We start from the raw sequence: 111,391 nt of genomic DNA, 5'->3' as shown, positions 1-111,391 counted from the left end.
TTAATGGAAGACGGATGTGATCAACAGCTCAGTGGAATCTCCAGTGGTAGGGGCAGTGTATACTTCTGAATACCAGGTGCTTGCATCATGGCATTAGCAGAGAAGTGTTTTACTGTACTTTATGCTCTCCTTAAGCCTGAACTCATTAGGGGCTTGGATGGGAGGACCACCAAGGAAGTCCAGGGTTGCTATGCAAGAAACAGCAAACCACCTCTGATCATCTGATACCTGGAATGTCCTGTGTGGAAGGGGTCACTTGAGACTGGACAGCATTGTTGTTTTGTTCTTCCCTAAACTTTCCAGCTGGCCTCTACTGGAAAGCAGGTTGCTATGCAAGATCTAGCGCAGAGATGGCCAAACTTGCTTAACGCAAGAGCCGCACAGAAGAAACGTCAGATGTCTGAGAGCCGTATGACATGAACATCAGATCTTTGAGAGCCACAAGAATATCCTTCAGAAGGATATGAAGATAATCTGCAGGCGTTCCAAGGAGAAATGAAAACAAAGCCATGAAAGTGAGACAAAAATTAAAAGAAGCACCACTTACCTACTGAAGCAACGATAAAGAAGACGGTCCCAAGAAGAAGAGTCTCTGCACTCGAAACAATATTGGACTGGTCTTGGATATTGTCGGACTTCCGCTATCGCACCGATGGCAACCTGTTCAACCTGAGGCGACTAAAGGCCCACTCCAAGACAATGGAAAAACTCATCCGAGAGCTACTGTTTGCTGATGATGCTGCACTCGTCTCCCACTCGGTATCAGCTCTGCAGCATATGACGTCCTGCTTTGCAGAGGCTGCCAAGCTATTTGGCCTAGAAGTTAGTCTGAAGAAGACAGAAGTTCTCCACCAGCCTGCACCCCAAGAAGATTATCACCCTCCCTGCATCACTGTGGGTGAATCAGTTCTGAAGACAGTCCAGCAGTTCAGCTACCTGGGGTGCATCATCTCCTCAGATGCCAAGATCGACAAGGAGATTGACAACAGGCTGGCAAAGGCAAACCGTGCATTTGGCCGACTGCACAAAAGAGTGTGGAGCAACAAGCATCTGAAAAAAGGCACAAAGATCAATGTTTACAAAGCGGTTGTGATGACAACCCTCATCTACGGCTCCGAATCGTGGGTTTTATACCGCCATCACCTGCGACTCCTCGAGCGCTTTCATCAGCGCTGCCTTCGCACCATCCTCAACATCCACTGGAGTGACTTTGTGACCAACACTGAAGTCCTCAAGCGGGCAGAGGTTACCAGCATCGAGGCACTGCTGCTGAAGACGCAGCTGCGCTGGGCAGGGCATATTTCTAGGATGGAAAACCACCGCCTTCCCTGTATGGCGAACTCTCCACCGGCCATCGAAATAGAGGGGCACCAAAGAAGAGGTACAAGGACTCCTTGAAGAAATCCCTTGGCACCTGTCGCATCAACCATCACCAGTGGTCTGACCTAGCCTCAGATCGCAAAGCATGGAGGCACACCATCCACCAGGCTGTCTCTTCCTTTGAGAACGCACGCATAGCTGGTCTTGAGGACAAAAGGAGATTGAGGAAGAATCGCACTGCTACAGCACCAACCCTAAATCAGACTTTTCCCTGCAGCCTCTGTGGCCGGACCTGCCTGTCCCGCATTGGTCTTGTCAGCCACCAGCGAGCCTGCAGCGGACGTGGACTATTGCACCCTTCTTAAATCTTCGTTCGCAAAGCCAAGCCGAGAGAGAGAGAGATTACAGCTCTATATTTTTCCTATAGGACATTCATTCATCATACAGTAGGAGCAGCATGTGCTTTTGGTTCCAGAGGGATTTTGTGTTGTATAAATATGTTTATATTATGTTTGGCTATCACTGTGGGCACTGTGTTTGTTACTAGTAAATTCTGGATAAGCAGGAATAATGAGTATTATTTTTGTTGCACGGAGAGGCTTTGAGGTGTTTCCTTTTACAGTAACCTCCGTGGTCCCAGCTTTGATGGCCTCTACTGGAAAGCAGGTTGCTATGCAAGATCTAGCACAGGGATGGCCAAACTTGCTTAACATAAGAGCCACACAGATGAAATGACAGATGTTTGAGAGCCATATGACATGAACATCAGATGTTTGAGAGCCACAAGATGGATGGATGGAAGGAAGATGGCAGGAGATAGGGGAAAGAAAGCAACTTTATAACTCTCAATGCATTCTCCAAGCTGCCAGCTGGCTTGGCTTGGAGAAGTGATTTAAAGAGAGAAATGCCTTCTCCAGGCATGAGGAAGGGGGAGTGGGGGCTCCAAGAGCCACACAATGCATGTGAAAGAGCCACATGTGGCTCTTGAGCCACAATTTGGCCACCCCTGATCTAGCACCACAGCTCCAGGCACACATCAAAGCTGTTGAATCCCATATTCCTTCCAAACATGCAAAGGATCAAACTGCAATGGTCCAAGACTCTGAATTATTTGCCAAATGTTCCCACCCTTTTAAGGTAATGCCTTAGGTAATCCTCTTCTATATAGCCCCTCAGTCTTCAAGCATCAGGGGCCTAGTTTTCTGCCCTCAATTTTCTTCCTTTCCTGCAAATATCTAGATACAGACTTCATCCTTATTACAATTAGAAAACACTTCTTGTAGCAGTAGCAGAAGCCATCTATCCAGACTAAAGCAGAAGGAACCCTGAGGCAAGCTGTTTTATATAATTGAGGCTTCAAAGTCAGGGCTTTTTTATAGCAGGAACTCCCCTGATGTAGCCAGTCCTCCTGGAGCTTACAGGGCCTACACTAAGCTCCGGGAGGATTGGCTACATCAGGAGTGTGTGGCCTAATATGCAAAGGAGTTCCTGCTACAAAAAAGCCCTGATTCACAGCGATGCCATCAGATACCACTCCAACTTTGGTTTTAATTGGAATCCTTTTAAAATGTTGCCTTGATGGCAACAGCAAGTTATTATTAAGACCAGAGATTCCCAGCCTTTTTGAACCTGCAGGCATCTTTGAATTTCTGAAACAGGGTGGTGGGTAAAGCTCTAAAACAGCTGCCACAGGAGGCGGGGCCAGACACAGAAGAAGCCCTAATGCAGGAATGAAGAGGTAAATTTTTAAAATACATCAGGAAAAAGGAATGAGAGAATAAAACAAACACTGGTGGTGGCTGCCACCGAAACATTGTTTTAATCTGCATAGCCAATTAGATCTTCAGTGGCCAATCAGAAGCCCTGCTGGGTAAGATCCTTACCTGGCCCCGCCCACATTCAAAAACATTTGGTGGTACCACTAAAAGTGTCAGCAAACACCATGGAACCCACAGATATCACATTGGAGATCCCTGATTTAGACACACATCACATATAGTCTAAAGCAGGGGTGTCAAACTTATTTGTTATGAGGGACAAATCTGACATAAATGAGAGCCACATGTGGCTCTTGTCAGGCCGGGCCATGTCAGGCTGGGCTGGACCTTTTGTGTACCTATTTATGATTAGGTAGCAGAGATATAAACTTCATAACGGACACAGACAAACAAATATTTTTTAAAAAAACTTTAAACACCCTGAAAATATTAGCACTCGGTCTTAAGGATGTTTTATTTGTATTTCTCCCATGGGGCCCAGAGAACTGGGCAAAGGAAGCTCTGGCTCTTTCCTTCCTTCCCCAGGGGACTAAGAGAGGGAGGAGCCTCAGCCAATAGAAGGAAGAGAGGCTTGGCTCAGAAGCTCTGTTGTCCTGGCAAAGCAAGCTCTCCCTCCCCCCCTTCCTCCCCAAGGCAGGAGCCTCAGCCAATGGAGAAAATAGAGGATTTTCTCTGTAGCTCCTGTGCTATTGAGCAAGCCTGGCTGGCAAAGCAAGCTGAGATGTAGCAGGAAGCAAGAGAGAGGGAGAAAGAAGATGACAGCCAGTTGCTTGGGGGCCTGATAAAAGCTCTCTGGGGGGCTGATTCGGCCCCTGTGGCACATGTTTGACACCCCTGGTCTAAAGAATTTTATTGTGGTCTGAGTGGGGGTACACAGCAATTTACTTGTTGCACCAAGGAGGGGCCTTGGTCCCAAATTATCAATGAATTTTCTTGAGATAGGATCCTTTGTCCCAAATTATCAATGAATTTCACTGATGCAAACAAGTTAGGTACTCCCAAGTCAACAAGCCTAGAATCTTTGTCAAGAAGGATAAAAAACATAAATTAGGCCTCAATCTAGTCATGTGCAGAGACAGCAGATAAGAGCATTGTACTTTGTTCAAGTGCCCAAGTAGGTCAAAATCCCAACTTGGTCACAAAGCTCGCTGGAGAGATCATGGGATCTCTCTCAATCCATCTCACTGGGGATGAGGGAAAAAAAACCAAGACGAGCACATGCACGACCTTGAGTCCAAGTCCCCAAAAGTTCAGCCATATTCTAGAGCCACCATGGCACACAAGTCCAAAAGCCTTTAGTAGAAAGTATGACTTCAGTTATTTTGCAATACTGTGATAAAACACACCTGCCTTCCTGTGTTTGTGGGTTTGTGATCATGCTGGAGGAAGTTGGTAAACAGGAAGACAACTTCCTCCAGCATGATCAAAACGCCACAGATACTAGGTTGGGCTAAATAGGCTTAAGAAGAAAAGAAGAGCCCTGGTGGATCAGGCCAGTTGTTCATCCAGTCCAGCACCCTGTCTCACGGAGTGGCCAACCAGTTCCTCTGGACAACCGCCCCGAGCCATTTGCGGGAAGGACGGGGTATAAATTAACAGAAATAAATAACAGGCCACAGAGGCCGAGGCCTTCCCCTCATGTTGCCTCCTGGCTCTGGGATTCAGAGGTTTAGTGCCTCTGAAAGTGGAGGTTCCCCTGAGTCACCATGGCTAGTAGCCATTGATAAATTTATCCTCCATGAATCTATCTAATCTGCTTTTAAAAATGTTTATTCCTCTGGCTATCAGTACATCCCATCCTCTTGGCAGCAAATTCCACATTTTCCTTTTGACAGTTTAGAATCTACTGCTTCATTTGATGCCCCCAAATTCTAGTGTTTTGAGAGAGGAAGGAAAGTTTCATTTCCAGTCAGCATGATTTCCATAATGCCTCATCTACAACATGGTCTTTTAACTCCCTAGCAACTCACTACCATCAACACCAGGGGCGTCAAACTCATTTGTTATGAAGGTCGGATCTGACCTACAGAGACCTTGTTGGGCTGGGCCATGTTGAATTCGGCTGAGCCATGTCAGGCCAGGCCATGTGTGTACCTATTTAAGATTAGGTAGTAGAGATATAAATTTTATAAAGAACACAAACACAAATATATTTTCAAAAAAACTTAAAACATGCTTAAAATGTTAGCACTTATAGGTCTTAAAGATGCTTTCTTTGTATTTCTGCCAGGGAACTGGGCAAAGGAAGTTCTGGCTCTTTCCTTCCTTCCCCAAGTGACTGGGGGTGGGGAACCTCAGCCAACAGAAGAAAGAGGCTTGGCTCAGTAGCTTTGCTGTGCAACTGAGAGAGCCTGGCAAAGCAAGCTATCCCTCCCCCCCTTCCTCCTCAAGGGAGGAGTCTCAACCAATTGAGAAAATAGAGACTTTGCTCTGTAGCTCCTGTGCGATTGAGGAAGCCTGGCAAAGCAAGCTGTGATATAGAAACAAGCAAGAGAGAGGGAGAAGGAAGCAGATGACAGCCAATTGCTCGGGAACCTGATAGGAGCTCTCCGAGGGCCTGATTCAGCCTCCGGGCCACGTTAGACACTCCTGCTTCCCTAAGTCAGCTGTAACTTGATGGCATTTTCCACCACCACCATTTCCCCTTTACCCATCTAACTGCATATCAGCATTGTGTGTACCTTGGATTATATTCAGTCCTCAGCAGGCGTTTCAGGGTTTCCCGCCTTTTAATTAATTTACAGCATTGTGCTCTACACACCTAAGCAGTTCAACTATAAAAAGACCTTGAACCATCCCTCTGAGCAGTTCAGTTGTACTGCTTTCCTCACTGATAGGTTTTGCTTCACTTATTTGATAAAGTGATAACCTGATGCCTACAGAAACCAGAGTGAGAACCTGATGCCCACAGAAACTTGAGAGAAATCACTGGCAATTTAAATACTGCGATCCAGTATGGCCAGGTTCACGCCACTTACATTTTCATCTTCCGTACTGCTTACCCTGAGAACAGTGAAGATAGAACAGGCTCTTCCTTAAAAGGGGTTTAACTCTTGTGCTGCTGAAGTTTACGGAGACGACAGAAGTAGGGTCCGCTCTGCTGCCTTGCAGAATACCTCTGTCTGCTGTGGAGACTGCAGGAAGATGTGGGCTGCACAAAGCTGACCTTGTATTATTTTCTTCATTTATGGCCCACCTTTCTCCCTGGTGGCTTACATCATTCTGTCCTCCATTTCATCCTCACAACAATCCCATGAGGTGGGTGAGGCTGAGAATGTGTGACTGGCCCAGGGCCCCTCAGCAAGCTTCTGTGGCAAAGTGGAGTTTTGAACCTGGGTCCCCCAGATCTTCATCCAGCCACTAACCACACTGGCTCAACATGAGTTTGGGAAGCGATCTGGGATACCTGGATGAACAAGCACGTGTCGTAGTGGGGGAAATCCAGCCCTATGCACACCTTTTAAGAGTTGTGTGAACAGGCCCTGACCTGGATAGCCCAGACAAGCCCAATCTTGTCAGGTACTGGAAGCTAAGCAGGGTCGACTCTGGAAAGAACTTGGATAGACGACCTCCTCGGAATACCAGCTGTTGGGAGAACACGGACAGGCTTTATTTAGCCATCTCTCTGAATAGCCTCCAGGCCCCCAGCAGGGGTCAGGCACCGGAGATCACGAGGACTTTCACAAGGACTTTCACGTGCGCACACACACACACACACACACAGAAAATAGAAATAAAAAAAGAGTTGTGTGAACAGCACACACTCTTTCATTACCCTTAGCACCATTTGCTTCTGCTGCTGTGAGGGCACTCTTAGTGCCAGTACAAATTTAAAAAAATAAATAAAATAAAAACAAGGACAGAACACATCTACATTTCAAGGATGCCACAGAGAGCCAACGAGCCACAAAGAAGTGAAAGGCATTGCTTTTTAATTAAGCTCCAAGGCCGTGCAGGTAACAGAGGGTCTGCGAGAACAAGAAATAAATTAGAGAGGAAAAATTGTCTTTGCCATCTCTCCAGAACAGGCTGTGCAAGTCCTTAAGAAAAATCAAGATGCCCCCAGGGGGCTTATTTGGCCTAGGATAATCTTATCCTAGATGGATAAGCTTCACATGGTATCCTATTCCCTTTACATACGTCCAAAAAAAACCTCCCAGATTTTGTAACAACGTTATGTCACAGACTTCATAGCATTGACAGGCCCTGCCTGGTCTCTCCCATATTAAGTGCTGAATGTAGATAGGTCCATACGTAAAAAGGGGTTTGGTGCTCTTGCTGACGAGGGTGGTCGTGCAATCAGAAGACACAGTTCAACAGCTCCAAGTGGGTTCACAGTTCGTTTTAGGCACAACTCTCCTCTTAAGAGTGGTTAATCTTCAGCCAGTCGGAGAAGGGTGCCAGAGGTCGTTGGTACACTAGAGGAAGTAAGAAAGAGACGGTCAGGTTAAAATTGATTCAGAATCCACAACTGAGGCACCTTAGGATTCTGGAAACGCAATCATATGCTTTTTCTATATGTAGACCTTGCAAATTTGAGTAGCTGATGCTGAGAAAAAAAATCTACAGGAGGAGGCCACCGCTGGTACCTGCAATACTAAGTTTTAATCCTTGCAGCTGACTCTTAAGGAGAACCATAGTATTATCCTCATGTTGCAGATGGAAGGAATGATGTTGAGAAATAATAGATTATTCAATGCTCTTGGCAACTCGGAATTCTCTAGCTCACAACTCAGGCTCTTAGACACCAACCTACACCCGATCTCTCAGTTCTGGGGCAGAGGCAACCAAAACCCTCGGGAAGGGACTATATGACATGTGGCACAATCTTCAAGCACACTGACTCAGAACTAATGCTCACTGTGTTCAGTGGCATTACTCTAAAGTGGTGTTTCCCAAAGGCAGGGTCACGACCCGGCACCAGGCTGCGAAGCCTTCAACGCCGGGCCACGGAGCCTCCAGTCCCCTGGCCGCCCCTCCTCCCGCCTTCCCCCGCATCGCACCTCTCTCCCCTGGGTTTCATGTCTCCACGCCTCCTTCTCCCACCCTTCCCCACCACAGGCAGATCAGTTTCATCCTGTGCAAAGCCCTTCCCTCCCCCCCAACCGATCACCTGATCAGTGGGAAATCGATGCTGAGCTCATTCCGCGCTGGCCAAGCCAGCCGCAGGTCGAACAGACCGCAGCCCAAAAGGGCGCATAGCTCCTCCCTCCTCGGCACTGCCGGGGAGGGAGGAGCCATGTGCCCTTTTCGGCCACGGTCTGTTCGACCTGTGGCCAGCTTGGGCCAGCATGGAATGAGCTCAGCGTCGATTTCCCACCGATTGGGTGATCTGTTGCCCCCCCACGCACCGCCCCCCGGCAGCGTAGTGTCCCCTCCTCCTCCTCCCTCCTGAGGAAAACGGAGGAGCTGAGATAATTCAGCGCTGAGGCATGCTGCTGGCACTTCGAAGGGACCGCGCCTGGAAAGGACACGTGGCTGATCCCTCCCCCAGCTTCAGTGGGGAAGGAATCAGCCATGCTCCCTTTTCAGGCGCAGTCCCCTCAAAATGCCGGCAGCATACCTCATCGCTGAATTATCTCAGCTCTGTTTTCCTCGCCAAGGAGATGGTGCTGGTGGGGGAGCTTTACAAAGCAGGAAATATACCAGTGGTGGGGAAGGGAGGGGGAAGGAGGCGCTTGTGCAGCAAGAATCAGCATTTCTAAAAGTGAGTTGCTCCTATCCCATTTTTTCCATTTTTCTTTTCTTTTCTTTTCCTTTCTTTTCTTTTTTTCTTCCTTTTGTCCCTTTCTTTCATTCCTTCCTTCCCCTTTCCTTCCTTCATATTTCCTTTCTCTTTCTCTTCCCCTCCCATTCATTCATTCATTCTGTCAGTCTTTTCCCATCCTCTCTCTCTCTCTCTCTTTCTGTCAGTCTTTTCTCCTTTCTTCCTTCCTATTGCTAATCTGAGTAGACCTTGGTGGGGGAAGATGCCCTGCCATTTCATGTTTTCCCAGCACTGCCATTTCAGGTCAGTTCCTTCCTTCCTTTTCTCTGTCTCTCTTTCTGTCAGACTTTTCCCCTGTCTCTCCTTCCTTCCCATTGCTAATCTGAGTAGATCTGGGAGGAGGGGGAGAGAAGCTTGAAATGCCCTGCTATTTCATGTTTTCCCAGGCTGCCATTTCATGTTTTCTCAGGATGAGAGCATTTTATATTTTTTGTTTTCTGCTGTGTGATCCTTGTGCTTCTTCTTGATTTTTTATTTTTGAAATTGCATTGCAAAATTCCACCATCTCCTACTTTTCCTAAAAAATATATTGCAAGAGTTTTAGGCTTGTTTGTACGTTATTTCCTGTCTCCCGGCTCCACCCCCAGTCTCCTGGCTCCACCCTCAAATTTTAGTGGGCCGCAAAGGAGAAGTGTAAAAATAACTGGGCCACTGGGGAGGGGAGGTGGGAGTTTGGGAAACCCTGCTCTAAAGTAAAATCCAAGGACAGGGCTATTAAAACTAAAATGGTTAGGCTTCTTGGGAAGAAGGAAGGTCCATTGTTTGGCGGGGCGGGAGGAATGCGAAGACAGTAAGGGAGTGGGAGACAACATACCAGTCGACCAGCTGAGCGCCAATGATGTCATGTACATGGTAGGGGAGCCCCAATTTGACAGAGGATGGCGCTCGGCGGTTCTGCAAATCTGACAGCAAAACTTCCTTGTATTTGGCCTTCTGGATCATGCCCAGCACAGCTTTCCTTCCTGGGAAGAGAGCATGACAGGTCAGTGGGTGGCTCTGCTGGCAGAGTTCCAGTCTCCAGTGCAACTCTTCTTAAAAAGTAAATTGGCAGGGTCATATGCACATAATGGAAGGAGTGCTTAAGGCATGTAAGTACTCAAAAGACTCTCCGGCCATGTGGAGAAAGATACGATCTTGAGAAACTGACTGGGACAGAGGTGTGTGGCTAAAAAAAAATAATCAGGCTTATGATGGCTGAAAAGAAAGTTGGAGTGTTGCTCAAAGAAACTTGGAATATTGATACTTGGAATGTTGTGAGCAGTTAAGGAGAAAAGAGAGGAGAGAGCCCTAAAAAGCTAACAGAATTGCAAGCAGGGAGACTTTAGTTGGGGTGGGGTGGTACTTTCAAACTGTGCTCTCCTCCCCTCAAACACCTGAACATATATTAAGCCAAACCCAAACTGTACTTTCTCAAGCTCAGTATTCTCTGCTCTGATGTGCAGCAGCTCTCCAAGATCTCGGGCAGAGGTCTTTCACATCAGCCGCTACCTTTGTTCTTTTCACTAGAGATGGTGGGGACTGAACCTGGGGCTCTCAGTGTGCAACGCTGATGCTCTATCAACTGAGCCATGGCCCCTCTTCTGATGTCACCCCCAAACTGTACAGGTTGGTGGAGAAGTTGTCCAGCCTTCCAGCAGGGAGTTTGGTCTAGGGTCCCTGGCGGTGATGGGAGAGACATCTTAGCTGCTTGGTCATGAAGACTTCTTGAATTCTTTTGGAGAAAAAGCCCAGCAGGAACTTATTTGCATATTAGGCCACACCCTTGACACTAAGCCAGCCAGAACAGTGTTCCTTGTGCTTTCCTGCTCAAAAAAAGCCCTGCAAAATGGCCCCACATGGGTTGGTGTTTAAAAAAATAAAGTGAAGCTCTCCAAACCTACTGCCCCATTGAATGTGCAGTCTTTTTCTTGCCCCAGGCCAGACAGTGTTGCAGTTCTTCCCAACTCCAGACACTTATTCCTGGGCCACCAGGAGATGCCAACAAACCTTTGATGAAGTATTTGACAAAGCGGCCTGCTCCAGGCACAGCCAGCCACCAGCTCCCAGCATCACGGACAGTTAGGACTCCTGCATTGACCAGCTGCCTGAATGCAACACAGTGAGGGAGCAGGGGAGAGAACAGTTCCTTCATTAGGACTCGCTTCTGTAGCTAAATGCAGTGATTTCTGGGGAGACAAAGGTGTTTTGGGATTCTGGGATACCGAAAAGGTTGTGATCTCATCAGTGGATGCCAAGATCTCCACACTGAGCAAGGCAGATGACCTACCAAGATAAATACAACCCCCCCGCCATTACATTGGCCCACTAAGGTTCAATAAATCCACCTGGGACGGCATACACAAGGGGCTGTCAAGCATTCAGCAGGCTACAGTACAGTACAATATGTCATTGGTGGGTCCTGAATTGCCCCGCTGACTTTTGTGCTGTGAGTACAGTGTCAACATTTACTCATCAAATAAAAATCCCTTTGACATAATAAGAGAATGGCTTGTATCCAATGAGATCTGATCACAGAATGGGATTCCCTCTTTTCCCTCCTGCTGCAGCCCACTAAGCTTCCTGTCATTTTGCTCTGGGAGGGGGGAGTCAGCACACCCCCAGGAGCAGCATAGGGGCAAAGTGTGTAGGGGGGTGCTTCGCTGGGAGGAGGCAATCAACAGAAGTCGCCCTGTTCTTGCTTTTGATCTTCAAAATTATTCAACCTGGTGCCCCTCAGTCCATAAATTACTGGAATTTAAGAACCTTCAAAGCATGTTCAATGCGAACTTAATCCAATTATAACAGCAACGGGCAACACTTTATAAGAGGCGTTTCCCCCTTCCCTTATTCACACTGGGGGATGCCTCTGTAGACACTGCCTGCAAGTATGCCTCATTAATAACTTTTTTCCTTTAGCATGTATTAATCATGAATTATGTAGATCATCTCAATTAAACCTTAATCGACAACAGTGTACTGCTGAGATCTAAGTAGCCAAAGAGAGCTGATTATACAGGGACCCCAAGACACCCTGGCCTCAAAAGGGACACTGGCAAGGTCGCATTTGCTCACGTGATTTCTGCGTCACTGAAGCCAAATTCCCTCAGCATCCGTTTCTTGTCAAAACTGATATCAGGGCAGGAGGTGAGGACAGAGTCCAAGAACTTCCTCACTGTCTTGGCAAACTCTTTCCCAGACACAAACTCCAGCACCTGCAAGAGGCAGGGAAGAAGAGAATCATGAAACCATAAGAGTTGTAAGAGTCCTTAGAGGCCATCTAGTCCAACCCCCCTGCTCAATGCAGGATCAACCTACATCATCCCTGACAAGTGTTTGTCCAGCCACTGCTTGAAGACCTCCAGTGAGGGGAAGCTCACCATCTCCCTAGGTAGTGGATTCCACTGCTGAACTACTGGAATTCTGGCCCCACTGGTGGATCTCCTGATGGCACCTGGGTTTTGGCCACTGTGTGACACTGAGTGTTGGACTGGATGGACCATTGGCCTGATCCAACATGACATCTCTTATGTTCTTATGTATTCCTAATCTGAATAGTCATCTGGTACCTTTCCACCCGTAATCAAATACTTAAGCCAACCCTCCAGCCGTATGCAGAGACACCAACCTTAGACTTATAGCTGTCTGTGAAGGTGAGAACAAGATTGTCTGCATCAAAGCCATGCTGGAACATTCGTATCCGTCCTTCTTCTTTCAGTTGGTTCTGCAGAGAATAAAGTTTATTTTACCTACCTGTTTCCAAAATTAAGAGTTTGTATGCAAATGAATGAAAATTTTGCCTTTGGGGGTGGGTGGGTAAAAAAGAAATAACATATGCTAGAGACCACTACTCTCGATTTTCTTTTTCTTTTTTAAAATAGATTTTATTTTATTGAATCTAATCGAATACAAAGGGAGCACAGGGAAAATAAATAATAAAAATATAAATCTTACATACAAGAATCCAATTTAGATCATTGGATGCATATAACAAACAATTTACAAAAGCAATACATAATATGCTAGGTATTAAGAACTAAGAAATAGCTTACAATTCCTTCTATTAGGCAAAAAGCAAATATTCCCAACGAATTCCAAAGAGAGACCACTGCTCTGCAGAAAATGATGGGGAGGTAATTGGAACAATCCCCTCCTCCTGAGAGCAGAGAAAAGCAGCACATGAACAGCTGAAGCTGCCTTATACTTACTCAGACCATAGGCCCATCAAGGTCACTATTGCCTACTCAAACTGGCAGCGGCTCTCCAGGGTCTCACATCACATTACCCTCCTGGAGACTAAACCTGATACCTTCCGCGTGCAAAGCACATGTTCTACCCCTGAGCCATGGCCCAGGGAATACTCCCCTAGGGAGGTGAGTTGCATGTGGAACTGTGTTCCAAAAATGTACACCCATATGATCCTGAGAAAAATGTGAGGGAGAGGGATAAGGTACCCTGAAAATCCCAGTTGTTCCCCCTACTTACAACTGTTTAATGGGGATAACAAATGGGATTATGGATGGAAGGAGAATAGGTCCTGTGAGTTGGATCCAGCGTTCCCTCGAAGCTGAGTTGGCGTGAGCTAGCTCACAGATTTTAGCCTCCAGCTTACACATTAGCTCAGGAAGGATGGCCTCAAAACACACTAATTTATGCAGTCGCTCACAACTTTAATGCCAGTAGCTCACAAAGTAGAATTTTTGCTCACAAGTCTCTGCAGCTTAGAGGGAACATTGATCCTATCAGTTTTTCTTTTGGTAAAAGAGGAAGGAATGACCCCTTTGGATTAAAAAACACCCCCTATGCTGGAGTTTGGGGGACCCATTTGAGGAAAAAAAACCCAGAAGGTGCAGGGAGAAGGAAAATAATTCAAGAACAGAAAAGCTGACAGGATCCAACGCTACCCATTTGTACAGGCCCCTCCCAACATATTGTACTGTATAGCATTGCCATTGTAAGTCTTTAAGCAGTTTACATCAGGCTGCCACAGGCTGTCCATACAAATACTGGTCAGGCCTGCACTTCCTGAGCTTCATTGCTGCTTTGGGAATAGCTGTTCCCAAGCTGGATGGGACCACAGAGGCTGGAGAGCAGAGAGGGATATCAGAATGAGAAGCTGGAGTTTCCTACCAGACATCTGTCGACAGTTGTGCGGTCTTTGACAAGACTGTAGATCTGGTGCCTCAGGATCAAGGGTGGCAGGGCATCTTCAAATAATTTGCGAGGGAAGAGGGACGCCAAGTGTTGGAGTGCAGACTCAATGGCTTCAGGGCCCTCTAGGAGAAGGAGCAGAGGGCATCAAAACCCAGGAATCACAACTGCTAGCAGCCCTCCTACTCCAACACCTGAAATGCACTCTCAGGAGTTCTCACTCAGCACTCCAACTCTGGGACATCCTGAGATGTCCTTTGTTCTCACCCTTTTCCACAGCCTCTGCACCCACGGCCAGCCGTTGCTTCTTGGCCTTGAAAGTGTCTGAGATGAGATGATGTTTCCTCTTCATGGGGCTGGAGAACAGGGCTGTAAACTGAAGAACAGGTGAACACTGAACCTCTGCTTTCTTGTAATGCCCACCTCATGTGTTTCTACCTCCCCTTGTCCTATTTCCATGTTTTGCCAATTCTCCTCAGCCATCCCTCCAAAAGACTCCTGGGACTGCCATTCTTCAAAGAGACTTCTGCTGGATTCACCACCCCCTGCTCTGTCCAGAAGCTTGCATTCTAAGACCCCTCTCCCCTTTCTCAAACAACCTTGTGCCTAGTCCTCATTGAGACGGCAAGGCTCGTGCTGAGGCTTTTACACCTTTATTTATTATTTTCTGTTTATAACCCTCAATGGGCACAGGGCAGGGAACAACAATAAATACACTGTGAACTTAGGGGGAGGTATTTGTGAATTTCCTGCATTGTGCAAGGGGTTGGATTAGATGACCCCTGGGGATCCCTTCCAACTCTATAATTCCATCCGGTAGAATTCATACAATAAAACAATATGACAATCTTAAAAACAGGTCAAATTCTGCAGATGGTGATATCCAATTGCATCCACTCCTCCCATACATCCCCCGGATGGTATAAGACAGATGACATAGCCTTAATGTAGTGGGTTGCCTTCATTCAACAGTGATGGAATCTTCCTTTGTACAGAACCACCATGGCCACACATATATGAACATATGAAGCTGCCTTATATTGAATCAGACCCTCGGTCCATCAAAGTCAGTATTGTCTACTCAGACTGGCAGTGGCTCTCCAGGGTCTCAAGCTAAGGGTTTTTTTCTAATGGCAAACTAGAATGTACTTCTCTTTAAGAACAGTGTATCAGAATATTTTGGTTTTTCATACTGACATACTCAAATAGGGATATTGGCTGCTTATCTTATTACATATACTAACCCATCTTCCAATATATTCTAATTTATTCTTTTCTTCTAATGGCAAACTATAATGTTGCTATAACTTCTTGAGATACTTATGCCCTCCATTTAAACCCACAACTAAGAAGCCAGAATGACACTCAGATTTATGGCACTTCAGACCTATGACATGTCTGCTTTTTATCACCCTTCACTGCTGTTACAGCCCAGTTAACTATACTAAACAAATAAACACAGACCCCAATTTGGGATTCTTTTAATCTGCTAAAAACATTCCCATGATTCTACATACCAACTCACTGCCCACTTTCTCTATATTTAAAGGTAGCTTGTCATTCCATTTTGTCTGATGAAGTCTTGCTTAAGAGCAAACGAAAACTTCAAGCAGATGCTCTACCACTTAGCCACCGTTCCTCCCATGCAGAAGACCAGATCATGGGGAAAAGGATTCCAGCTTAGCCATGTGCCTGCCATGCTGGTTTTAATTTAATTAACTTCTATCTTGCCTGTTTCCCACAAGCAGGACTCCAGGCAGCATACAACACATAATATATCAATACATAATAAATATAATATATAATATTATAATATAATAATAAAACAATAAAATACAGTTAAACTTCAGCATTATCAGATGGTGTCACACATCTACCGCACAGGAAGCTACCTGGGTGGCTGCCATAAAATCATGTTCCACCCATGGGAGTTTCTTAACCAGAAAAGAGTGGAAAATAAAAGGGGATGGGAAAGAAACCAAGGAGGGAGCTGATCTCTCTAGCTGTCACTGTCTCAACCATATCCCTGGCAATCCTAGGAAAGTTTTCTGTGTACAGAGAACAGATATTTGTATGGAAGAACATTCCAATTTACAGGGGGGTTCCCCCCCACCTGCAATGCCAAGTGGTCCAGCTGACCACTCAACTCAAAACTTGGTCTCAGACTCTCAGGTCACTTCCCCTCATCAACCCACTCCTCCTGCTTCCTGGGCTCTGTCTATTCCCTGGTGATAAAGAGACCTCTTCCCAAGTCAAAACAATAACTCATCCAGCCCCACGGCTTTTACCCTGACTGGTGGCCTTCCTCTGGCATCTCACCCAGAAATTTCTCCCCAACCGCCATCATCGATAATACTTGAAAATGGGAATGTTAGGGATTTTGCCAGCTGGCTTGGAAGAAAAAAAAAGTTCTCCTGTCCTTCGTGGGTAGACGTGGGCTGGTAAACCTTTTTCATGGCACGGAGATCAACACCATCAGCTGGCAAACTGCACTAAACCACTGTTAAAGGAACAGACTGTTTGTCTGTCAACCTCACTTTAGGAGGACATTCTGCACTGATTGCATGTATGTGTCCTGAACTACACCCTCCTTCCATTATTATTATTTATATCCCATCCTGTTGGCCTCTAGCCGATGATCGTCAATCCTCTTACATTCAGAACACCCTAAGTGGAACCCGTGGGGCTACTCTCAATCACCTCTGTTCTGGATTTCTTTTTTTTACTGGCCCAGACCCTGTACCTTAAACACTAGTTCAAACACATTGGCTTTCTCCAATTATTGTATCTCCATGCCAGGAAAAGTAAGAGCTGTCTACTTTCTGCACGCCAGGACTCGTCAAAAAACAAATGTATACAGGACAAAGGCCAGGAAAAAGAGCTGGAAGCTGGGCACACCCACATTGCTGACATGGTCTTTTAATTTAATAACATTCTTATTCATTTATGCTCTGCTCAGCAATACCTACAGGCACCAGCTCCACTGTTTAAACTTCTTTGGCTGTTGATTCCACACACACTCCCTTTCTTTATACAGGATATGGTGAAATTAAGGCTACAACTGCCGGAAACATAACACCATAAAAAAAAAAATATTAAAGCTTTAAAGGTGACAGTTTGGGCCAATTTCAACATGACAGGGTCATCCCTGTTTTCATCCATATATAAAGCAGTATACATACAACCAGTGTTCCCTCCAAGCTGAGTTAGCTCAGTTTTTTAGTCTCCAGCTCACAAATGTTTGTCTTGGCTCAAGAAAAAGGCTCCAGAGCAAACTAATTTATGCAGTAGTGCAAGATTTTAATGCCAGCAGCTCATGAAGTGGAATTTTTGCTCACAAGACTCCGCAGCTTAAAGGGGATATTGCATACAACATGTACCATGTGTCCAAAGGAACACAGAGAAGAGAAACAATCTCTTCCATTGCCTTACTCTCCATACAAGCACTTTTTTCCGTAGTTTTCCTCACTCATAGTACCATAACCAGTCTAGAAAAGTACCTGAAACAAACACAGCATTGGGAATAGAGAATGGGAAAGGAAGGAAGGTTCAGTTCCTCTCGCCCACATGACCTTTGCATGTCAAAACAGAAAGCGTTATACATTTTACGCCCCCTTCCTCCACGAAACTCATGCAGCACACGTCATTCATCATTCACAACAGCCATATGAAGTAGGTCAGATTGAAAGGGACTATTCCAAAGCCTCCGAGAGCACTTCATGCCAGATGAAGGATTTGAACCCAGCTCCTTTCACTCCCAACACTGTCACACAGACGCTTCGTCAAAAGAGCCCCTCGAGAATACACACACGAACAAACAAATGTGTCAGTCTGTCCCTCTAACACACCGGGTCTTCGGTTAGCTTCGTTCCCTTTTGACTAGCTGGGGGAACCAGACTCCTCCTTATACTCCGCTCTCCCACCGCCCACGTCCCTTCCAAATCAGACCCATATTTCCACCACAAGAACATCCCCCAGCACAAACTCACAGGCTGCCGTTTTCTATTGGGTCCTCTCCTCCTCGTCCTCCCCAATGAATGGCCACCCCTCTTGTCGACGAGTGATCGCATCAGCGATGCGCCGCCCTTCAGTTGTTGCCCGTCTCTGCAAAGCTGGTCTTTGGTTTGTCGCCGAAACGTGACGTCATCCGTCCCGTTCTCCTCCCTGTTCATCTTCTCGGTCGGAGCAGACGGATGGCTAATTCATCCAGTGACTTTCCACTCAGCGAAAGCCGCCTGGAAGACTGGAGACTGGCAATCCTAATGTATGCATCTTTTGTAAGAAAGAGCCAATGTGCGTTCAATTAACAAATGAAACTGGGGACCAATCTCTGGAAAGACACTGTGGGCTGTTTCTACCCAAATGCTTTACACCTCTGAATAAAGATCTAGGTGGGCAGCAGTGTTCCCTCTAAGCTGAGTTGGCGTGAGCTAGCTCACAGATGTTTAGCCTTCAGCTCACGCACTGTTGCCTTCGCTCAAAAAGGAGGACCCCAGAGCACACTAATTTATGCAGTAGCTCACAACTGTAATGCCAGTAGCTCACAAAGTAGAATTCTTATTCACAAGACTGCAGCTTAGAGGGAACATTAGTGGGCAGCCGTGTTGGTCTGAAGCAGTAGAACAAAGTTGGGAGTCCTGTAGCACCTTCAAGACCAATGAAGTTTTATTGAGTTTTATTGAAAATGTAAGCTTTCGTGTGCTAGAAGCACACTTCATCTGTTAATGAAGTGGGGGTACAGTTACCTGTGCTGCATATAGCTTGTGGGTAGGGTTAAGCATGCAAAACAGTACTAAGTTAGAATCCAATGGCAAAATAGTGAAATTAACAAATGGAAAGGATAACAGTTTGGTCTGGGTAGTATAAGTTGTGTGGGAAAACAGCAAAAGGTAATAAACATGTCAAAATTGGAGGATGATGGAGAATGCTTATTACCTTTTGCTGTTTCCCCACACAACTTATACTATCCAGACCAAACTGTTATTCTTTCTACTTGTAATTTCACTATTTTGCCATTGGATTCTAACTTTGTAACGTTTTGCATGCTTAACTCTACCCACAAGCTATATGCAGCACTGCTAACTGTACCCCCATTTCATTATCTAATGAAGTGTGCTTCTAGCACACGAAAGCTTACGCTCTCAATAAAACCTCATTGGTCTTAAAAGTGGTACTGGACTCCAACCTCTGAATGAAGCTGATGTGCAAAGCTCCTATCCAGAGACAATCCTCCATTTAGTTCTTGTTGCTGCTGCAAATGCACAGACGTTCACCTTGGCAATGAAGCATCTATATAAAATTTGTTTATTTGTTTGTTTAATTTCTGTTTTTAAAAACCATAGAAACATCATTTGGTGGCAGGAGAGGAATGGTAGCCGAAAGGGCTGAGATTTAGTTCATTTATAGCCCACTTTTCTCCCAAACAAAGAGCCAAAGCAGCTTGCATTAGAACATAAGAGAAGCTCTGTTGGATCAGGCCAGTGGCCCATCCAGTCCAACACTCTATGTCCCACAGTGGCCAAAAAAAAAAACCCCAAGCGCCATCAGGAGATCAACCAGGGGGGCCAGGACACTAGAAGCCCTCCCACTATTCCTCCCCACCAAGCACCAAGAATACAGAGCATCAGTTGCCCCAGTCAGAGAGTTCCATCTATACCTTGTGGCTAATAGCCAGTGATGGACCTCTGCTCCATATATTGATCCAACCCGCCCTGTGCTTGCAGCCGCTACCACCACCTGTGGCAGTAAATTCCGTGTGTTAATCATCCTCCTTAACACATCCACGTGTTCATCATTCTCCTGTCCTTCATTTTATTTTCACAGTAGGCCCGTGAGGTAGGTTAGGATGGGAGGGTGGGACTGGCCTAAGATTAGCCAGCAGGCTTCCATGGCTGAGCAGAGATTTGAATCTGGGTCTCCCAGATCCTAAGATAAATTAGTTGGTTCTAGATTAAATCAAGCCTGAACACTCCAGTTAAAATGACTCAACTGAGGCTATCGTACTTTAGTCGCATTATGAGAAGACAAGAATCACTGGAAAAGACTGTAATGTTAGACAGTAACCATTGACGGCAGCAGGGAAAGAGGAAGACACAACATGTGATGGATTGACTCAAGGAAGCCTAGCCTTCAGTTTGCAAGATCTGAGCATGGCTGTCAGTTATAGATGTTGGAGGACAATAATTCTTAGGGTCACCATAATTTGGAAATGATCTGACAACACATCACGCACAACGCACACTTCCAGATCCTAGACCAGCCCTCTGCCCACAGTGGCTCTCAGTGTGATAAGGAAATTGCAGGGGAAACTTTCACACAGCTGCCACATTGCTTCTGCAAATGCTTTTGCCACAATGCTTTTGCCACAATGCTTCTGCAAATGCTTTTGCCACATTGCTTCTGCAAATGCTTTTGCATTTGCAGCAGTAATGAGAGCTACACAATCATGTTTGTGCAGGATCAGCTTTATTCAGAAAGTGAATTGACTCGGATAAGAATGATTTCAAAGAGATAACGTAACATGACATACGTGAGCCTGCAGTGACAATGGGTGCTTTCACACTGTTTGCAAGTGGATTTTGCTATTCTTTTGCAGGAAAAATCCAGTTGCAACGTGCATTTTTTAGGGTGTGTGAACTCACCCAGTGATTAGGCCTAGGCTTCCCAGCCTCCCAGCAGGGGTGGGGGTTTCCAGGGCCAGCCTTGCCACTAGGCAAACTAGGTGATTGCCTAGGGTGCTGGCCGTCTGGGGGCACTGAATTGCCACACAATGTCACATGATGCACTGCCACTGGCCCGCTTCTGTCAGTCTGTGGGGGAGTTGCCAAATGTTAGCCTTGCATAGGGTGCCAGATAGTCTAGGGCCAGCCCTGGGTTTCCCCCAATTTCAGGGGCCCCAATCCGCCACCAGAGTTGGCCACCAGGGAGCCCCACCCCCGAAAAGCACTGGCATGTCATGACATTACCCAGAAGTAATGCTATCATGCTGGGCGCATTGCCCCGGGGGATGCTCTATCACTTAAGAAAAAACTAATACAATAATATATTTTTTAAAAAATCATAGAGAAGAGCCCCCTGCCCAGAGCCAGATATGACATGGGAACCCTAATTAGCTTAGAGGACAATGATTTACAAATGCTTTTGTCCTGTGACTCACGTACTTCAAGAGGAGATTGGATAAGCATATGCAGCAGAGGTCCATCAATGGCTATTAGCCACAAGATATAGATGGAACTCGGGCTTTTTTTGTAGCAGGAACTCCTCTGCATATTAGGCCACACTACTCTGATGTAGCCAATCCTCCAAGAGCTTACAGTAGGTCCTGTAAGAAGAGCCCTGTAAGCTCTTGAAGGATTGGCTACATCAGGGGGCATAGCCTAATATGCAAAGGAGTTCCTGCTACAAAAAAAGCCCTGGAGAGAACACTCTGTCTGGGGCAGTGATGCTCTGTATTCTTGGTACTGGGGGGGGGGGGCAGTGGGAGGGCTTCTAGTGTCCTGGCCCCACTGGTGGACCTCCTGATGGCACCTGGTTTGTTTTTTGTTTTTTGGCACTGTGTGACACAAAGTGTTGGACTGGATGGGCCACTGGCCTGCTCCAACATGGCTTCTCTTATGTTCTTATATTCTTACTTGCTGGACCATCTCTCCTGGGATGATCCCTGGACATCACAACCATGGCTGTATGTACACTAACACCAGCTGAAGTCAAGGTGGTTTCAGCTTGTGCTCAGATTCAGGGCCTGCCTGTGGAAGGAGCTGCCTAGCTTTAGTTGTGCTGATTGTTTCAATCTATTGCTGGTTTTAATGTTTGTGGTCTTACCTGTGTACTTAGAAACTGCTTTGAGGATTGGACAGAAAAGTGCTATTTAAATATTTTACTTACAATAAATTGGCATCATACTGAGGTGCTAATCCATGTGGCATGGACCAAATTGTCTTTAAACTTAAAACACATTTCAAAAGTTAAGAGAAGCGTCTCACCCAACAGTCCTTTTGAGAAACACCTCTGTGAGTTCTCTGGTTTCTCAGATAGCATCCTGGTTTCTCAATCAGCAGTGGTCTCACTTCTAGACGGAGGGGAAAGCGACTTTCACAAGAGCGGGAGCAATCTCTCTTCAAAGGACAGCAAGATCTTATCTATCTGATGGAACTCCTGGTTTAAATAAACTTTGATTAGAACAGGCAATAGGCCTTGTTAGTTTGGCAGACTTATCCAGCATCCTATAAGCCTTTCAACAAGTAAAACTATAAACGAAGCTAATCAGAATCCAGATATTTGGCCTTGGGTGAAATGGAAGTTATAGACTTTGAATATCAAATATTGATCCATCTATCTACACATTTTTAATCCAAAGCAGCTCAGGTTCTCCCCTCCATTTTATCCTCACCCGATCCTGGTAGGTAGATAGGCTGAAAGAGAAAGAATAGGTGTGTAATTTATTTTTTACATGATTTAAGTTAACTATCTAGAATCCAAACTGGAAATGAGCATTTGGCCTGAGATTGGCCTGTCTGTGATTAACAGCAACAGGTGCGGTTAAACTGGTCTGAACTAGTTCAGAAATTGGGTAAAACAAGCATCACATGCCTAAGCAACAGCAGAGATCTGTCAGACCACTAAGTTATTAACCAAAAGCTGTATATTGGAAGTTGTAACAAAGTTCCTTTCTAATTTCTAGAATTGTATTGTGTAAACTCAAATCAGGATCCTGGAGCCTGCTTCTCTTGAACCTGTGCACATAAAATAAATTCTGTTGTTCTGTTAAGGAGTCTCTGGTTTCGGGTGTGATTATTTCTAGATTCTACTTTTAGGGTGAACTGACATGTCAAAGAAATTCCAGGACATGCACTCTCTTGCAAATAATTTTTATGAGCCATATATTAGGGTTGCCAGCTCTGGGTTGGGAGATTCCAGGTTGTAGAGACCACAGGCAGATGGAGTTTGGGGGAGGGAGCTCAACGGAATGTAATGCTAGAGAATCCATCCACCAAAGAAGCCATTTTCTCCAGGGGAAGGAATTTCTGTTGCCTTGGGGATCAATTGTAATTTTGGGAGATCTTCAGGCCCCACCTCAGGTTGGCAACTATTCATATACCCAGTAAGCCATCTGTCAGTAAGCTTTATGCAGCAGCATCAGTAGCAGACTTATGCACATAGGAGTAGAACAAAGTTTGAGTCCAATGGCACCTTTAAGACCAACACTGGACTCAAGCTTTGTCCTGCTGCTTCAGACCACCTGAATCTATGCACCCAGGAGCAACATCTTAATGGTTATTTTCTGTTGCTCTCAACTAATATTTTCTAAACCAGGAGTGGCCAAACTTGCTTAACATACGAGCCACACAGAATAAATGTCAGATGTTTGAGAGCCGCAAGAAATTAACACCACATGTTTGAGGGCCACAAGGAAGGAAGTGTGGAAAGAAAGGAAATAGTTGGGGAGGAGGGAGGGAGAGGAGGAAAGAAAACAACTTCAACTTCAAATGCATTGTCCAAGCTGCCAGCTGGTGTGACTTGGAAAAGTTATTTAAAGAGAGAAATGTCTTCTCCATGGTGGCTGATGGGGCAGTGGGGGCTTTGAGAGCCACACAATATGTGTGAAAGAGCCATGTGGCTCCCGAGCCACAGTTTGGTCACTCCTTTATCTAAACCAAACCCGGCAATGGGGCTTGAAGATCGGTCAGCAGCAGCACTGTGAGTTTACTGGTTTTCCAAATAAAATCCCAGTTTCTCAACCAGCACCTCCAGGTACAGCCTGGAGACAGGGTTGCCAAGTCCAGTTCAAGAAATATTTGGGGACTGGGTGGAGCCAGCAGACATTGGGGTGGAGTCAGGAGCAAGGGCGTGACAAGCGTAATTGAACTCCAAAGGGAGTTCTAGCCATCACATTTAAAGGGACCACACACCTTTTAAAAGTCTTCCCTCCATTGGAAATAATGTAGGATAGGAGCACCTTTTGGGGCTCATAGAATGGGAACCCCCGGTCCAATCCTTTTGAAACTTGGAGGGTATTTTGGAGATGTGTACCGGATGCCATGCTGAAAATTTGGTGTCTCTACCTCAAAAAACAGCCCTTCCGAGCCTCGGATACCTGCAGATCAAGTTCCCATTATACCCTATGGGAATGGGTCTCCATAGGGAATAATGGAGTGCCCGGCAGACATTTCCCACCCCTCCCCCACTTCCTAATGACCCTGAAAATTCACAGAAAGGGAAGGGAATCAAATATCGAGTCATCTGGGAGCCCAAAGTTTGGATTCTAACAAATGCTTAAATCGATTAGTTAGATCAACCAAGCCAAAGCTTTTCAGTAGACAGCCTTGACCAATGGGTTGAAATTAAATCAGAAGAGTTTCCAGCTCAACATTAGGAAGAGCTTCCTGATCGTTAGAGCGGTTCCTCAGTGGAACAGGCTTCCTCAGGAGGTGGTGGGCTCTCTGGAGGTTTTTAAACAGAGGCTAGATGGCCATCTGACAGCAATGAGGATCCTTTGAATTTAGGGGGAGGTGTTTGTGCATTTCCTTCAGTGTGCAGGGGGTTGCACTAGATCAGTGGCCCCCAACCTTTTTTGCCACCACTGCTGCCGCCATGGCCTGCCTTAGTCCAATTCAAGAAATATCTGGGGACTTTGGGGGTGGAGCCAGGAGACTTTGGGGGTGGAGCCAGGAGTAAGAGTGTGACAAGCATAATTGAACTCCAAAGGGAGTTCTGGCCATCACATTTATAGGGACCACACACCTTTTAAAATGCCTTCCTTCCATAGGAAATAATGGATAGGGGCACCTTTTGTGGCTCATAGAATTGGACCCCCGGTCCAATCATTTTGAAACTTGGGGGATATTTTGGGGGAAGATACTGGATGCTATGCTGAAAATATGGTGCCTCTACCTCAAAATACAGCCCCTCCAGAACCCCAGATACCCACGGATCAATTCTCAATTATTCCCTAAGGGAATAAGCCTCCCTAGGGAATAATAGAGTTCCCAGCAGACATTTCCACCCCTCCCCCCACTTTCTGATGACCCTGAAGCAGGGGAGGGCCTCCAATCCAGGGGATCCCCTGCTCCCACCTGGGGATTGGCAACCCTAACTGGAGATCTAGAATTACAACTAATCTTCAGACAACAGAGATCAGTTCCCTTGGGGGAAATGGCTGCTTTGGAGGAGGGCCTTTATGGCCTCATACCCCATTGAGGCCCCTCCCCTCCCCAAACCTCACTCTCCCTGGCTTTCACCCCCAAATGTTCAGGAACGTCCTAATCCAGAGTTGGCAATCCAAAATTATGGAAGACAAAGAATAAATTTCTCCCTACAAAACACACACCCTGGCCTGGATGGCCGAGAGGAGTGGAATCTCAGAAGCTAAGCGTGGTCGCTGTGGTTAGTATTTGGATGACAGACCTCCAAGGAATACCAGGGTCATGATGTGGAGGCAGGCAATGGCACACCTTGAAAATCTGTCACCATAAGAAGTGTCAGATTTTCAGCAAAGGCAGACAGAAATCTTCTGTCCTATCAATCAGTTGGTAAACATGACAGACATATATTGTTCAACAAAGTTTTAAGGCAGGGGTGTCAAACGTGGGCAGGGGGCCAAATCAGGGGCTCCTATCAGGCCCCCAGAGAGCTCCTATCAGGCCTCCAAGCAACTGGCTGTCATCTGCTTCCTTCTCCCTCTCTCTTGATTCCTTCTGCATCACAACTTGCTTTGCAAGGCAGGCTCAATTGCACAGGAGCTACAGAGCAAAGCCTCTATTTTCTCCATTGGCCAAGGCTTCTCCCTTGGGGAGGAAGGAGGGAGCAGTAGCTTGCTTCGTCAGGCTCTCTCAATCGCACAAAAGAGCTACTGAACCAAGCCTCTCTTCCTTCTATTGGCTGAGGCTCCTCTCACTCCTGGTCCCCTGGGGAAGGAAGGAAAGAGCCAGAGCTTCATTTGCCCAGTTCCCTGGATCCCATGGGAGAGATACAAAGAAAGCATTATTAAGACCAACTGCTGAGGTATTGATCATGTTTTATTTTAAGTTTTTAAATATCTTTAATTGTGTTTATCTGTGTCCTTTATGAAGTTTCTCTCTCTGCTACCTAGCATTACGTTTTGTGATACACATGGCTCGGCCCAACAAGGTCTCATTTATGTCATATCCGGCCCTCATAACGAATGAGTTCGACACCCCTGTTTTAAAGTGTTAAATTCAGCATTCCTCTAGTCTAGAACTGCGTGGGTAGATGGGCAGGGATGAGGAAAAAGACGGACACCAACCCAGATGCTAAAAAGGGGGCTGCGAGTGCCACCTACTGGCTGTGTTTTGACCTTTAGGGGCTCAAACACGTAATGGGGAAAGGCACTTCGCCGGCGCCTCGCGATGACGTCACGCCAACCCGGCCTAAGGAACGGAATTCGGGCGCGGGCCCACTTCTGTCGCGGCTCGATGAGGACACAAAGGAGACTTGAGCTGAACCCGCCAACCTCGCAGCGTCTTTGAAGAGCTTTGTCCCGCGGAGAGTTGCAAGCGCAAATAGGAGGCGCTCGGCGATGACGTCGGCTCAGGTAAATAACACGGTCGGAATGGGAGTCTGTTCGGGGATTCTCCCACCTCTGATTGGCTCTGGGTGTTTGGAAGGGAGAGGGATGCTGTGGGACCCCCTCCTCTGAGACAGCCCCGGACGCCTGGGAAGAAAAAGGGGTGTCAGTCCCTGGACTGGGCTTGAGTCTCATTTGCAGAGAGTTTAGCAGATCAGCAGCACCGGTGAGCTGAACCCTCTTGGCGCCTCGTTACTGAAAGAGCAGCAAATATATTGCACAGCGTTGCAATCCCTCCTTTTTCCTCATCCCGGAGCTCAACTCAAGACAGTAGACATAGGCAGGGTTCCTATGGGGATCTCGCATCCAGACACGGACCGAATCCGTGCACCTGCTTAGCTAGCAGCAAGGGGGCTCGTCTTGCAACAGTAGACCAGAGCAAATGGGACAGGGCGGCTGCAGGGCTGTAGCCAGGATTTCACATTTGGTGGGGCCCACAGCAGGATTTGTTGTTTGGGGAGGCTAGGGGGACACCCGGTTTGGTGACCCTGGGCTCTAGGCAATATAAGCTGTCTTTTCCACAAGCTAACCCCTCTTAACCTGGGCAGGCACAGCAGCTCCACTTCACCCACCCCTTTCTTATGCACCCCTCTCTCAGAGAGACAGAGACCTCTTGAACTGAAGTTTGGGGCTCAGAAGGCTGGCTGAAGGAACCCCCCCCCCCTTTTGCTTTACATGCTGCGTTAGGGAAGCGGAGAGAAAAAAGTGAAAGGGCCAGCAGCAATGTTGTTTTCCCCTGCAAAAGACATTGTCACGCAAAAGACATTGTTCAGAGCGGTGGTGAGGAAAGGTGACAGATTGGGGGCCCTCCAATGGAGGGGCCATACAGTTTGGCGGGCGGGTTGAAATGATGGGCCTGGGCCCCACTGTAGCTACAAGCCTGGGTGACAGTGTTGATAGCGATAGGATGGACAGAGGTGGCCAGATGTATGAGTTGATCTAGATCAGGGGTGTCAAACTTATTTGTTACGAGGGCTGGATCTGACATAAATAAGACCGTTTGGGCCAGGCCATGTCAGGCCGGGCCGTATGTGTACCTATTTAAGATTAGGTAGCAGAGATATAAATTTTATAAAGAGCACAGACAAACACAAAGATTTTTTAAAAAAAAAGAACCTTAAAATAAAACATGCTTAAAATGTTACCACTCGTTGGTCTTAAAGGTGTTTTCTTTGTATCTCTCCCATGCGACCCAGGGAACTAAGCAAAAGAAACTCTGGCTCTTTCCTTCCTTCCCCAGGGGATCAGGAGGGGAGGAGCCTCAGCCAATAGAAGGAAGAGAGGCTTGGCTCAGTAGCACAGTAGCACATCATCATGCAGCAATGGGGCTCTTTGGGGGTGGGGATCTCCCCGGTGGCCTGCTCCCTGCCAGTGGGTTGGGGCCCTCCAGGCCAGGGGATCCCCTGCCCTGGGAGGAGCTTTGCAGCCCTAGTAACAGGTCACAAAATAGATTGTCTGTTCAGATTGAAAGAACCAAGGAGACTAGGTGCACAGTTGGCCGTGCCCCTTCTACATCATTGTATGTATCTTCTCTGGTAAATTATTGTCCGGTAGCTGATGTAGTTTTGAGGATCCCAGGTTCACAATACCTTTTCCTTGTTGCTCACAGTCACCAATGAAGCCCAGTGACTGCTCCGGGAAGCGGGACCGAGGGGACGACGAGGACACCCTGGAAGACAAAACTGTTAAGAGCCAGAGGAGCAATGCTAAGCCCCCCCTTACTCTGCCTGTCACCCCATCTCGGTACGATGCCCCTTTCCCCTTTTACCGGAGGCCAGCTGAAGTGGGGCGCTTTTCCTTGGACTCCCAGCGCCGTTACCATGGCGACACGCGGCAGATGCGCTACTATGCCCCACCCCCGACGGAAGGCCCCTCCCCCGGGTTCGACCTACGTGACGGCTACCACGACCGCTACGTGCAGCGAGACGAGAGCATCCGCGAGGGCCTGGACCACTTGCTTCAGTGGGTGTCTCAGAACCGGAAGCAGCTCCAGGGCGCAGAGGAGAAAGGGTGAGGAAAGCCAGATGGAGTTGGCCGCTGAGAGAGGGAAAGGAATAAGCTTGTCCCATAAGAACTGAAACTCCCCAAACCTGTGGAAATCCCCCGAGACGGCAGTGAATCGAAGCCTTTAAACGAGATACAGAATTAGTCGCCACGAGCAAGGATTGCAAACGAGAAACTGTAGCGCACAGTTGCAAAAATGCCACTGTGAAAAATCCCAGTTAGTTTGATTTCTGCCAAATAAAAATGGGTCATTGATGGGTTTTGTGGACACCTAGAACCTCTTTGTTCCCTGCTGGCTGTTTCCCTCAGACCCCTGCCCTTTGGTGCTGTGATTCTGGCTGCCTCGGATCTTTTAAGGGTGAGTGTTGGCCGCAGAACCTGTGTGCTGAGGACAGAGTTGGCTGCCGGCATTGCGGCCCCTCCTTTCCCCCTGCTCGTGTTTGACTTTAACTCCCCTGTCTCTCCTCACTCTGCAGACAGCTGCTGAACACGGACTTCGTGACGTGGCGGGGGCATCTCACCAAAGTGCTCACCACCCCCTATGAGAAGCAGGACGGGTGGCTTCTGGCGGTCAGCCTCTTCCGCGGGACTCTCTATATCAGCGAGTTCGAGACTGATTCTGCCCGGAGGCAGCGGGAGCAGCGCTCCGAAATGCTGAAGGAGCTCACGTATATGGGCTACAAGTTTGAGCATTATATGTGTGCGGGTGAGCCTCCCCAGGGAAAAACAACCCCAGGCCCTGAGACATCCAGTCACATCCAGTTCCAGGTTTTGTGAAACATATGAAGCTGCCTTATACTGAATCAGACTGTCGGTCCATCAAAGTCAGTATTGTCTACTCAGACTGGCAGCGGCTCTCCAGAGTCTCAAGCTGAGGTTTTTCATGCCTATTGCCTGGACTCGTTTTAGTTGGAGATGCCGAGGATTGAACCTGGGACCTTCTGCTTACCAAGCAGATGCTCTGCCACTGAGCCACTGTCCCTCCCCTGAGGAACCTTGGGTGGAGAGTGCTCAGTGGCCCCCTTATGCCCACTAGTAGCACTTCCTTCTTGCCAATCCACCTGTGTGCCCCCACTTGCCTTTGTGTCCTCTCTCTGTTCAGATGGCCTGCACGCCTTTTCCCCAGTGGTACTGGATGGTCAGGGCAGCTAGGAGTTGCTGTTGCCATGACCACCAGGAATGTTGATGCTTTCTGCATCACCCCTTGTGAACTTCACCAGCACTGGTGGTGGAAAGTTCCATCAAAACACAGCTGATTCCATAGAATCACAAGAGTTGGAAGGGGCCATCCAAGCCATCTTGTCCAGCCCCCTGCTCAACACAGGATCAGCCTAGAGCAGGGATGGCCAAATTTGCTCAACATAAGAGCCACATAGAATAAACATCAGATGTTTGAGAGCCACAAGATATGAGTGTTAGATGTTTGAAAGCTGAAGGAAGGAAGGGAAGAAAGGAAGATGACAGACCAGGACAGACAGACAGACCAGGACAGACAGACAGACCAGGACAGACAGACAGACCAGGACAGACAGACAGACAGGGGAGGGAGAAGTGGGGGAAAAGATAGATAGAGGAGGGAGAAGTGAGGAAAAAGTAACTTTAAATGCGTTCTCCAAGCCACTGGCTGGCTTGGCTTGGAGGAGTGATTTAAAGAGAAAAATACATTCTCCAAGCTGGCCAACGGGGCAGTGGGAGCTTGGAGGAGCCACACAATATGTGTGAAAGAGCCACATGTGGCTCTTGAGCCGCAGTTTGGCCATCCCTGACAAGTGTTTGGCAACCCTGTAGAATTTTCAAGGCAAGGAAGTTTCAGAGGTGGTTTGCCATTGCCTGCCTCTGCACAGAGACCCTGTTCTTCCTTGGAGGTCTCCTATCCAAACACTAATCAGAGCCAGCCCTGCTCGGCTTCCAAGATCTGACGAGATCAGGCTAGCCTGGGCAGTCCAGGTCAGGGCTCTCTAGTAGGGGTGTGCAAAAAAAAAATTTCGGAATTAATCAGATTCAGAAATATACGGAGCCAAAATATTCGGAACACCGTATATTTCCGAATACCGGTATTCGGAATAGCCATATATACGGGAGATATATGGCTATTTCCAAATATACGGCCCCATTATACCCTATGGGCCATTGAAATCAATGGCAAAATAGGGTATATTGGAAGCTGCCTGGAGGGGAGGGGGTTTGAGGGAGAACCCCCAAATTTGCAGGGGACTCTCCCCTACGAACCCCTTAAGTCCCAACAAGATTAGGCCTGGGTTCCCATTCCAGGGGCACCCAAAGAGGGTGTCCCTACCCCACCATTATACCCTATGGGTAATCAGAGGCTACTGGGGGGCAGGGGGTTTGAGGGAGAGCCCCCAAAACTGCATGGAACCCCCAGACTCCAAAAATAGCTCTATAAAAACATAAAAGTGACCCACCACACACAGCCCACACACCCACCCCCTCACACCAACCAGAGGTAACTAAAAAAAAACAAAACGCGACAGAAAGAAACTTAACCCCCCCCCCCAAAAAAAAATCAGAACCAGGAAAAGGGACAACAGGACAGGATGCAACAGCAACAGATCCAAACAAATCCAACTGAAAAAAGGCCAACTCAACTGTTAAAAAACTGAACTTTTTAACAATAAAAATTAGGCCAAACAGCCCCGCCCCCACAAAGAACCAGAACCAGAAGAGAAAAGGAACAACAGCGGCGCATCACAGCAGTAACAACTCAAACACAGAATCCTTTTAAAACAGTAAACTTGACTTTTAACAATACAGGAACTTAACCAACCCCTCCCCCCCAAAAAAACCTTCACCCTAACCCCAAGAAATCCAAGCCATCCAAATCAGGAAAAGTAAAGGGACACTGCACTTTTAAAAGTGCTCTCACTAAAGTTAGATATAGGCAAATTGGCAACCCCCCCACCCCTAGCAGAACCCCCTAACCCTAACTCCAAATAAGCTACCCTCCCACCTAAATCTGGATAAGTAAAGGGACTCCGAGTCTTAAAATCCTTTTACATTTATTCTAACAAAAATAAAAACAAGAACCCCAAGATTGTCTTACCTTAGATGTCTTCTCCAGGCAGGTCAGGCAAGGTTGAGAGAGAGCAGCAGCAGCTGAGGCCAAGGGCCAGCGCAGCACAATCTCTCTCTCACACCAACACCAACACAGCAGCAATGGAATGGTGTCAGCCAGGCAGACTCTTTAAAAAGGTTCTCTGGCCCTACACAGAGCAGTTTCAAAAAAATACCACTGCTCTGTGATTGGCCAGAGAACAGTGTTTACTTGGATACCCAAGTAAAAGAACAACAATGTTGCTGAAGGATTAGCCCATCCATCAGCTACACAACAGCCCTGCAAAGCATGCATTTGCAATGCATTTTGCAAATACATGCTTTGGATTGGCTGCTGGGGCTCCTCTCCCCCTCCCTCCCTGATCCCAGTGAGGCTATGGGAAAGGCGGGAAAAGGCTTCCAAAGGCCTGAAAGGAGGCAAGCAGCTTCCCTGAGGCTGCAGAAGCTCCTTTCCGGCTTTTTACATTGAGTTTCGTATACTTGCGAATATTGATTCGGAAGTATACGGGGAGCCGTATACGACTCCCATGTAATGTCTTCTAATTGGATTCGAAAGTATATGACACCGTATACTTCCGAATTGGGATATTCAGCGGTCTATTTGGTTCGGCCGAACCGAATGCACACCCCTACTCTTTAGCAGCGCTTAGCAGCATATGCAGTTGGGGCAAAGGTGACAAAGCCCTCCCAAGCAGGCAGCGGAAGGGGGTGAGTGCAGGCAGTCAGAAGAGATGTGCCAGGAGGGAGTCAGCAGCAGTTGGGTCCCACTAGAAGTCCTAGGCCCTGGCAACTGGGTCCCACCTCAAGGTATCCTGATACCAGCCTTGCATCCAGTTCTGGCTCAAGCACCCTCTCCGGAGTTTTGATTCAGAATCTCCTGCTGGTCCCTGTCTTCTGAAACCTCCGGTCAGAGGACCCAGGGGCCTCCCTGGCTTCTCACCCAGAAATGGGAACAGCCACCTACTTGCCTGGTCGCCTCTGGCGAATAAAGGTTGCCTGGAAGTGACCAGGAAGAAAAGCTGGTTTAGGTTGTTGATGTCCCACATGTGACTAGGGAGCAGGTTAGTAAAACAAAACAAAATTCTTGTGGACTACTTTTCAAGGGTATCTTAGGGTCTAAAGTCTTCCGTGGTTCAACCACAAACACCTCCTCATTGCCCTTAGAATTGGAGCCATCATTGATTTACATAAGGATTTACATAATACCACTTATAGTTGACCAATTTGTTTAAGTACTTAATTTAAATCTGGATATGAAGACGACGAGTGCAGATTTATACCCCGCCCTTCTCTCTGAATCAGAGACTCAGAGCGGCTCACAATCTCCTATATCTTCTCCCCCCTCAACAGACACCCTGTGAGGTGGGTGGGGCTGGAGAGGGCTCTCACAGGAGCTGCCCTTTCAAGGACAACTCCTGCAATAGCTAGGGCTAACCCAAGGCCATTCCAGCAGCTGCAAGTAGAGGAGTGGGGAATCAAACCGGGTTCTTCCAGATAAGAGTCCGCGCACTTAACCACTACACCAAACTGGCTGAATAAAAGCAATAGTTTGAAGCAAAATCTCCTCCCCTCACCCAGTATGCACATGTGTGCCATAGAAGGCATCCTTTTGAAAGAGGCATCCCCCAATATGGGAGAGTGGAAGGAACGCCTCTTTGATAACATTGCTTGCCATTTGTAGTTTTTTTCATTGCTTGTTTTTACAATAACTTTGAACACTTCTGCTGCACAATTAGAATCATGGGAGGGACCTCCAGAGTCATCTAGTGCAACCCCCTGCACACTTTAGAAAATGCACAAACACCTCCCCCTAAATTCACAGGATCCTCATTGCTGTCAGATGGCCATCTAGCCTCTGATTAAAAACCTCCAGAGAGCCCACCACTCCCGAGGAAGCCTGTTCTACTGAGGAACCGCTCTAACGGTAAGGAAGCTCTTCCTTATTTTGAGCTGGAAACTCTTCTGATTTAATTTCAACCCATTGGTCAAGGCTATCTACTGAAAAGGTTTGGCTTGGTTGATCTAACTCAGGTGTGGCCAAACTGTGACTCTTTCACTCATATTGTGTGGCTCTTGAAGCTCCTACTACTCCATCAGCCAGCTTGGAGAAGGCATTTGTTTCTTTAAATCACTTCATCAAGCCTGCTGGTGACTTGAACAATGCGTTTAAAGTTGCTTTCTTTCCATCACTCTTTCCTTCCCATCCATTTGCCTGCCTGCCTGTCTTCCTTCCTTCCTTCCAGCTCTCAAACATCTGATGTTCATGTCTTGTGGCTCTCATACATCTGACATTTATTCTATGTGGCTCTTACATTAAGCAAGTTTGGCCACCCCGATCTAACGAATTGATTTAAGCATTTGTTGGAATCCAAACTTCCAGCTCCCAAAATATTAGATATTTGATTCTCTTCCCTTTCTATGAATTTGGAAATCACTTCTTGGAACACATTCAGTTGTATGGTCCTTTGCAGAAGTCTAAGGGATCGTTTGTATCTCCTGTCTCTCCTGCCCTCCTGTGTTTGTTGTCCAGGAGAGCTGCGTTAGCTAAACTCCTCTTTCTGTCCCAGATACCCCAGATGGGATTCCTGACCCGACAGCGGTGGTGAACACAAACGAGGGCTTCTGCACAGTTATCCGAACCCGGCTGGGGACACACTCGCTTGTGTTCTCGGGGGAGGTCGATTGTACGGACCCTCGAAGCCCCTGGCCTGATCCGCCGAGTTGTTACGTGGAACTAAAGACCAGTAAGGTCATGCACAGCCCTGCTCAGAGGAAGAGTTTTTACAGGTGAGGGGAAGAGGGAAGCCCTGAGGGATTGGTCTTCTGGTGGCCACTCACTTATCGCGAGTGATTAGCAGTGGACCTCGGCCATAAGACTCTTACCCCAATGCCTCCTAATCCATTGGCTTGGGTGGGGAACAATGTTCTCTCTAAGCTGCAAAGTCTTGTGAGCAAAAATTCTACTTTGTGAGCTACTGGCATTAAAGTTGTGAGCTGTTGACATTAAAGCTGTGAGCTACTGCATAAATTCGTGTGCTCTGGGGTCATCCTTCCTGACCTAAGACAAAAATGTGGGAGCTGGAGGCGAAAAGCCCTATGGGGAATGGGCGGAATAGAAATATACTAAAATAAATAAAAATCTGTGAGCTAGCTCACGCTAACTCAGCTTAGAGGGAACACTGGTGGGGAAATACAGTTTTTTAGACTGCAGGGGAAAGAAACTGGAATTCTTAGGATCTTTGGCAGTGATAGGAAGTCCAATGAGCTACATTGAAAAAGGTTAAGACCAGGGCTTTTTTTGTAGCAGGAACTCCTTTGCATATTGGGCCACACACCCCTGATGTAGCCAATCCTGGAGGTTACAGTAGGCCCTGTACTAAGAGCCCCGTAAGCTCTTGGAGGATTGGCTACATAAGAGGGGTGTGGCTTAATATGCAAAGGAGTTCCTGCTACAAAAAAAGCCCTGCTTGAGACGAGGGACCAGGACGGCAACTGGGAAGCTCAGTGTGGCAGTGGCAGCAACGGGGAGGAGCTATGACTCAGTGGCAGAACGTCAGCCTTGTTTGCAGAAGGTTGCAGGTTGCATCCCTGGTCCCCATGGAGAGTAAGTGATAGGAATGACCTTTGCCTGAGACCTTGAGGAGCTACTGACAGTCTGAGTAAACAAGTGCTGACCTTGATTCAGTACGAAGTCAGCCTCAGCTGCTTCACATACTGAAGGTCCTAAGTTCAGTCCTTGGCATCACCAATGAACAGATCTCAGTTGAGAAGTGTTGGGAGAACCCTTTCTCTGCTTGAAGCTTTACAGAGCTTGCTGCTTTCTGAGCAGATGAGATTGCATTAAGCTCTACATACAGCAACTTCAGTGCTTTTTTCCAGAAAGCATTGCGAGCCTGTTTCATTTGGGAAGATGTTTAGCAGGACATAAGATTTACACTCATGGGATCTTCAATTGGATGTTCTTAAGAATGGTTTTTACTTGGTTTAGTTAGGGTCAAGGGAGGAGCTGTAAGCTGCTTTTTAGGGGGGGAGGGCTTGTAGGCAAAAGGTGGCATATAAATCAGCTTTGAACACTCAACTTTCTGAGTCAGAGGTTTAACAAACTCAGGGAGGGAGACGTTGTACTGAAGTGATTCCTCTCCCCCTCCCCACTACCATGAATCAACACTTCATTCCCCCCCACACACACTTTCCCTCATCCATTTTGGGGGCAGTGCATGGACTCTTATCTGGGAGAACGGTGTGATTCCCCTCTCCTTCACATGCACCTACTGATGTGACCTTGAATCAGTCACAAGTTTTCACAGAGCTGTTCCTCTCAAGCAGTTTCTGTCAGAACTCTCTCAGCTCCACCTACCTCATAGGTTGACTGTTGTGGGGAAGGGAAAGGAGGTTGTAAGCTGTTCTGAGGCTCCTTTGGGTAGTGAAGGGTGGGGTATAAATCTAGTCTCTTCTTCATCATCTAACCTTGTCTGTCTATAACTGCAGCTGTTTAGTCTTTGGTAGCTGTGGAGACTTTCCAAAGGCGTCTCAGTGAGGAGATAAGTAACGGTGGACAAGATAGCTTGCTCACCACTTCTGGCTGCTTCCTGCAACATGCTAGTGGAGGAGAATGGGGTTCACCCTGGTTTTGGCGGTCATGGGACCTGAGAGGCCTTGGCTAAATTCCTCACAGTGTGCGCATCCTGAAACACTAACCAGAACTCTCTGAACACCAAGGGGCTCCTCCCCAAGCACATTTGATGTGGGAAGGGATATTTTTCCCCTTCATTGTAAAAAAAATTCCAGATACCACATAATGTAACAATGCTAGACTCAATGACAGTTGTTCAGTTGATTTGGTCTGTTGTTCAGTTGGCCACTCTCTCCCTTAACGTGACCCTGGCTATTTTGGGGTCTACTGGTGAAGCATCCATTCCTTATCTTTTTGAACTGGCAGCTCATCTCTTTGTTTTCAGTTTTCCCTCATCCTTCATCTGTTATTTTCCTCACATCTTATGCCTTGCCTTAGTTCGAACAGGGACTGTTTTAATTTCACCTCCCTGAGGTGGCCATTTGACAATAATAATGGTTCACGTAATAATTAGTCCTCTTGAGAGAGACGACAGTGCTTCTGTGTTTTCTACATGTTTAGGAGGCAGAAGGTTTTAGTACACGTAAACAAGCTTGTTCAGTCTGCGCAGTTTAATTTTGAGAGTTCTTCTCCAAAGGATTTCAACTTGTCTGTCCCCCAAGTCCTAGTTCAGAGTTGTAACCCTGGTGGTACTCACTCCATGGAGAGCCACGGCTGCAGTTATAATCAGCCAAAAGACTGATTTACTTGCATCTCTGGTGTAAAGCCTGCGCCTCAGGTAGGCTCACAGCTGGTGAGTTCCTTCAGCAGCTTCTGTTTCAAGGTGACAACCACCTGCCAGCCACAAGTCCCACCAGGCAAAAGCCCTTCCCATTTTCTTGAAACATGGGGCAGGTGCCGCACTGGGGAATGGTGCTCCAAAGAGCCACAGTTGGCTCCCAAGCCTCTGAGAATCACTGAACTGATCCCACCGGCTCTTTAAAACATGCCCACCTCAGAGCTGTGGAGAATGGCAGGGATTTAGTCATGCCAGGCCTCAGAGCACCTCCCCAATTCTGTGTCATCCCAGCCCCTTGTAATCCTCAGCGAGGAAAGTGGTGTCATGAGCGAACATAGATTTTCACGGAGATAGGCAAGATCCCTGAAGAACATACGAAGTTCCTTAAACTGAATCAGACCTTTGGTCTCTCAGGGTTGCTATTGTGACTGGCAGCAGCTCTCTCTGAGGTCTCAGGCAGGGGTGTTTCACTTCGTGAACTCCATGATTTGAATAGCTGGAGATGGTGAGGAGTGAACCTGGGGCCTTTTGCTTGCCACCGAACTGCTTTTTATTGCTGGACTGGTGTGACTGGCTATGGCAGGCAATGGTAGTGGAAGCAGGAAGGAGAATCATGAATTCTCAGGCAGGAAAGGTGTAGAGGAAAATTCAGCCAGATTCTGCAATTGCCTCTTAATTCCCAGGCACAAGATGATCAAGTGGTGGGCTCAGTCCTTTCTACCCGGCGTGTCACGGATTGTGGCTGGCTATCGGGGACCGGATGGCTCCGTGGTGGGACTGGAGACCTTCGAGACCATGAAGATATTTCAGCTTATCAGGGTGAGTGGTAGAATAATAAAACCGGAAAGTTGGAAGGAGCTGTACAGGCCACCTAGTCCAACCCCCTGTTCAGTGCAGAATCAGCCTAGAGCCGGGGGGGCCAAACTGTGGCTTGGGAGCCACATGTGGCTCTTTCACACACATTGTGTGGCTCTCAAAGCCCCCACTACCCTGTCAGCTGGCTAGGAAAAAGCATTTCTCAAATCACTTGGCAAGCCACCTGGCATCTTGGAGAATGCATTTAAAGTTGCTTTCTTTCCACCTCCCTCCCTACACCATTTATTGCCTGCCCTCCGGCTCTCAAACATCCGATGTTCATGTCTTGCGGCTCTCAAACATCTGACGTTTATTCTATGTGGCTCTTACATTAAGCAAGTTTGGCCACCTCTGGCCTAGAGCATCCCTGACAAGAGTTCGTCCAGCTTCTGCTTAAACACTGCCAGTGTCCCTAGGCAGCTGATTCCATTTTTGAAGAACTCTTACTGTAAAAAACCTTCCCACCCTTAATCTTATGAGTCCTCTCCTCTTTTGCCAACTGGAACAGCTCCCTGCCCTCTAAGTGACAGTCCTTAAAGAGAGCAATCCATGTCTCCACTCAACCTCCTCTTCTCTAGACTTGAACATTCCTGTCTGAATCTTATCTTCAGAAAAAGTGTTACATCAAAAATCTTTGCATCTGTAGTAGTAGCACTGGCCTACCTTATAGCCTTGCTGAAAGGAAGGATTGTGTGTTTGTGGAACACTATGAAGTGCTACATGCATGCCAGATAGAAACTAACGCAAATCATAGTCGTAAGGCAGCTCTTAATGGCATTTCCTTCAAACCTCACAGATGCTCCTTTTGCTCTGAAGAACTGGAGAATTCCAGCTTCTCAAGCATCTGATGTTCACGTCTTGCGGCTCTCAAACATCTGACGTTTATTCTATGTGGCTCTTACATTAAGCAAGTTTTAATGGCATTCACCAGTTTTAATGACTCAGCCCTCAGCTGCGCTGGGTTTCTTCTCTCGCCTTCCCTTTTCTCGGGGTTATCCTATTTTCTTATCCTCCAAATTGGCCTTTGAATCTGTTCTCATTTTGGCCTGATTTGCCATTTCTGTTGAAGCATCATGGAGACTGTGGCCACCTTGTTGGATTTTATTTATTTATTTAGTGGCTTTATAATCCACCCTTTCCCATAATGGGCTCAGGGCGGATCACAACATAATAGAACAATTAAAAATCCAACAATAAAACAGTTAAAAATTAAAACCAATAGACTAAAAACAGTGCGGATGGTGTAAGCAAGTAGGTAAGGCAGGCCTCAGTCACACAGGCTGTATAACTATAGCTCTTCAACTGTTTTCTGTACTTATTTAAAATCAGCGAGAGGTGGGTTAGCACTAAATAACGGTTTATCTCCTTTTCTTTTTCTGGCAGGAAGACCCAGGCTGCTGGAAGCCGGCCGTGTGTATGAATTTTTGTGCAGCCTTCCTCAGCTTTGTCAAGAAAGTGGTGACGGAGGACAATCCAAAGTGAGTGTTAGTCAAATGTCACGCAACCACAGTAGGCACCAATCAGCGAACAAGCAGCCTCACCTCATCTAACTCTCTCCCCTACCAACTAACTTACAGTTTAAAGTAAACCTCACAGAAGGAAGCAGAGAAACTAAAAATGGGAGACGGGCGGGTTCAAGCACATTAAGGCCGCAATCTTAAGAACACTTTCCCCTGAGTAAGCCCCATTGAATATAGAATGGGACTTACTTTTGAGTAGGCCTGTTTCAGATTGTTTTAATCACTGATTGGTTTTAATGTGTTCTTAATGTTTTATTATTGTATTGTTCATTTTAAATGTTGTAAGCCGCCCTGAGCCTGCTCTGGCGGGGGAGGGCGGGATATAAATAAAATTTTACATTACATTACATTACATTACATTGCTTCACTAAGAAGGAACTGTGGTTTAGCTGGTACCAATCAGAAGAGCCGAAGTTTAGACGGAAAAGGGTTTTATACCCCACTTTCAGGGCTTTTTTTGTAGCAGGAACTCCTTTGCATATTAGGCCACATCCCCTTGATGTAGCCAATCCTCCTGGAGCTTACAGTAGGCCCTTTGCTAAGAGCCCTGTAAGTTCTTGGAGGATTGGCTACATCAGAGGTGTGTGGCCTAATATGCAAAGGAGTTCCTGCTACAAAAAAAGCCCTGAAAGTGGGGTATAAAACCCTTTTCCGTCTAAACTTCGGCTCTTCTGAATGGTACCAGCTAAAGTCGCAAAGCAGCTTACAGTTGCCTTTCCCTTCCTTTCCAGATGGGCACTTTGTGAAGTGAGTGGGGCTGGGGCTGAGAGAGTTCTGAGAGAACTGTGACTGGCTTGAGGTCATCAAACAGGCTACAAGTGAAGGAGTGGGGAATCAAACCTCAGTTCTCCAAATCAGAGTACCCCACACAACTACTATACCATGCTAGTTTAATCCCTGGCAGTTTAAGTTAAAAAGATCATCGTTAAAGACCAACATGAGACAGGAGATCCAATGCTCTGGTTTAGTGTGAGGCAGCTTTATAATATATATATTTTTAAAGCAGAGTTGGAGGTAGATAAAGCCATAGGGGCTGTAGCGGGAGGGGAATCTGTGAAGGTGCCATAATGGAAAATGAATGTGTATAAGAAAGAACACCCATCAGTGTGTGTGATGCTTGGCAAGATTAGTACTAGCAGAATGAAGGGAATGCAGGAAGGTAAGAGGGCAAAGAGAAGGGAGTGAGAGTTAACACAAGACCATTTACACAGAATCTAAAAAATGAAGGCAAAGCAGAAGAAACACATGTCCTTTTGTTTTACCTAGACTTTCAGCAACAGCAATTAACAGGCAACTTTTATTACCTTGTATTGCAACAGCAATTAACAGGCAACTTTTATTACCTTGTATTGCTATCCAGATCAAATGGTCTTCCAATTGATTACACTATTTCACCATTTGATCCTAACTTGGTATAAGTTTACACTCTAAACCCACCAACTACATGTATTTCAGCCCACTGTGCCCTATCCCCTCATCCGAAGAAGTATGCATGGATCCGAAAGCTTGCATTCTGAATAAAACTTTGTTGGTCTTAAAGGCACCACTTGACTTCTACTTTGCAAAGCGGAAGAAAGATTCAACTAGAAAGAATTCAGAGAACTTCCTCTGGGCTCAGAAGCAGGTGTGACTTTGTGGCCCTTGTCTTCCAGGTCCCCTAATACAGTCTTTGCCTCCACTCCAGGCTGGTCCATCTCTTTGCTTGGGAACCAGGGCACCCTGTTTCCTTCACCGTGCATCGTGACTCTGAGTACACCTTCTTGCCTGACTGGTACGTGGAAGCTCTGAGCATGGAGAAGCCCCCTACACCCCAGATCCCAGACTGATGAGCTCAGCCTCGGGGAGAAGCTGGTTTTTGGATTGAGAGCCGGTGGGTCCAGAAACCCAAGGCAGGGAAGATGAGAGGACAAAGAGAGACTGAAGGTTGGATGATTGGGGTGGGGTGGGGAATTCAACCGCTAATCCCATCTCTCCCCTCCTCCCCCCCCAAGGACATGATGAAACGGAAGCAGGGCAATAAACTGCTTTGTTTCCCACTGATGGTTGTGCTTCTCTCTGTGTCTCGTTGCTAGTGACTTTAGAACAAGGCTTTTTGTGTAGCAGGAACTCCTTTGCATATTAGGGCACACACCCCTGATGTAGCCAATCCTGGAGCTTACAGTAGGCCCTGTACTAAGAGCCTTGTAAACTGTTGGAGGATTGGCTACATCAAGGGTGTGTGGCCTAATATGCAAAGGAGTTCCTGCTACACAAAAAGCCCTGCTTTGGAATAAAGCTTTAAGAACATAAGCCATGTTGGATCAGGCTGATTGCCCATCCAGACCAATGCTCTGTGTCACACAGTGGCCAAAAAATCAGGTGCCATCAGGAGGTCCATCAGTGGGGCCAGGGCACTAGAAGTCCTCACCCTGTTACGCCTCCCAAGCACCAAGAATACAGAGCATCACTTGTCCCAGACAGAGAGCTCCAACAATACGCTGTGGCTAATAGCCATAGACTTTGGCCAAGTTTGTGGAGGTGGGGTGACCGCTTGGTGGGTATTAGCCATCACTGCATCAAATAGCTGACTTCCCTGCCTGTTTGTGGGTGACGGTAGTGCTGGCACGGTAGGGAAATCCTTCTAGTTTGCTTTATTGCATAAATTAGCTGAAAGGACCACCAACCTGATGAGAACTCAATATGCCAGGAGGGGATGGAATGTTGAGAACAGCTGAGAGGGAAGAAGAAGTTGCAGTGGGGGAAGAAAAGAAAGAAGTTGTTCAAATTCCTGGGAGCTTATTGAATCTTATAGAGGAATGTATAAAAGTTGTTCCCTCTCCTGCAATTCTTTGACCTCTGAGGACCAAGTGTTCAGGATACACACATGGGAGTGGCCACTTGCAACACACAGAATGCTGGAGCTGCTTCAACACAACACTTCTTGCACTCTGCAGGGGGATAATCCTAGTAGGGAAGTGGCCAGAGAAATCAAAAAGGCAAAAAAACACCCCTGCTGTACTGCTGCTCAGAAAGCCAGAGTGACTAAGCGCAAGACTAGGATCCAGGAGTCCCAGGTTTGAATGCCCACTCTGCCCTGGAAGCTTGCTGGGTGACCTTGGGCCAGTCGCGTTCTCTTCACCCACATTACTTCTTTATTTAATTTATATCCCGCCCTCCCCACCAAAGGTAGGCTCAGGGCGGCTCACAAGGGTCGACACACATTAGTGTGACTGATACAATAAACAACAATAAAAACATAGAACATAAAGCAATTTAAAACATTTGCATGTGCTACTATCATAATTTCAGGCAGCGATTTAAATTCTGGTGGTTAGCTCTACTCAGAGGTCTCAGCATCACCATAGTATAGTGTAGTAGGCCACTGGTGGTGTTCTTATGGGCCAGTCCCATTGCTGCAGATGTTTCCATTTATGTAAATGCCTGGTGGAAGAGTGCCGTTTTGCAGGCCATGCGGAACTGTAAAAGCTCTCGCAGGGCCCTAACCTCCTCCGGCAACTCATTCCACCAGCTAGGGGCAGCAACGGAAAAGGCCCTGGCTCTCATTTTGAGCTTTGCTTCTCTGATGCTGGGAACTATCAACAGGTTTTGAGACCCGGACCAAAGTGCTTGTTGGGGCATGTGCAGGGAAAGGCGGTCCCTAAGGTATGCAGGACCCTGGCTGTATAGGGCTTTTAAGATAATGACCAGCACCTTGAAGCAAATCCGGTACCCTATCAGTAGCCAGTGCAGCACTTTCAGCACAGGCTGAATGCGTTCCCGTAAAGGAACGCCCATTAACAGCCTGGCTGCAGTGTTCTGCACTAGCTGAAGTTGCTGATTTGGGACAAGGGCAGCCCCATGTCGAGAGCATTACAGTAGTCCAGTCTCGAGGTGACTATTGCATGGATCACTGTTGCCAAGTTGTCACATTCGAGAAAGGAGACCAACTGCTTTGCCATCCACAGATAGTAAAAGGCTGACTTGGCAGTGGCAGCTACTTGGGCCTCCATTGTTAAAGAGGGATCCAAGAGCACCCCTTGGGCGCTAGCGTGAGCTGGGCTCTGTCAAAGGTCGGTAAACGGACCTCTGGTCCCAGACAGCGGTGACTCAGATACAGGACCTCCGTCTTCGTCAGATTTAATTTCAGTCTACTCTGCCTGAGCCACTGCGGACAGATCTTCCGGGGTGGAGTCGGACTGGTCGCCCATCAACAGATAGAGCTGGGTGTCATCTACATACTGGTGACAACCCAGCCCATACCTCTGGGCAACGTGGGTGAGGGGGCGCATGTAGATGTTGAATAACATTGGAGAAAGAACTGCTCTCTGCGGCACACCACATATAAGTGGGTGTCGTCGGGATAGTTCGTCTCCTAGCGCCACCCTCTGTCCCTGACCCTGGAGGAAGGAGGAAAGCCAGTTCAAGGCCAACCTTTGAATCCCAGCGTCGGCGAGGCGACAGGTCAGTAGCTGATGGTTGACCGTGTCGAACGCCGTCGACAGGTCTAGCAACATCTGCACTGCCGAGCCACCTCTGTCAAGTTATCTCAAAAGGAGAGAATAGAGGAAGTTGGTTTGGAGCCCTACTAGAGAGGGAAAGTAGCATATTAAACTGAGCAAACACCATAAGGAGCTTAAATTGAGTAGCTTCAGCCTGTGGGAGCCATGTGGGCCAAGGGATGGCGTGACAGGAAAAATGAAGATACAAATGTGGTAGAAGGTAGATATTGGAACACTGGCATTTACCAACTGGGAATGCATGAATAGGGACTAACAGGGAGGGAGTTGGTTGAAAAGTGTGGGGGTTTTCTTCAGAGGAATAAAAAACAGAATCTCGGGACACTGATTTCTGAACCCCCATTCCAATTCTGTTTTCTGTGTTCTTGGAAGAGGCCTCAAGCCAACACCCCTCCCCTCCCCATCACACACTATCATCCAGGGGTGGCCAAACTTGCTTAATGTAAGAGCCACATAGAATAAACATCCGATGTCTGAGAGCCACAAGACAGGATGGAAGGCAAATAGATGGGGGAGGAACAGGTGGAAAGAAAACAACTTTAAATGCATTCTCCAAGCCACCAGCTGGCTTGGCTTGGCGAAGTGACTTAAAATGGGCAGTGAGTTGGTATGTAGAGTCATGGGAATGTTTTTAGCAGATTAAAAGAATCATAAATTGGGGTCTGCGTTTGTTTAGTATAGTTAACTGGGCTGTAACAACAGTGGAGGGTGATAAAAAGCAGACATGTCATAGGTCTGAAGTGCCATAAATCTGGGTGTCCTTCTGGCTTCTTAGTTGTGGAGGGCATTAGTATCTCAAGAAGTTATAGCAACATCATAGTGTGCCATTAGAAGAAAAAATACATTAGAATATAGTGGAAGATGGGTTAGTATATGTAATAAGATAACCAGCTAATATCCCTATTTGAGTATGTCAGTACAAAAAACCAAAATATTCTGATACACTGTTCTAAAAGAGAAATACATTCTAGTTTGCCATTAGGAAAAAAGGGCACATTATAATATAGTGGGAGATGGGCCAGTACATGTAATGAGATAACCAGCCCATATCCCCTATTTGAGCATATCAATACAAAAAACCAAAATATTCTGATACACTGTTCTAAAAGAGAAATACATTCTAGTTTGCCAATAGAAAACAGTTACCTTAAAATACAGTGGGAGGTGGGTTAGTATATGTAATGAGATAAAAAGCCCATATCCCTTATTTAAACCCACAACTAAGAAGCCAGAATGACACCCAGATTTGTGGTACTTCAGACCTCTGACATGTCTGCTTTTTATTACCCTCCACTTCTATTACAGCCCAGTTAACTATACTAAACAAACACAGACCCGTTTGTGATTCTTTTAATCTTCTAAAAACATTCCCATGACTACATACCAACTCACTGCCCACTTTCTCTACATTTAAAGATGGCTTGTCATTCCATGTTGTCTGATGAAGTCTGCTTAAGAGCATACGAAAGCTTACATTCTGAACAAAACTTGGTTGGTCTTAAAGGTGCCACTTGTCTACAGCCTTGTTCTATTGCTTCAGACCAACATGGCTGCCCACTTGGATCTATGTTAAAGAGAGAAATGCCTTCTCCAAGCCGGCTGATAAGGTGGTGGGGGCTTTGAGAGCCACACAATATGTGTGAAAGACCCACATGTGGCTCCCGAGCCGCAGTTTGGCCACCCCTGCTATAAGCTCTGCCTGGCAAAAGCTCAGAGTTTCAACCCTGTCCTACCTCAAGCCTCTCTTCCCTTTCTAGGCTTCCCCTCCATCTGAAACCGCTTCTCCCTCATTCATTCAGTGTCAGGCCTCAGATTAAACACGCCAGTCTCCAGTGCTCTCAGAGGGAGTCCATAAAAAAGTATTAGCCAGCCATCACTGAATAGGTGCCACTAAGGATTGCTCTTCCCAACAGACACAGGAAACAAAGAAAGGGGCGTTTTTGTCATGGGCTTATTCATTGAAACACATTGCCAAAAGCCAGTTTGGTGTAGTGGTTAAGTGTGTGGACTCTTATCTGGGAGAACCAGGTTTGATTCCCCACTCCTCCACTTACAGCTGCTGGAATGGTCTTGGGTCAGCCATAGCTATTTCAGGAGTCGTCCTTGAAAGGGCAACTGTTGTGAGAGTCCTCTCAGCCCCACCCAGCTCACAGGGTATCTGTTGTGGGGGGAGAAGATATAGGAGATTGTAAGCTGCTCTGAGTTCAGAGAGAAGGGCAGGGTATTAATCTGCAGTCTTCGTCTTCTTCATGCAACAGCCTGTTTCTTGAACTTCAGCTCTCCCTTTTTTACCTTCTCCCTATACTTCCTCCTATTCCCCAGCAGAGATGATTGCAGAGGGGAGCCCTAAACTGACACCAACTTTAGGAAAAAACCTCCGGGTTCCCTTAAATTCCACACCAGGAAACAATCTTATACCAACACAGCAGATCTTTCAAGATGGGTGTGTGCGTGATACCTCCACAAATGGCACAACTCAGAACCTGATGCTAGACCCCATTCCTCTGCTGACAAAACAAGGTGGGTTGAAGAAGAAGAAGATATTGGATTTATATCCCGCCCTCCACTCCGAATCTCAGAGTCTCAGAGCGGCTCACAATCTCCTTTATCTCCCTCCCCCACAACAGACACCCTGTGAGGTGGGTGGGGCTGAGAGGACTCTCACAGCAGCTGCCTTTTCAAGGACAACCTCTGCCAGAGCTATGGCAGACCCAGAGCCATTCCAGCAGGTGCAAGTGGAGGAGTGGGGAATCAAACCCGGTTCTCCCAGATAAGAGTCCGCACACTTAACCACTACACCAAACTGGCTCTATCAGGATTAGGGTCCTCCCCCCGCCCTGGAATATCACATTGCTCCCCCTTGAGGGGTTACTCTAGTCCGGAGGGTCTTTTCTGCCCACCCACCCCTGCCTGTTGTACAAATGAGATTCACTGATCAGTAGAGGTTGCTGCCAATAAATACAGGAACAGACTGGGGCTACTAAACTTGTTCATAAATGACCTGTTCATAAATGACTGAATTCCGTGTGCTCAGATGACATTAAATTACACAGAACGATTTGGAAATGAGAAGAATTCAGAGTTTCTAAGAGGCCTTAAATGAGCAAGCAGAGGGGCGTTCAAAGAAAGCCAAGACTAGCACCCCCTCAGTGACGAGAACACATCTTTATTCAACCTCTCAGAGGTCAGTAATCAAAGAGACACCCTCGCCCCTTCCCACCGAAATGAGACAGAAAGCCAACCTCCCCCCTCCTTTACTGGGTGTAGAGGCTGGCCGCGAAGACAATGTCCCTCTTGATCATGTTGGAGGCAGTCTCCATCTTGGCATGCAGCGTGGGCTCCCCCGTGACGCGGGCCGCGTTGCGCATCTCCCGGCAGGTTTCGTCTAAGCGCTGGATGCAGCGGACGATGATCCCTTCCTGCACGTCCGTCAGGCGGGCGATCTCCGCAAACGGCTAGGGAAGGAGAAGCAGAAAGGAAACCGCAGGAGCCAGTTAGGCAGGAGACAGCTTTTGCCTGCATCAGCCACATTCCCAGCCTAGTCGGAAACATCAGCCATGGCGCCATTCTGGTTAAAATCCCACCCCAGGGCCAGCAGGCAGATGAAACAATGTGGGGCAAACCTCCATGGCCCCCCCTGCTATCTGTTTCTATGTATATAATCTCACTTGTATTCCTCAAAATATTTATAATCCAACTTTGGTTTGCAGTGCAAAGTAACAAGAAATGGTTTAAAAAACATATAGATGCAATAAAACCCAAAGTAATCCCCCATTCCTGCAAACCAACCCACCCACCCCACAAAAAAACTTGGAAAAAGAAGTCGGTAAGGTAAGTTGTTGAAGCAGCGATAATAGCCCAGGGCTAGCCTGATCTCTTCAGAGTTCAGAAACTAAGCAAGTACAAGAAGAGATTGGCTTTATAACCCGCCCTTTTCTTGAGAGTCTCAGAGCAGTTTACAATCTCCTTTCCCTTTCCCTCCCCACAACGGACACCCTGTGAGGTAGATGGAGCGGAGAGAGCTTTCTAATATTTCCCCCCACAAAAATGGGAAAATAACTAAATCATATAAAGCAGAGAGATGGAAATCTTCATCATGCCACTCTGACCACATAGGAAAAAGTCATTTAAAAATTATGATGGGAGTAAAGTTTTATTATGACAATTACGATTCAAGATGCATTTGAAGGTAGATGCTGATCTGATATAATTTTGTCCACCTTCTGGTGATGTCGGGTGTGTGGCATATGCAAATGAGTTATACAAGTAAGTTGTGCTAATGAGCTCTGGCACCTTTTTTTCTATGAAATCTCCCCTGAACTGACTATTGTTGTAATTGGGTTTCTAACCAATGAAGAGTGTAAATTGTTGCTGCACAGAGAGGAGTGGGGAATCAAACCCGCTTCTCCCAGATTAGTCCGCCAGGGCTTTTTTGGTAGAAAAAACCCAGTAGGAACTCATTTTCATATCAGACCACACCCCCGGCGCCATTTCACACAGGTCTTTTTTGTAAAAAAAAAAAGCCCAGCAGGAACACATTTGCATATTAGACCACACCCTTTGACACAATGCCAGCTGGAGCTGCGTTTCTGTGCGCCCCTGCTTGAAAAAAGCCCTGGAGTCTACGCTCTTTTAGCCACGACACCAAACTGGCTCTACACCAAGCTGGTATTTATTTGGAAGGGAGGCCAACCAGGACGATTCTGCAGAGAAAGACCAATGGCAAAACACCTCCACTTAAGAAGTTGAAGACTGCAGATTTATACCCCACCCTTCTCTCAGAGACTCAGAGCGGCTTACAATCTGCTATATCTTCTCTGTCCCCTACAACAGACACCCTGTGAGGTGGGTGGGGCTGAGAGGGCTCTCACAGCAGCTGCCCTTTCAAGGACAACCTCTGCCAGAGCTATGGCTGACCCAAGGCCATTCCAGCAGGTGCAAGTGGAGGAGTGGGGAATCAAACCCCGTTCTCCCAGATAAGAGTCCACACACTTAACCACTACACCACCCTTCACAGGCGAAAGACATAGCAAAGGCGTTGGTGGGGAGCAAGGGAAGGGAGGGACTGAACTGGGAAGGAAGAGACGTGAGATGCCGCTGGAAGCCTCACCATGCCCCGGGCCCATTCGTAGACCACCTCCACCAGCCCGAACTTGTACTGCTCCACAAAATCCTCCACCGACTCCTGCAAGCCGCACTTGCGCTGCAGCAGGGCGATCTCTTCGGCCACTGACCGGATGTGCTCGATGCCCTGAAATGGGGAGTGGGACAGAGAGGCACAGGAGGGTGTGAGCTGGGTGGAAGAAAGTGGGTCCCTGCCTGTTTGGTAGCCCACCAAGCCAACTGAGCAGCCCAGGAACATGTCCTGTCCTTCTACTGCCATAGTACATTGTTCCACATTGCTTAAAAGGTCACATTTGGTGCTCATGCAACTCTGTTCAGACATCAGATCAGTTTCCAATTTCTGCAATTCTAGTTCTGTTACACTGCTTATTAGATGTCTCATTGCATTGATTTACATTTTGTTGCTGCCTACGTGGAGTCAAAGGTGGACTATAACTAATCCTTTAAAGATGGTTCACCACCAAATGTGGCTGCCCCCTATTTTCAGGGGGACTAGGAAGTGGCCCCTGTGCAGGCACCAAACACCCAGCAGGTTGGGCTGATTGAGCCCCTGGGAAGGAGGAGCAATTAAAAGTCCCACCTGCTCTATCAGGAGAAGCCTGTCACTACTAAGAACATCAGGCCAATGGCCCATCTAGTCCAACACTCTGTGTCACACAGTGGCCAAAAAACCCAGGTGCAATCAGGAGCTCCATCAGTGGGGCTAGAAGCCCTGCCACTGTGCCTCCCCACCCAAGCACCAAGATACAGAGCATCACTGCCCCAGACATAGAGCTCCAACAATACACTGTGGCTAATAGTCACTGATGGACGTCTAGGCCATATGCTTATACAATCCCCTCTTGAAGCGGCTATGCTTGTAGCCGCCACCACCTCCTGTGGCAGTGAATTCCACCCTTTGGGTGAAAAGGTACTTCCTTTTTGTACTATGAGGGGGAGAAGTATTGCTGACAGCACCGAAAGGGTGGACACTCAACAGAGTGCTGAGCAGACAGGTTAAAACGGATAAAAGTGCTGAGCAGAAAGGTTAAAACGGATAAAAGGAAGTACTTCTTCACCCAAAGGGTGATTAACATGTGGAATTCACTGCCACAGGAGGTGGTGGCGGCCACAAGCATGGCCACCTTCAAGAGGGGTTTAGATAAAAATATGGAGCAGAGGTCCATCAGTGGCTATTAGCCACAGTGTGTGTGTGTGTGTGTGTGTGTGTATGTATATATATATATATATATATATATATATATATATATATATATATAAAAATTTTGGCCACTGTGTGACACAGAGTGTTGGACTGGATGGGCCATTGGCCTGATCCAACATGGCTTCTCTTATGTTCTTATGTTCTTAGAGCTCATCCATGTGCAGGAAATCCACCACTCAGAACTTGTGACTAAAAGGTGTTCTCTCTTTTCAGTCTCTGCTTCTCTTGGTCTCCCCCACCCCAACAGTTTCCCCGATGTCCCTCCCAGCTTCCACCGCCCATTCACCTTCTTGAGGACGGACGGCAGCTGCGGCTCCACCTGGGTGCGGACCTGGCAGACGGTGCAGCTCAGCAGGGCCACGATCTCTTCTGGCCGCAGGTCTGTCAGGGTGTTGTCCAGGAGCAGCTGCGTCAGAAGCAGCTCGTGGTTGCTGATCTGGCGGGCCACACTCCCTTTCAGCTCCACCGCCCCTCCTTCGTTGATGTAGCCCAAGGAGCGCAAGACCTAGGATGGAAATGGGGAAAGAGGCAATGGTGGTTTGGCGATTGTCAGACAAGGCAGTACAAAACACACACACAACATGAACTGCTTCTGTGGCCCGAGGAAACGAACAGCTACATTTCTGAAGTTTGGGGTACAAAGTACTCGTTTTTCAGTTTTCTCTCTTTGTGGCCTTCTGAACACTGGCTTCTCAGAGTTCTAAGGCCCAGTTCTGAGGTGATATCGATCAGGCAGAGGACTCAGCTGAAGGGCTTTGCGCTTGTTTATAGTGGGCTGCCATCCGTTCAAAACAGCGACGTCACCAGCATCACCTTTTAAAACTGGGTCTAAGAGAAAGAGGGGCAGGAAGTGGTGAATTCTAGGTGTGAAGACGAGGTGGGGTATGTGTACGAAGCTGCCACCAAGAGCAACCAAAGAAGGCCCACATTGAGGCCTTGGGTGTCTGCACCAATATTAGCTTCCCTCATCCCCATTAGAAGGCCTTGCATTTCGGGAGAGGAGAAGATGGCAAGCTCCTCGCCAGGCTTCGCACGCCGGTTGGGGGAAGAAGATGGGGGAGTGGGGGGAGAGATGTCAAAGCCTGAGGGAGGGAAATGAACCAGGTCATCCCTTCTTGGTGTTTCCCTCAATCCCTCAGCTTTTCTACCTGACCAGGGAATGTTTTGCCCTTTCCCAGCCTTACCTCAACCCGCTGGTAATACTCAGGGAGCAGCATCAAGGACTGGTCAGACAGCAGGAACTGCAGTTGCTCGAGCTCCTCTTGCACCTTCCGGCGCTCTTGGAACCGGATATACTGGAGGGGGAATGAAGCGATTACTTGGTCACTTTCCTGATCTGAATTTGGGCCCAGGTCGATCACAAAGGTCCTTCCGCAGTCCAAACCTGCAGAAACCCTGGAGCACAACTGTGGGTTTTGATGCAGAATGGCAGGAAAAGTTTGTGGAGATGACGCAAAATTACCCCCATCAAGCTTTCCCTCATATCTCCTCTCATTTCTGTAACTGCGTCTGATGTCACTGAACTGCCACCCTCTCACCACGCAAAATCTCACTCAGCCATTCCCACCTCCAAAACCTTTTAAGGTTTTGTTAGACTTTTCCCATAAGCTTTGCTTCTAAAACTTCAGAGGAAAACGGATGTGTTTTGCAAGCATTCTAGGATTATTTTCTTGAAAAAAAGAAGAAAGAAGATTGATGATGATATTGGATTTATACCCCACCCTATACGCCGAGTCTCAGAGCGGCTTATAATCTCCTTTACCTCCCCCCACAACAGACACCCTGTGAGGTGGGTGGGGCTGAGAGAGCTCTTACAGCAGCTGCCCTCTCAAGGGCAACTCCTGCAAGAGCTATGGCTCAGCAGCTGCAAGTGGAGGAGTGGGGAATCAAACCTAGTTCTCCCAAATGAGAGTCCGCGCACTTAGCCACTACACCAAGCTGCTTTATATGGAGACAGACCCTTGGTCCATCGAGGTCAGGGCTGTTGACTCAGACTGGCAGCTGTTCTCCAGGGTCCCAGGCAGAAAAAGGTCATCTACTGCCTGGTCCTTTTAACTGCAGTTGCTAAGGACTGAACCTGGGACCTTTTGCATGCCAAGCACTGAGCCATGGTCTCTCCCTTAAGTTCCCCCACCCCATGTGCTGATAGCCATCCTCTGTCTGCTGTATTGATTCTGCAATAGCTTGTCATGGTTTTCAAAGCCAAAAAAGGGAGTTAGTTATTTAGGCATAAAGCCATGCTTGCCACAACACACACACACACACCTCTGTCCTGCACTCTGTTAACCAGCAAAAGGCTCAAAAGGGGCACGATACATGGACATGTACTGGTCATATGCAAGAGTTCTGTGCACATATCCATTAGGGACCCACCACAAAAACAAACCTTGCTCACAGACTTCTAGAAGGGTGAACCCCGAAGAATGACAGCATTTGCGCCTTAGCAATATTTTCAACAAGGCGTTCCCCAAAAGGAAGAAACAGGGACAGTGGCATACTAGGGAGATGGTCCCTCCCATGCACCAAAATAGAAATTGTTGGCGTGTTGGTAGACAAACAAAAAGAGATGACAAGAAGAGGGAGAAAGGCACCGTGTACCAGAGGTCTGGTATTGTTTGCATAGAAGGTATTAAAGGTATGTATGGTGACCACATTTTTGTGTGTTTGTAGGCCAACCTTGAGGACTAGAAGAAGAAAAACATTCAAGTTGCTAAATACAGAGTTTTAATTTGCAAGGCACCAAATCTCAAAATATACCCTATTTGGGTCAGTAAGCATGGAAACGAACAGATCTTGCACTTCTCTTTCCCCCTACTACTTCATGGGCCACTGACTCAGCAAACTGCCTGGAGCTTCCTGTTGCCCAAAGAAGGGAGAAAACATCTCATTCCTCCCACTGGCCACAACAGTGGTGGATCTACCTGGCAGTGCCAGGCCTTGAGCTGGAGTCATCTATATGGTTAGGCTCTCTTTTTAGGTTAAGAGTGTCGGACTAGGGACTGGGGAGACCCAGGTTCAAATCCTCACTCTGCTTTGAAAGCTCACGGGCCCAGCTTACTTCAAAGGGCTGATGTGGTAAAAGGAAGAGAGATGAAAGGATGCCATCCCAAGCTCCCTCAGAGGAAGGGCGGGATAAAAATGTACTCAATAAAACCTTTCTGGTTGGCTTGGCTGGAGAAGGAGTGATGCTTCAGAGCTAAACACAATTTCACAGCTTTTAGCCACTGTGTGCCCTACCAACAGCAGGGCCTGCCTGATCCTTGATCCAAGCATACTCTGCACCAGTCACAGACCTTTCTGTGCTTAGAATCACAGAGTTGGGAGGGACCTCCAGGGTCATCTAGTCCAACCCTCTGCACAATGCAGGAAACTCACTCAGCTTATATGTATGCTGAATTCTGAAACTGGTGTAAACTTACACAAAGGAATTTAGGGATGTGTTTTTGCTTCTTCTGTTTCTCCCCAACCACGGGAAAGGACACCCCCACCCAAAACAAACAAACAAAAAAAACCTTTGTAAAAATGTTCTGTTCCTCTCCTAGTTTTACACTGCTGGTTCTCCAGCTTTTAATCCTGCAGTGCTCATTACTCACATACTTTATCCCTGCAAATATAGCTACTAGAACATGTAATTAAAAGAAAGAATCACAGAATCATAATGTTAGAAAGGACCTCCAGGGTCATCTAGTCCAATCCCTGCACAATGCAGGAAATTCACAAATACCTCCCCCCGCAACACACCCCAATAAGACCTACTCCATGCCCAGAAGATGGCAAAAAATAAAAAGTCACCAAGAATTTAAAGGAGCTGAATTCTGCATCAGATACCATATTCTGAGCTCAACTGCATACTTGACACACACACACACACACACACAAGTGAATCTTCTCTATCATCTGGAGAGAAAGGCATCTCAAGGCAACCTGTTCTCCCTGCCCCCTAGTTCCAGCAACATCTGCCCTGTACTGACCTCTGTAGGGAAGCGGGGGCTGTGCACACACTGGAACCCGGGCAGCCTCTCCTCCAGGCGACGGGCCTTCATCACGCCCTCCACCACCTCTATGTCTTTCAGATGAAGGTCGTTCACCGGGTCCAGGAGAGGGAGCCCTTCATGAGAGCTCTCAGCCAAACGCACCAGCTCCTGAGTGGTGGTGGCCGCCGAGGGCCCAGGGGGGTCGTTTCTGCAGGTAGCCAGATAGAAAGACTTAGAAAGCAGCCTCCAGTCTCTTTCCTCCATTGTAGCTCTAGAACCAACCCAGCCCTTGTGCTTTGTGTCCCCATGCCCTGCAACAATACCTGCTCCTCCCTTAAGACAGCTTTTTGGAAGCAAGATGATGCACACAATCACTTGGTGGTATCAAAGGGTAGTGGTGTTAGTCTGCAATGGCACAGTGAGATCCGAGTCCACCAGCACCTTCGAGACCAGCAAGATTTTCAGGGTATAAACTTTCTAGAGCAAAAGCTCCTTTCTTCCGATAAAGTAGTAATTCTCTTCGGCAGCAGCCAGAGGAGCATCCTGTAGAGTGACGGATCAGTCCCCCCCACCCCCCGCCTCCAATATCTTTCCTGTGGTTGAAGGAGGTCTGGAGCAGTGTTCCCTCTAAGCTGCAGAGTCTTGTGAGCAAAAATTCTACTTTGTGAGCTACTGGCATTAAAATTGTGAGCTACTGCATAAATTAGTGTGCTCTGGGGTCATCTTTCCTGAGCTAAGACAAAAAAATGTAAGAGCTGGAGGCTAAAAATCTGTGAGCTAGCTCACACTAACTCAGCTTAGAGGGAACACTGGCCTGGAGCTGTGGAGCATTTATTTATTTAGATAGTACACCCTCAAGCACAGAGAAGCATTTCGATCAGGCACAACCTTAAAACAGCTTGAAGATTCCTGAAATGACCATAAGTGCTGCCTTCTGCTCATGGCTCTGGCATTGCACGTGAAGTCCCCCATTCCACTGGTCCCACAGACCATCTGTGTCAATCTCACTGTAGTTGCAAGTGATTGTGTGCAGTAACACCTTCCAGACTAACAAGATTGTCAGGGTATAAGCTTTTGAGAATTCACTACGACAGGAGGTGGTGGTGGCTACAAGCACAGCCAGCTTCAAGAGAGGACTGGATAAACATCTGGAGCAGAGGCCCCTCAGTGGCTATTAGCCATAGCATATTGTTGGAACTCTCTGTCTGGGGCAGTGATGTTCTGTGTTCTTGGTGCTTTTTTGGGAGGGGGGACAGTGGGAGGGCTTCTAGTGTCCTGGCCCCACTGGTGGACCTCCTGATGGCACCTGTTTTTTTTGGCCACTGAGTGACACAGAGTGTTGGACTGGATGAGCCATTGGCTTGATCCAGCATGGCCTCTCTTATGAGAGCCAAGACTCCCTTTGTCAGATGCAAGTCACAGAATGGAGATCTCTGAGTCTAGAAATCTCCCTTCTACACGGCACGGAATAGGTGATGAGGGGCAGGACTTCCCTCAACTTTATCTGTGATGAGGGGCATATGTAGGTGAGCCAAGTGAGAAAAGTGTGGCTCACCTGAACCTGGGCAGCTGTCGCTTCTTGAAATCCTCCAGGATGCGCTCCGCGTTGACTCGCAAGGTCTTTGTTGTGATGCCTGAAATATCAGCCGGGCCCAGGTTCTTGATGACATGCCCACAGGGGCCTGAGGACAGAGGGAAGGACAAGAAAGAAGTGCCACAGGAGATCCTGTCAGGAGCGGCCCCTGCCCAGGATGAGGGGACGCAACACAAGTGGAACGGGATCATAGGAACGATGTTCCCTCTAAGCTGCAGAGCAAAAATCCTACTTTGTGAGCTACTGGCATTAAAATTGTGAGCTCCTGCATCAATTAATGTGTTCTGGGGCCATTCTTCCTGAGCTGGAGGCTAAAAATCTGTGTGCTAGCTCATGCTAACTCAGCTTAGAGAGAAACACTACTTAGGAACCTTGTCTCCCAAACTGGCTTTGTCTAAAATTTTTCTTTTAAAAGAAGGGGGGGAAACGTCTTAAAGTTTCTAGCTCTCAAGAGGCAAGTTCTCTGCTGTTGATATCTGCAGAGGGCTGCCTTGGTTCAGAGGATGGCAACCATCATGACAAAAGGCCAAAGAGTCTGGGACTTTTCCATTTAGAAAAGAGACGACTAAGGGAGGGCAAGATAGCGATTTATAAACTTAGGTGTGGGGTGGAGAAGACTGACAAAGAAATTTTTCTTCCTCTTCCAAAATACTTGAGGGCATCCCGTGAAAATGATGGGCAGAAGGCTGAGGACGCACAGCAGGAAATACTTCTACACAGAGAGCCATTAAAATGTGGAATTTGCTGACAGAGGATATATTGGCGGCCATAGGAATAAACAGCTTTAAAAGGGAATTAGATTCATGGGGGAGAGGTCTATCAAGGGCTACTAGCTGTGGTGGCTGAGGGGAACCTCAGCATTCAGAGACACTCAGTCTCTGAATCCCAGGAGGCAAAACCAGAGGAAGGCCTCGCCCTCTATGCCCTGTTGTTGGCCCTCTAGAGGAAGTGGTTGGCTACTGAGTGAGACAGGATGCTGGATTAGATGGACCACTGGTCTGATCCAGCAGAGCTCTTCTTATGTTTTTATCCTCTTCTCAGTCCCTCTGACTGCCTTTCTCTCTTTCCTCCTCCTCTGAATTCTCCAAACAACATTTAACACGTTGGCCTTCACTGCTGGTTTTAATGCTTTCCCATTTGTGTACACTGCCCCTGTACATTTGGGGTATGTTAATCAAGAAACAGTCATTTGAAATAATTTGAATGTCACTAACCTGGTGGAATGAGCTCCCACTGGAGATCCAGGCCCTGCGGGACTTATCAAGGTTTTGCAGGGCCTGTAAGACGGAGCTCTTCCGTCAGGCTTCTAATTAATCCAGTGGGATTAATTTCAGTTCCTTGAAAGTCATCACTTCCCCCAGTATTTCACCACTAAGGTGTTTATGTCATACTGTTATTCATCAGCCTCATGCTGTTGGGTAGTTTTGCTGCCGATAAGATTGTGTTTATTGTGCTGCTCCTGATTTTGTAATGCTTGTTTTTATGATATTATTTTAACTCTGTTTGATTTTACTGTTGTAAGCTGCCCTGAGCCCGCTTGCAGGAAAGGGTGGGATATAAATTCAAAAAGCAAATTAAATTAAAATTAACAGCCTGTTGCTAACAGTGACTGCAATACTTGAGTCAACAGCAATCACAGCAGTGCTGCAAATGGAGTGTGGGGCCGTGGTTCCGTGGCAGAGCACTTGTTTTGTGTGCAGAAAGTCTCTGGTTCAATCTCTGTTGGCAGCAATGTTCCCTCTAAGCTGCAGAGTCTTGTGACCCAAAATTCTGCTTGGGAGCTACTGGCATTAAAGCTGTGAGTGACTACATAAACTATTGTGCTCTGGGGTCATCCTGCCTGAGCGAAGACAAAAATGTGTGAGCTGGAAGCTAAAAATCTGTGGGTTAGCTCACACTAACTCACTTTAGAGGGAACACTGGTTGCCGGGGTGATTGATCAAGATGGGTAGCCATGTTAGCCTGTCTGTAGCAGTAGAAAAGAGCCAGAGTCCAGTAGCCCCTTTAAGACTAGCAAAATCTGTGGCAGGGTGAGAGAATGTTATCTGAAAAAGTGAGCAGCGACTCACGAAAGCTCACGCCCTACATTCTGATAGTCTTCAGGCGCTCCTGGCCTCTCGCTCTTTTCTACTGTGGGCAAGGGTGAGAAAAGACCTCTGCCTGAGACCCAGGAGAGCTGCCACCAGTCAGCTTTGCGAGAGAGAGTGCGTGTGGCTCCACACAAGTTCCTTCAATATAGTTCCAAGCAGGTCAGTCCATCATAAGGTTGCAAGCACGCCATCCAGGTCTGCTTCAGAGAAAACCCCAGTGGGCTTTGCTTCTGAGTGAATATGCCCTTGGACAGCCCAGGCTAGCCCAATTTCATCAGCTCTCAGAAGCTGAGCAGGGTTGTCCTTGGTTGGGCGTTTGGTGTAGTGGTGAAGTGCGTGGACTCTTATCTGGGAGAACCGGGTTTGGTTGCCCCCTCCTCCACTTGCAGCTGCTGGAATGGCCTTGGGTCAGCCATAGCTCTGGCAGAGGTTGTCCTTGAAAGGGCAGCTGCTGTGAGAGCCCTCTCAGCCCCACCCACCTCAGAGGGTGTCTGTTGTGGGGGAGGAAGATAAAGGAGATTGTAAACCGCTCTGAGTCTCTGATTCAGAGAGAAGAGCGGGGTATAAATCTGCAGTCTTCTTCTTCAAGCACTTAGATGGGACTGCCCCACGGAAGCCCAGGGTGGCTATGCAAAGGCAGGCAATGGCAAACCCGCCTCTGCTCATCTCTTGCCTTGAGAACCCTATGGGGCCGCCATCTTCTGGCTGCACCCTGATGGCACTTCCCAGCACCAAATATGTATTAAGGTCAGGCACCATGAGAGTTTAGGAGCCCTGGCCTCCCCTTTTCTAAATATGTGCGTGTCCACCTGGAAGTTGTTGTTATTATTATTAATTATATCTGATGAATCGCCCTATCCTGGCCAGCACCAACCAGGCTCAGGGCAATGCACAACAGTAAAATCAGTTACATTAATATATATATATATATATATATATATATATATATATATATATATATATATATATATATATATATATATATATATATATATAAAATCAATTACATTGAAAATTACAAACCCTGATGGCATCTTTAAAGTGCTCTTATTCAGTTATTGGATCACATCAGGGGTGGGGGGTTCCCCCCAAGAGGGGGTGGAGAGGAAAAGGTGCCAGGACGGCAGCCGTCGCTGTCCTCATGCAAAGGCTTGGCGGAACATCTCTGCCTTACAGGCCCTGTGAGACTGTAAAAGATCCCGCAGGGCCCTGATGTCTTCTGGCAGAGCGTTCCACCAAGTTGGGGCCAGGACTGAAAAAGCCCTAGCCCTTGTTGAGGACAGACGGACCTCTATGGCAACTTCTGGTGAGTGACCCTTACTGGGGACCTGGAGGATATTCAGAGAAGTGGCTGAATCAAGCCTGCCCTCATCCTCCGAGTCCCGACTGCTGGTTTTCCACAGGGGTCTAAGCACTTGTCAGAGTTCACCCCGCTTAGCTATGGAGATCTGATGAGATGGGGCTTGCCTGAACTATCCAGGTCAGGGTGCCCCTGGGCCTCTCCTAACCATACTCCACAAAAACCCACCCCCAAAGAACTCGGAAACTGTAGTTCCCCCCTCAGAGCCATCTCCCCTCTTACCCTCTGGGAGGAAGAGCCTGGTGCGCAGGAGGTCATCAGGAAGCAGCACCTCCGGAGGGGAGGTCACGGCACTCTCTTGATTCGCATCCAAGTCTCCCTCGGTGGGTTTCTTCTCACATATCACCAAGGCGTTGAAGGCTCGGCTGGCCGCGTCAGAAGAAACCTGACGAGACTGGGAATCCGAGAATGTAATTTGGAAAGGGGGCTGAAGCATGGAGTAATCCAGTCCCAAAGCCCAAATGTAGCACTATCCACCCGCCATATTTTTAACCCTCAGTGGCAGTGTTCCAGATCACAACAGATTTTGTTATGGGGTAATGAAGGTCAGTATTGTCTACTGTGACTGGAAACAGCTGCCCCAGGGGATCTTGGGTAGAGGGCCTTCCTGTCTCCTACTGGTGGCAGAAAGCGCCATCAAGTTGCAGCCGACTTGTCACGACCCTTTCCCACTTATCGCCTCCCTCTTGTCAGAAACAACAAATTTAAACAAAACCAGGTAGAGATCATTCTCAATGCTGCATTCGGGTTTCCTCAAGCATGGCGTGCACATAAGCCCCGCATCTGCCCCGGTTACCTGCAAGATCACCCCCAGGGCGTTCCTGTGTTCTTGGTTTTTCACTACAATCACTCGCCCCACAGAAAGGGCTTTCAGTCCATTTACTGACTCCATTACTCGCCTCTGAAAGTGAGAGAAGAAAAAAAAAAAAAGCTATGGAACAGCTTACCTCCGATTACCTCAGAAGCCCATTTCTGCCTCCTTTGCTCCTCCCCCGCTTGCCAACCGAACTGGGACATTAAAAAGGGGGGAAACCCTGTGTTTTATTTTATAGTGCTGTTATTTATATTAGTCACTCTCACACCCTCTACAGAAGAGTGGGCCCTGGAATCCACCTCCCTTAACCCTCCCCACCCCCCCTACTCCACCCTCTCACGCAGAGACTTCAGACTCAGGGCAGCAACCTGCGAGTTCATGCTCCCCCAGTGCTGGATTAAACCCTGTGGAGACGTCTAGGCAGTTGAAATCTTGGGGGCCCCCTTGCAAATTACCTCAGAGTCCGAGCACCTGCCCCACCACCCACAGCCCCTGCTGCAGCCTGCAGGCCCCTCTTAAAAACTCCTTTTACTAAGCTGTGAAGGAGAGGCATAGAGAGGGAAACTTGGTGACGCCAGCAGCAACCACACCAGGCAAGCTGGGCAAAGAGCAGCTCAGTTGCTGGCTGCGTGTGCAGGCTGGGAGGGCTGCAAGCAGGGGGAAAACTGAAGGGAAAGATAACCCGGGGCCCCTAAAAGTGTGGGGGCCCAGAGGCCAGTGCCTACTTAGCCCAATTGTTAATCTGGCTCTCCTAAGCTCTGCTCACGACCTGAGTTCGATCCCCGGCGGAAGCTGGGCTTTCAGATAGCCAGCTCGAGGTTGACTCAGCCTTCCATCCTTCCGAGGTTGGTAAAATGAGTACCCAGTTTGCTGGGGGGAAAGTGTAGATGACTGGGGAAGGCAATGGCAAACCACCCCGTAAAAAGTCTGCCGTGAAAAAGTTGCGAGAGCAACGTCACCACAGAGTCGGAAACGACTGGTGCTTGCACAGGGGACCTTTCCTTTCCTTCCTCCCCCACCAGGTGCTTTCTGTCCACTGCAGGGCTCCCATTAGAATCAAGAGACCTTCAAGCAGCCAGTCAGAACAGCAGCAAAAAAAAAGGCTCTAGTCCTCACTGCCAATGAGATACAAGTCTTGAATACAAAACAGCAAACAGATGTTTCCTAAAGGGGTACTTTGGCATCAGAATTTGTCTGCCTCACTGGAGAAGCAAGACCCTGAATGGCAGAAACCTCCTATGTCATCCGCTGGTGGTGGAAAGAACCGCCAAGTTGCAGCTGATCTATGGAGACCTCACAGGGTTTTCGAGTGAAAAAATAAGCAGAAGTGGTTTCCCATTCCCTACCTCTGCCTAGTTACCCTGGACTTCTGTGGTTGTCTCCCATCCAAGTACTAACCAGGGCTGAAACTTCTTAGCTTCTGAGGTCTGATGAGACTGGGCTAGCCTGGGCACATCACCCTTTTAGATACCCTGTAAAAGGGTGAGCCCCCATTTCCCGCCCGCCCTAAATGAAGTCTAGAACCCCAGGATGAAAGGACCCCCCCCCCATTACATTCCTCCAGTCACCAAGAGTTCAGTTCCTGGAAGCACTAGAGGCTGGAAACCCTAATCCCAAATTTACTTCACAGGATCTGTTAGAGATTGTGACCACTCTGAGATTCAGAATGTAGGGTGGCATAGTGGTTAAGTTTGGTATAGTGGTGAAGTGGTGCGGACTCTTATCTGGGAGAACCGGGTTTGATTTCCCCACTCCTCCACTTCCACCTGCAGGAACAGCCATCGCTCTGGCAGAGGTTGTCCTAGAAAGGGCAGCTTCTGGGAGAGCTCTTTCAGCCCCACCCACCTCACAGGGTGTTTGTTGTGGGGGGAGGAAGATAAAGGAGATTGTGAGCCACTCTGAGACTCTGAGTGGAGGGCGGGATATAAATCCAACATCATCATCATCTTCTCTCAGAGTGCCAGAAGACACCTTGGTTATTTTATGCCAGCAAGAAAGTTTCATCATCCAGCCCAGGCTTCTTTCCCATGTGCCTTTTCTCTGTGTGTGAGTACATGCATGGAGGTGCACTGCCCTCTCATCAACCCTCTCCCCACATGCCCTCCCGAGCCAATCACTCCTGGATCTGAAGACAGTGGTAGTTACCCCCTGCCCCCATCCTGAGAGGAAAGGCCTGCAATCCATTTCCATACCTGTATGAGCTCTCTTGTCTCCTGTAGCACTCGGACGGCGCAGGAATACTCCTCTAGATCACTGAGTTGTCCTGATGTATCCGCTGCCTCCATCTTGGCCCACATGCTGCTAAGCTCAGCAATCCTACGTTCATAGACCTGGGAGTGTGTGTGGAGAGGGAAAGAGAAATAATGGAGAGCCAGGCCTTCCAGCCTCTTGGCCATCCTTCCCATACTGCTCCAAAATCCCACCCAATAACAGAATGTGAAACATCTGAAGGCCCTGTAAGGAAGGGCAGGGCACACCAGTGCGGTTTTTAAAAAATCAGATATATTTTACGGGAATTTTTGTTTGTTTGAAATCTTGTTGTTTGCCCCCTCAAATATATGCAGTGGTATGATATCAATTTTTTTTTAAATGTATCACCCTCAAGTATGTTCACCCTCCAGTTCCACCCCAGAGATAATACTAACCATAGCCTTCATTCCCATGATGCTTTGCTCCATAAACACTTACTCTACCTCTATTCCCCTCAGTCCTAAAATTCAGTTGGGTTTCAAGGTCCTACAGCTTCCTGTTTACTACTTTACATACAGAGTGATTAAAATGTGGTATTTGCTGCCAGAGGATGTAGTGATGGTCACAGGAACAAACAGCTTTAAAAGGTGATTAGATGGATTCATGGAGGATTTGCCATGGTGACTGAGGGAAACCACCACTAATCCTCTGAATCCCAGAGCAAGGAGGCAACTTTAGAGGAAGGCCTTGGCCTCTATGCCCTATTGCTGGCCATCCAGAGGAACTGGTTGGCCACTGTCTGACAGGAGGCTCGACTGGATGGACCACTGGTCTCTTCCAGTGGGGCTCTTCTTATATTCTGTTTCTCCTCTCCTCTCACACCCTCAGCCCCCCTCCATTACAGAGACCTTTATAATGCTATTTGTTTACTCACTGGACTCCAAAGCCCAGAAGTCAGTCACCCTCCTTCCCCGAGGTCGCCCACCTTGCTGTCCTTCCGGGCATGAAACTCGGAGAAGCTCCTCTTCATCATGTCCTCCACCCGAAGGGCTTCCACCCTCAGCAGGTTAAGGATCATGGTGTATGTCAGGCGGAACTGGGACTGCAGCTGTGTTGGCTTGCCCTGCAGAGATGGAAGAAAAAGATGATGATGATGATGATGATGATGATGATGATGCCCTATATCCTGCCCTATACTCTGAATCTTAAGAGTCTCAGAACGGCTTACAATCTCCTTTACCTTTCTCCCCCACAACAGATACCCTGTGAGGTGGGTGGGGCTGAGAGGGCTCTCACAGAAACTGCCCTTTCAAGGACAACCTCTGCCAGAGCTATGGCTCACCCAAGGTCATGCCAGCAGGTGCAAGTGGAGGAGTGGGGGATCAAACCCGGTTCTCCCAGATAAAAGTCCACGCACTTAACCACTACACCAAACTGGCTCTCAGAAAGCAGAAGCATAAATGAAAACCCCATACAAGTCACACCTTTGTTGTTAGCTAAAATACAAAAATATGGGGAGTTGGAGGGACTTTGTATTAATAAAGAAAAATCAAAACTTCTATGTAAAAATATGCAAATAAATAAGCAACAAGAACTGCAGATATTAACGGGCTGCGAAGTTACCTCCAAGGTAAAATATTTGGATGTGGAGACAACAATGAAGAATATTGATTTGTTCAAAAATAATTATGAGAAACTATGGCGTAAAATGGATGAAGATATGTTACAGTGGAATAAACTTAATTTGTCACTGTTGGGTAGAATAGCCGCAATTAAAATGAATATTCTACCAAGAATAATGTATTTGTTTCAAACTATTCCGATTGTGAAAGACAGTAAACAATTTTATAGATGGCAAAGAAAAATTTCAGAGTTTGTGTGGGCGGAGAAGAAACCAAGAATTAAAATGAAAATTTTAACAGATGCAAAAGAGAGACTTAAAATTGTATCATGAAGCAGTTTCCTTAGTATGGATAAAAGAATGGATAATGTTGTTAAACAAAAAACTCTTAGCGTTGGAAGGTCATGGAAATAAATTTGGCTGGCATGCTTATATGTATTATGGGAAAAAAGACGGCTTTTTCTCTCACCATTATATAAGAAACAGCTTGCTAAATACATAGATGAAATATAAGAAATATGGAGATGAGAGAAAACTGTTATGGATAGTGCCAGCCGAAGTGATAAAAATAACAGCTGAGACGGGTGAAGAAAAGTGGTTGTCATATAATCAACTATTAAAAATACAAAGTGGCAAAATAGAATTGAAAACTGCTGAAGAGCTGAATAATAAATATGATTAGTTTCAAATGCAACGAATAAAGAGCTTGGTGGAGAATGATATTAAAACTGAAGGAACAAGAAAAGAGGAAACCGAAATGGAAAAAGTTCTGCTTGGAAACACCGAAAAATTAATTTCAAAATTATATAAATTACTTTTAAAATGGTTTACGGAAGATGGTGAAATCTCAAATGATTAAGGGGGCAATTAATGTAAATAAAGAAATACAGATGGAAACTTGGGAATATTTGTGGAAGAACTCTATGAAGCTTTCGACGTGTCATAGTATTAAAGAGAACCATTTTAAAATGATGTATAGATGGTATATGGCTCCTAAGAAACTGGCAAAGATGAATAATAAGATGCCAGACAGATGTTGGAAATGTAGGTTCTTTCTACCATATGTGGTGGACTTGTGAAAGAGCAAAAAAGTATTGGCAGATGATTCAACAAGAAATTTCTAGGATCTTGGGATATGAATTTAAGAAAGTTGCAGAGACTTTTCTGTTGGGATTACAAATGGAAAAATTTCCAAAAGAAGATAGAGCTATAATTTGGTACTTGCTTTCAGCTGCTAGGACATTATATGCGCAGTTGTGGAAACAAGAAAAAATACCAGAGAAATGGGATTGGATTGTAAAAGTTATAACATGGAGTGAAATGGACAAATTAACAAGAATTTTAAGAGACTATGATTTAGAAGTTTTTAAGATAGAGTGGAAAAAGTTCAGAAGATATGTAGAAAAAGAGTGGAAAATAAAAGGACATTGGACAATTTTTGATAATGATTAGGTCTTAGAAAAAAGAAGAATATTAATTTTTGTTTTTATTAGTTAAGGGTACCTTTAAACATTTAGTACTTTAAGTAAATAACACCAGCGGGGGTCAAGTAATGGTGGGGAGGGGTGGGTAGAAAGTAATATATGGGATAGATAAAAGAAGTTATTAATGATGCAAGAAATATAATTTGTTACCATATGTTACAAAAAAAATTGTTTTAACCAAAAAGAAAGCAGAAGCATAAAGAAGGAAGAAAAGCAGCAGGGTCCCCCAGAAGGAAACTCTTGACTGGCAGCAGGTCTCCAGGCACTCAGAAGGGTCTTCCACATCACCTGCTACATAAGATCTTTCAGCCTCGGGGGCCAAGGACTATATATGTGACTTTCTGCATGCAAACCACTGACCTCTGGTCCCTGCTTTCAGCTTCCAATCATTTCCTTCAAGCCATATTTGGATTCTGGGGCTTGAATGGAGAACTTCATGGCCTGAAACCTGGGCAAGTTTTAGTAGTAAGAGCATGTAGTGATAGTTCTTTGCCTTACATAGTTTTGAGAAAGAGATTAGACAAATCCTTGGAGGATAGATGTATTGAAGGCATTTACTGTAGCAGGGGATCCCTTTGTATATTAAGCTACACCCCCTGATGTAGCCAATCCTCCTGGAACTTACAGGGCTCTTAGTACAGGGCCTACGGTAAGCTCCAGGAGGATTGGCTACATCAGGGGTGTGTGGCCTAATATACAAAGGAGTTCCTGCTACAAAAAAAGCCCTGGGTGTTTTAATAGCTTTCAGCTAAAATAGATAAATGAAACCTCCACCATCAGAGGCAGCGTACCTGTGAATATCAGACACTGGGGATAAAGCAACTCTATTTGTGAATTTGGAGTAAAAAAAGTTTTAGTTTGCTTTGGCAAGGAAGTTTTAAAACGTGTACGGTGTGTCAAGGCCCAGGGCTTTGATAAGGCCACCCTGACATGGCTTAGCTTACGCTGACAAGGACAGGGAAGCTCACCAACATCATCCGGTGAAGGTCGGCCATCTCAGGCACTTGGTGTTTGCACAGGATAATCACCATCCCTGTGGTATCGAGACCTCGGCGCCCAGCTCTGCCCGCCATCTGGATGTACTCAGCTGTTGGAGACAAGAATGGAGTGGAGTAGGATCCACCTCAGTGTGCACAATATCCGTTTCCAAACAGAGAAAATTATTAGAAAGAAAATCCTCACTCTTCTCCCAGGATTACAACTGATCTCCAGGTGATGGAGATCTGTTCCCCAGGAGAAAATGGCTGCTTTGGAAGGTGGGCTCTATACCACTGTACCCCACTGAAGTCCTGCCGCTCCCCAAACTCATAAGAGAACCCACATTGGATTAAGCCAGTGATCAGCCCATTCCAACCCTCTGTGTTGCACAAACAGTGATCAAAACCCAGGGGCCCTCAGGAGGTTCACCAGTGCGGCCAGAACCCCAAAAGCCCTCCCACTGTCATCCCAAAGGTACCAACAATACAGAGCATCAATGCCCCACATACAGTATTCCATCTGGCCTTTGAGCCACATGTGGTTCTTTCGCATATATCGTGTGGCTCTTGAAGCCCCCACTGCCCTGTTGGCTAGCTTGGAGAAGGCATTTGTCTCTTTAAATCACTTCTCCAAGCCAAGCCAGCGGCTTGGAAAATGCATTTATAGTTAGTTGCTTTCTTTCCACCTCTCCCTCCCCCATCTATTTGCCTGTCTGTCTGTCTTCCTGCCTTGCAGCTCTCAAACATCTGATGTTTATTTCTATGTGGCTCTTACATTAAGCAAGTTTGGCCACCCCTGATCTACACCTTACGGCTAATAGCAAGTGTTTGGACCAGGAATTGTTTGGCCATCTTATCTACAAACTGTTATGAGCAATGTTCCCTCTAAGCTGCAGAGTCCTGTGAGCAAAAATTCTGCTTCGTGAGCTACTGGCATTAAAGTTGTGAGCTACTGCAGAAATTATTGTGCTCCACGATCATCCTTCCTGAGCGAAGACAAAAATGTATGAGCTGGAGGTTAGAAATCTGTGAGCTAGCTCACGCTAATTCAGCTTAGAGGGAACACTGGTCATGAGGACACCTTACAAAGCCCTTTTATCTACCTGGCATAAGGTCACGGAAGTTCGTCCCGTCGTGTTTGCGGATTGAGTCAAAGACAACAGTCCTTGCTGGCATATTCACCCCCATGGCGAACGTCTCTGTGGCAAACAGGATCTGACAGAGAAAGATGGTTGAGTTACTGTGTGCCTCCCAGACTTATGGTCCTCACCCCGAGCAAGGCCTACTGGACTCACCTTGACAAGTCCTTTGCTGAACAACATCTCTATCACTTCCTTGAGGATGGGCAGGATGCCGCTGTGGTGCACCCCAATGCCTCGTTTTAAGAGGTCAACCATGTGAAGAACCTGAAAGCACAAGCCACCAGGCATTTAAAATGAAAGGCCGGGCCCCAGCGACCCACTTGCCCATCTCTTGACACCCACAAAGAGCAGTGTTATTCCTCCTTGCCTTCCCAAGAAGCCTATTGCTATTATCCTAGGTTTATCTGCTCTTCTCAGCTGTCCACTCTGCAAGTGATTGCCATTGTGCTTCTTGAAAACCCAGGCCGCACAGCTCTGGCAGCAATGAAGCTTAGGCCCAACTGCCAACAGGGGAGGTTGGCACACTGAAGACTTAACTCAGGCCTCAGGGTCATGTCGAAATCTGCTCCTCATACCTCAGACATATCTTTCTCATCCTAAAAAAAATCCAAGTGTGACCAATTTCTCCCTTCCTCTCAACTTCCATTCAACCTCTCTGTAGCCATTTTGTTGAGGCCCAGTTGCCTTCCCACATGACAGAAAGTCAAATTCCTGACTTAACAAAGCAAAAATTTTATGAGGATCAGCTCCTCACCTCCTCAGATATACTCAGGGCTTTTTTTCTGGTAGAAAAAGCCCAGCAGGGACTTATTTGCATATTAGGCCACACCCCCTGACAGCACTATTGTTTCACACAAGGCTTTTTTGTAGGAAAAGCCCAGCAGGAACTCATTTGCATATTAGGCCGCTGCCGCCCCGCCCCCCGATGCCAAGAAAGCTGGAACTGTGTTCCTGCTCAAAAGAATCCCTGGATATACTAAAGACCACATCCACGCCAAGAGGCCTAATTCCCATGGAAACTACGCTCTATGTCTTAAATCGCTGCCGGCGTCTCAACTGTTTATGTTTTCAAGGCTCACATCTCTCTGACCTGAGGCAACTGGCGGTCTGTGCCCTTCAGGCGGGAGATGCATTTCTGGAAGAAGACATGGATCTCACTCTTCTCAGTAGTCGTGGTCAGGTCAATGGTGGTGAGCATGGAGGCGTTGTCATCACAGCGATTGCGAGAGAAAGTGAAGGCGACCATGGGCAGCTGGTCCTTCTTACGCAGCATGTTGATGAGGGAGAGCCAGATGTTCTTGTCCTGACAGGAATTCCAAGAGGCCCGCTGTGAGGCAACTTGGCACTGCCTCACTAACACAAGAAAGAGACTCACAGAGACTCACAGATCCAGCCCCAGTCCCTACCCCTGTCTTCAACCCTCAAAACTGATAGCTGCTCGAAGCAGCTTCATCCTTTGACAAGGTCCCTTAAAGCTTTCTAAGCTCAGTAAAACTGGCACAAATTTGTTCTATGTAGGTTGCTTGATCTATAGCACTGGTCGGCAACCACCGTGACAGGCCATACCGAGGTTTAACTATTAAAGCTGGACTAAAATCTGGGAAGCCCAGATTCAAATCCTCCTCTAACACAGAAGCTTGCTGGGTCATCTTGGGCCAGTCACTGTCTCTCACCCTAATCTACCTCTCAGAGTTGCTGTTGTGTGAATAAAGTGGAGGAGGGAATAGTGAAGTAGCAGGTTGCTGCCCTGGGTCTGAAGTTCCAACTGGGGAGAAAAATGGGATATTTAAAAAATGTACAGAGGAGGAGCACCCCGAATAAGGCCCTGCTGTCTTCTTGTTTCAGCAAACCCCTCCTCTTCCCCCACTCCCATCTGGTCCCTTCATTCAGTTTTCTTCCTGCCCGTTTCCCTCTCTCATTCCACTTGCCACTGCTGTTACTTCAAATCCAACTGGTACATAAAGCCCAAAGTACACTGCCACAAGCAAGGTTAGGGCCATCTACTATTCAGTCAATTAACTATTAAAGTTAATCAGTCAATTTAAACCACCATAGCTAACACCAAAAGAGCCCCGTGGCACAGAGTGGTAAAGCTGCAGTATTGCAGTCCTAAGCTCTGCTCACAACCTGAGTTTGATCCCGGCGGAAGCTGGGTTCAGATAGCCGGCTCGAGGTTGACTCAGCCTTCCATCCTTCTGAGGTCAGTAAAATGAGTACCCAGCTTGCTGGGGGAAAAGTGTAGATGACTGGGGAAGGCAACGGCAAACCACTCTGTAAAAAGTCTGCCATGAAAATGTCGTGATGCGACGTCATCCCAGAGTCGGAAAAAACTGGTGCTTGCACAGGGGACTACCTTTAGCCAACACCCAACGGCTGGCACTGTGGGGATAGCCAAACCTGGGTAGTGGGGTCAGTCACAGCCACACTTTAGGGGTCTGCAAACCCACAGAGAATATTCAGATCAGCAGAAAAATCTTTGTTTTAATCACGTATGCAAAACCAAAAAAGCAACACTGGAGTTTCAAATACCATTTGGAACTTCCGCAGCAATTCAGGGAATGCATTGTTCCCAAATTAAGTTATGGACACCTTGGTGGAACAAATACAATTGCTAACAACCTGGAGGAGAAAAAAGAGTTGCTTCTTTTACAGAGGATTAATGGAATGTTATTTGCCATGCTTTGGGTAAAGCAATTTTGCTCCAGGCCAGTTTGGCCAGGGATCCTGGAGGTTTTTTGCCATCTTCTGGATGTGGAACAGGGGTCACTGCAGGTGCGTGTGCGTCAGGAGGGTATTTGTGAATTTCCTGCATTGTACAGGGGATTGGACCAGATGACCCATGAGGTCTCCTCCAACTCTATGAAGTTATACTAGTTACCCTCCATGCTCTGAAAAGCTTTCCTGCCCATTTCCTTAAGCCTTTCTTAAAAGGGCTTTCCCAGGTTGTTGGCAACTCTAAGAAAAAAAGGTTTCTGGCTTGGGAGAGAGTTGGGGGAGGGGTGTGAAGCAACCTCTAGTCCTAATGAATCTGGCAGCATACCTGCCCTGGCACAGCTCCTGGGTGCATAGGCTGCTTGGCCCCAAAAGTCTGAGAGTACTTGCTGGCCCGCTCTTTCTTGGCTTCCACAGCATCGTAGTACCTGAAGGGAGAAAAAACAAAAGTTGGTTCTTGTGGCCTTTCGAGTGCACCCAGTTAAAATGCAGACAAGCTCTAAGGTGGGAAGAAGAAGATAACTGCAAGGACAACTCTGCCAGAGCTATGGCTGACCCAAGGCCATTTCAGCAGGTGCAAGTGGAGGAGTGGGGAATCAACCTCGGTTCTCCCAGATAAGTCCACACACTTAACCACTACACCAAACTAGCAGAGTGTAGTCCTTGAAACTTGGTCTGGAGGAATGTTGGGCCTAGGGGCACAATGAGGTGATAATTCTATGCCTGGGATTTGCCACAGGTTGGGTGGCTTGCATGCCCCTACTTGGGGGAGGGGCGGAGTATCCTCACATAGAAAATTAGTACATCTAGCCTCCTCCCTGAGAGGCTAGTTTTCTATGTGTACAGAGTTCTAAAAATACAGTAAAGAACATTCTGTCACATCCCCATCCATATCCTCTGTGCAGCCTTGACAGAGGCTGCACTTCACACAGTGGACTAGGACTAGGCCTCACTCAAGGCTGTTCATACCGCACGCTAAAACACATCCACCCCCCAAAAAATAATTAAAGTCTGTTCTCAAATTACAACCATATATTATACTATATATTTGTAGCCCCGTGACGCAGAGTGGTAAGCTGCAGTACTGCAATCCTAAACTCTACTCACAACCAGAGTTTGATCCCAGCAGAAGCTGTGTTCAAGGTTAACTCAGCCTTCCATCCTTCCAAGGTCGGTAAAATGAGTACCCAGCTTGCTGGGGGGAAAGTGTAGATGACTGGGGAAGGCAATGGCAAACCACCCCCAAAAAAGTCTGCCATAAAACGTTGTTATGCGACGTCACCCCAGAGTCGGAAACGACTGGTGCTTGCACAGAGGACTACCTTTACCTTTTTATTGAACTACTTGCATTTTCATGGTCCAAACCAAGAATTTAGAACAAAGTATTGAAAGGGTACAAAGTGATTTTGTTTGGCAAAAAAAGGAGAGGAAATGCTCTTCTAATTTTGACAAATATTTGTGGTATCTGAAGAATCACAGAAGCTCCTATCCTCCCATAACTTTTGTTAATCTTTAAGGCGCTACTGGGCTCTTAAACCATGCTGCAGGAGAAGCTGGCCCCAGGATCTGCTATGCCATGGTCAGCAGATTGCTCTCTGCCTCAAAGCAGCTTCTGGGGCTGGCATCTTGTGCAGCCTGGTTAAAGCTAGCTCCAAGATGAGTCGGTGGGAACAGTCTGCTCTGCCCAGCACAGCTAATCCTCAGGCCGGACAAACAGCTGAGAAGCAGGAACTATCAGCTGTTTTCAGATCTACTGTAATTCCTGAATATATTCAGGATTCCCCCCCCCCCCCCGTTTTCTCAAGAAAACTTGGATATATTTGGGTATCTCTGAATGCACACTCCTAGAAATTTTCTTCTCTCAGAGTGGACAAGTTGCCTCAGGAAGAAGGGAGGGGGAGGGGCCAACAATCACCTCACGCTTCTCCAGACAGCCATGTCCCTCATAGGGTTGAGGCAGGACCGGATCTACATGTTTTTTGAGGGGGGGGGGCAAAATTAAAAAATGATGCCCCCTTTTGGGCTATTCTATCTTATAGTCCCATAGAATACAATGGACTCCATACCTAATTTGGCGCCCCCCTTCCGTTGGCGCCCAGGGCAAGCACCCCCCTCTGCCCCCAGTCCTGGGGGCTGATTCAGCCCTGGGTTGAGGTCACTCAAACAGTGGAATCCTATACAGAGTTCCTCCAGTCCAAATCCACTGATTTCAGTCACCTTAGACTAGACTACAGCAACTTTGCAGTATATGGCATGTTTATCAGGATTCCCTTACATCGTTTACAAGCAAAACATGAACCGGGCTCTCACAGCACACCATAAAAACAATTTGTGTGTGTGTGTGTTACGATAAACTTCTTGTGGACTGAAATCCACTTAATCCAATATGTGGACTCTAACCCCCAAAAGTTTAAGGTAGGATTAAAATATATCAAATCTTTAAGGGGCCTTAAGATCCCCGTTTTGAATTTATTTGAACACAGCCACCCTTCTGGAATGATTTACAAAGCTAGCTCCACACCGAGGTAGAATGTATATAATGGGATACTATTAAAGGCCAACAAATTCCTCATTATCCAATTCTATTATTGTGCTTTTGGCCACTATGATGTGTGTGAACACACAGAGCCCAGTCACCATTTGGATTTCTCGCCTCAGGCACCAACATACTCTTGGTCATCTCGGCCCTTACCCCTTGGTAAGGAAGCTTCCACGGGCATCCACCAGGAGGAAGAGCTCATTCTGGGTTTTCTGACTATTTCCAGTGTACAGGTAATGCTCCAGCGGGACGGGGCGCTTCAGTGTGCTGATCACGTAGATTTTCTTCCGCTTTATCCTCCTGTGGAGAACGAGAGCAGCAGCCTTATTTATTTATTTTAGTCGATTTTCAGCCCGCCCTTCCCATAGAACAGGCTCAGTGTGGGTTACGTCATAAAAACAATTCACAATAAAAAACAATATCTAAAACTACAGAGTTACAGTAGAAACTAAAATGGCAGGTTCTGCCTCACAGACATGGCCTATTGAAGGGGGGAGGCCAGTAACAAGTGAGGTCCACTGCCTCAGCTGAAAGCCTGGCAAAAGAGCTGTGTTATACAGGCCCTGTGGAACTGGAGCAGATCCTGCAGGGCCTGGATTTCCAGGGGGAGCTCATTCCACCAGGCAGGGGCCAGGGCTGAAAAGGCCCTGGCCCTCATTGAGGTCAGATGGACGTCTCTGGGGCTGGGTATTACCAAAAGTTGCTGGGTCGCTGATCGTAAAGAACTATGGGGCTCATACAGGGAGAGGTGGTCCTGAAGATATGCTGGCCCCTGGCCATATAGGGCTATAAACACCTTGGACCAGATCTGGCACTCAACAGGTAGCCAGTGCAGTTCACGCAGCACACGTTGGATCCGTGCCTATATGGGTGACAATGACAACATCCGTGCAGTAGGTGTTTTTTGCTGCTTCTTTAGAAATCCTTTCTTCCTCTACCTAAACCTTCATTATTCCAACATCTAATGCATGTGCAGACCAGGACTCAAGGTAGCATGAAGGCTACTAGCTTCTCATAAGAGGAGCCCTGCTGGATCAGACCAGTGGTCCATCTGGTCTAGCATCCTGTCTCACACAGCAGTCACCAGTTCCTGGGTATAGAAGCCAGGGCTGTCCCCTGATGTTGTCTCCTGGCTCTGGGATTAAGGGGTTTAGTGCCTCTGAATGTGCAGATTCCCCTCAGTCACTATGGCTAGTAGCCATTGACAGAATCCTCTATGTATCCATCTAATTCCCTTTTAATGCTGTTTGTTCCTCTGGCCATCACTACATCCTCTGGCAGCAAATTCCCCATTTCAATCGTAGCCAACCCTGATTAGCTTCCAAGCTCTGACAAGAACATAAGAGAAGCCCTGCTAGATCAGACCAGTGGTCCATCTGGTCCAGCATCCTGTCTCACACAGTGGCCAACCAGTTCCTCCGGAGAGCCAACAGCAGGGAATAGAGGCCGAGGCCTTTTCCTGATGTTGCCTCCTGGCACTGGGATTCAGAGACTTAGTGCCATTTATGCCCATCATCTCTCTCTGAAGATTTAAACTGCAGGTTTTCATGGCAGACATACATCAATGTAATATTAAATTGACCACTAGAGGGAGCAAAACACACGCTGAACAGAAAAAAACCCTGAAGCAACAGGAACACATAAGCAAGGAAAGCAAGAATGCAGAAAAGCCATGGCAATAGAACAGCAGACACACAAGATGGTGCAAGAGGGTCAATGAAGACTTTGCAGTTCATCCACTTCACTCTGTAACAGCTGGAGATGGTACAGCCCAAGTGTTGTTGTATGGAGCATGTATGCTCATACTCCCCAGAAAGGGTTTTTGCTATCAACTGCCCCCTTCCCTATGTCTCTTCTCCTACACTATGCCCTCGTGGGCTCTGCTTACCCGATCCAGTCAGCGAACTCCAGGGTGTTGGGGACGGTGGCACTCAGCAAAATGATGTTCACGTGGTCTGGCAGCATGATGAGGACCTCTTCCCAGACCACGCCACGCTGCAAAGGAAAGGAAAAACTGAGAAAGGAAGAGGAGGAAACCCAGCACAGTCAGTCCTGTGGCCGAAGCGAGGAGACACAAATCCCTGAGCTCAGAACAAGCAAAAGGAAACATTTTCATGACTTTAGCTAATGAAGAATTTCTTCTAGTGAGGCCTGGGTACCTCTAGACAGCAACACAAAAACAGGGGTGGGGGGGAAATGCAGTGCAGTAATTTTGCTTAATGTTCCCAGTTTACTCTTCGACATTTCTGTCTTTTTTAAAAAACACACTTTAGAACTGAAGGTTTCTAAAACCTGGAGAGCCGCTTTCTGCGGTATCAGAGGTCAGTGCCAGCTAGTCTGGATAAAGCAGTCTGTTAAAGCCTATCTCCTTCAGAATACCACACTGCATAGCCCTCCCTGGACTGTACTATTTCAGGATGACACAAGGGGGCAACCCAACTTCCCACCTGGAAAACAATTCCCTTGCACACAAAGAAATAATGTCAGGGGGGAGGCTAAGCTAGAACCTTTTCTCCCCAATGTGCTCAATTTCTAAGAAGAGGACAACACTCATTTCTATGGAAGTCTACAATTATATGAAGTACAATTATATTCACAATCTTATCCTCACAATGGCCCAGAGAAGGACAAGCATTCATGTGCTTGTTTTAATGGAATGGAGGCACGCAGGAAGGGCCATGACTCAGTGGCAGAGCATCTGCATCTGCTTGGCATGCAGAAGGTCCCAGGTTCAATTCCCTGCATCTCCAGTTTAAAGCATCAGGATTTAGGTGATAGGAAAAGCCTTTGCCAAAGACCCTGGAGAGCTGCTGCCAGTCTGAGACGAGAATACTGACCTTGATGGACCAAGAGTCTGATTAAGTATAATGCAGCTTCATGTGTTCATACCCAGCTTTGCCCAACTCCACCTCTGGAGTATTTATAAATCCAGTTCTCCACAGTCCAAAGCCTATGCAGGCTGCCAGTCGGAAAACACTCCACCCTCCAGTCCAATTTTTGTAATTCTCTTCTCACCTCAGAGTCGTTAATGTAATGCACTTCATCGAAAATCACCCACTCCAAGTCTCGGAGGACGTCTGATCCGTTATAAAGCATAGACCTGATAGGAAGACGTTAAAAGAAAAGAGGATGTAGCAGGAATGGGAATTCTTTGACCAACAGCAGAACAAGGACAGGCCCTACCAGATTTGGGGTATCAAAGAGCAGGAAACTATTTAAAATTGTTGATATATTTATATTCTTATACACACACAAACACATATGGAGCTATTAGCTGCAGTGTATTGTTGGAATTCTCTGTCTGGGGCACTGATGCTCTGTATTCTTGGTGCTGGGGGGGGGGCGGGGTGCAGTGGGAGGGCCCCACTGATGGACCTCCTGATGGCCACGCTGCAAAGGGTTGGGAAAACTGAGAAAGGAAGAGGAGGAAACCCAGCACAGCCAGTCAGACCAATGGTCCATCTACATTTTTTTTTTGGCCACTGTGTGACACAGAGTGTTGCACTGGATGGGCCACTGGCCTGATCTAACATGGCTTCTCTTATGTCCTTAACCCAGGAGTGAGGTGCTATTTGGATTTTTCACTCATCTGTGTATTTGAGCCCTCGTCTATCTTTAATTTAAAACACTTTATACCCCAACTTTTCCCTATCGGGACGCTGCCTGAATTGCCCAGACAAACCTGAGCTAGGAAGCTAAGCAGGCTCGGCCCTAGTTAGTGCTTGGATAGAAGACCAACAAGGAGCTCCAGGGTTGCTGGGTAAAGGCTGGCAACAAACCACCACTGCCCATCTCTTGCCTTGGAAACCCCATGAGGGGTTGGCCATAAGTTGGTTGAGCCTTGGCAGCACTTAATTTCTGCCTCCCACTTAGAAATTCAAAAAACCCTACAAAATGCAATAAACCAGCAAATAAATCCCCTCCTTCGTTTAAACAAACAGGTGGCAGCCTCGGCAGGCTATAAAGGAACCCTTGTACTAGAATTTTTTTTTTAAAAAAAGAAAGGGATAACTGAAATTCTCTGAATTCCAAGTGTGTGTATTACACGCTGTCAAGTCACTCCTGATTTATGGCAACCATTTGGATTAATGTCCTCCAAAACGTCCTATCGTTAACATTCTCACATCCTGCAAACTGAGGGCCATGGTGACTTTGTGGACTGAGTCAATCCATCTCATGTGACTGTCAGGTCTTCCTCTTGTCCTGCTGCCTTCAACTTTTCCTAGCATTCCTAGTACGAACTGCGTACCCAATATTAAATCCTCAGAATACACACAGAATTCTATGCATAGAAGCCCTGCCTGGTTTGATCAAGACCCCGTGGGCTTGAGCCACAGCTGCTCCCCAGTCCTCACCGGAGGATTTCTGTGGTCATGATGAGGCAGGAAGCTTCCGGATGCAGCTGAACGTCCCCCGTCAACAGCCCAACGTCCCCAAAGGTGTTCTTGAAATCCCGGAACTTCTGGTTGGAAAGAGCTTTGATCGGGGAAGTGTAAATGGTGCTGGGATGCAAATGGGGAGGCAGAGAGGGGAAAAAGAAGTCTAGCAAGGCAACATCTTGGGTTGTGAGGAAATACACACTGCATTCGCTGGTCTAGACAAACACATGATGTCAAGCTCTGTCCCTGAGTGAAACAGTCTTCTAAAAGCAACACAATCCACAAAAAATTCTTGAGAACTACCAAATGCCAAAAACATAAAATGGGGGGGGGGGGGAGGAAAGCGCTAAAGACAGTCACAATAAGCATCCCAATCTATAAGAAAACTCACTGAGTCAACCACTTACCACTGCTTCTGCTGCCCTTTCAAAGCAGTATTACGCTTTCCTCCCCATTCCAGCCACTTTCTAGCAGTTACAATACTGAAAAATCTGCAGAAGGGTGCCTACACATGAAAGCTTATATCCAGAATTAAACTCTGTTGGTCTTAAAGGTGCCGCTGGACTCAAGACTTTGTTCTGATACTTAAAACAGTTCTTTACATCTCCAGTATTTGGCAATTGTAATCACAATTTCAATTAATTTTAGATGAATCAATAATCCACAAGTGGGGTCAGTTTTCAGAAGACAGTCTGCTACAGAGAGCCAGAGCGGCATGATGGAGAAGGCACCTGGCTAGAAGATAGAAGAAGATATTGGATTTATATCCCTCCCTCCACTCCGAAGAGTCTCAGAGCGGCTCACAGTCTCCTTTACCTTCCTCCCCCACAATAGACACCCTGTGAGGTGGGTGGGGCTGGAGAGGGCTCTCACAGCAGCTGCCCTTTCAAGGACAACCTCTGCCAGAGCTATGGCTGACCCAAGGCCATTCCAGCAGGTGCAAGTGGAGGAGTGGGGAATCAAACCCGGTTCTCCCAGATAAGAGTCCGCGCACTTAACCACTACACCAAACTGGCTCTCCACTGGCTAGGACCACGGAAACCTGGGTTAAAATCACTATTCTGCTGAGAGACCTGCAGGCCAGTCACACTCTCTCAACCTGACCTTCCTCACTGGGTTGTTGAGAGGATAAAATAAGAGTGTGGCAGGAAGACACCTTACTACCCTGAGTCCCTTGGAAGCAACTGAGATGTGAAATAATATCATCATTCCAGCATTCGTGAACTGAGGCAGACCACCAGCCAAACAAAGTAAGTACTGCCCACCCTGACTGGAAATAGCTTAAGGTCTCAGGAAATGTTTTTTGCTTATCACCTGATACCTGATCTTTCAAAAAGGAGATGATGGGCCTTGAATCTGCTTTGCCATTAATCCATGGCCCTTCCCCAATCTTCTCCCCAACCCTGCATTCAAGGGACATTTCCCCCTCCACTTCTTATGAAACTGCTGACCAGGCCTAGACAGGGGTGACACTGGTAGGCCCAGTGCCATCCAATCATAAGAACATAAGAGAAGCCCTCTTGAAGCTGGCTATGCTTGTGGCCGCCACCACCTCCTGTGGCAGTGAATTCCACATGTTAATCACCCTTTGGGTGAAGAAGTACCTCCTTTTATCCGTTCTAACCCAACTGCTCAGCAATTTCATTGAATGCCCACGAGTTCTTGTATTGTGAGAAAGGGAGAAAAGTACTTCTTTCTCTATCTTCTCCATCCCATGCATAATCTTGTAAACCTCTATCATGTCACCCCGCAGTCGACGTTTCTCCAAGCTAAAAAGTCCCAAGCGTTTTAACCTTTCTTCATAGGGAAAGTGTTCCAAACCTGTAATCATTCCAGTTGCCCTTTTCTGGACTTTCTCCAATGCTATAATATCCTTTTTGAGGTGCGGCGACCAGAACTGCACACAGTACTCCAAACGAGGCCGCACCATCGATTTATACAGGGGCATTATGATACTGGCTGATTTGTTTTCAATTCCCTTCCTAATAATTCCCAGCATGGCGTTGGCCTTTTTTTATTGCAATCGCACACTGTCTTGACATTTTCAGTGAGTTATCTACCACGACCCCAAGATCTCTCTCTTGGCCAGTCTCTGCCAGTTCACACCCCATCAACTTGTATTTGCAGCTGGGATTCTTGGCCCCAATGTGCATTACTTTGCACTTGGCCACATTGAACCTCATCTGTCACGTTGACACCCACTCACCCAGCCTCAACAGATCCCTTTGGAGTTCCTCACAATCCTCTTTGGTTCTTACCACCCTGAACAATTTAGTGTCATCCACAAACTTGGCCACTTCACTGCTTACTCTCAACTCCAAATCATTTATGAACAAGTTAAAGAGCATGGGACCCAGTACTGAGCCCTGCGGCACTCCACTGCTTACCGTCCTCCACTGCGAAGACCGCCCATTTATACTCACTCTCTGCTTCCTATTAAGAGTCTTAAGAGTCCCTTAAGAATCCCTTAAGAGTCTTCACAGAGATAGGATGGCTATGAAATGTGACCAATAGGGGGGCTCTCACCGGGTCATGTGCTTCTGCGAGAGGGCGATAGCGTACTCAGCTACCACCGTCTTCCCAGCTGAGGTGTGGGCGGCAACAAACACGGAATCGTGCTTCTCCAAGTGCAGAATCGCCTGTTTCTGGAAAACGTCAGGCTCAAAAGGCCACTGAGAGCCAAAGACAAAAAGTGAATTTAGTGGTGTCCTCGGCCTTCCCCTTTGGCACCCCACCCACTTTGGCTGCCTTCTCACCTTGAAAGCTGGGTCTGGGATTCGCTTGTAGAAATCATCCACAGGGGAGCTGACATCCACGGGGATGGCCCACTGCTCCTTAGGGGGCTCAGCTGCAGAAGCCGGGGCAGTTTGTGGAGCTGTTTTGGGGCCAGATGTCACCTCCTGAGAGAAAAAAAGAAAGGTAGGAGGGTTATCGATTTCCTCTAGCAAAAGAGGATTTCAAAAGGAATCGTTGCATAGCATTTACTGCTCAGGACACGCAACTTTAAACACTGACTTCCATGAGTGATCAAAGAATTCTAGAACTTCTTCTGGGGAACAGCACAAAAATCTGGTAAGACCTGACCCCTGGAGGAAACAGGCTGAGAAAGAAGAACAGAGAGGAGCTACAGGGTTAAAATTAAAAGGCCACATGATCCCTGCAGTCCTTTGGCCTGCTCCTCTCCTCAGATCCCTAACAACTGGCTACAGCACCCACCCATGTTTCTAGACAGTCTAACTGCCCAGTTTTGCCACAGTCTTGGGACCTGCAGAAATCTGGCCTTAGCCTTCCCGTGCCCCTAGATGCTTCTAAAGTATTTCTCTCTCACTTTCCCTCATGGTTTCAGGCGGCTTGGCACTCAAAATTAAAACCTTCGAGTTTAAATCCTATGAGAATAAAAACCCTCCTGGAAAAAGGTGCCAGCAGTTTATACCCCAAATAAAAGCCCTGGTGAACAAAACAGTCTTGATTTAGGAAGGAAGGAAGAGAGAGAGAGAGAGAGAGAGAGAGAGAGAGAGTTTTATATCCTGCCCTTCACTACTTGAATAAGTCTTAGAGCGGCATACAATCACCTTCCCTTCATCTCCCCACAAGAGATATCCTGTGAGGCTGGTGGGTCTGAGAGAGTTGTGAGAGAACTCTGACTGACCCAAGGTCACTTTATGTAGAGGAGGAGTGGGGAATCAAACCCGGTTCTCCAGATTAGAGTCCACTGCTCTTAACCACTACACCAAACTGCCCCCTCAAAGAGGCCTGCTATCCCTCCCTTGGCTCCTTAGTTCTTCAGACGCCAACCAAAGATTTCCCCCCCATCCCATTAAGCGTACATGCACATATTCTTACCTTAAGCACCAGCTCTTCCAGGCTGCTTGCCCTCTGCAGTGGGGCCGGTTCTGCGGGTGGCTTTTCTTCTTCCTTGGCCCCTCCCCTCCCTTGTGCCTTCTTCTTTCTCTTCTCTGTGTCCTTGGCCTTCTCCTTGCTTTCTTCATCGCTGGAGGACCCCAGCTCAAAGGTGTCCAGCGCCCCCAGCAGGTGGGTCAAGTTTAGCAAGCCTGGGGAGGCCTTGAGCTCTACAGAGGGAGAGACACGAGTTAGAGATGTCAGGCGAGCAGGGTGTGGCCTGAATCCAAATGGATCCAATTCCAGGTTGTGCCTGAAGTTTGTGGCTTGGGAAAAACTCACACAGCCAGGGAAGGGTCTTCGGGGCAGAACTTTATTTTGCAAGAGTCAATGGCAGGGAGGAGAGAACTGGCTTTTTATGACTAAATCTAACATAAGCAGCAGAATGCTGAAAGATGATGATGAAGATGATATTGGATTTATACTCCGTCCTATACTCTGAATCTCAGAGTGGTCACAATCTCTTTTTACTCTCCCCACCCCCAACAGACACCTTGTGAGGTAGGTGGGGCTGAGAGAGCTCTCACAGAAGCTGCCCTTTCAAGGACAAACTCCTATGAGAGCTATGGCTAACCCAAGGCCATTCCAGCAGCTGCAAGGGGAGGAGTGGGGAATCAAACCCAGTTCTCCCAGATAAGAGTCCATGCACTTAACTGCTACACCAAACTGGCTCTCCCAAGAAAAGTCCCAAGAAGATACAAATCACCATCATTTGTATGGGATTCAGTGGGTATGCAGGAGGGAGGGAGAAAGACAGACAGAGACAGAGACAGAGAGAAAGGCAGAAGTTGACAAAGGACCAGGAGCTCCCTTTCCTCCATGAAGAGGCCACAGGCCAGGGGAAGAATGCCTGCCCTGCATGCTGAAGGCCCCAGGATCGATCCCTGCCATGTACAGTTAAAGGCATATGGAAGGGTGGGCTGGTTTTTGCCCAGAACCCTGAAGAGCTGCAACCAAACAATTCAGCTTCAAATCAACACAGACATCCACCTGAATCAGCACAACAAGGGTAAGACAATACTGAGCTAGATCTTCATCTGCTCCTTCTATATTATCATTTGCAGATCCTAGCCCATGACCACTGCACCACGCCGGCTCTCAAGAATAGGATATACCTTGTGCTCGAGGGGGAGAGGGGATTTTACCTGCTCCATATTGTGGTCTGGGTGAGGAGGGCAGAACAAAAGGAGGGGAGAAATGGGGAGTATTTTGCGCTTCAGGTAAAAACAGCTTTAAAACAATGCCGAAGAACTGCTCGGGCACAGGGTGGAGGTTTAGCTGCGCGCAGCTGCCCATTGGAAAGCACAGACATGGCTATGGAGCCAGCACTGAATCAGGAACTTGGGGAAACCCGAGTTCAGATCCCGGCTCTACCATGGAAGCTTGCTGGGAAACCTCAGGCCAGTCGCACACTCTCAGCCTTACCTCCCTCACAGGGATGTTGTGAGGATAAAATGGAGGTGAGGAGGGGATTAAGTAAGCCGCTTTGGGCCCCCATTGGTGAGAAAGGCAGGGTATATATGAAGCTGATATCTTGAACAAATATTGTACTGTGTTCCCCATTGAAGAGGGCAGACAGAAGTCAATCTGAATGTGACATTACAAGTGGCTGAAGCGGGGGTTGTGCCTCATACAACCAGTCTCCATTTCTCTCCCCATAGGCCTGCAGAGCCACACGCACCCAGAGCTCACGCACGACACTTCTCTGCAACATCCAACCACCTCACTCGGGACACTTATCCGCAGCAGCCTATCATCCGTCCCCAGTAGCACCATGGCCCTTCCCTTCGAAGAGCTCAAGGAACGGTACACGAGGACATCGTGTCATTTCATCAACGTAGCTTATAACATTGGGGACTGTGGGCCGGGGGGGCATTTCCAAGCTCATATTTCTGGATTGGCCCCAGCATAAAAATCCTGACCTGGATAGCCCAGGCTAGCCCAGTCCTGTCAGATCTTGGCCACTAAGCAGGGTCAGCCCTGGCAAGTATTTGGAAGGGAGACCTCTGAGGAATAGCAGAGGGTGTGACAATGGGAAACTGCCTCTGAGTGCCTCTTGCCTTGAAAACCCTATGGGGGTCGTCACAGCTGTGGCCTGACAGCACTTTCCACTGCTGCAGAAAACAATCTACTATCTGGAGAGTTACCTCAGGATATGTCTGACTCCTCCCTCATTCAGGCCTTTGATAAAGGCACAGCCCCAAAAGAGCCTCCTCCTGCCCCCCCCCCCAAACCAAAAGGTGGATTTACCTTGTTTGGTGAATTCCACCCCCTTCTTCCAGCCAGGTGGTACAGTCAGCAAATCTAAGGGAAAAGAGGGGGGGGGGGAGAACATGGAGGGACATGTCTGAAGAAAAGCAGAAGTGTTACAGCTCCATTCAGACACACACTGCCCTGTTAACTTAGCAGGCTGGTGTTCTGGAGAGAGCAAACTGAACCAGGAAAGCACCTGCAGTACTGGCAGTTCCACAGGGGAAACATGGCTCAGACACAGCTGGCAGCAACACCGATGGGTGTCAGCTCACCCGCTGCCTCTTCTTGTAATCCTCCACCCCTCATCATCGCCACTGGCTGGGTTCGAACAGAGAGGCTCTCAGGGGGCATTCGACACAGGCTGTTTGAACACCTCGGTCTGCCCTGACTCCGTCAGTCACAAGGAAACAGACATCTGCAAGGAGGGCCCATGGCTCAGTGGCAGAGCTTCTGCTATACACACAGAAAGTCACAGGTTCCATCCCCAGGATCTCCAGTTTAAAGAAGAGGTAATAGCTGATATAGAAAATCTTGACCTGTGACCCCGGAGATCTGCTGCCAGTCACAGTAGACAGTATTGACCTCGACAGGCTGATCACAGAATTGGAAGGGACCCTTCAGGGTCATCCAATTCAACCCCCTGCACAATGCAAGAAATTCACAAATACCTCCCCCCCCACACACATACATTCCCAGTGACCCCTGCTCCATGCCCAGAAGATGGCAAAAGAAACAAAAAACCCTTCCAGGATCCCTGGCCTGGAGAAAAATTGCTGTCTGACCCCAAAGTGGCGATCAGCATTTCCCTGGGCGTGTAAGAAATGGCCACGAGAACTACTGATGCAACCCTTCCTGCCCTCCTTCTCATGATCCGCCTAAGTTCACAGAATCAGCAGTCTGATTGGCAGGCTCAGAATAAGACAGCTTCCTGTGTCTATGTGCTTCATGCCAACAGTTTTTGCCATTATTTACACTGTATATTGTAATACATTTCAAGTCTTCAGAGACCCAATCTGGCTAAAGACTGGAATTTAAATCCAGTAACAAGAAAGAAACATGCATGTACACAGTGCAATGGTAGATCCTTTCCCTCCACTGCTGCTTCTCCAAACCACGCAGTTAATAAAACTTCCTGCCAATTCTCCCCTCTGACAGAGCCAGGGCTTTTTTTGCAGCAGGAGCTTCTTTGCATATTAGGCCACACCCCCTTGATGTAGCCAATACTCCAAGAGCTTACAGGCCTCTTCATACAGGGCCTACTGTATGCCTCCAGGAGGATTGGCTACATCAGGGGGGTGTAGCCTAATATGCAAAGGAGTTCCTGCTACAAAAAAAGCCCTGCATGGAGCCCTCTGAAATTTTGTTTCTGGAGATCAGAGGACCCCCTCCCTGGGAACAGCACAGCAGAAGTTTGCAGTTGAAGAGGAGAGGATCATCAGAAAGAGTTGCCCCATCTTAAGGAAACTTAAGCTCACTTTGATTTTCTTCAAGTGGCTGGATACAGCACAGTTGGCAGTTCAGCCTATGAGCTCAGAAAGCATTCTGCATAGGAGACGAGAAACCAAGCAGCGACAACTTTTGAGCAGAGCTGCATCAGCTCTTAAGAGGGAGTCCAGTTACCTTTCTGAAAATCTATGTCCTCTTCCAGGTCCCCCTGAGTCTTGATTTGCTCCAAGCTGGGTTCATCCATCCCACCTGCAGAGAGCAAAATAAAGCCATGGTAGGCAGTGAGCGAATGACAGCACGGTGAGGTTTCTGCAACCACAGGACTCAAATTCTGCAACTCAGTTGGGTGAACGCGCCAAGATAGGGGGCCCCACTGGGCACAAACGTGCCAATTCACTTGCGCCAACTCACAACATGTAACAACTGAGTCTTCAGTCAACTGGGTGTAACTTGAGTCTCCTCTTCTCTACCGAAGTCATAACAAATTTCATCAGCGTTCAATGACAGATCAATAAGACCCACCCATGGAGGTGGAAGAAGAACCTGATACCTGGCCAGAAGGGGTAGTTGGTGGCACTGCCTCTCAGAGCCTCAGCTGGGGGTCCGGGTGCCCGCTGGAAGGAAAGTGAATTTTTGGCCGATAAGCCCATGTTGTCTACCAGAGCCTGGAATGGACAGAAGGAAGCATGTTATCTCAACACCCACACCACCATTACTTCCCCCCCCCCAAATATTCTTCTAATAACATTTATAATTCAAGAATCAATATCTAGGCTGGGGACAGTGCTGGGATGGAAGATTCAAGCGCTATACCCCCTTGTAATATTTCCTTGGACCAGTAGGGGGCAGCAAAGTAATTGCAGAGCCAAGCTACCACAGAAATACCTGGAGCAGTGTCAGGTGAAAGAAAGGATATGATGGGCAATTTCTACTACAGCTCTTCCCTTCCTAGGGAGGTGGACAGGCAATGATAGCAATTCTGATGGCTGCCTCCCTTACTACAAGCCCCACCCCCAAAACAAAAGGGGAAGAAACCATTTCTCACCTCTCGGAAACCCAGCAGCTCTCCTGTAGCAGGGTTACGGTCAGCCTGAAGCGTCGAATGCACGGGGGTCACGTCCACCTCAAAAAGTGATTCAATGTCTTTTTCACGAGCCCAGAACCTGCCTCAAGAAAGCAGGAGGTGACACTGAGAGCCATTTTCCCCTCTGCCTTCTCCACAGCATCAAGAGAGTTCCCACCCCGCTTACAGAATCACGTCCATTTTTGCTCATTTCGGAAGCTGAGCTTTGGACTCATTGATCAGCATGACCAATATAACACACCTATCAAACTGTGATACTATATAACAAAATATAATAGGAAATATTTGTTCCCAATATTCCTTTCATTGCATTGAAAGGTTTCTTAGTCAGGGCCAGGGGGTCACTAATTTAGCTCCCTCCAATAAAGTTAGCTTACATCCACCTGGAAGAACAAAATAGGAGTCGATTGCACCTTTAAGACCAACTTAGTTTTATTCAGAACGTAAGCTTTCGTGTGCATGCACACTTCTTCAGACGAGGAATGAGGTACAGTAAGCAGAGCCACATATAGCTGGTGGGGTTTGGAATGCCAAGTGGTACAAAGTTAAAATCCAATAGCAGAATAGTAAAATTAACAAATTCAGAAAACCTTTGATCTGGGTTGCATTAGCGTGGGAAACCATAAAACAGTAACACGTCAGAATGTGAGAATGCCTGTTAATTATTCTATTGCTAATAAACCTGGATCAAAATGAGGGCATTTCTTTCCCAGAAGTTTTTCCTGTCCAACTATTTTACCTTTTAACATGTAACATAAGTATATACATCATTCTAGTTTGCCATTAGGAAAAAATACATTAAAATATAGTGGAAGATGCGTTTAGTACATGTAATGAGATGAACAGCCAATACCCCTTGTTTGAGTATGTCAATACAAAAGCATTATTCTGATACACTATCCTGAAAGAGAAATACATTGGAATGCTGTGGATATATCGCCATACTTGGTGAAAGTGGGTTTAGCATATGTAATGAAATAAAAAAACAAAACAACATCTCTGTTCAGTCCTGGGGAGGTATTTGTTCCAAGTTTCATAATAGTTTGTAATTCAGCAATTTCTCTTTCCATTCTGTTCTAGAAGTTCCTTTGCAGTAAAACAGCTACTTTGAGGTCACCCATTGAATGCTTTGGAAAGTTAAAGTGTTCCCCCACAGGTTTCTCAGTCCTGTAATTCCTGATGTCAGACTTGTGTCCATTTATCCTTTGGCGGAGGGTTCGTCCTGTTTGCCCTTTGTAGAGAACTGAAGGGTATTGTTGGCATTTAATGGCATATATAATGTTGGAATGCCAACACTGCCCTTCAGTTCTCTACAAAGGGCAAACAGGACGAACCTTCCGCCAAAGGATAAATGGACACAAGTCTGACATCAGGAATTACAGGACTGAGAAACCTGTGGGGGAACACTTTAACCTTCCAGAGCATTCAATGGGTGACCTCAAAGTAGCTGTTTTACTGCAAAGGAACTTCAAGAACAGAATCGAGAGAGAAAGTGCTGAATTACAAACTATTATGAAACTTGGAACAAACACCTCCCCAGGACTGAACAGAGATGTTGCTTTGTTTTATCATCTCATTACATATGCTAAACCCACTTTCACCAAGTATGGCGATATATCCACAGTATTCCAACATATTTCTCTTTTAGGATAGTGTATCAGAATAATGCTTTTGTATTGACACACTCAAACAAGGGATATTGGCTGTTCATCTTATTACATATACCTTTAAAGCCCTTTATGGCCTGGGACCTGCCTACCTTAGGGACCGTCTCTCCCCACATGTTCCCCAGAGAGTGCTGAGATCGGGGTCCCAAAACCTCCTTACAATCCCTGGGCCAAAGGAGGCCCGTCTGAAAGTGACCAGAGACAGGGCCTTCTCGATTGCAGCTCCCTGTTGGTGGAATCAGCTCCCGGAAGAGGTGAGGGCCCTGCGGAGCCTTGAACAGTTCCGCAGGGCCTGCAAAACAGTCCTCTTCCGGCTGGCATATAATTAATTGCTATCAGAATGCCTGAACACTCCAATCTATAACACCAGATTATTTCATACTGGAATATTGAAGAATTGATTTAAGGAAGGTTAGCATAGTACATATTGTAGTAAGTTTTATGTGTTTTTATGTATTTTATATATTGTATTGTATAATTATAATTATTAATCTATCATGAATGTATTTAAATGGATTCTGTTGGTTTTTATGTTGTAAGCCGCCCTGAGCCCACCTCGGTGGGGTAGGGCGGGATATAAATCGAATAAAATAAATAAATAAAATAAATAAATAAAAATACTAAACCCATCTCCACTATATTTTAATGTATTTTTTCCTAATGGCAAACTGGAATGATGTATATATATTTATGTTACATGTTAAAAGGTAAATTAGTTGGACAGGAAAAACTTCTGGGAAAGAAATGCCCTCATTTTGACCCAGGTTTATTAGCAATAGAATAATTAACAGGCATTCTCACATTCTGACATGTTACTGTTTTATGGTTTCCCACGCTAATGCAACCCAGATCAAAGGTTTTCTGAATTTGTTAATTTTACTATTCTGCTATTGGATTTTAACTTTGTACCACTTGGCATTCCAAACCCCACCAGCTATATGTGGCTCTGCTTACTGTACCTCATTCTTCGTCTGAAGAAGTGTGCATGCACACAAAAGCTTACGTTCTGAATAAAACTAAGCAGGTCTTAAAGGTGCAATTGACTCCTATTTTGTTCTACTACTTCAGACCAACACGGCTGCCTACTTGGATCTATCCATCTGGAAGAACAAGGGAGGAAGGAGAGATTCCAACAACATGTGAAACAACATGGCTGAGTGACATGTTACAAACAATGTTTCCTCTAAGCTTGCAGAGTCTTGTGAGCAAAAACTCTACTTTGTGAGCTTCTGGCATTAAAGTTGTGAGCTACTGCATAAATTATTATGCTCTGGGGTCATCCTTCCTGAGCTAAGACAAAAATGTATGAGCTGGAAGCAGAAAATCTGTGAGCTAGCTCACGCTAACGCAGCTTAGAGGAAACTCTAGTTACAAGATTTTAGCCTGGCCCAATATTCCTATCAAGGGCCAAGAACCATCTCACTGCATCGCCTCTCTGTTGCTTTGTTCCTGGTGCTGATTTGAAGATACTGCAATCTACCAGTCTCCACATACGTATGAGTATGCAGGAAGCTAGACTTTGTTATTTTATTTACACCGAATTGTATCACTCATGTTTAGGCCTGAACCACTTTTAAAATTTTCTTTCAATAAAGCCTGTTACTTTTCTTGGTGTTCTACTGCATGTGTGAGAATCCTACCCAGTCTCGGTCAGACAACCAGAAACAGATTTGCCCAGGGCCCCAGGTATGAGGACGGGGAATCAAAATCATCCTTGAGATGGCATGTGGAGTTGGGAACCCCGTGGCTTTCTGACACCCATCTTCTGTAGAACCTGTGGCTGTGTCACACCTTACCTGTGAGACCTCTCAAAGTGGTGAATGGGAAGCCAATCGGGGCTGCTGAGGAAACGCTGCTCCAGTTCAGACGCCAGCTCCTCGGCATAAGGGGGTAATCCGTGGGGCAGCTGCAGTAGTAAGCAGGAAAAGTGCAGGCCTCAGACATTAAATACTGAATGCAGAAGCAACTGACTGGATGCAGCCAATCACTGCCTGAAGCCTTCCTTCCGCCTTAACGGGCTCTTGCCCTGCCCTCATCAGATCTTGGAAGCCCAATCAGGGTCAGCCCTGGAAATTTAACCATCAGGAAAGTCCAGGGTTGCTATGCAGAGGCAGGCGATGGCAAACCACTTCTGTTTGTCTCTTGCCCTGAAAATCCTACAAGGCTCCTTAGACTGGATAAAAGCTTTAGCATTTGTTGAGCAGAGTGCTTGTATCCACCCCAGTACTTTCCACACCAAAAAGACCCAGCACTAGTTTTTCCCTCCTCCTGAGCCACCATGGCATTTTCAGATGCCACTACTACACTATAATAATAGCGAGTACTGAGGCACTTTGGACTGCAAGAAGATCCAGTCAGTCAGTCCTAAGGGAAATCAACCCAGACTGTTCCCTGGAAGGCCAGATGCTGAAGCTGAAGCTCAAATGCTTTGGCCACCAAATGAGAAGGGAGCACTCCCTGGAGAAGACCCTGATGCTGGGAAAGGCAGAAGGCAAAAGAAGAAGGGGACGCAAAAGATGAGATGGCTGGACAGCATTACTGATGTAACTAACACAAACTTGAGCAGACTTTGGAGGATGGTGGAAGACAAGAGGGCCTGGCATGACTTGGTCCATGGGGTCACAAAGAGTTAGACTTGAGGATGCAACTGAACAACAACAACAAACTGAGGCACTGCTTACAGGTTTTAAGGCAACTGACCCCCCCCCCATCACAAAAGATGCAAATGTTTTTTTGTTTGCTTGCTTGCTTTAATGTCTATTTTGAACGCCTTTGGCCACAGAATAGCAGTCAACACTGCATCACACTAAGAATTTTCTTTCTTTTTTTTCACCTCAGCTTTTCTCAAAGGAGCTCAGGGAGCCATAGAGGGTTCCTCCTCTCCCTCCCTCAGTTTATCCTCACAACAACCCTATAAGGCAAGCTAGGCTGGGGAGGGGGAGAGAGAGGGAGAACAACAGGTCCTATAGCTCTTTATGAATCTTGTCATGAAAACAGTAATTAAGAAGAAAGAATAGGCCCAAAATCAGGGGTGTCGAACTCATTTGTTATGAGGGCCAGATCTGACATATAAGAGACCTTGTTGGGCTGATCCATGTTGAGCCGGGCCATGTGTGTACCTATTTAAGATTAAGTAGCAGAGATATAAATTTTATAAAGAACACAAACAAACACAAATATATATTTTTTACAACTTAAAACATGCTTAAAATGTTAGCACTCATTGGTCTTAAGGATGCTTTCTTTGTATTCTCCCATGGGATCCAGGGAACTGGGCGAAGGAAGCTCTGGCTCTTTCCTTCCTTCCCCAGGGGACTGTGGAGGGAGCTTCCGTCAACAGAGGAAGAGATGTTTGCCTCAGTAGTTCTGCTGTGCAATTGAGAGAGCCTGGCAAAGCAAGCTATTCTTCCGCACTTCCTTCCCCAAGGGAGAAACTTCAGCCAATGGAGAAAATAGAAGTTTTGCTCTGTAGCTCCTGTGCAATTGAGCAAGCCTTGCAAAGCAAACTGTTATGCAGAAGGCAGCAAGAGAGAGGAAGAAGGAAAGCAGATGACAGCCAGTTGCTCAGGGGCCTGATAGGAGCCACAAATGGCATGTTCGACACCCCTGCCCTAAATCAACTATGGAGGCTCGTGGGAAAGTGAAGATTTGAACCCAGTTCCTTTCTGGTCCTAAGCCCAGCTCTCTAACCACTACACCTCACTGGCTTTTAGAGTTCCTTCAAATTAATTTCTGTGCAGCAGAGTGAGCTGTTACCTATTACTCTGGGGTGCTGTTCTCTTGTTTCTGGCTTGGAAAGGGGCTTGGAAAGGGGCAAGTTCTAGCTCTTACTGTGGTCAGTGGAAATCCATCTCCGTCGGGCTTCTCCTCTTGGGTGATGAGCTCAAACCGGCCAGCACATCCAACCTCCAGAATCGAGAGAGGAAGGTCCAGAGGCCCCCTGGGGGGCAGGGCTTAAAGGCAAAACAAGGGTGGTTCAAAATTCATCCTACCATCAGTGTCTGTTAAAAATCTTTGACTGTTGCATGGCGTGTGTACCAGACACTCCTTTCTTTGTGGGTGAGCGCCATGGGATTTGAACTCATTTCACTTAGAACTGAATGAATCCACTGGACTCAAGCCTCAGAACCAGAGCTAGATGTATGCACATTAAGTAAGCAGCAGTTAGAGTCTCAGATTGGGAAAGGCCTTTAAATTTAAAAAAACCCTCCTAAATCATTAAATTAATTCCCTTTCTTTTTGTTTCAAATGTTATACCCTAACCTTCTGCCCTCATTAGGACCACCAAGGCAGCTAACAGATTAAAAACATACATAAGTGAGATTCATCTTAGAAACCATAAAACACATCATTAAAACAATTAAAACACATCATTAAAACAATTAAAGTGAAATATGTCGATAAAAACAATTAAAACCTGGGTCAGGAAGGAGGGATCACTGAGAGAACATCAGATGAAACAAAGAAGTCATTATAGTTTAGATCCATGGCTTTAGCTTGTTTGCATCTGTTAAAACATTTCATTATATTCAGGGCTTTTTTGTAGCAGGAACTCCTTTGCATATTAGGCCACAGCTCCCAGATGTAGCCAATCCTCCTGGAGCTTACAGTAGGCTCTGTACTAAGAGCCCTGTAAACTCTTGGAAGATTGGCTACATCAGCGGCGTGTGGCCTAATATGCAAAGGAGTTGTATGCTTATATGCTGATTTGCTGTTCAACCTCTGCCTTATATGGATGGGCATTCCTCTTTAACAAATTTAGCCTGCACATGAAAGCTCACATCCTGAATAAAACTTCATTGGTCTAAAAGGTGCTATTGGACTCTAACTTTGTCACATTGCTTCATACCAACACAGCTACCCGCCTGGATCCATTTTATTCAGATATTTCACCTGCTTTTCCATCACTGCAGGATGTTCAAGTCATCCAGTTACGGTTGCCAACCCCCAATGGGGGCAGGGGATCCCCCGATTTGGAGGCCCTCCTCCTGCTTCAGAGTCATCGGAAAGCGGGGAGGGAAATGTCTGCAGGGCACTCTGTTATTCCCATAGGGTATAACGGATAATTGATCCGTGGGTATCTGGGGCTCTGCTGGAGCTGTATTTTGAGACACCAATTTTTCAGCATTGCATCCAGTGCCTCTCCCCAAAATACCCTCCAAGTTTCAACTGGACCGGAGGGGGGGCCAATTCTATGAGTCCCCAAAGAAGGCGCTCCTATCCTTCACTATTTCCAATGGAGGGAAGGCATTTTAAAGGTATGCAGTCCCTTTCAATGTGATGGCCAGAACTCCCTTTGGAGTGCAATCATGCTTGTCACACCCTTGCTCCTGGCTCCACCCCCAAAGTCTCCTGGCTCCACCCCAAAGTCTCCAGGTATTTATTGATTTGAACTAGGCAACCCTACATTCAAGGAATACACACTCCCATACGCATGTTTACAACGGTGGAGCTCCCTCCCCACGATACCCCTACAATTAATCAAAGCATGCCCAAGCCCCGTGAAACAACAGGCAGTCCCCCGTGGTGACCCGGCTCCTTCCCCGCTTCTCACCTATCCTCTCCTGCTCCATCTCAGCAGTTGCCACTCGAGCAGGGGCGGGGTTTCGCCTAGCCTCCCCTAACCCGGAAGCACTCCTTTCTACCCAGCAGAGTAAGGGCAACAGCTCCAGCAACGGGCAGAGGAAACAGAAGTTGGCGGAAGTCAGTGGCTTCTCCGGGCGGAAGTAGCCTCCAGTCCCTGCCTCTGAGGGGCGGAAGTGGAAGCTCTCCAAGTAAAAGAATCTTAGGAAAACAAAGCTTGAGTCCAGTGGCACACTTAGGACCAATAACGTTTTATTCATTCATTCATTTATTTATTAATAAACTTTCATGTGCGGGCACGGTTGTGAACGCTGATACCCAGAATAAAACCTTGTTGATCTTAAAAGTGCCACTGGACTCAAACTTGGTTCTGCTGCTTCAGACCTATCTGGATCTAAAGGAATCGGAGTAAGTGATGCAAAGGAAGGGGGAAGCCGAACATTTTTATCGTCTTCCGTGAAAGAAGGTGCAAACAGTGCGTGGTCCAATGGCAAGGTGTTATGTAAATTATAATGCGTTTTCCCCTCTCCCTGCCATTCTGCCTTTGCTGTAACCAAGCCAGGTGAGCAGCCGTGTTGGTTTGAAGCAATAGAACAAAGTAGGAGTCCAGCAGCACCTTTAAGACCAACCAAGTTTTATTCAGAATGTAAGCTTTCCTATGCATGCATAAGTTTACATGCTGAATAAAATGTGTTGGTCTTATTGGACTCCTACTTTGTTCTGTAACCAAGCCAACGAGTGGCCTTTTATTCAAATAAGAAACCGCCTGGCCTCTCAGGTGCACTTCGAACGCATTTTCCTCTTCTGCTGTTCGACCAATAAACGGCAATATGTAAAATCCCCATCCCCATCTTTTAAATTTTTTTTGTCTTCACTGCCTTCCAGACAAATGCGATCAGCCAATGGAAATCGCGTCGCGGGGCGGGTTATGCAAATGAGGAATGGTACCGCCTCCCCGATCGTGCGGAGAGCTTGTGGACGGAAGGAAGAGCGACGCATGCGCGAGAGAGGAGGCGAGAAAAAGAGAAGGACCCATTGGTGAGTGCAAAATATGATGAGGGATGCAAAGGTAGAGTTGGCATGCATGAGTCATGGTGCGTAATGAGACAAGCTCCCCAAACTTAGACGGAGGGGAAAGGAACAAGTTGGCATGAGTCCCACTGCATCATGGGTGACTGGGTCACTGGATTGGGCCTTGCCCTGGTGCATGGAAGATGGTGTGGCCTCAAAAAGATCTGTTTGTACTGTCATAGGAATTTCTAGTAAGCCTGGCTGGGTGAGGAGGTGCGTTTACAGGACAAAAGGGGTGGGTACCTTGCTGGGTTGACTGTGGCTCAGGTGTAGTGTAGCATTGATAGCCAAGCTTAGTTCTTTGACAAGCTTCTCTGGCTGTACGCTTCTTTAGATGCACAAATGGGTTTGCACACACATAAGATACATGTGATTCCAGAGTAATACTGTATCAGGATTATCAGAAGTCCTCTAGGATATAAATCCAATTATTTCTTCTTCTCCTTTTTGGGGGTGTGTGTGTCTGTTCTCTCTAGGGCTCTTTTAAAAAAAATGATATAAATGTCCTCTTTTGGGGTGGAAGGTTAGGAATATTCTTAGTAGCAGTTATCAGAGGTTCAGTAGTAGGAGAATTTAAAATGAGATTTGTCATAGTGATCACCAATACTCCCTGTAAGCTGTGGTGTCTTGTGAGCAAAAACTCTACTTTGTGAGCTACTGGCGTTAAAATTGTGAGCTACTGCATAAATTAGTTTGCTCTGGGGCCATTTTTCGTGGGCTAAGTAAAAAAAAATTTGAACTGGAGGCTAAAAAACTGTGAGCTAGCTCACACTAACTCAGTTCAGAGGGAACAGTGGTGATCCCTTGTTTGAAGTAGTCAGGAAATATGTCCTCTTTTTTTCTTTTCAAAACATGGTAACTCTAACTATTCTCATAAACGAGATAAGAATTCTCCTCAAATCAAAAGCCATCTAATGCAGAATTCTGTTTCGTACAAGAGATGGACCAAAAGGCTACAAGAGAAGCGTGAAAACCTTCCTTTCTTACTGCCCCTTACCAAGTGCATTCAGAGATGCACTGCCTCTGTAAATGGAAGATTCATTTTGCCATCCTGATTTAGCAGCCAGTGATGGACCTAAACCTCATGAACCTGTCTAATGGTGAGGGGTCTGGAGACCAAGTCCTAGGAGGAAAGGTTGAAGAAGCTGGGGATGTTTAGCCTGGAAAGGAGGCGGCTAAGAGGTGATATAATCACCATCTTCAAATACTTGAAGGTCTGTCATATAGAGGATGGTGTGGACTTGTTTTCTGTGGCCCCGGAAGGTAGGACCAGAACCAACGGGTTGAAATTAAATCAAAAGAGTTCCGGCTCAACATTAGGAAGAACTTCCTGACCGTTAGAGCGGTTCCTCAGTGGAACAGGCTTCCTCGAGAGGTGGTGGGCTCTTCTTCCTTGGATGTTTTTAAACAGAGGCTAGATGGCCATCTGACAGCAATGAAGATCCTGTGAATTTAGGGGGAGGTGTTTGTGAGTTTCCTGCATTGTTCAGGGGGTTGGGCTAGGTGACCCTAGAGATCCCTTCCAGCTCTAAGATTCTATTATTCTAATCACTTGTTAAAGCCGCCTAGGCTAGCGGTTATCATTATGTCCCGTTTCATGAAGTCCCACAAGATAATTATGCATCATGTAAATAAATATTTTATTTTGCCAGATCTGAATCTACTGCCTGTCAGCTTCATTGGGTGTCTCATGAAATATAATATCAGAAGAAAATGTTCTCCCTTGCTATTTTCTGCACACCACGCTCCGTCGTTGTTCTTCCCCCCCTCTAAACTGAAAAGCCCCCCTCCACGGTGCTCTAAAATCTGTTTCCTGCCAGGAAAACCCCCAACAACATTCAGTCTGCAGCGTTCCACTGCTCTTTTCTGTTTAAAGATGTTATAGGAATTCTTAGAAGGGTCAGTTGTGCATACCACAGCTTGAGGAAAATTGTGGAACAATTTGGAAAAGAGCCCCAGGGAAAGCTGCTAATAGAATAGTTTGATCCATTAAAAGATTGGCTTTATTTCCTGCTTGCCAGTGTTTACCAGAAGTTTATTATTGTAAGTTAGATCCTGTTACGTAATTTTTGTACTGCTTATTGTGTCATGTTAATACTTCTGCTCTGTTTCAGTTCTTTCTGGTGGATCCAGACTGCCACAATCAGGGCCGACATTCATTAGCCAGAGACTTGTAGGGGCCCAGAAAGATGTTTTGATTTCTTTAAAAATCAGAAGGGGTGAAATGAATTTTTAGTGTCAAAGAAAATATTTTAAATTTTTTTCTCACATCTGAGAAAAAAATGAAATTTTAGGGCTCACAAAAAATTGTTAAATCTTGCCTAAAACAGAAGAAAATGAAGTATTTAATATCAGACATAACTTTTAATATTGATATTATGATGAGAGGGGCCCATGTGGTGACATCATTCTTTATTATAGTGCTATCCTATTGTTATTACCACTGTTTAAGGTGGGCCTACAACTGATTATTGATATGCTGTGCCCTGTCCACTGGTGGTGCATTTTATTTATTGTTTTTACTGTTAATTTTAATTTGGTGTTTTAACTTTGATGTGTAGGTTTTTGTTGTTATTTTTATATGTTGTGATCCACCTTGAGCCCGTTTATGGGAAAAGGTGGAATATAAGCCTACTAAATAAAAATGAAATAAATAAAAAAAAATAAAAGTCCATAGGCCCATAAAAGTCATAATGTAGCTCTGGCTACAATCCTTGTGTGTGTGTGTGTGTACACACGCACATGCATTCATCTCTGGAAGTCACGGCGTTTTCTGGCAACCCCTACTGGGGCACTGAGGATACAGCCTGCCTCTGCCTCCTGCTTCTGGTATTCCTTGGAAGTCTCCCATCCAAGTACTTGCCAGGGTTAGTCCTGCATAGCTTCTGAGATCTGATGAGATCGGGCTTGCCTGGGTTATCGAGGTCAGCGTCGCCTGGTTATAAGCCTTACACATTGGTTATTGAATGTTCCATTTTGTCAATTGTACTGATCCTTTCTGTGTAATCTGCCTTGAGTACCTAAGAAAGGCAGGCTATAAATAATGTAAATAAATATTTTTTTTTAAAACGGGATCTTTTGATGCTAGAAGACATTTTTATATAGACATGTGGCAGCCCTGATAAATAGATATCAGTCTGCTGCTGGAGCGGCCAGGCCTCTTAATTGTCCTGGGCATCTTCCATACAAGGTGTGCCAGTTTCTCCTTCCTGAGCAAATGAGGCTTTTCCTGGCACAGCTGATGGATGCTTTCCCATGGTTTCTTCCAGAGAGTACCCTCTGCAGCCCACCATGATCGTCTTTCCGCCGGGTCTGACAGAGGAAGAGGAAGCTCTGCAGAAGAAATTTGCCAAACTCAAGAAAAAGGTCAGGTTCTGTCAGAACATCTGGAGGGGAGGGTGGGTAACACCTTAGCCAAAGGTGAGGTGGAAGATTGAAAGGGCAGAAGAAGCTGCTTTTTACTGAGCCAGGCCACGATCAAGCTTAGTGTTGTCCACTTTGATTGTCAACAGCTCTCCAGAATCTGAGAGAGAGGAAGATAGTTTTAGGAGGATAGTGCTGTTGGTCTGCAATAGAAGAGCTAGATTCAAGTCAAGTAGCATCTCCAGGACCTACAAGATTTCCGGGGTATAAGTTTTCAAGAATTAAAGCCTCCTGTGTCATATCTAATGAAGGGAGCTTTGTCTCTCAAAAGCTTGTATCCCAAAAATCCCAAGAGAAAGGTCTTTCCCAGGACCTGAGGTCCTTTACCTGGAGACACCAGGGATATGGAGCCACATCTACCCTCAGCCTATGAATCTGCCCAAAGCGAATGGCATCCCCTAGCGCAGTCTTCCTTGCAGCTCTTTAAAATCTCAGGCTGTGATTGGTTTCTTGCCCAAGGGAGGAGGAGGAGGAGAATGTCTATCAAATTGTAGCTGACTTAAGACAACCCCTCAAGAGGTTCCAAGGCAGATAGGGCAGAGGTGGTTTGCCATTGCCTGCCTCTGCATCATGACCCTGGTCTTCCTTTGTGTTCTTTCATCCAAATACTAATCAGTCCAGGACTGACCCTGCCTTTGTGTCACAACCCTGGACTTCCTTGGCATTTCCACTCTCAAGTACTAACAGGGCTGACTGTTGGCAGCCATGTTGGATCAGGCCAGTGGCCTATCCAGTCCAACACTCTGTGTCACACAGTGGCCAAAAAACCCAGGTGCCATCAGGAGGTCCATCAGTGGGGCCAGGATGCTAGAAGCCCTCCCACTGTTGCCTCTCCCAAGCACCAAGAATACAGAGCATCACTGCCCCAGACAGAGAGTTCCACCATTACTCACAGTGGCTAATAGCCACTGATGGACCTCTGCTCCATATGTTTATCTGCATCAGGCTTTCTTCGGTCATTCAAGTACTAACCAGGGCTGAGCCTGCTTAGCTTCCAAGCTCTGATGAGCCCAGGCAAATCTGGGCTACTCAAGCTGCTGCCCAGAACATGCACCTGGAAAATTACGTGTTTAGACCCAGAGAAGCATTTAACTGGAGATTCTGTCTGGAGCCTTCTGCATGCAGAAGCACAGATGGCTTCAAGAGGGAACTGGATAAACATATGGAGCAGAGGGCCATTGGTGGCTTATAGCCAAAGGGTATTAATGAAACTATTTGTCTGGGGCAGTGATACTCTGTATTCTTGGTGCTGGGGAAGGCAACAGTGTGAGGGCTTCTAGTGTCTTGGCCCCACTAGTAGACCTCCTGATGCACCTGGTTTCTTTGGCCACTGTGTGACACAGAGTGTTGGACTGGATGGGCCATTGGCCTGATCCAAAATGGCTTCTCTTATGAGGTTCTCTGGGGAAAGAAGGTGGTCTTAAAAAGAGAAGGGTGTTTAATAACCATTTTTCTTTCCACCCCAGAAAAAAGCCCTCATGGCCTTAAAGAAACAACAGAGCTCCACCAGTCAAGCCAGCCAGGGTGGAATTAAACGCTGTAAGTCGGAAATCCTTAAGAGACACGGGAAAGGGTTAAGCAGGACCCAGAGTGCCCACCCTTGGGTTCTCTCTCTTTTTGTTCCCAGCCATCTCAGATCAGCCGGTTGTGGACACGGCCACAGCAACGGAGCAGGCAAAGATGCTTGTGAAGACTGGGGCCATCAGTGCCATTAAAGCCGAGAACAAGAACTCGGGGTTCAAGCGCTCTCGCGCACTGGAAGGAAAGCTGAAGGTGAGCCAAGCTGACAAGGACCAGGGAGTGGTGAATGCGGTTGTTAGTCAACATGGGCTTAACCTCTGTGTTTATCTTTAGGATCCTGAAAAAGGGCCCGCCCCGACTTTCCAACCTTTTCAGCGGAGCATCTCAGCAGATGACGATTCTCAAGAGGTACTTGGGATTTGGGTTTCTTGATAAGGAAGCAAGCCCAAAAATCTATTCTGCATGCTGAAGGGGTAGCTCTTTGGCCTGGCCGGTCTCCTTGCTCGTCATTCAGATATTGTTAAAGCTACAGGGTATGTTGTCCACTTCTTTCCTAGAACTCTACCTGCTTTTTGTCACCTACCAATGTGCCTGTATGCATGGGTGCATGAGAGTACTGTTACTCCTGCTGTGTGGCCCTCTGCACTTTGAGATAAGTCAGCCCAAGTGCTCTAATGTATCCCTAGTGGGGAGATAAGCAACGTTCCCTCTAAACTGAGTTAGTGCACAATTTTTTAGCCTCCAGCTCACACATTTTTGTCTCAACTCAGGAAAAATGTCCCTAGAGCACGCTAATTTATGCAGTAACTCGCAACTCCACAGCTCCCAAGACTCCGCAGCTTAGAAGGAACACTGGAGATAAGAGTGGAAGAACTTGTGTGGTTCGACAGGGCCAAGTGAATTGTGGGATGCCAGTCAGCCAACAGAAAACAGAACTTCATGAGAGCAGCTCAGACCAAGATCCCAGAGTGTAGCCCAGGGAGGAGGTACTGAGGAAGCAAGAGGGAACATACAAAGCTGCCTTAGGCTGAGTCAGACGATTGGTCATCTAGTTCAAATGGTCTACGTGGAGTGGCAGCAGCTCTTCTGGGTCTCAGCAAGGCATTTTCCTAGAATCTGCCACCTGCACTCTTTTATCCAGTTTTGGTGTAGTGGTTAAGTGCACAGACTCTTATTTGGGAGAACTGGGTCTGATTCCCCACTCCTGCACTTGCAGTTGCTGGAATGGCCTTGGGTCAGCCATAGCTCTGGCAGATCTGTCCTTGAAAGGGCAGTTTCTATGAGAGCTCTCTCAGCCCTATCTACCTCATGGTGATTGTTGTGAGAGAGGAAGGTAAAGGAGGTTGTTAGCTACTCTGAGACTGAGAGTCAGAGTGAAGGGTGGGATATAAGTCCAATATCTTCTTTTTCTTCCTCTTTTATCTGGAGATGCATTGGTACGAACCTAGGCCTACAAAGCTGATGTTTTCCCACTGAGCTGTGGTCCTTCTGCAGATGATGTTCATCTATGCAGCTGCCTTCTGCTGAGTCCTGCCATGGGTCTACCAGGGTCAGCATTGTCTACTTTGACTGGCAGTGTCTCAGACTGAAGGTCTCTCACATCTCTTACCTGATGGTTTTTAACTAGAGATGCTGAGGATTGAACCTGGAGCCTTCTGGATGCAAAGCAGGAGCCGTACACTGAGACACGGCCCCTCCCCAACAATGGCAAACATTAGGGGAGGGACGGTGGCTCAGTGATAGAGCAGCTGCTTGGAATGCAGAAAGTTACAAGCTCAGTCTCCAGCATCTCCGAAGCACTAGGCAGTACGTAACGTGAAAGCCCTTTACTTGAGACCCTGGGGGGCCACTGCCAGTTTGAGTAGACAGTACTGATCTTGATGAACCAGTGGTCCAGTTCAGTACATGGCGGCTTCACGTGTGATGGTGTCTCCATTTTGAAACGCTTACCAGCTGTAGGGGAATGCCCCATGAGCTGCGTTGGCCAGTCCATCTTAGAATCCACAACATGACATGGTGCAGAATTTTGAAAAAGGCAAGAAAAGAAAGTACTAGATTCCATAAGATCTTGAGACGACAAGGGAGAACTAATGGTGTTGTGTCCATCACATGTCCTGACTTCAGCTCAGAGATTGCCGACTGATCGTTGCAGTGAAATCATTGGTGTTTTTGTTTGTTTTTAGTCTCGCCGTCCCCAGAGGAAGTCTCTATATGAAAGGTTAGTCTTGGACATATTTTCTGAATGTGAAGATAGATATTGCCAATCTGTTCCGCCAGGAGGAGGGTAGGCTTTCCTGATACAAGGCACACGTGTCAGGGGAAGCTCAGAGGATCTACCAGTTTGGTGCAGTGGTTAAGCGTGTGGACTCTTATCTGGGAGAACCGGGTTTGATTCCCCACTCCTCCACTTGCAGCTTCTCGAATGGGCTTGGGCCAGCCAGAGCTCTCTTATCTGGGAGAACCGGGTTTGATTCCCCACTCCTCCACTTGCAGCTGCTGGAATGGCCTTGGGTCAGCCATAGCTCTCACAGAGTTGTCCTTGAAAGGGCAGCTGCTCCAAGAGCTCTCTCAGCTCCACCTACCTCAGGGTGTCTGTTGTGGGGAGGGGAAGGGAAAGGAGTTTGTAATCCTCTATGAGACTCTTAATATAAATCCAGTTTCTTCCTCTTCTTCCCTACGTGTCGGGGCAAGGCTGCTCTGCTATGGAGGAAAGGGATCATGAGTTAAGGGGAAGAAGGAAAAAGATTGGTATTTGGAAGAGAGGAAGCACTGGGAGGAGGAGGAAAATTATTTTCAGCAGGTTAAATGATTTGTGCGGAGATCTAAGAATCATTGTTTGCACCGACTTTTGCAGGCCTGTTTTTTTGAGGTCTAGAGAACAGAGGTCTAGGACAGTCTGTAGAGGCACACAATAGGAAACCACCTCTGAGTGTCTCTTGCCTTGAAAACTCTGTGGGGTTGCTGTAAGTCAGCTGTGACTTGACGGCAAAAACAACAACAGAAAATATCAACTCTACAAACCTGTTGCATGGCTCTTCCTTTATCTAGTCTGGTGGTAGCCTCTGCTATCCTTAAGGTTTCTGTATAAGTGAGTGAGAAGAAGGAAGGGCAAGGTCTGTTGTGCATCTGAGGCTCGGATGTAGGTGCTGGGAGATGCTGACAGCTGTGGCAGTATTCGCAGTCGCAGCTGCCACCAATTTTGCCTATCCATCTCCCCAAACAATGGGGCATGCCACGCCCTTTGCCTTCCCATGCTTTGGAGGCTGACTGCGAAAACTGCAGCGCACCAAGCCCCTGAATGCTTTAGCAACAACAAAAGATGGTGAGATTTAAACCCCGCTCTTTCCATCTGCAACCATTGCCATCCCTGGCTATTGATACTTCCATGCTCTTTTCCCCAGCTTTGTGAGCTCCAGTGATCGGCTGCGGGATCCAGAGAAGGATCCAGAACCCAGCAGGGATCCAGACAAGGAGTCGGACCAGAGCGAAAACCTACGTGGTTACGAGTGGGATTACGACTGGGATCGCAGCCGGGACAGGAGCAGGGACCGGGAGAGAGACCGGGAGCGTGACAGAGACCGGGACCGGGAGAGAGATCGAGACCGGGAACGTGACCGGGAACGTGATCGTGACAGAGAGGGAGGCTACCGCTGTAAGGAGTTCCTTTTAGAAAGGGCCAGTGCAGGAGTCTTGGGGTATCTTAAAGAACAGCAGACTTAACTAAAGCATAAGCTTATGCAAGATTGAAACAACTTCATTGGAACCTCTGTGTGTGTGTTTATTTATTTAATTCAATTTTTAGCCTGCCCTTCCCGTAGAACAGGCTCAGGGTGGGTTACATCATAAAAACAAACAATTTAAAATATATAAAATCTAAAATTACAGAGAACAAAAGGTACTAAAATGGCAAATTCTGCCTCACAGACATGGCCTATTGTCCAGGTCCAGCAGATCTTATAGCGCTGGGATGGACTGAAGGGGGGAGGCCGATAACAGGTATCTTTGATTACTAGCTTCTCAGTGTGACCGGTAGGGGTTTAGCAAGAGCCTCAGTTTGGGTAGTGTCACTTAACTCACCCCTACTCTTCCCCCCCCTTAATTAAAAAAAAAAACTTTTTATAATAACATCTACATATGTGTAGATATCACAGATTACTGGGGAAGATTAACTCTCTACTTTTAAAATAACATTTTAGAATTATTACTGTTGTTGTTAGTTTAGATCCACAGAAACATCTATCCTAGTCCCTGCTGCTTGTGGAATTTTTGACCTACATGGGAGGACTACTCGTTGCTGTTATATATATTTGCTTACTTACTTTATTTTACAAGATTTATATCTCCACCTTCATGCCCTCATAAGGTTACCAAGCTGGCAAACATTAAAATGTGCATAATAAAAATCCCACCTTAAAAATCATTAAAACTAGAGTTTAAAATACCCATAAAAACAACAATGAGAACATTATGTTGTTGAAGGTTTTCATGGCCGGAGTCCAGTGGTGGTTGTAGATTTTTTTGGGCTGTGTGCCAAGACCACGTGCACACATCCCGGAAAATCTACAACAACAATTAGAACATTGAGCAGGAAAAGGGGGATTGCTTATTCCATGAACAAGATGTTTGCTTATTTATTTACTTATTTGATTGATTGCTATCCCGCCCCCCCCCCCCACCAAAGCAGGCTCAGGGTGGCTTACAGATCTGTAAAGCTTTCTATAAAACCAATTTAAAACAAATATAAACATAACACAATAAAATATTAGACAATACAGATGCTTAACAACAAACCCCTACCCTGAGGAGCTTACAGTCTAAAATTTGCCCCAGAGGAGGCAAACACCAGAAATGGGGGCGGGGGGGGGAGGAGAGATGGAAAGAAGAAATGGGAGAAGAACATGCCTTCCATTTAGTTAATGTGTTCAAGCATAGTTTCAGTGAGGGGAGAGGGCTCGAGGGGTTCTGCCCCAGTCTTCCTGGAAAAGGCAGGATTTGGGGAGGAATTTTCAGGACAGAGGCAGCATTGTGTAGGCATGTGGAGGGGAAGTTCAGGTTTAAGGTGTAGCAGGAGAGAAAAGACTGGCATTTGAAGGAGCTGAAGATATAGATGGTTGAGGGTGGTGGGGCTCAAAAAACAGAAATCATAGACCATTCGCTATTGAGTCAAGAGAGAGAGATACGGATGAGTGGAGGGCAAGCAGGGCTTATCCCACAATACAGTCTGGGGAAAAGGAAGGGGTGGCCCTTGGGGAAGCAGTTGCCCCTAGGGCGCGGTGATGAGCCAACAGCCTGGCAGAGTGTGCAGAGAGCAAAGACCCGGGGCTGGATCCTGTCAGCAGAACCAGAAGCCTGGCACTGATGCTGCAAGATTCTGACAGGAAAAGTTGAGTTTTTGCTTTTACTTTCAACCGTAGTTCTGAGCCACATTTCCCCACCCAGGTTCGGATTCTTTTCCAGACCGTTGGACTCCACGCAAAGGAAATACGGTGTACGTCTCTGGGGCAGACATGAACCAGAACATGCTGCGCACGGCCTTCTCCACTTTTGGGAACATTATTGACCTCTCCATGGACAACCCTCGCAAGTGAGTCAGGGGTGGGGCTGGGTAAGTTCATGACATTGCTGGACCTGGTTCTCTTTGGAGACCCTCGTTCAGTTGCCCCACCCATGGTGACCCAAGAAAGGGCCTTCTCAGTTATGGCACCAAAACTTTGGAACTCCCTCCTCAGGGAGGGAGATTGGTCTGTCTTCCTCTCATCAACATCTTCCACCAGCAGGTGAAGATGTTTTTTGTTTCATTTGGCATACCCCTCATAATTGTCAGTGGCTCTCCTCCCAGGTTTTACTGTTGTATATTCAGGACTTTTTTTTGTAGCAGGAATCTTTGCATATTAGGCCACACACCCCTGAATATGGTTGCTAGGAAACAAAGCCTTTCCTCTATTGCCCTGTTTGTTGGCCTGCAGGGGAACTAGTCCATCCTGTGATACAGGAAGCCTTTATGTTATAATACTTATTGGCATGTATTATTTTATGCAACAAGAATACAAAGCGCGTAAGAAAGCCTTCCCTGATAACTGTCTTATAATTAACATTACATCAAATCTACGGTCTTCTTATGATGTAGCCAGTCCTCCTGGAGCTTACAGTAGGCTCTGTATGAAGAGCCCTGTAAGACTACATCAGGGGTGTGTGGCCTAATATGCAAAGGAGTTCCTGCTACAAAAAAAAGGCCTGTGTATATGTATGGGTTTCTATCAAGTTATATTATAATTTTTAGTCATTTTTTAAAAAATTTCTTCAAATGTTTTAATGCTTTTACATTCACTACCTTGTGGGCCCTGCTCAGATGGAAAGGGGGCATAAGATGTTTAAAATAAATAAATAATAATTAGTAATTAATACATAAAAACCAGACATAAAGGTGCCCAATTCAGATTGGGACTGCACTTGCAAGTGAGAGGGGGTAAGTCTTCCCACACTCTTTCCGCAATGGAGACCAATGCAGCTTACATTGTTCTCTCCTCCATTGTATCCTCCCAACAACTCTGTGAGGGAGGTTAGGCTGAGAGTGTGTGACTGGCCCAAGTCTTTTGGATACTCGTCCACAGGGGTGGAATTCTAGCAGGAGCTCCTTTGCATATTAGGCCACGCACCCCTGATGTAGTCAATCCTCAGAGAGCTTACAAAAAAGAGCCCTGAAAGCTCTTGGAGGATTGGCTACATCAGAGGAGTGTGGCCTATCTGCAAAAGAACTCCTGCTAGAATTCCACCCCTGCTCATCCAGCACTCTTAACCACTACTCCACAGTGGTACTGAACCTTTAACTGATCTGAGGTTGCAGATGCTGGGACTGGCCTGTCAAGTAGATAGTACGGGGCTGAATGGGAAAATGGGCCCAAATTGCTATAAGATGGCTTCATATGGAGATTGTTCTTGTTTTGGGAAGGGACCATATCTGTGGGGGTAGCCCCCAAAAACTGCAAGCAGAAGGTCCCACAGTCAGTCCCTAGTTTCTCCAGTTGCGAGGATCACAAGTGTGTGTGTGTATGGGGGGGGGGTGTTTCTCTGCCTGAGAGCTACCACCAATCAGAGCAGGCAGCGCTGGGTTAGAGGACCAATCCTGGTCTGACTCAGTATGAGCCAGCTTTGTGCCTTCTTTAGAGGCGCTGGGACCACTCCAGGCACAAACTTCTATCCCTCTCTGTTTTCCCAGCTGTGCGTTCGTCACTTATGAGAAGATTGAGTCTGCGGATGAGGCCATCGCCAAGGTGCTGCTTTTTGGTTTTCCTCTCTTGGGCCAGAGTTGTGGATCTGAGAAAAATGAGGGGGTGGCCTTGGGAAAGATAACCTTCAGCTGCTGTTGGGAAGCAGATGCCCCTGGGATGTGATGATGAGCTAGAACGGCCTGGCAAATGGTACACAGAGCCAAGGCCTGGTGCTGGATCCTGTCAGCAGAACCAGAATCCTGGCACAGATGCTGGTCTTTGGGGAGCTGTGTTAGAACAGCAGTAGTCTTATCAAATTTGATTTTTTCAGATGCCACAAGACCCTACTTTTAGTGGACTGTCTGGGCCATTGAGCCATTTCATAAGAACATAAGAGAAGCCATGTTGGATCAGGCCAATGACCCACCCAGTCCAACACTGTCACACATTGGGCAAAAAAACAGATGCTATTTTTGTCTGAGGGATTTATTTACCTCATTTTTGTTCATTTATATCCCCCTCCCTGCCCAGTATAAGAGCCCCATGGCGCAGAGTGGTAAAGCTGCAGTACTGCAGTCGGAGCCCTCTACTCATGACCTGAGTTTGATCCCAGCGGAAGCTGGTTCAGGTAGCCGACTCCAGGTTGACTCAGCCTTCCTTCCTTCTGAGGTTGGTCAAATGAGGACCCAGCTTGCTGGGGGGAAAGTGTAGAGGACTGGGGAAGGCAATGGCAAAACACCCCGTAAAAAGTCTGCCATGAAAACGTTGTGAAAGCAATGTCACCCCAGAGTCAGAAATGACTGGTGCTTGCACAGGGGACCTTTCCTTTTTCCCTGCCCAGTGGGGACCCAAAGCATATTACAGTGTTGGTACCTGTGGCGGAACCGGCCCGATTCTGCCTTCAGACCCGGTCCCGTCAGCTCCCTATTGAGTCGCCAACTCCTGGAGGGAGCTATTTCTCCTCCTGCCCCTTGGGCGCGCTGCCACCACCTGCTCAGTCCCGGGGTTCAGATTGAGAGGAACAGGACTCCCAATCCCCCTCTCCAGCTGTGAGGCCAGGCCTCCAGGTCCTCTGCCACCCTGCACTTGGGTTTCACAGAGATCTCAGCACTTCTTTGGGGCACCCCTGGAGGATTGGCACCTTATCCAACTGCATGCCTTCCCCCCTTCACCTGGGGCCCCCTTCTTAACACAGCGTGGTCTAAAGCGGTCTGGGGATCTATGTGGTACAGAGATTGACTGCCAGCATTTAAACAGTAAAAATATATTTATTTAAAAAGAGAAAAAGATAGGAAAAGAAAAACAAAACAAAAACAGTTGCATTTAAAAAGTTAGCACAGCACAGCACACGCACAGCAAACAGCCTGACAAACAAAATGTGTTATAAACGCGTCCTGCTGGCCCTGATCTAAACTTGCCCTGTCTTGTGAATTACTTACTTAGTCTGCCTGCCTGGGCCCTCCCAGGCAGGAGCCTCCATGCTCACCACATGCTCGCTCGAGCCCCAGTTCAAATCCCTTCTCTTCCTGCTAACACACATGCCAAGAACAAAAGCACTTCCTGCCTCTCTAGGAGATTTTCCCCCTAGCGTTGTTGGTTTGGCTCTGGAAGGGAGGGGGGGAGTGAGGGGAAGGCTACAAAGCCTGCTGAGGGATTTACTGACCCCTGCCAAATGAAACACCACCACTGACTAAAATGGCGTTTCTCCACAGTACCCTTTCCTCTACTTTACCCAGCATCCCCATGAGGTAGGTTAGGCCCAGGTTATTCCATGAGCTTCTGTGGCCAGGGTCTCCTAGATCCTAGTCTAATGCCCTAATTTGTACACCCTACAGCTTAATGATGCCGTGGTAGAAGACGTGCAGCTGAAGGTCAGCGTTGCTCGCAAACAGCCCATGTTGGACGTAGCCACTGGCAAATCACTCTGGGGGTCAATGGGTAAGTGGGTAGAGTGTCTGTTGGAGAAGGGTGTAGGCTGAGTGTGGGGACATCAAGACCTGGTGGGGAAGGGGGTCTGGATACAGTAATTGGCAAGCTCCAACCTCCTGTGCTTTGTGCTGTGGATTCAGTGGGTGAGGGTTTATAGAATCATAGAGTTGGAAGGGATCTCCAGGGTCATCTAGTCTAACTCCCTGCACAATGCAGGAAACTCAAAATACATCCACCTAAATTCATAGGATCCTCATTGCTGTCAGATGGCATCTAGGTTCTGCAGAACGGGTGAGAGACAGAAGAAGGGCAGCATCCAGGAACGGGGAGAGTGGCTTAGCAGCTAATTTGGGGTCAGGAAGCAGTTTTTCTCCAGGCCAGTTTTGCAAGGGATCCTGGAAGTTTTTGCCATCTTCTGGGCATGGAGCAGGGGTCACTGGGGGTGTGGAAGGGAGGTATTTGTGAATTTCCTGCACTGTGCAAGGGGTTGGACTATGACCCTGGAGGTCCCTTCCAACTCTATGATTTTATGAACGAGCACTTTTTTTAGAACAGCTAGATTCAAGTCCAGCAATACCTTAGAGATCAACAAGATTTTGGGGGTATGAGATTTTGGGAATCTGAGAAAAGGAGCTTTGACTCTTGAAAACTTAGACCCTGGTGAGCCAGTTGACTTCATCAGTCTTTGAAGGGTGTTACTTTTAGGATGGGACTTCATATGTAATTTTTCCTTTCTGGATATGTGCCTTGATCCGTATTGTTCAGGGGTGGCCAATGGTAGCTCTGTTTTTTGCCTACAATTTTCATCAGCCCCAGCCATTATTGGCCATGCTGGCTGAGGCTGATGGGAGTTGTAGGCAAAAAACGTCTGGAGAGCTGCCATTGGCCACCTCTAGTATAGTTGAAGTGATTTTTTCTCCCCAGTTTGCCTGTGGAATGCATACAGCCATGTTTCTACAGGCACTGCTGACTTGGCAATGGCAACCCACCTCTGAATATCTCTTGCCCTGAAAAACCCCACGATGGGTCACTGTAAAGTCCATTTCAGGGCCAGATTAACAATTAGACCAAGTAGGCACTGCCCTATGGGCCCCCATGCCTTTAGAGGCCCCAGGCCAGCTCTTCTCCTGGTTTTCCCTCTGCTTGCAGCCCTCCCAGCCTGCATGCACAGCCAGCAACTGAGCTGCTCTTTGCCCGGCTTGCCTGGTGCAGCTGCTGCTGGCGTTGTCGCCAAGTTTGCCTCTTTCTCCCCTGCAGCTTAGTAAAAGGGGCTTTTAAGAAGGTGCCTGCAGGCTGCAGCAGGGGCCGTGGGTGGCGGGGTGGGTGCTCAGACTCTGAGATGATTTGAGAGCGAGACCCCAAGATTTTGACTGCCTAGGGGCCTCCACAGGGTTTAATTCGGCACTGGCCCACTTGACAGCAGAAGAAGAAGTGAAAGGCCAATCTAGATCAGAGGCTGGAAGACCCTTGGTCTCTGATGCATTTTCAGTGGCTAAATGGTAGTCAGTAGGGGACTGTGCTTGGCTCAGGGGAGTCTGGAGGGGAAAATAACTGTCCCCCCCACCCCAGCCTGCTTTCCTCAGCCTGTCCTAGAGTTGCTGTTTGCCCTACTGCAAGAAACACACAGGCACCAAAGAGACTAAAATCAATTTATATTTAAGAATATTCCACTGCCTCAGTGGGTTTTGGGCCCCAGCTCTCAATTGGTAGTGGCCTGGAAGATAGCAGCGTTACTGGTTTTTCCCACCATCTTATGTTACATTTGTTATTGCTTGTTTTTACTGGTTTTTAAAATCTGTATTAAAGTATGTTTTATGTCTACGCTGTACACCGCTCTGAGGCCAGCTTCACTGGGGGAGGGCAGTTGAAAAAATCCAAATAAAAAAATCCTTACATGGCAGAACTGGTTTGATAAAATTTGGAATCAGTTTGTAACGTGGAAGATTTCAGTGGTTGTAGATTATGCTCATTTTTGCTCTAAGAAGTCTTATGATCGGTTCGTAGCCATTTAGGCTCCAGTGCTGGAATTTATGTCAAACCATAACCTTCCGTCTAATCATACATACCACTTCTGGTTGCGTTTTTAATTTCTTTTTTTCTTACTATCACAAGGTCCTTATTTATCGCCTCCAAGTGCAAGAATTATTAGTAGTTATTTATTTATTTATTTATTTATTTATTTATTTATTTATTTATTTATTTATTTATTTATTTATTTATTATTATTATTATCATCATCATCATCATTATCATTATTATCATTAATTTTTCTTCTTAAAAAGTTTATGTTTTTACTATTTTGGGAGTTTTATTAAATTTATTCATGCAGTTTTAAGGTGGTAATTCACTTTGCTTGGATATAGAAATACCCTCTTTGCAGTGGGATTTCCCTCACTGAAATATTGTCTTTCAATTGTATGTTAATCTCTCTTTAAGATCACATCTGTTTAACTTTAGTATAAATATTATTACTTCTTTTGTTCTTGATAGTGTATGAGGATATTTTTATTTGTTTATAATCTGTATTTATAAATATAATTTTAATTTAAAAAATCCAAATAAATAAATAGGCATTACCAGTTCCCCAGGGTTCACATACTTTACCATCCTAAGGGGGCACAGCTGGTGAGGGAGAGCTGGGTCTCTTGCTGGGTTCACTGATGTCCTCCTCCCCATTTCAGCTGTGATGAACAGTTCCAAGGGGTCCCATCGTGACAAGCGGTCCCAGGTGGTCTACGGTGAAGATGTCTTCTGAAGCTTGCCAGGCGATCTCTGCTGGAGGCAAGAGAGGGGGTTTTGTTTGTTTTTGTCATGTCTAGTTGAGGTGTTCCAATAAAAAAAATGTTTTCTATATATTGAGGGCTGTGAGTTTTTTTGAGCTCAGAACTCTGAATCTTTAAAACCTTCCTTACCTATCAATTTTTACCACACTGTTTGTCCCCCCAGCCCATTTTGTGAGAGCATGACTAGCCCAAGGTCACCTGATGAACCCTGGTCTCCCAGGCCATAGCCTGATCCTATGACTACTGTGCCGCACACGTGTTCTCATTACCTTTCTTTTCCTCCTTTTCTCCCATTAAAAAACTGAATGTGGCTGTGTGTCTACTATGGGACTCTTGCCCACAGTAATAGATGTAGTGATTCTCTGGGTTAAAGTCACCCATTCCCATCCATTTTAGTTCACTGATTCCCAAGATTTCGATGTTCAGTCTTGCCATCTCATTTGACC

General features: G+C 46.9%; 4 protein-coding genes across 7 annotated transcripts; 2 read left to right on the top strand and 2 right to left on the bottom strand.

Moving 5' to 3' along the window:
* Positions 1-7,013: 7,013 nt before the first annotated feature.
* On the bottom strand, positions 7,014-18,091 carry STK19 (serine/threonine kinase 19). 3 transcript variants are annotated; one of them, XM_060239086.1, is made up of 8 exons: positions 17,982-18,091; positions 14,260-14,368; positions 13,972-14,117; positions 12,470-12,565; positions 11,917-12,056; positions 10,852-10,949; positions 9,680-9,827; positions 7,014-7,516 (listed from the first exon to the last, which is right to left on the bottom strand). In XM_060239086.1, the coding sequence occupies exons 1-8, from the start codon at positions 18,060-18,062 to the stop codon at positions 7,471-7,473; spliced, it is 864 nt and encodes a 287-aa protein (XP_060095069.1). In that variant the 5' UTR covers positions 18,063-18,091; the 3' UTR covers positions 7,014-7,470. The 3 variants fall into 3 exon arrangements, with proteins under 3 accessions (XP_060095069.1, XP_060095070.1, XP_060095068.1); XM_060239087.1 differs by having other exon boundaries at positions 17,978-18,078; XM_060239085.1 differs by having other exon boundaries at positions 17,841-17,983.
* Positions 18,092-26,354: 8,263 nt separating this feature from the next.
* DXO (decapping exoribonuclease) lies at positions 26,355-41,417 on the top strand. 2 transcript variants are annotated; one of them, XM_060239083.1, is made up of 7 exons: positions 26,355-26,542; positions 28,185-28,585; positions 29,056-29,285; positions 34,219-34,438; positions 37,686-37,821; positions 39,241-39,335; positions 41,062-41,417. In XM_060239083.1, the coding sequence occupies exons 1-7, from the start codon at positions 26,528-26,530 to the stop codon at positions 41,201-41,203; spliced, it is 1,239 nt and encodes a 412-aa protein (XP_060095066.1). In that variant the 5' UTR covers positions 26,355-26,527; the 3' UTR covers positions 41,204-41,417. The 2 variants fall into 2 exon arrangements, with proteins under 2 accessions (XP_060095066.1, XP_060095067.1); XM_060239084.1 differs by lacking the exon at positions 26,355-26,542 and adding an exon at positions 26,673-26,741.
* A 5,606-nt stretch (positions 41,418-47,023) lies between these two features.
* On the bottom strand, positions 47,024-93,090 carry SKIC2 (SKI2 subunit of superkiller complex). The gene is made up of 29 exons (XM_060238159.1): positions 92,982-93,090; positions 91,259-91,380; positions 89,224-89,333; positions 85,722-85,839; positions 85,227-85,341; positions 84,851-84,925; positions 83,228-83,281; positions 80,921-81,147; positions 79,834-79,977; positions 79,604-79,749; positions 77,054-77,200; positions 75,714-75,798; positions 74,587-74,693; positions 72,852-72,998; positions 70,488-70,587; positions 68,538-68,750; positions 67,601-67,711; positions 67,409-67,520; positions 66,297-66,415; positions 63,209-63,346; positions 62,226-62,363; positions 60,016-60,120; positions 59,442-59,604; positions 55,731-55,857; positions 54,173-54,383; positions 51,386-51,496; positions 50,488-50,706; positions 48,984-49,124; positions 47,024-47,328 (listed from the first exon to the last, which is right to left on the bottom strand). Exons 1-29 carry the CDS (start codon positions 92,998-93,000, stop codon positions 47,128-47,130), a joined length of 3,825 nt encoding a protein of 1,274 aa, XP_060094142.1. The 5' UTR covers positions 93,001-93,090; the 3' UTR covers positions 47,024-47,127.
* Positions 93,091-93,903: 813 nt separating this feature from the next.
* On the top strand, positions 93,904-111,015 carry NELFE (negative elongation factor complex member E). The gene is made up of 11 exons (XM_060238161.1): positions 93,904-94,048; positions 97,351-97,447; positions 98,971-99,043; positions 99,132-99,277; positions 99,359-99,433; positions 101,209-101,243; positions 102,427-102,677; positions 104,465-104,609; positions 106,242-106,296; positions 108,069-108,171; positions 110,844-111,015. Exons 2-11 carry the CDS (start codon positions 97,373-97,375, stop codon positions 110,915-110,917), a joined length of 1,032 nt encoding a protein of 343 aa, XP_060094144.1. The 5' UTR covers positions 93,904-94,048; positions 97,351-97,372; the 3' UTR covers positions 110,918-111,015.
* The last annotated feature ends 376 nt before the right edge of the window (positions 111,016-111,391 follow it).

This window comes from Heteronotia binoei, chromosome 5, assembly GCF_032191835.1.
Source record: "Heteronotia binoei isolate CCM8104 ecotype False Entrance Well chromosome 5, APGP_CSIRO_Hbin_v1, whole genome shotgun sequence".
NCBI classification, from domain to species: domain Eukaryota; kingdom Metazoa; phylum Chordata; class Lepidosauria; order Squamata; family Gekkonidae; genus Heteronotia; species Heteronotia binoei.
The sequence above is the reverse complement of the archived record's forward strand: the minus strand, read 5'-3'. Positions and strand labels throughout refer to the sequence as shown.

Bases quoted from the DNA above. Each gene is read 5' to 3' on its own strand.
- NELFE (XM_060238161.1), top strand. From the start codon at position 97,373: ATGATCGTCTTTCCGCCGGGTCTGACAGAGGAAGAGGAAGCTCTGCAG. The intron at 99,278-99,358 runs GTGAGCCAAGCT...GTTTATCTTTAG, and splicing joins CACTGGAAGGAAAGCTGAAG to GATCCTGAAAAAGGGCCCGC. The intron at 101,244-102,426 runs GTTAGTCTTGGA...TCTTTTCCCCAG, and splicing joins AGGAAGTCTCTATATGAAAG to CTTTGTGAGCTCCAGTGATC.
- DXO (XM_060239083.1), top strand. The intron at 29,286-34,218 runs GTGAGCCTCCCC...TTTCTGTCCCAG, and splicing joins TGAGCATTATATGTGTGCGG to ATACCCCAGATGGGATTCCT. The intron at 37,822-39,240 runs GTGAGTGGTAGA...TTTTTCTGGCAG, and splicing joins AGATATTTCAGCTTATCAGG to GAAGACCCAGGCTGCTGGAA.
- SKIC2 (XM_060238159.1), bottom strand. The intron at 81,148-83,227 runs GTAAATCCACCT...CTCCCTCTGTAG, and splicing joins GGTGGAATTCACCAAACAAG to AGCTCAAGGCCTCCCCAGGC. The intron at 68,751-70,487 runs GTATGCTGCCAG...AATTCCTGTCAG, and splicing joins CAGGAGCTGTGCCAGGGCAG to GACAAGAACATCTGGCTCTC.
- STK19 (XM_060239085.1), bottom strand. From the start codon at position 17,963: ATGTTCTTGTGGTGGAAATATGGGTCTGATTTGGAAGGGACGTGGGCG. The intron at 9,828-10,851 runs GTTTGTTGGCAT...CTCTCTTCCCAG, and splicing joins TGTCAAATACTTCATCAAAG to GAAGGAAAGCTGTGCTGGGC. The intron at 7,517-9,679 runs GTATGTTGTCTC...TACTTCCTCTAG, and splicing joins GGCGCTCAGCTGGTCGACTG to TGTACCAACGACCTCTGGCA.